At 41.0% G+C, this 128,367-nt stretch overlaps 1 protein-coding gene, 1 long non-coding RNA gene and 1 pseudogene across 7 annotated transcripts; 1 reads left to right on the top strand and 2 right to left on the bottom strand.

The window, feature by feature from the left end:
- Positions 1 to 35,132: 35,132 nt before the first annotated feature.
- On the bottom strand, positions 35,133 to 37,287 carry LOC118664574. Its single transcript, XR_004970364.1, has 2 exons — positions 37,166 to 37,287; positions 35,133 to 36,606 (listed from the first exon to the last, which is right to left on the bottom strand). It is a non-coding gene; the product is annotated as an uncharacterized LOC118664574 (long non-coding RNA).
- A 526-nt stretch (positions 37,288 to 37,813) lies between these two features.
- RAB30 (RAB30, member RAS oncogene family) lies at positions 37,814 to 115,549 on the top strand. 6 transcript variants are annotated; one of them, XM_036324830.1, is made up of 7 exons: positions 37,814 to 38,028; positions 44,644 to 44,748; positions 66,982 to 67,066; positions 102,369 to 102,469; positions 106,483 to 106,566; positions 112,543 to 112,726; positions 114,619 to 115,549. In XM_036324830.1, the coding sequence occupies exons 4-7, from the start codon at positions 102,377 to 102,379 to the stop codon at positions 114,867 to 114,869; spliced, it is 612 nt and encodes a 203-aa protein (XP_036180723.1). In that variant the 5' UTR covers positions 37,814 to 38,028; positions 44,644 to 44,748; positions 66,982 to 67,066; positions 102,369 to 102,376; the 3' UTR covers positions 114,870 to 115,549. The 6 variants fall into 6 exon arrangements, with proteins under 6 accessions (XP_036180723.1, XP_036180724.1, XP_036180725.1 ...); XM_036324831.1 differs by lacking the exon at positions 66,982 to 67,066; XM_036324832.1 differs by lacking the exons at positions 44,644 to 44,748; positions 66,982 to 67,066.
- Positions 110,256 to 110,812, bottom strand: LOC118664577 (annotated as a pseudogene).
- Positions 115,550 to 128,367: the final 12,818 nt, after the last annotated feature.

The following is a 128,367-nucleotide window of genomic DNA, read 5'->3' on the forward strand; positions in this document are numbered from 1 at the left end:
CCAAAGGGACCTTTAAAAACTGTCACCCTCTTTACACCCTAGGGTGTTTATTATTACAGAGTCATTAGTCCTAGGGGAATGAGCTCTTGTCAGTAAGAGATACCTCAGTTTTTCCCTGGCTCCTCTGCACCAGATTGGGTTGGAATTTTAGCCAATATGCAAAGCAGCCAACTGTTTTTTATTTATTTATTTTTATTTTTATTTTTTTAAATATATTTTATTGATTTTTCACAGAGAAGAAGGGAGAGGGATAGAGAGCCAGAAACATCGATGAGAGAGATCGATCAGCTGCCTCCTGCACGCCCCCCCAGTGGGGATGTGCCCGCAACCAAGGTACATGCCCTTGACCGGAATCGAACCCGGGACCCCTGAGTCCGCAGGCTGACGCTCTATCCACTGAGCCAAACCGGTTCAGCTTTTACTTATTTTTTAATATATTTTTATTTACTTCAGAGAGGAAGGAAGAGGGAGAGAGAGATAGAAACATCAATGACGAGAGAGAATCATTGACTGGCTGCCTCCTTTACTCACCCCACTGGGGATCGAATTTGCAACTCAGGGCATGTGCCCTGACTGGGAATCGAACTGTGACTTCCTGGTTCATGGGTCAACACTCACTGAGCCACCTCACTGGGCAGCAGCCAACTGTTTTGATCGAAGAATAGTGAACACGTGGTGGTTCTTTTGGATTTGGTCAAAGGAGTTGGAAAAAGATACTTAAATATATATCTTCAGTTTCTTCTACGTGCAAGGCATGAGTGAGAGGAGTATGATGCAATGCTGTGGAGCATGAGTACTAGGACCAGATTGCCTGGGCTCCACCTCTGACTGTGTCACCTGTAGGGATGTCAATGTCCTCATCTTAAATTTGGCATTATAATATACCTGTTGTGAGGATTAAATGAGGTAATGTTTGCAAAGAGCTTACAGTAATTTTTTGTGTTTGATAAATTCATTTTGTGTTTAGTGTTTCCTTCATCTATGTAGGTCTTGTTTTTGTCCACTGGATTATAAATTACCACAGAATAAATGAATCTTGAAAAGGGAAGGGGAAGTTCACATTTTTGCCTTGTGTTAGGGAGTGTCCCTATACATAGTCTGTTAGATTGTGTTTTATATCCATTACACACATTTAATTCCCACCGATTGAGAGAGATGTTATCATCTTTTTACAATCAAAGAAGCTAAAGCTCAGAGAGTACAGTATTGCAGACAGAATTCAAATCTGTTCTAATGGCCGTAACCAGTTTGGCTCAGTGGATAGAGCGTCGGCCTGTGGACTGAAAGGTCCCAGGTTCGATTCCGGTCAAGGGCATGTACCTTGGCTGTGGGCACATCCCTGGTAGGAGATGTGCAGGAGGCAGCTGATCAATGTTTCTCTCCCATCATTGTTTCTAACTCTCTATCCCTCTCCCTTCCTCTCTATAAAAAAAAAATCAATAAATTATATATTTTAAAAAATATCTGTTCTAATGGCAAACTCCAGAGTCATCTACCTTAATAAGTATGAGGATATGGAGGGGAGAATCCAATGCTTGTTGCGTGATCACATTCTGCTGTTATCTCTTATCAGTCACCCTAAAGTGTCCAGTGTATGTTTCTGAAATAATACAAGGACATATAGTCAGTATTATGCCTTATGGATCAGAGGCACAAAAGTATTCATCCTACTTTCCCCAAGTAAATATAAATTCATGTCAGAGAAAAAAAATAGTAGTTATATTCTCAGGGGGAGGATAAAGGAGTGGAAGAGGTGAAAACGGGGCAAAGAGGAAGGGAAGGGAAGATATTTTGCTGACTAGAAAATGCTATAAACTTAATTTATAGGACTGATTAACACAAAACATGCAGGAAGCATCCTAAGTAACATAGAATTAGCCTCCGCCTGGAGGAAAGAAAAGGCCCGCAGACAAACATGTCCCAGGCCACCAGGAAGCTCCCAGGTGATCAGACTCATGTGCTGTCAAGCATAGGAGGCATCCCTAGGACAGATGAGTTTCAAGCCAGGTGTTAACATAAGGAGCAAGTGAAGAGAAGACCGGGCCCATTGTCACTGCTACTGACCTTCAGGTAAGGCTGACAAATCAGTGGCTATTGGAGTTGGGTTTTGAAAAATGCTGTTCAGAGTACCTGTGAAAGAGTGTTCCATAAGATAGTGTGATGAGAAGGAGAAACGGGATGGATAGGACAGATGTGGAGCAGGCAGGAGGAAAGGAAAAGGGAAAGACAGAATGAGGTCAGCAGGGAAGAATATTAAAGGTATCAATGAAAAAACACACTATCAGGCAGATATTTTAATTGAGCACCTACTACATGCAGAACACAAACTATATGCTTAGAATACAACAGATAATAATGAGACCACTGTTTTTTGAATGTTTACAAAGTGTCAGATACTATGGTAGCAGGTTACATACTTATTTTCTGTTTTAATCCTAACAGCTCTCTGAGGTGAGGATTCTAGCCTTGAAAGTTTAATCAAAGCTAGTTAGTGGCAATCAGAGATTCCTAAAGTGAGTCCATTAAGATAATATACTTTCCTTCTCCTCCCTCATCTTCCCTTTAATTTTTATAAGATTTTTTTTTTTAAATGCATTTTCAGCCCTAACCGGTTTGGCTCAGTGGATAGAGCGTCAGCCTGTGGACTCAGGGGTCCCAGGTTCGATTCTGGTCAAGGGCATGTACCTTGGTTGCGGGTACATCCCCAGTGGGGGGTGTGCAGGAGGCAGCTGATGAATGTTTCTCTCTCATCGATGTTTCTGACTCTCTATCCCTCTCCCTTCCTCTCTGTAAAAAATCAATAAACTATATAAAAAAATGCATTTTCATATATTTTAAAGTGTAAACAGGACACATACTTATTGTAGAAATATTGGAAAACACTGCTAATAGCGTAAAAAGTAATGAGATTTTTCAAACCTATACTATTTTAAAGGACAAGAAAGAACATCCTGACATTGATTGCTAAAGAATGTATGAAAGATCCTGTTCTTAACACTCAAATCGACATTGAGTACCATCGTTTTTAAAAATGCCCATTTCATAAAAAGAAAGGGAAGATCATTGTTATTTTAATTTGCATTTCTCTAAGACTACTGAGGTTTTACCGTTTTTCATGTTTTTGGCCTCTTCTACATTGTATGTCTGTGTCACACACGAATATCTTTTATTTTTCTTACTGATTTATAAAATGATATTAAGAATATTAACTTTGTCTATTATATGTAGCAAACTTTTTTCCTAGATTCTCTTGTTTTGTTTATAGTACATTTTGACATAAAGAAGCTTTTCATTCTTGTGTAATCAAATCTACTGAACAATGCCTTTATGTTTTCCTCTTTCACTTTCTTCCCTTTGGAAAGGACTTCTCCACCCCAGGAGCAGCTTTGTTATCTGCTAATGGGCTGGGTTTTGAAGGAGGCTAGGGACATGGATTGACTCAGAGGAGGAGGAGGAGGAAGGGATTTAGGGACTCAAGGCAAATACAATGATGGGGCTGTCGCCAGGAGCAGGGATGAGGCCCAGGGATTGGCAAATAGAAACTGGATTGCATCAGTGTACAGAAGGCAGACACGGAGAGGACACTATGTAGACTTGGAGCCTTGAAGGCTGGGCTGTAGAGGCTGGTATTGATTGGTTAAACAGGAAATAGAGACTCATGCCAGCTTTACCTGAACGGGAATCCCAGGTAGGAAAAGGACACTATATAAGGGTAAATTTGCTAGAAGTTGCACAAACGCAGGGAACCAGAGGGCTGGGCTGCTGTTGCTGCAATCCAGGCCTCTGATGATGACATACCACATTGGCAGGTCCAAGAAATAACAATGATAAGAACAAAACTAGGATTTTGTGACTCGGCACACTAGGAGACACACAAAAGGTAGGTTTTAAAAAATGTCTTCAGTGTTTGGAGAAGCAGGTGAGGTTTCTGTTTCAATGAGAGCAGCAGAGAGATTTGTAAGGATGAACTGGCTTCAGGTGCAGTGCAGGTAAAACCTACTCACAGTGTTGGGATGTTCTCATTTCTTAGCAATGATGAAATATCCAATCATCTATCCCATGACTAAGGCAAGAGAGAGCAGCTCACTGGCGGAATGAAGGAAGTCTGAGATCTAGCAGGAAACTGGGTGGCTTATTCTCTCTTCCTGAGCACATGGCTCTGAGCAAGGCCTGTGCTTGAAGGAAGACAGCTACTAGCTGTCTTCTCAGAGGTGTTTGAAAAAGGACTAATTAATGAGCCAGAGCCTCAAGGGAATACTTTTGAGAAAAGACAACTTGCATGTTGGTGTTGGTGCTTGGGGTGAGATCCTCTAAGGAGGGCTGCCAGATGAAATACAAACCTCAGCTACATTTGAATTTTAGTTAAACAGTGAAAAAAATGCTAGAATTACCCAAATGTTTTATGGGAGATATATATATATCAAAAATGTATTTGTTGTTTATCTGAAATTCAAATTTAACTTGATGACCTGTATTTTCATTTGCTAAATCCAGAAGCACTACCTATAGAGGAGATCCCAGAAGTCTCCAAGAATATGGCAGTTTGTATTAGCAGTTGGTGAATGGAAAACATGCCAGGAAATTTCAACTTCCCAAAAAAGAGAAGATGCAATCAAGCAGGAGGAGGAGATAATAAATTCAGAATAGATGAATTACTCGATATGCTTTTCTTAAGCACTTGCCTTGTACTGTTCTGGATACTTTGGGGGCTTCATCAGGAGCTTACAGTGAGTTTTATTTATTTTGATTTTTAAAAATATATTTTTATTGATTTTAGAGAGGAAGGGAGAGGGTAAGAGGGAGAGAAACATCAATGATGAGAGAGTATCATTGACTGGCTGTCTCCTGCACACCCGCTGCTGGGAGACGAGCCTGTAACCCGGGCATATGCCCTGACTGGGAATCAAACAGTGACCTCCTGCTTCATAGGTCAATGCTCAACCACTGAGCCTCACCAGCTGGGCTACAATGAATTCTTATAGTTAGTTCTTTTTTTTTTTTTGTTAATCCTCACCCGAGGATAATTTTCAATTGATTTTTAGGAAGAGTGGGAGAGAGAGGGAAAGACAGAGAGAAACATCGATGTGAAAGAAACACATTGATTGGTTGCCTCTTGCACGGGCCCTGACCAGGACCCAGGCTGAGGAGGAGCTTGCAACCAAGGTATGTGCCCTTGACTGGAATCAAACCCGGGACCCTTTGGTCCATAAGCCAGACGCTCTGCCGACTGAGCCAAATCGCTAGGGCTAGTTAGTCCTTTAACAAGCATGAGAACCAGCTATGTGCTAGACTAGAGTAACTCAGGGAAAAAATTTGGAGACCAATTCAAGATGGAATCTAATTGGAAACTAAAACTGTGGCTTCTAAGAGCAACAGGGTTTGCTTAGAAGTGATGTCTCCTCTATCTTCCTGGCTTTGCTTAGTTAGCTTTGAGAAGCAGACATAGTTCAAAGGAAGTAGCAATCAGCTGAAGGTCACACATTAATTAGAGGACAGGTGCTTCAAGCCAAGCCTTGAGTCACTCTAGAGCTCTATCCATGGCTGCAAGGGAAGAGCTCATGAAACATATGAATTGTTTGCACTGACATGAAGATGAAAAGGTCTGCTCTCATTGCAGAAATATTTTCTGAAAAGAAAGTGTGGAGCAAAAGCCTTCTTCCTCCAGCTTCTCCTCTGCCTCCACGTTCCTGGATCCTTTGTAAAGGGATTTCTTCTGTAAGAAAGTTGTGAGTGGTGGTGAATTTTCCTGATGAGGATGAAAGAGGGTAAAGGGTTCCTTGCTTGACAGACCTGGAAAAGCTGACCTAGAACTTCCTTGTGTCAGTCAGGGCTCTCCTTCATGTCTCCCTCTACCCTGCAACGTTGGTGGCTCAACATCTGATACAAGATTGGCTGTGAGGTCATGAGATCTTTGCAACCCAACGGATGGGAAACTTGGCACCTCACTTACAGCATGGTTTCTCTTTTCTTAGGGCATGACTGATGCAGGGCCAGGACAGAGGCACTCATTAATAGTTTTAATAGTACTTCATGATGAATATGAGTTATGATCAACATATTTTCAATTATTCAGAAAAATCCTGGGAACTTTATTTTCAGATGGGGGCCCAAATCTCAGAGATGAAATGTTAGGGTCAAGACTTGGGGCCTACCTCCTTCTCATCCTGTATCTCATACTTGACTCATGTCACAGCTGCCTGTCTTCGAGGCAATTCCTTGTAAATATATCAATTAAACCTTGTTTCTGGGAACCATCTTCTGAGGACTTGAGCCCGTAGATAAAAGAACTTATTATAAAGGGATTTGACCTCTAACTCCAACCCTTCTTACAACCATTTACTGAACATACACTGTATACCACGCATCATTGTGCTAAGCAGTTTGTAGTCTCCATCTATGTAAACTTCACTGCAATGATAGGTATGTGTGTATGTATATGTGGTTGTGTGTGAGTGTTACTTGCTTGACCTCATATACTAGTAATTGATTGGGTCAGATCGCTACCATTCTAGCCAAGGAGTGTCTAATTCTAAAGCTGCTATTATCTACTTTAATATTCCTTTTTCTAGACTTTTGTTCCTATCTTTGAAGTGCTAACAAAGTGATTTTCAAACAAGCTTTCATTTAAAAAATTTCCAAGTTCTTTCCTACATGTTTGTTCTGTCACAGACATAAAAGGAAAAGAACAAAAACTATGATCCCCCAAAGGACTCTCAAATTTGGAATTAATTTTACTAGTCAACCAAGAACTATCATTTGTGAATGCATTTTTAGGATCATGTTTATAATTTTGCTGTAAGTCAAAAACATCTGTTTGTTTAAACAAAGGTATCCAGCCCTGGCCAGGTGGCTGGCTCAGTTGGTTGGAACATCGTCCCAATAGGTCAGGGTTGCAGGTTTGATCTCCAGTCAAGGCACCAAATATTTTTTAAAAAATAAAATAAGGTCTTCAAAGTTTAATTATTGATTTATTCAGTCTTTAAACACCTTTGTTTCTAAACAGCATGAGTACTGCTCATCTCCAACAATGTTAGTCTTTCTAGGGCTTACCTTTAATAAAGACTCTACCACAGTTTCTCAATTAGATGTGACTAGCCCAGTTTTTTATCTTTGGATGAAATTTTCAGGATTGACATCTCAAGGAAGGCTCAAGTACTTTGCTTCAGGCATATATCCTCTCATCTTTCCATGAGGAAGGCCCAGAGTTGATTTTCCTGAAGGTTTGAGGTGAGGAAGAACAGTCATAGTGAAGAGAGATGGCCTGGGGCAGGAATTGGAATTGGCACAGCCCCTGACAGGGAAGATCCAGAATAGAGCCCCTGTGTACTCACCTGCTCCACGTAGTTAGTTAGCAAATATTTACTGAGCATCCACAATGCTTGCATGCTAGCTGTACAGGGACTCTGGCACATGGGAACTCATATCAGTTTCCTCTTCCTACACAAAATGCCTGCAAAGTATAAAAGGTCAGTGCCCAACTTGAAGTTCTTATTACAGATCCTGATCTGCAGGTTGGGGACCATTAATTTTTTTCTTTCTTAAGCTCACCTATTTTGAGATTTTACCATTTGCCTGGTGGTATGCTGAATATATGTGTGTGTGTGTGTGTGTGTGTGTGTGTGTGTGTGTGTGTGTATATATATATATATATATATATATATATATATATATATCAGAAAGGGAGGGAGAGGGAGATAGAAACATCAATGATGAGAGAGAATCATTGATCTGCTGCCTCCTGCAGGCCCCCTACTGGGGAATGAGTCTGTAAGTCAGGCATGTGCCCTTAACCAGAATCGAACCTGGGATCTTTCAGTCCACTGGCCAACACTCTATTCACTGAGCCAAACCGGCTAGGGCTGCTAAATATTTTTATATTCATCATCTAAGACTCTGATTCCTTGTCTGTGAAATAGAAGCAATAATAGTAGCTATCTTGTGGAGTAACATTAAATGAGATGTTGATGATGATAATGGCCATGATTTGTTGAGAGTGAACCCTGTGCTAGGCACCACCATTAGCACAACAATTATTTCATTCAACCCTTATAAAAACCATGAGGTGGGTACTCTTATTAGCCACATTTCACAGATTGAGGCTCAGACTGGTTAAGTTAATTGCCAGGCTCACAAGGAAAATAAGTGACAGACTTTGGACTCTAATCTAGGTTGATCAAAGGTTAAAGCTATGTGCTCAACCACTGATCCATGGAGTCTTCCTAATAAAAGTGGGAGAAGATTTTAATGTACTGTTTGGTAATGGTTGCCCTATGTTGGTTACTTCTAATCCATTAATCCATTTTGCAACACTATAAATAAACAGTTTAAAAATTAAAAACTTCCCTGCTAAATCAAATTAGATAGATTTATTCTTGACCAAACAAATAGAAACACAGGGTTATCCTTTGAGGGATTGGAAGCTAAAGTGAGTACATTTCCACTGCATGCTCCCTTTTTGCTTTTTTTTTTTTTCTGGTCAAAAATGGGCTTTGGTGACTTCTGGGAGCAATCTTGAAGGAGAAAAATTCACCAAAGGGCAACACATAGTCTGAACTGAAAGTGAGAAAGGTGGAAAGTGGGAAGAAAATTAATATTTATTAATCTCTTCCATATGTCAGTCATCGTAAGTATGTTATTCACTTATTGTGCTCAGCAAAATTTTTTGAGCACCTACTGTGTGCCTGGAAATGTGCTGATGATGAGCTATCATATTTTTACCACACATGGCAAATGAGTACACAGAGCCTCAAAGAAGTTAAGAAATTTGCCCAAGGTCACATGATCGGTTGTTGACAAAACCTAGTTTCAACTTGTGATCGGCCTGCTTTCAGTCTGTGCTACTTTTAATTTTTATTTTGAGAATGCATTTATTAAAGCTGGGGACAGTGAAACAAAGGAAGGGCTTAGTATAGAAGAAGCAACAGGAGAGAGGCTAGGCAGTAGAAACATTATGGGAAAGAAGTGAGCCATGCAGGGCAGCATGCACTCATTGAGAAGTAAAGGTCACAGTGACAGAAGTGAGCCAAGATGGGGCTGCTGTTAGCCCATTGGAAAGTCAGAGAAAAGGGGACCTTGGAAACAGGTTCAGGGGGTTAGCCTGGAATGAGCTGCTGCTGCCTACTGCTCTCCTGATTGCAAGTTTCCTCAGAACCCTTAGAGCTTAGAAGAAGGAAAGCAGAGATACACACCCAAGAAAGGGGGGAGAAAGGTATGGGTGTGCTTGATCCCCAGCCCCAGTCAGGATCATACAGGAGGCAACCAATCAATGTGTCTCTCATATCGATGTTTCTCTCTGTCTCTCACCTTCTTTTCCACTTTCTCTAAGAAAAAAATAATTCAGTGGAAAAATATCTTCTGGTGAGGATTAACAAACAAACAAACAAACAAACAAACAAAACCAATTAGAAAAGTAACACATGCAAAATAAAAAAGCATTGGATTGTCCCAATTTGTATCAGAATTCAAACTCAGACATATCTAACTGCAAACCAATGCTCTTTGCACTGTTCCAAGGTATCTAGGATTAAAGATATGATTTTAGGGATAAAAAAATTATCTTACATCATGCAGGGAAGCAAACTGCCCACAACATTTGCAAAGCACTAGGAATTATTCCCTGAGCTACTGTATCATCAGTTTAGTTTAAATATAACAATTCCCAGAGGAACCCATTATAATTCACAGCTGTCTACATTCTAAATTGACTAGGGTCCCCCACTTTACAGAAAAAAATCTCTTCTCTTTCTCCTTGTCATTTCTCTGCAACTTCTTTGGTAAATCATGTCAAACTGTATTAAGATTGTTGACACTGAAAATAGTCATATTCAAATGTTACACAAAATGCCTCCACAAAATGTTAACATCTCCATTAAATATACTGACTATTAAATTGGACTGGGATTGTGAACACATAATTAAATATTTTGGAAGAGTAATGGGCTGTTGGAATAAAAACAAACACTTGATTATTTAGAACTGGATCTTATAGAGTATCTGCTAAAGTAGACTCTATATCATTGCCTATCTTGGATAAATCATGTATTTATATTTCACTCAGTCCTAATCAACGTGCTAGCTTCCTTCCATATGCATTAGTATTTTATTCTCAGTCTTTTCATTGGATAAATGCTTTCATTAGTGTAACCAGCTAGTGTTTGCTGAGTCTAGCAAGGTAATTGATTGCATGGCTGTTTAGTCTTTTGTTCCCAAAGCTAATTATACACTTCATGTACTAAGTCCTTAATGAAGACAGTTATAAAAAAACACTAAGCCAAAACCAAAAATATGAACAATAATATATAACCATAAACAAATGAACATTAATTCCTCAAATATTGAATTATGGAGTAAAGGTAGAGAAATGACATAACAGTTCTTCAGAAAAATAACAGAAATACAGGTTTCAAGTTTCTCAAATTTGGACAAGGATAAAGACGGAACTTTGGTGTCAGATCAGGTTAAAAAAGAAAAAAAGAGGGAATTATAAACCCCAATAGGCTATGATAATCTTTGCAAACACCTAGTAATGGTGCAAGAAAAGAAAATAGACCAATGGAATAGAACACAAAGACCAGAAACAAACTGCCACAGGGACACCTGATTAATAGCAAAGGTAGCATTTCAAAACAGACAGTGGAAATAGGACAGTCTTTCAGTAAGTGATGCTGGGTCATTAGATGTCCATCTTATCTCATATAATAAAAGCCTAATATGCTAAGTGTCCGGTCAACCTGTTGGCTGTTCAATCAATCAAAGTGTAATATTCTAATGATATGCTAAGGCTGCTCAACAGCTCACGATGACATGCACTGACCAACAGGGGGCAGTCGACCGGTCAACCAGTTGCTATGACGTACACTGACCACCAGGGGGCAGATGCTCCGACCAGTAGGTTAGCTTGCTGCTGGGATCCAGCTGATCAGGACTGAGTGAGATGAGCCGGACATGCCCTGGAGCCCTCCCACAGTCCTTCCCTGGCTGGCCAACCTCTCGCATCCCTCACTGGCCCCAATTGTGCACTGGTGGGGTACCTCGGCCTGGCCTGTGCCCTCTTGCAATCTGGGACCCCTCGGGGGATGTCAGAGAGCCAGTTTAGGCCCGATCCCGCAGGCCAGGCCGAGGGACCCCACTGGTGCACAAATTCGTGCACCGGGCCTCTAGTATGCTATAAAAAGGAAAGATAACATACAAAGTTCAACACCAGGTAGATTATAGCCTTAAATATGAAAATCAGGACAATACAACTTCTGGGAGATTATGTAGGAGAGTATCTAAATAGAACTCAAAAAGCACAATACAAGCACAAGACCAAACAGTTGATTATATTTAAAGGAAGAATTTCTATTTATCCAGTGATAGCATTAAGAAATGAAAACGCAAAGCACAGATTGAGAGACGATATGTGCAATATCCAGTACATAAGGAAAACACCTACAAATCAATAACAGAAAGTTAAATAAGCCAATTTTACTAATGGGCAAAAATCTTCAACAGGCTTGCCCTAGCTGGTTTGGTTCAGTGGCTAGAGCATAGGCCTGCAGACTGAACAGTCCCAGGTTCGATTCCAGTCAAGGGTACATGCCTGGATTTCAGGCTCAATCCCCAGTAGGGGGTGTGCAGAAGGCAGCCAATCAATGATTCTCTCATCATTGATATTTCTCTCTCTCTCTCCCTCTCCCTTCTTCACTGAAATAAATAAAAATAAAAAATTTCAACAGGCACCTCACAAAAGAGGATATCTAAAAGGCCAATAAACATTAGTATTCAGAGAAATGTAAATTAAAACCACAATGATATGCCACAACACACCCACTGAAATGGTAAGTATTAAAAAAAAAAAAAAAAAAAAGAAGGAAAAGGATGTGGAGCAACAGCACTCATACACTGCTGATGAGAATATAAATTGGTTCAACCAATGGGGAAAACTCTTTAGTATTAGCTATGCAAGTAAATTGCATATACCAATACACATCAATTCTGCTCCTAGGAATATACCCAATAGAAATGTATGCACATTGCCCTGACCGGTTTGGCTCAGTGGATAGAGCGTCGGCCTACAGACTGAAGAAATGTATGCACATGTACATCAAAAGATGTACCCACGCACATTCTTATGTATAAACATTCAGGTTGGTGATTACCTTTTGATGGGAGGGAGGGCGCACAAGGAGCTTTGGGGATTCCAGCAGTGTTCTATTTCTTGATATTGGTGGTGGTTACGTGGGTGTTTGCTTTGTGATCATTTATTGAGTTACATATTTTGTTTTGTGAACTTTTCTGTATATGCATTATATTTCATAATTTGAAAAATATTTTTTTAAAAACCCTCTCTCTGGAGAGAAAGCGAACGTGGCAAGATGTCAACAATTTCTGCAACTAGGTGAAGGGTATACATACGGGTGTCATACTATTCTTTCAATTTTTCTGTAAGTTTAAACATTTTTTAAAAGTTGAATGAAAAACTCTCTTTGATCTACCTTCTCAGGTGGCCACTTCATCCCATTACCATATGCCAAAACTTCTTGAAAGTGTCTATATTTAGAGTCTCTAGTTCCTTTCCTCCAACCATCTCCTGAACATATCCCTGCCGGGTTTTGCTTCCACTACAGAAGTAAAATTGTTCTTCTCAAGGTCACCAATGATGCCCACATTGCAAAATCCAATGATCGTGTCTCAGTCCTCAACTGTATTCAATATCTGTAGCATTTTACACTCTTGAGCACTCTCCTCCCTGAAACATTTTCCAGTTTTAAGGACACTTGCCTGATTTTCCTCTTATTCTTTCAGATGCTTCTCACCATTCTCCTTTCATGGTGCTCTTAACTTCTCTGACCTCTAATTATTGGAGTGGCCCAGGGCAAGCCCTAGAGAGCACATGGGCACTTTAAATCTTTACTTAAATCTAGTTTTTTCAGTGAGGCCTTATCTGGCCACTCTTATCTAAAATTGTAACCCAACATTTCTTAGCTCTTTTTCTTAGTTTGCTAAAGTATTCCCCTTAGCACAATCTAAAAAATGTTATTTTACTTATTTTGTTTACTGCCTGTCTTCCCTGCTAGAATATAACTTTCAAAAGTTACTGCTACATGCCCAGAACCTAGAACAGTGCCTAACATATATTAGGCATTCAATCAGTGTTGACTACTGAATGAATTGCACTTAAAGTAAAATCCATTCTCCAAGTTTACAAAACCCTGCTTAATTTGTCTTCTGCCAGCCTCTCCCCTCCCATTTCATACCCGTTTCATTTCTCTAAACTCACCAAGCCCTTCCCCCACTCAGAGGCCTTTGCACTTACTTCTCCATCTGCCTAGAAAGAATTTTCCTGGCTCTTCGCATAATTGGCACCTCGGGGCTCAATTTAAATATTCCCTCCTCTGAAAAGCCCCACTCTGACCACTCTGATTGCCTCCCATCCTACCTAATTACTCTTTTACACATTCCCCTGTTTAGTGCCCTCATTTTTTATTTGTTTGTGTGGGGTTTTGGGGGTTTATTTACCATGGTAAGATGTAAACTTCATGAGGATAGGGGTTTAGTCTGTCAGTCTTTCTCATTGCTATTTCCCCAGATCTGGCACATAAATGGTGGTCAATAAATGTTTACTGAGTGAACAAGTGAATACACAATTAAGTAAATAAATGAAAACAACAACTTTCTCAATGTTTAGAGCAGGATTCAAATAGACACAAAGAAGCAATGCCATCACTATCCAGAAGAGGACAAAGGACATTTGTCCTGATGCATCAAGAGCCCAAGAACGACATACTCAGCATTCCTTTAGAGTCAACTTCCTTACAAGATCCTTTTTCCCTCCGCACAGTCTGACCAGTTGCTGAGGGATAAAGAGCCAATAGTCCACCTGCACCAAATGGGCTCCTTTTGATGTACTAAGCAGAGAAGGCCTGAAATGCTTGGTTATGGACAATTAAGGATGACTAGCCTTTGTAGTCTGTGCTTGAAACAACAGTGGCTATGTGGGAAGAGGAGTGGGAGGGTGGCTTCCTGGTTGGGGGCAAAGTACACTGTGTGTTCCACCCACTTCTGCATTTTATTATTATATGTTAGAGAACAGGTTTTATAGCAAATTAAGGTCAGATTTAAAAGGAAAATGAAATTACAAAGGAGTTTTTTTAAAAAAGTAACTTGGCCTGGAGAAGTTGAAGGGCCAGAGAGCCAGATCATTTTCATGAGGAGGGCCAGGTACTGCATATAAATGACAACACTGAGTCTTCATAGTAAGTCTTCATGGTGAGCTATCATTCCCATTTAACAGATGAAGAAATGGAGGTTTCGAATTATGAAGGATTTGTTCAAGTTTACATAGATTGAAACCTCAAATCCCTCTGATACCAAAGCTCTTCCCTTTCTCTTTTCTTTCCTTTTTTTTAAAAAAATATATTTATTGATTTTTTACAGAGAGGAAGGGAGATAGAGAGTTAGAAACATCGATGAGAGAGAAACATCAATCAGCTGCCTCCTGCACATCTCCTACTGGGGATATGCCCGCAACCAAGGTACATGCCCTTGACTGGAATCGAACCTGGGACCTTTCAGTCCGCAGGCCGACGCTCTATCCACTGAGCCAAACCAGTTTTGGCATTCCCTTTCTCTTTTCTTTGTTAATCCTCACCCGAGGGTAATTTTCCATTGATTTTTTTAGGAAGAGTGGAAGAGAGAGGGAAAGACAGAGAGAAACATCAATGTGAGAGAAACACATCAATTGGTAGCCTCCTGCACAGGCCCTAACCAGGGCCCAGGCCAGGAAGGAGCCTGCAACAAAGGTATGTGCCCTTAACAGGAATCAAACCTGGGACCCTTTGGTCCACAGGCTGACGCTCTATCCACTGAGCCAATCCGACCAGGGTAAAAGCTCATACTTTTCCCATGATACCTGGTAGTTTCCCCCGTCTTCCTCCAAAAGAACAGTCTTGGATCCCAAAGCTGTGCTGCCTGAGATGATCACCAGAGCCTTCCCTGTGCAGTGCTACCTTGTGGTGTATTTCTTTCCATTCTCAGTGACTAGCATACTGCTACGTAGCCAGCTCTTCAGCAAAGTTCTATCGAGTAAAAAAATAAAAGAATGAACAAGGGAGATGTCTTAAACAATATAGCTTATCTTATAAATTACATGCTGAGAACCAAAACAACTTAGCCAGCTCCTGAGTGTCCTTCCCGCCACTGTAGTCCTCCAGGGGAAAAGGCTGCAGTCAGTCTGGTGTTGACTTTCTCTGCCCTGACCCGGGCGATACTCTGTTTGTAAAGCTGCAGGATTATCTTCTTGTGGTGTAGTAGTTGCCAATAATGATAGCTAGCACATATTGAGCAAATACTCTGTGCTAGGCACTGTGCTAAGTAAGCTCTTTTCACGTTTTACTTTATTGAATCCTCAAACGCCTGAGAGAGAGAGAAGTCAATCTATTATCTCACTTCACAGGCCAGGAAAAGGAGATTTTGGCTTGTCTACAAAAATCAGCTGCCAACTTGTGAAGCAAACACTGCAAAGTCCCTTCTTTTCTCTCTCCATCCCTTCTCTTCTTAAGATGTAAAATATAATGCCTACAGAAACTCAGTTGTTTGAGAATAGAGGCATCAGGAAAAGATTTGCCTAGTCAAAAGATTCAAGAATCCATAAGACACTGCATTTGTCCTGATAAATGCGGTAGGACAGGGCTGTTCTCAAAAATATATTGTTTCTCTAGAAGAGACTGCATTACATTGATGTCGAAAGCGCTGGGGTCGAGTCCATGACAGACTGTGGGTCTTTGGTTGCCATTACCCTGGAGGAGCCTCAGCTTTCTCACATATGAAGTGGGAATAATACAAATCCTTTCCTGATGGGCTTGTACTAAGGGTCAAATGAAGGAATGTGATTTGAATAGACTGAACCTGTCTGCAAACGATGACTATTCTCCTGTTTGGAGATGAGTTGGGCTTCCCCAGGACTTTCAAAGATCAGGGTCTACCATGCAACCCCAGGTAAGTGTTCCTGGCCATAAGAGCTGGTGACAGTGAGCTCTTGTCCAAGATTACACACAACAGTGCAAAGAAGGCTTCTGAGACACTGGGACTTGGGAATCCAGGTCGAGTGCTATATCCAGAGCAGTAAGCAGGGTGAAGGAGTGTGTCTGAACGTGGGCTTTTTCTCCATTTATTTATGTCTTTTCTGATGTCTATGAATAAAGTTTTAGTCTTCTTCCTAGAGATAGCCTCATCTTTTGTTATTCCTGGGTATTTGATATTTTTAATGCTATTAAAAGTTATCTATTTCAGACAATTTAAAAATTATTTGTAGCTGGTATATAAAAATGCAATTGATTTTTATATATTAGTCTTGTATTCAGTAAACTTTCTAAGCTCTTATTAAGTCAATTCACTTATAGTTGTTTTTGGATTTTCTTTCTTCCTTTCCAATCCTTAATACCTTTTATTTATGAATTTTTCTTGCTTTACTGAGCTGTCTAGTACCTCCAGGGCAATGGTAAGTAAAGGAAGTCTTATTTTTTATTTCAAAGAGAAATTTTCATCTTTTAACCATTTAGTATGATATACTTCTAAAAGTTATCCTTTATCAACTTAAAAAAGCTCTTGCTTCCTTAAATATAAGGTTTTTAGATATCCTTTATCAGTTTTCAACGTTCTATTTACAATTTGCCAAGAGTTTTGTTTTTATGGGTGGATGTTGAATTTTATAAAAAAATGTTTTCTGCATCTCTGAAATGGTTACATGTGTTTATCCCATCAATCAGTTAAGGTACAAATTACATTTCTGACTTTTAAAAATACTAAACCAGCCAAAACCGGTTTGGCTCAGTGGATAGAGAGGTCCCAGGTTCGATTCCGGTCAAGGGCATGTACCTGGGTTGCGGGCACATCCCCAGTGGGAGATGTGCAGGCGGCGGCTGATCGATGTTTCTCTCTCATCGATGTTTCTAACTCTCTATCTCTCTCCCTTCTTCTCTGTAAAAAATCAATAAAATATATTTAAAAAAAAAATACTAAACCAATCTTATATTCCTGATGTAAATACATGTTTATGTCTATTTTAGATTTAGCTCAGCAGTATTTTACTAAGATTTTTGTATCCATATTCACAAGTCAGATCAAAGTGGGTTTTCTCAGCAATCTCACAAAGTGGTTTACCATCTCCATTTTACTTGTGATTCCTAACAAGTGGAATAACTGACCAATGTTATTCCAGGACTTGAAATCAGGTGTATCTGAACACCTGTTTGTTTCCTTTAAGCAAGGAACATTTATCAAGGTTTCAAAACGAATTACCCAGCTCCTGAATGTTTTGGAAACATGACTGAGGGGAGGAGCATGATAAGGGTAATAGCAGGAAATAGTCTTGGGAGGCTGTGCTAATATTCTGATTCACCAAAGTCAAGAAGAAATAATTTACCTGTATTTGAGGAGAAAATGGGAAGCCAAGAGCTAAGTAGCTACTCATGTAATTCTATAGGAATCAATCTTACAAATAAGAATGAAAGAGAAAGAGAGGAGAACATAAAGAGTGTCCCAAAATTCACGCAAGAAGTAATTTTGATAGAAAACACAGGTTTATAATTAAAAATTGTAAATTTTTTATTGATTCATAAAGTATACAGTATAGGGTTATGTATGGAATAGGATATCGGGTAAATGGATTATCATGTCACGATAGTGAGCACCATTAACTGTTATTGCCTGAGCAGCCGCATTTTCAAAGAAGTTTCGATGATGCCTCCAGCCCCATATATGCACCAAACAGTGACACGTTGTGGATACATTTGTTTTTCAACAATCACTCGTGGATTTTCTGAACCCCAAATGCGACTATTTTGTCGATTAACCAAGCCATCAAGATGAAAATGAGCCTCATCGCTGAAGATGATTTTGTTCGAAAAATCAGCATCTACTTGTTGTTGTTCCATAATCCATTCAACAAACACTATTCGCTGTGCGTGGTCAGTAGGCTTCAGTTCTTGAGTCAATTGAACTTTGTAAGCATGAAGATGCAAATCTTTCATGAGAATACTCTGTAGAGATCTTCTCGAAATGTCCAATTCTTGACAATGGTGCTGAATTGATGTCCTTGGACTCTCAGCAACACTCTCATGAACTGCTTGGATGTTTTGTGTTGTATGACTTGATGAAGGACGGCCAGAGTGTTTAAGATCACTAATTGATCCAGTCTCCCTAAATTTTTTATTAATCTCTTCACCGCTGATGAAGTTAAATCACTATTCCGACCATATTTTGCACGAAAATTGCGAAATGTAGCTGCCAAACCTTCATTATTTTTAAAATATTGCTCAACAATGAAAACGCATTGTTCTTTCCTGTAGTGCTCCATTTTTAATAACCCTGAACTGTCAGCTGTCATGCTATCTTTTTTTTCGTTGGCAACACTTTACGGCACAAATGGCATAAAATTCAAATCTTTCGTGAATTTTGGGACACCCAGGCGAGGGAAGCCTGGGTCCTGGGTGCCAGAGGGAAGCTGGTGCTGGCAGCTGGGGGAAGGAAGGCCTACTCTTGCATGAATTTCATGCATCGGGCCTCTAGTACATATATAAAGCTTAATTTGTAAATTAGGAACAATAAGAGATTAACAATAACTAATCATAAAACAGAATTATTATAATACTAGAAGCCTAGTGCATGAAATTTGTGCATGGGGGGGTGTCCCTCAGCCGGGCCTGCACCCTCTCCAATCTGGGACTCCTCGGGGGATGTCTGACTGCCAGTTTAGGCCCGATCCCGCAGTCGGACATCCCTCTCACAATCCGGGACCGCTGGCTCTTAACCACTCACCTGCCTGCCTGCTCACCCCTTACCGCCTCTGCCTACTGGCCTGATCACCACCAACTGCCCTCTCCTGCCGGCCTGATCTCCCCCTAACTGTTCTCCCCTGCTGGCCTGATTTCTCCCCTAACTGCTTGCTCCCCTGCCAGCCTGATCGCCCTAACCACCTCTGCCTCGGCCCCTGCCACTATGGCTTTGTCCAGAAGGAAGTTGGATGTCTGGAAGATGTCCAGTTGACCTGGTCTAATTAGCATATTACCCTTTTATTAGTTTAGATACTGTTATAGTTATGTAATGGTCTCTCTCAAAATATCTATTGTACTGTACTCATTCTTCTTGTGATGATGTGAAATGATACAATGCCTACATGATGAGATAAAGTGAGGTAAATGACATGGGCATTATGACGTGTTAGGCTACTACAAGCGTTATTTGAACACAAGAACTGTGATAGTAGATCTGATAACCAACAGGCTATTAACCAACTAATGGGATGGGTATTATATACAGCATGACATGCTAGACAAAGGAATGTTTTACATCCCACGAGGAATGGAGCAGGAAGGAACAAGATTTTATCGTAGTACTTAGAAAAGCATGCAATTTAAAACTTATGAATTATTTTTTTCTGGAATTTTCCATTTAATATTTTCAGACCATGGTTGATGGCAGGTAACTGAAACCTTGAAATATGAAACACAAATAAGGGGGGACTACTGTCCTGACTTAGGCAAAGCCTTTCCACCGTTCTCCAGTTAAGAGTTCTGGCCTATGAACACAGTGACTAGTATCTGATGATCATGCAATGAGAGTTAGTTGCTATTATTATTAGGTCCAAAAGCCCAAGGAGGTTCAGATCATTCTGATGTAGAGAGACATCATTTATATAATAACCACCACTATTTCACCTCAAGTAAACAACATAATCTGTGGTCTCTCTGGAGACAGTTTTTTACAACCATAATATTTGCTGCAATTATAATGCTGGATCTAACAGGCAGTCACATTGACTTGAGAAATTCCAGAAAGCCTTTCTTCTAATCCCCCTTTCATTGCTACTTGAGAAAACTCAAAAGACCTCTCTTAACTCCTTCTCTACCCACAACAGCCCCTACCTCATTCCCACCTGAAGCCCCTCTATTATTAGCATTTATTCCTGTGAAGGGGACTACCTTAACCACCCCACCTCTACTCCCAATTCACCTTCCCTCCTCTGTGCTCCAAAGCACCTAGTATAAAACTCAAAAACAGCACTTTGAATGTACATACTTATGTGTCTGCCTGCCTGCTGAATAACATGTTCTGGTAGGGATAAAGGCTGTCTTATTCATAGGCTTTGGAATTAGTGCTGACGATATGATCTTAGGCATATAACTATACCTCTTTCAATCTAGGGTCTCATCTATAAAGTGGGAAAATATCTCATAAGGTTTCTGTGAACCTGAAATGGGATAATGTATTTTTAAAAATATTTGGTTCAGTCCACCTCAGGTAACTGGGGAGGCTGAGACACTGGGCCCTACAGGACACCTAGCACACAAAGCCACTCTATCAACACAGGGAAGCAGCCAAAATGCAGAGACAAAGAAACAGGTCACAAATGGCAGAAATGGAGGAAAGCAAATGACTGGATATAGAGTTCAAGGCCACGTTTATAAGGTTTTTCAAGAATTTTATGGAAACCGCTGATAAATTTAGTGAGTCCCTCAATAAGTATAGTGAGACCCTGGAGGACATGAAAAAGGACCAACTAGAAATTAAGCGTACACTGACTGAAATAAAGAATAATTTACAGAGATCCAACAGTAGACAAGAGGATCCCAAGAATCAAGTCAAAGATTTGAAATACAAAGAAACAAAAAATACCCAACCGAAAAAGAAAAAAGAAAAGAGATTCCAAAAATATGAAGATAGTGTAAGGAACCTCTGGGACAACTTCAAGCGTACCAACATCAGAATTATAGGGGTACCAGAAGAAGAGAGAGGGCAAGATATTGAAAACCTATTTGAAGAAATAATGACAGAAAACTTCCCCCACCTGGTGAAAGAAATGGACTTACAAGTCCAGGAAGCGCAGAGAACCCCAAACAAAAGGAATCCAAAGAGGACCACACCAAGACACATCATAATTAAAATGCCAAGAGCAAAAGACAAAGAGAGAATCTTAAAAGCAGCAAGAGAAAGACAGTCAGTTATCTACAAGGGAGTACCCATACGACTGTCAGCTGATTTCTCAACAGAAACCATGCAGGCCAGAAGAGAGTGGCAAGAAATATTCAAAGTGATGAATAGCAAGAACCTGCAACCAAGATTACTTTATCCAGCAAAGCTATCACTCAGAATAGAAGGTCAGATAAAGAGCTTCACGGATAAGAAAAAGCTAAAGGAGTTCATCACCACCAAACCAGCATTATATGAAATGCTGAAAGGTATTCTTTAAGAAGAGGAAGAAGAAAAAGGAACTCTTACCATTTGCCACAGCATGGATGGAACTGGAGAGTGGATAAATACCACATGATCTCACTCATTTGTGGAATATAATGAACAACATAAACTGATGAACAAGGACTGATCCAGAGACGGAGAGGCATTGATTGGACTGTCGGGCCTTGGAGGGAAGGTAGGGGAGGGTGGGGGTAAGGGGGAAAGATCAACCAAAGGACTTACATGCAAGCATATAGGCCTAACCAATGGACACGGACAACGGGGGGGGGGGGTGAGGGCATGGGGGGGGGGGGTAGAGGGTAACGTGGGGACAAGGACACATATGTAATATCTTAATCAATAAAAAATATATTAATAAAAAATAAATAAGTGGAACAACAACAACAACAACAAAAATATTTGCTTCAGTGCTATGGTGCCCCAATCCCAAAATCTACACATCTACACTCCTTAATTTGAGCCAGTTCTCTGTTAGTTCTTAGGGATGACACAGCAAAATGCTATTCACAAAAATGTCTTCACCGAGTCCCTGGCTATGCTGGATATAAGTTTGGAGTTTGAAGAATAAAAATCAATTTCCCCAAAGGAAAAAAAAAAAAAAATATATATATATATATATATATATATATATATATATATATATGGCTCATTTTAGGTGTTCAACACAACACCCGTTTTCTCCATCCCTCCCACCCAACAAAATACTAAGTACCTTTTCAGTGTACATTAAGTGAAAGAGTGTTGAACCAATTAATTTATTTGGCTTGAGCTCATAAAATATGAGTTTTTTTATAAATAATAATGTTTCAAGTGTTTACTATGTCTCAGGTACTGTGGTATATGCTTTATATGTGTCTAATATGCACAACAACCATATGAAGTAGGTATTACTTTAATCCCCATTTCATACGTGAGGAAACTGAAGCCTAGTTATTTATCCACAGATGAGTGGTAGAGCCAAGATTAGAATCTGACTCTCAGGCCCATATTCTAACCGCTGTGTTTACTGTAGAGTGTAGAGGAATACTTATGGTTTAAATACCTAATTTTCAATTGTGCTCAGGGATAGAACAAAGCTGTGTGTATTTGGATTTAAAGCAAACACTGCCTAGGCCTTTCGCAAACACTTCATGGAGACCATCCTGTTCCCTCTCCCGTAAGACTGTGCCCTCTGAAAAGCAATGTGCATAGCAGTGCCAGGAATCAGATCCTTTGAAGTACACAGCCCATGAAATCAACCTGCCTGGGCTTGGCCATCAGCCAGCTCTGAGTCAGCTGGCAGGCAAAAGGAACAGAGTCTCAGATGTAATCAGTTCCTGAACAGGCTCAACCACACCACCTCCACCTTCCTCAGCCTTACTTATCCTTCCAACCTGATTTCACAAAAAACTTGTTTGTAAAGGAAGGCATCACCTATCAGAAATGGCCCCTTAAACCCTCCCAACTAATTCCATCTACCCCCCCCCCCCGCCCCCGACAGCCACACTTACTATGCAAAAATCAAGAATGATTAACGATAATAATGCTTGGAAGCTTTGGTAGCGTATTTGAACGAAGTACAGACTTTGGAGTCAAATCAGCCAGAGTTCAAAGTCTTAGCTTTATCATATTGTTGGACAAATTTTCCAATCTCTTTTTAAAAAAATATATTTTTATTGATTTCAGAGAGGGAGGGAGAGGGAGAGATAGAAACATCAATGATGAGAATCATTGATTGGCTGCCTCCTGCACGCCCCCTATTGGGGATCAAGCCCACAACCCAGGCATGTGCCCTTGACCAGAATCGAACCTGGGACCCTCCAGTCTGCAGGCTGACGCTCTATCCCCTGAGCCAAACCAGCTAGGGCTCCAATCTCCTAAGATTCCAAATTTCTTATTGATAAATTAGGGATGGTAATATTAACAGTATTTTACAGAGTTGTTATAAATATTGAGAAACTTCTGAATGAAACTTTGCTTAGAAGAAGAGATTAAACGTTATCTGTAACTGTGAAGCCTTGAGTAAGTGAACAATGGAGATTCTCTCACTCACACTTAGAAAGCTTTTGTGTAAAATTAAAAAGCCCCTGGCACAGAGTCAGCGTTCAAACATTAATTTATTTGATCAAAAACTCCCTGTTTCCCAGTTTAATATTAATAGTAAACAACTCAAGTTTCTTCTGTCACAAGCCCGATGAAATGCAGTCTTGTTGTCATCTATAAAAGGGACAACACTATGGGAGATTAGGCAAGCATTTTGGACTATATTAGGTTCTGAGGATTTTATATCAGGTAAGAGCCACGTGTACTTTAAAAACCTTAGACTTCACACAGCATTTACTTTACCTTTAACCAGTCTGACCCTCACAACTTTATGGGGTAGTTCTCATATCATATTTGGAATTATTTATAGTTGTCCCTTGAACATAGGTCCACTCTATATTGGATTTTTTTTCAGTTGACCTGTTCAAGAGTCAAGTCTTTGATTGGGAATCCCTGTGTGTAGAGAGCTGACTGTAGTTATACCAGAATTTTCTACTGCCAGGAGGTCGGCACCTCTAACCCTGGCTTGTTCAAGGATGAACTCTGTGTTTCACATGTCATTCTCCTCCACTAGGAGACAAGGAACATTTTTCATCATCTTTCTCTATATAGATGAAATTTCACTGATGAGGACACTAGCCTAACAGTGTTTTAAGTGGGTTTCTGAACACAGAGAGGTAATAATAGAAAGCCAGAGATAATGTTACTCACGTAAGGTAAGCTTTGGGACAAACCTTAATTTCTTCATCTTTAAAATCACATAATCCTTATTTCAAAAACCTTGAAAAGATAAAGATGCTGATCCTTTGGTTGTAGCACATATTAATAAACCTAAAAGCAAGTTGAAAACAATCTTTGATCATAAAAAGAAAATTGAACATGACCATTAGTTAATGCTCAGGAGGCATAATATGATTTTCCCTAATATGTACAGAACCAAGAGAGGATGGTAACACTATAAATTTATGGAACTATGTTTGTAGGCTGCCTGGATACCCAGAAATGTTTTCTGGGTTGAGTTCTTAACCTGTGGCACATGAAGGGATTTTAGAAGGGCTAAAAACATTCCAAATACCTGTACAGATGTGAAGGTGGTTAAGGTGAGAGGGATGTGGTTGTTTCTTTTTGTGTACATGGAGGAGGTCTATAGCTTTTCTAATATTCTAAGAGGTTAATGGACCCTAAGAACCACTATGTCAGGGTATGAGAAAAATCCCTATTCATTCAACAAACATCCACCAAACCCTACATAGAGCACCATGCCATCTGTGCCCTCATAGTAGAGAATAACATGAAAAACAAATATTCTGAAAATTTTCAATAATTAATGGTATGAAACAGTTTTTCTCCTTTTTGTTATCAAAACAATCAGGCTCTGTGATTTTTTTATCTGCTTATCTCAATCACCTGAAAAAGATAGGTATTTATAAAGTGCCTAACAGTAAGCTATCAACCATTAGTTCATTTTCCTTCACTTATCAGTTTAAAACAACATACATCTTCCCCCTTCTTTAGTGCTACTTTTTTGTTATTGTTAATCCTCAGCCAAGGATATTTTTTTCCTTTGATTTTTAGACTGGAGTGAAAGAGAGGGAGGGAGGGAGGGAGGGAGAAACATTGATGTGAGAGAGACTTATCAGATTGGGTGTCTCCTGCACATGCCCCAAACTGGGGTGAGCGCTCTAGCCTGCAACCCAAGTACATGCTTTTGACTGGGAACCCATCCCGTGACCCTTCGGTGCATGGTCAACGCTCTAATCACTGAGCACACCGGCCAGGGCCTTTGTGCTTTTAATATTCATTGAATGAAAATCTTTCCTTAGGACTGACTATATTACCCAGGATGGGAATAGGAGGCACAGTGTGATTTCCCTGTATCTGTGTATCTGTAAAGGATGGCAGCACTATAAAAGTCCTTAAGTAATGTAGGTCAAATACCTTACATTAAAAGCTCTGGCACATAGAAGGTACTAAATGAATAGTGGCTAATAAAAATAAACCAAGATATTCAAAATCAGAACAACAGGTGCAGACTCAGCAGAAGTGAGAATAGAAGCAACACTGGTAAGTTTTAACAGGTTTCACAGTCATAACATGTGAGAACTACAGGGAACATTAGAGTATATACCAGTGATGGTGAACCCTTTGAGCTCGGCGTGTCAGCATTTTGAAAAACCCTAACTTAACTCTGGTGCCGTGTCACATATAGAAATTTTTTGATATTTGCAACCATAGTAAAACAAAGACTTATATTTTTGATACTTATTTTATATATTTAAATACCATTTAACATAGAAAAATCAGCCAAAAAAATGAGTTTGCGTGTCACCTCTGACACACGTCATAGGTTCGCCATCACTGGTATATACAGTCATTCTATAAATGAGAAGGCTGAGGATCAGAGAGCTCTATCACAGGTGTCCAGTTCAGATCAGCCTTAACTGCAACTTTTGACATCAACTTACATGAAAGTTAAAAAAAAAATTTGAGAGAGACATGAATTTGTTGTTCCACTTATTTATGCATTCATTGGTTGCTTCTTGTATGTGCCCTGACCAGGGATAGAACCCACAACCTTGGTGTATCAGAATGATACTCTAACCAACTGAACTACCTGGCCAGGGCAACATACATGAAATTTTAAGAGATCGTAATGCTTGCTAGCATTTGGTTTTGTCATCTACATATGTGTCTCTTCAGTTAAAATTGGACAGAGCAGGTACACCCTCCTGGGAGCACGCCCTCGCCTTTCCCTTCCTACTCTCCTTTCCCCACAGGCGTGCATCTCCTAAACTCTACGGGGAGCAGTGAGCAGCAGCAGCTCATCCTGGGCTAACTTCCTGACCCTGTCCCCAAGGCCCCTTTTCTCTGACTCTCCAGTGAGCTGACGGTGGCCTCGCCTTGGCTTCTTTCCCATAACTTTCTAGAGAGCCAAAGCGGCACTGCCTAGTTTCTCTTCTGTTGCTTCTTCTACCCTAAGCCCTCCCTTGTTTCACTTTCCCAGCTTTAATAAACATATTCTCAAAAAAAAAAAAAAAAGGTAGAAACTCAGGAAACACACACACACACACTTTTACTTGTAATTGGAGAACACTGAATTAGACTTTGGAATATAATTAATCTAACCTTATTTATTATAAATGATGAAATTGAGTCCCAGAAAGGGGAAGTGACTTTTCAAGACAAATTACTGGCCAAGTCAGTACTGGAATCCCAGTTCTGTATGTCAGATCAAACTTTACATGAAGGCCAGCCCTCTTCAGGGCTCATTTCCTTTCTTTGGTGCCCCCTATCTTTGAGAACCAAGGGCCCTTAATACTACTCAAAACACACTTCCTGTATCGGTCATTGCATGCACATTGTTCAGAACACATTGTCAAACCCTAATCTCCAACTCCATCCACTCACCCCATCCTCTTCCTAACCTAACACACATACAACACTACATATACCTTTGTGAATCTTATTTCTAACAGCTTGATCTATAAACTAAGGTGAAGATGACTAATAATGGTGTAATGATTTAGCCCGTTTTTTTAAATCCTCACCCAAGGATATTTTTCCATGCTTTTTCTAGAGAGAGTGGATGAGAAACGGAAAGACAGAAACATCAGTGTGAGAGAAACACATTGTTTGGTTGCCTCCTGCATGAGCCCTGACCAGGGCCTGGGCCGGAGAGGAGCCTGCAACCAAGGTATGTGCCTTTGACTGGAATCGAACCTGGGACCCTTTGGTCCACAGGCCGACTATCTATCCACTGAGCCAAATTGGCCAGGGCAATTTAGCTCCTCTTTGGATATCTATATTTCTATAGAGGCTTATTAGAAAAGATACTGTCCCAAATGCCTTTTTTGAATAAGTTGTACATGGAACAGACATTAGTTTTTGAAAAATAAAATTATTTTTTAACCACAAAAAATTTACAAAAGGGGCAGCACAATAAATTTTTGGGGGTAATGGAACTGTTCTATGTAGTGATCATACAACTCTACACATTTGTTAAAATGCATAGAATTATACATCAAAAGAATAAGTCTTACTGTATTAAACATTTTAAATTAACAGAAAATTTTTAAAAGAGGGGGAAAAAGTAATTTCATAGCTCATTAATAACCCTTAGTTTTCCTGCCCAGAGGCAATAGTAGTCTTATAAAAAATATTATAATGGTGGAAATTTGGTCACAGAGGAGGCTGCCTTATTAGGGCGATATTTTTGGAAATGATGGTAGTTCTCTTAAACCAGGAAATCTCCTATTCCACTACAATATATTATACTGCAGCTTTTTTGGCTTATAGATCTATTCCCCCACTCCCCACCCCCACGACTGTTAGCCTCCTAAAGGTATGTTTGTGTTTAGTTATCTTGGTGTCCCCAGAATCTGCCTAGTATATCTGACACCTAGTGGATACTCAATGAATATCTGAAGAAACGAAAGTGTTTAAGCACAGAAGGAAATGTGAAAATAAGTATGGTATAGTTCTTGCTCTCAAAGGAATTTAACAACGTAGTGGCTATGTACTTGCAATGTAGTTTATGGTATACAAACAAGTGGGAAATAAGAGGGCAGAGGTAGGGAAAGATTGAGTGTAGGCTGATGATGGAAATCTTCAACTTATCTTAATATTTTGTTATGAACATTAGTGCTATAATGTACAATAGGAGACCCTTTAATATCTCTTCATAGAACTGTGGCTGATGATAAAACACCTTACTAGGTGACAGAACAGACCAGATGGAGGTAGTCTATCTAAAAATGCTTTACCTAATTGCAGAGTATATGTTCCTTTCTTTTTTTAAAGAAATTGAGGATGGTACAGCCTTTGACAAAGTTGCATCTTAAAATTTTTTACATAAAGAATCAGGTCCCAAAGGAAAACAGTAAATAATGTCACCAAAACAGTCATTCTGGAGTAATTTTGCAGGTTTCCTTTAGAAAAGGAATTGTTGCGGTAATGGCTTTATGGTCATGACATGAAACACATAATGGCATAAAGCCCCGCTATCAATAAATATTTTATTCTCAAATATCATGGTCTTCTCTGCACTGGGAATCAAGGATTCCAATACAGTTCCCTGTCCAAAACTTGAAGAACTTCATCAAGCAATGTTCTATTTCCTTCATTGTCTCAAAGTCTACATTAGCACAGAATCTGTCACAAAATAATCAGGTCATAAGGGGTGATGTCAGTTACTGCTTAAAGGATTAAACAATCTATTAGTGTTATAATTTAACAACTTAAAACTTGTTGATCCATTAAACAATTTGCTGCGTATCTACTGTGTAAGTGCCAGGCAGAAGTGTGTATTAACTACAGGTAAAAATAACATCTGGCCACCAAAGGCAACTTTCTGGTTTATGAGCCAGTTATTTTGCAACTTTGTGCTAACAGGGAGTTGGAAGGTAGAATCAAATTGTCCTAGACATGGTAATCAGCTGTTGGGGAACACTGTTAATTTTAAAGGTAGCTTTTAATTCTCTTCATTGGCCCACAATTAGTCACTGGTTCCACCTTTTCCAGGTCAAGAACTAAATGATTCAGTATATTCATAATTATTTTCAAAATATAAAATTGTGTCATGTAGCCTGCACAAGAACTACAAGTTAAAAAATACTGAAAATTAAAATTGTTCTGTAATGTCTGAGGCACATTGTCAGTGTTTATGCTTTTAGTACCAAATCACCTAGATGACTATTGTGAAAAGGAAATAACTATAGGTGGACAATCCCTTATCCTAAACCCTTGAGAACAGGTGTGATGCAGAATTCAGAAATCCCTGGAAGGTCCTTATACTGTATTACAGTTCCAGGGCAGGAGGAATGGGTTAACAGAAGCAGGCCAGTGTGGCCAATTTGCAACGTTCTAACAAGCCTATCTTCTCCAGCCAAGGACACTTGAGAGCAAATGGTTAAAAACCTCCCTGAGGAGAGAATGCAGAAAGGGGGAAAGAAAAACAGGGGTTTTACTCCATAAGCAGAGAAGCCAGCAGTCTCAAGGCGTGGCAAGATAAAGTTGCCAGGTGCTTCTCATGAATTCTGGGAAGTCCACAACAAAGTAAAAAGGGACCTTGAGAATTAATCTGTATCAAAATACTCAGCAAAGGAATTTTGAAACCTATAGACAGGAGGGTAGATAACGCCTCAGACCCCCAACCAACTCTTGAGATTAGCTGAGAGCCATCTGCGCTTCATAAACCAGATGTATAGGTTTGCTTGCTTTGCTTCTCTAATAAAGTTGCATGCTTGAATTGTTTTAATTGGCCTCATACAAAACAATAAAGGTCTCTCATATAAATTCACTTATATGAGAAGATAGGATTGAGGTTGGGGACAGCCCTCTCCCAAGGATTCAGGGCGCTGTCCGGTATAACACCTCTCTGGTGTCCTCTAACATACTGTATTATGAAATGCCCCCAGCAGGGTCTAAGTCAGCACACCGGTATCAAACAATACTTCTGCAGTGAAGTGAATGCTCAGCCTATAAATAGCTTTACATCAGCACAGATCAGGCCAAATTGTACTTCCAAGCTGCTCAATTTCCTCATTGGTAAAGCAAAGTTCTACTTAAGTTGGAAGTTGACAAATATTGATGTACTAATTTAAATATTGATCTAGTGTGCCCCATGTGGATCAAAAGGTCTTGAACATCACTATTCACTTTAGCATTTTTTTTCAGTCCAATGTTTTTTGTCTTAACTGCTTTACAGCTTTCTACCTATACAAGCTATGAAGAAACAAACCCATTGATATCCTTAAGGGGTGGAGAGGGAGGAAGAGAAAAGCTATTAAATCCTTTCAGCTGTAAATTACCAACACAAATCCCAGAAAACTTGAAATGTTTTTTAGAGGGTAGAAAAGATGAAAAGATACCAAGTACACTGTGAAGGCAGAGCAAATTGCAGGATGAACTCCAGCTTAGCTATTTTTAAAAACTTGCTTTAAATAGTTATGGAACTTTTGTTTCACCATATGGTCTTTGTTTCATATGGCTGTTTTATTTCCTTGGGAAATGCGGGGGGAAAGAAGTCTTCCGCCAAATGGGAGATACTTTAAGTCTGGGACATTTACTTTCTCGTTTCTCCTAAGATACTAGTAGCAGTTCTTATATAGATCTTGAAAGCCAACAACCTGGGTTCTACTCTTTTTAATTTTTGTTATTGATTTTAGAAGGAAAAACATTTTGTTGCTCCACCTATCTATACATTCATTGGTTATTTTTGTATGTGCCCTGACAAGGGATCAAATTCGAAACCTTCGTGTATTCGGAGGACACTCTAACCAACTGAGCTACCCAGCCAGAGCGGGAGTTCTATTCTTAATTCCTCTACTTCCTAATTGGTGAACTTGAGATTTGTGCCTTGATTTAAAAATGGAGGTGACCCAGGCCAGTGTGGCTAACTGGTTGAGTGCTGACCTACGAACCAAGAGGTCAGGGTTTGATTCCTGATCAGGGCACATGCCCGGGTTGCAGGCTCGGTCCTCATCGTGGGGCTTGCAGAAGGCAACTGATTAATGATTCTCATCACTGACATCTCTCTCTCTCTCTTCTCTCTGAAATCAATAAAAATATATTTTTTTAAAAAATGGAGGTGATTTTTACCTAAGGTATTGTTGAATGAAAATGGTAGCTAAAAATATACTTGTAGCAGTTATTAGATTTCTATTAAGGAGAAAATACCTCATTTACTTATTGAATGTCTAAGAGGTTTCTTACTTTCCACAGCTGGAGGTAGGTTAATGCTGGAATGTTTTGAGCAGTGTCTAGGGAGGTACCAGAATTGAGGCTGATTAGGTGAAGATAAACTTGTTGGGTGTGCCAGGCACTTTCCTGGGCTTTTGTAGTACCACCAGCTATAATGAAAACACATACACCTTACTTACCTCATGGAGCTTACACACCAGTGGGACCACTCGAAGATGTTCGCCCTATCTTTTAACTCTGTCTAGGACACAGTGATTTACAAACAACCCCTGCAAACTGTTCATTTAATACAGCAAATAAAGCACTTAGTCCTTATTCTAGTATTCCCTTTCATGTTGTACCCGATGTTTTCAAAACTGTGAACCTCTTATGTCAAAGGTCCATTCATTCATCCTACTGTTATTGAGCTTTTACTATGTACCAAGTATAGTGGATACAGACAAGCTTGGATACTAAACACACACTTTGAGACAATAGTAAAGCAGCCACTTTCCCTGCCTGTTCCTAATAAAACAAAAGGAGGTATGTCCTAAAAAGTGTCTGTCTCCACCATGAGAAATATGAGAACTTCCTTAAATCCACTTTGTGGTATAATTTGACTTTGAAATAGAAGCAAGGCATCACAAGTTTTTCAGTGAGCAGGTCTCTGAAGTTCTTAATCAGGTCTGACATGCAACAGTGAAAAAGAGAAAGTTCCTGTCATTAAAAATTTAAAACAGGGCTGTGCATCAGAGGGCCACAGAATTCAGGAGGTCCATGAACTTGGATGGGAAAAATTACATCTCTATTTTTATTATATCTCTATTTTTAATAACTTCAAATAAAATAAAATTTGAATGTAGGTAACAGAGTAGTGTCCACAGAAAATGTTGACAACTTGAAGTATTTTATGTTCAATGTTGAAATTACAGCCAGTGCTAGATCTTAATGAGTTAATAAAGCATACCACGAATTTCAATTTTTGATATTTCAATATTGGCTCCCTTTGTAACCCAACATACTGTTCTTTAAAAATTTCTTTTGATAACGACACTAAAAAGGTTGAGTCTAATGGTCTGAAGGATCATAGTCTTCATTGTATCCTGAGCCTTGTACCTGATAATTACTCCATACTTAAAGAATGAAATGGCCCTAGCTGATTTGGCTCAGTGGATAGAGCATCGGCCTGCGGACTGAAGGGTCCCAGGCTCGATTCTGGTCAAGGGCACATGCTCAGGTTGTGGGCTTGATCCCCAGTATGGGGCATGCAGGAGGCAGCCAATCAGTGATTTCTCTCATCACTGATGTTTCTATCTCTCTCCCTCTCCCTTTCTGAAAGGAATAAAAAATATATATACAAAAAAAAAAAAGAATGGATTTACAACTGGTTAAACGGCACTCTCCAAATATTAATACTTTGAATGTCTATAAGAGTACCGTAGGGTTCCTTATCCAAAAATATTTTTAATCAAATGCCTTAAAGACATGGATCATATAACTTGCTCATTTCCCTAAGAAAACTATGATACACCTTGGTTAAGCAATACTTGTTCATGTGGTTGGATTACATTCTTCACTGGATATATATGTACAAAAAAACATTAAAAAATATTTGGCATTTGCCTGGCCAGTGTGTCTGTGTATAGTATTGGCCAGAGCACCAAAGGTTGAGGGTCTGATTCCTGGTCAAGGGCACATATTTAGGTTGCTCCCTGGCCTCAGGAAGCAACCAATCAATGTGTCTCTCACATCGTTTCTCTCCCCGCCCCCGGCCCCCCCCCCCCACCACCTAAAAATCAATGGAAAACATATCCTTGGGTGAGGATTAACAACAAAAAATTGGTAACTGTCTTGAAATTTCAACAAAAATAAGATGTACCGAGCACAATGGAAAGAAGACTGAATTAGGAACACAAAAGAGGGGGCTACACTTAAGAGGCCTGACTTTGGTAAATTATCTTACCTTGGTGTTTTCAAGTAAAATTAGGTGGAGAAGAATCACCTAGTGAGTTTATTATTAAATGGATATATTCAGGGATATATTTATATTTGATTAAGTTCATGTTCATATACTTAATTCTTAAAAATAAATGTTTTCAATCATCGAAACCTACAAAAAGAAAGAAAACCACAGAATAGAGGGCAGACTTTTCTGGTTAATCATTAACTACAGGCATTTAGATTTCAAATCTTGACTTTGGGATATTTACTGCATTTACCTTTAGTTGCATATTAAGCCTGAAGCTAAAATTATGCCAATTTGCTACAAATACAACAGTGGGTCAACTAAACAAGACTAGAAAATATATTTTCTTTTCCTGAATATTAACTCAAAGTAAAATGTTTAAAATGTGAAATACTAAAAAGTTTACAGAATGAGTGAAACTCCAAATGCTGAACCCTGTACGGTATTGCTCATTTGTGTCCGCTTATAGAAATGTACACTTCAGAAAACATTCAACTCCACCTAAGGTGAGGCCTGAAAAGGTATCTTGATCCTAACTACTCTGGGGCTACTTCCTAAAAATGTGAACACACACCTAACTACTCCGGGGCTACTTCCTAAAAATGTAAACACACACACACACACACACAAACTTATCTGTTCCCAAGGCCTAGGCTAAATGCTTTATATAGATTATTCTGTTTAATCCTCTCCCACACCCTGAGGCTATTATCACCGAGGCAAAGAATGTTGCTAATTTCTGTGATACTGTGCAAGGCATTCAAGACAGATTTCAAACTGAAGCAGTAGGAAGCCAGAGGTCACTAATATTCTCCAAAACTCTAAAGTCAGTCTTCATTTACCATCTCCAAGAAGACCTCCTTCCTCTAAAGACAGACCCTGTGTGAATCTTATGGCTGCTTTAAACATTTCAAATGCTGTTCTCTCGAGTCTTATCTTTATTCTTTAGCAGATATAGATCAAAGAATGCTACAGGATTTTGAATGTGAAGATTCCAAACTTAGGAACGGAGTAAAATTTGGAGCAAAAAAGATACTATACCCGGCCAGTGTGGCTCAGTGGTTGAGTATGAACCAGGAGGTCACAGTTTGGATTCCTGCTCAGGGCAGACGCCCAGGTTACAGCTCCACCCCCAATAGCAAGTGTGTAGAATGCAGCCAATCAATGATTCTCTCATCATTGATGTTTCTATTTCTCTCCTTCTCTGAAATCATATTGTCACCTGAGGATATGTTCCCATTGATTTTTAGAGATAGTGGAAGGGAGGAGGAGACAGAGAAACATCGATGTGAGAGACACATCAATTAGTTGCCACCCATACACACCCTGACAGGGGCCAGGGATTGAGCCTGCAACCAAGGTACCTGCTCTTGACTGGAATCAAACTCGAGATCCTTCAGTCCGTGTACCCATGCTCTATCCACTGAACCAAACCGGCTAGGGCAGCCTTGGGCAAACTATGGCCCGCGGGCCGGATCTGGCCCGTTTGAAATGAATAAAACTAAAAAAAAAAAAAGACCGTACCCTTTTATGTAATGATGTTTACTTTGAATTTATATTAGTTCAAACACTCCATCCATGCTTTTGTTCTGGCCCTCCGGTCCAGTTTAAGAACCCATTGCGGCCCTCGAGTCAAAAAGTTTGCCCACCCCTGGGCTAGGGCAATAAAAATCTATTTTTTTGAAGATACTATATTACATATGTTGCACCCAAATATCAAGAGTACTAAGCCCTAACCGGTTTGGCTCAGTGGATAGAGCATTAGCCTGCGACTCAAGGGTCCCAGGTTCAATTCTGGTCAAAGGGCATGTACCTTGGTTGCAGGCACATCCCCAGTAGGGAGTGTGCAGGAGGCAGGTGATCAATGTTTCTTTCTCATCAATGTTTCTAACTCTCTATCCCTCTCCCTTCCTCTCTGTAAAAAAATCAATAAAATATAGTAAAAAAAAATAAAAATCATCATTCTTCCCTTTAAAAAAAGAGTACTAAGATTAAATCAACAATTTTTAAAACTTAGGGACTTCTGCCTGTCTAGAGTCTTCTTTTAAATATCTGAATAGCTTTACCATAATTTCGTGATTGCATTACACTCTTACCGAAAAGTGTCTCTTATTATTACTTCCTTAGCATTAGACTAAATCCTTACTCTAAGAAATATCCAGGTAAGTCAAGATATTTTGGTATTCTTTCTCTCTCCTCAACTATCAAGTATAAATTGATCCCTGGGTGATTTCCTCATCTATATATATCACAATTCATTTATGGGTATAATTTGTAATAAATCTAAAATCTTTGCCAATACTGTTTACAGTATTATAGATATCCACCATGTCACCTATAATTTAAAAAATACACAATAATTAGTTCCAACCCTATAGAATTAGGCAGGGATGGGTGGGCAATAACTATGTATTTTTCGAGTTCTATAGGTGATCCTGATACTTAACCCTGTTGGAAAAAATCCTTGCTCTTTAAGCAATTGACAATACAATACTACTTAATGATCTACCTATAATTATAATAAAAATCAATGTACTAATCCTATTTTATTTTTTTCCATCACATTTATCCCCCCTAATTCTCTTTTGAGTGATGAGAAGAGTAGGTTTCTGTATCTACTTAAGGCCGTCCTAATTCCACTTTTCAGTTTTCCTAACCCAGTGTTTTCTTTGGGACACTGAGGTTATTGTTTTAGAAGCTAACAACACTGACTCCTCAAATATTAATTTTGTAAATGAAATTTCTAAAAAAATAGTATAGATCCTCCCTCCCCCAAAAAACTTAAGGGTTAACTCATGAAATCTTACTTACTGTAGCTATCAACTAGATTCATTTCATTTCTCCATGGTTAGATGTCCATTGGATATAAGGCTAGAAAAACTTCAAACTACCCAAACACATGACAAATTACAGAAATCAGTGCATTACATAGGTCTCACTCTCACATATTTCTAAGAAATTTGTTGGTGTTTCTTCCCCCCACAAATTTGTCTTCCATAGTAACTCAAATTGAGGAGGTTATTGCCTAAAGAAATATAAATGAGCAAGTCACAATAATTTTGTATAAGACACAAAAACACTTTGTATAACCAACTCCTAAAAATAATTGAAGTTTTGAAATTAAGCCTAAATGTAAACCTGTCTAATCTATTTTATATCTATTAAGCTTGAAACACTTCTATAGTCATACTGAAGGTCAGAAATAAAATAGTAAACACTTTGTTCCTTTTTGTATACTTACCACCGTTACCTTCAAAGGTATTCTTGAGTAACAGAATTATTTGCATGAGCCCTTCCCATTGTTATATTCATAGATAAATGAGACCAATACGTGTTATCTTTGTTTAAAAATAAAACAAAGCCATTCATCTTGTGACTTGTTCCCGGGAAACGTGACATGTAAGATCATTCCTCATAAAACTGCTCACATTGAAGAGACTATTTCTACCATGCGTTCATCGTCTGGAATCATCGTGCCTAGCCTTTCTTTAATAAGAGAATTCGTTTACCAGCTACAGTTTTATTAACTTCTAGTAGTGTGAAGTGCCTACCTTACTGACCCAAAATAACTAGTTACTTTTGTTTTCAGAATGAGGTGCAAAACGGAGGAAGACAAACAGCATAGAGTACATCAGCATTTTTAACCCTGCAGACACCCTCTGGAGGAAGAGAAGGCGCCCATCTTTCCACAGTGCAGACAGGCTCTGAAAAATAAACACACAGCATTGCTTTAGTAACACCATTGACACGCAGGTCATTCGAGGCCCTAGACAAAACCACTTCCAGGACCAGTGATTTTTGATTTCAGTTACTTCGTTTAAAAAATCAGTTGTTCAGCAGTGGTAATTAGGGAGTGCCACACACTTAAGTCAGTCGGTGATCCGTGCTAAGTAAGTAATGAGCATCCCATCTCCGCAGGATTTGGGCGAACACTCTCTGGGTTTTACCCAAGAACCCGAGCTACTCGGGAAACGATCGCCCGCCGTCATAATACCCCCTTCCACACCTCCCCGCTGCTGCCGGCAGGTGTGAGGATGCCATTTTAACCCGGGCGTGCTCATCCTTTCGGCCGCTCCTTATCCTTCCTCAACCGCGGGGCCAGAGCGCGGTCCGCCCCGAAGCACCGTCCGACCCTCTGCAGCTTGTCTACCTTCCAGCATCGACTTCCTGAGACCCTTTTGCAAATCACTCTGCATGAAAACCCAACGAGGGTCCAAAACCTTTGGAAGGAGTAAGGAAAATAAATTAAGAAGTTAAACATACGTCTGGAGGGGACAGCCCAACTCTGTGGGTGGAATCTCCTCCGACCGCAGGCAAGAAGGTCGCCGTCCGGGGCCCCCGCACCCCAACAAAGATATCGACCCCCCCCCCCCCCCGACGGTCCTGTCAGAGGGTCTAAATGATGCTCCGAGCCCAGACGTGAACTACTCCCTTAGTATCTTCCTTAGAAAATGGAGCAAGAGGCGTAGGGGGCCTAGGCAAGCCCCGCAGAGTCGTGAGGACGAGGCCCATTCGACCTCTGGAAGCCGCCTCCAGCCAGGCCCGCCCTACATCTGTCTCCAGATGAAACCTCCACCTCCCGGTTCCCAGACTCCGGCCCCCGATCTCCTACGGACTTATCCTCCACCTCACCGTCCCCAGTGCTCCACCACTCGCCTCCCGCGCTTCCTAAAGCCTCTGCGGCTCCGCAGAATCGCCAGGCTCCCCCAATATGGCGGCCGAGATTCGTTCGCTGCCTCAGTTCGCTCTGGGTGCGTCCGACCTCGGTGCATTCTGGGCATTGTAGTTCCGACAGCAGCCTCAAGATTCCGAACAGGGTTGAAGAAGACTACAATTCCCAGAATGCCGCGCTCCTGAGCATGGCTATTGGGGCCTTTTGGACAGAGGGATGATGTCATTGCAAAAACCCCACTGCATTCATTGTGCTACGGTCTATCCACCCCCCTGCTGCTGCTGGGCTTGTGATTGCCGCTCGCTCCAGCTGAGCTAAGAGTAGCAGCGGCATCAGGGCAGGGACTGACTCCAGCCCTTGGACTAAGGCTTCGCACCACCTTACGTTGCGTGCGTGACTCGTTCGCATATCATTTCTGTTTATGCCTGGGGTGGGGAGAAATATCCCAAACCAGGTGAGTTGAAGTGATTTATTCAAATGGTTCTACCAAGTTATTCCTCCCGCTTAATTCTCAAGGTTTTTCTTTTGGGAAGATGGGGGTTCGGGGGAAGGATTAGGGAGGTGATCGCCAGCGCTGCTAAGCGGAAAGCTCTGTGCAATTTGGGTCACTGTGCAGAACAACTCCGGCAACCTTCCCCCGCGGGAGGACCGATGCCTGCCAATTCTCCAGTCGCAACTCCCCTCAACCTTCCTGAAGCCGAGAGAGGGGGCTGGGCTCGGAGGATGTTGGGAAGTGCTCTTGGAGAATCAGAAGAAGGCTGAGGTGGGGGACCACTGCAGTCCTGTCACCAACGGCCCGCGTGCTGAGGTTTGAGTGGGAAGGGGCGATGCGTGGGGAGAAATGGAGACAGTGATTTAATGTGCTCGCACTACTTTAGAACATTTCTGTGTCGCTTGGGCGAGCACACGCTCTTCGCTTGTAAGCGGAGCGTGCTGCTTCTCAGTGGGCTAAGTTTTGTGGGGCTCTATTTTGCATGTGTGTCTATTTCGCTTGCCTCGCCTTTTTTGCGGATTTGAGGTGACAGTGTCCTTTAATGGTGCACTCCGTGCCAGTCAGAAATGTTTCACGTGTCTCGGGAAGCTTCTCTTTGGCTGCGGGAGGCAGCCGTTTCGCTCAGCGTTCTTTTCCCTATTGCAGGATTTCAGGATTGTTTGGGAGTGGAGCTGACAGATTTGTGCTTGTGTGAGTGTTTTAAATTACATGGCAATAGGCTCCTTGCCACTGGCAGCGGTACCATAATGAGCTGCTGTTTCCTGAGGCACAGTCACCAGGCACGAATAACGGTTTGGAGAAGGGATCATTAAGGAAACCTGGGTTCATTGTAACGCGTTAGGGAAGGGAAAGTTAGAAGCACAGTTAACCTTCATTTGCCATTACTGAAAGGTACCCACCGAAGAGTGATCCTGGCCAAGGAAACCAAGGAGCATAGTAGTGTTATTTTTTGTTTGTTTATTTTGTTTTGTTTTCTTCTTAAAGGAACCAACACATTTAACAGGACAGAAAGCGTTCTGTCTTGTATGATGTTGGCTCTCTTCTTGTAAGTAATTAGGATGATTAGTGCAATAAATATGTTACTTTGACATAAACAACTGGCTGACTCAAGAACAGATGGGGCCAGTCTTAGCTGAGAGATCTACACCCTTGGAAATGAATAGACCTGGGGTCAACCACACCCCCCTCTTAGAATGTCAAAAGAAGGAGAAATGCCAGGCACTTTACGCTTAACTCTAAAATGCCAAACCTTTTTATAGTCAAGCCAGGCATTGGGGGGGAAGTCTTTACTGGTTATCTTCTGCTGCTGAATTGATTTTGTTCGTTTTTAATTCTGATCCTTAGATCTCCAAAGTTACAGCTGGGTGATGCTTCATTTAATGCTGCTTGTTACTGAATGCAAAGGACAATCCATTGTATGGGCTTTGTAGTAGAGTGATTTATTGGAATGCAGTGACCAGCTTTTGGATTTGGGAAAAGATGGGCTGCCTGGCTTTGCCTCTCTCTTGCTTACTGTCTGCTTTGTGTTTCTCTATTGCTTTTTGGGGGCACCTTACTCGTTTCCCCTGTACCTTCCTTTCCTGACCCTTCTATATCACTCGAAGTTCGTTCAGTTTCTTTTCCCATGTCTCCATTTGCAATTCTCATTTTTCCTCTGTGTTTCAGAATCTCCCTCTCATCACCGGTATATCACATCTATTTCTTTAAGTTTCTTTCCAGTCTCTGAATACCCTCCCCGCCCATTCTCTACCCTACCCAGAAACTCCAGGCTACATGGGGGCAGTGTGCATATTTATTCCACAGAGTTCTCTTTGAGGAGGCTTTGTCCTTTCCCTTTCTTTCAGTTGGTGCTTGGCAGGATGAGCAACAACGAGCCTGACCCCTTGGCCTGGTTTGTGGCTTCTGTGGCAGCATGTGGACAGTGACATGTTGCAGTAGAGCTCATGCCAACTGTATTGCTACCTTTATTAAGAACTGCCAATGGGTTAGCAAGGTTTTAAAATGCTTTACCTGGAATGTTCTCATGATTCCCAAGGAATAAATAGATCTCAAATGGCTTTGCCTCATTTAATACTTTTCCCCCTCCTTATCCCTGTTCCAGTAAGTGGTGGGAAGTCTGTCTCCGCACGCCCCCCCCCCCCCCTTCTCTGTTGATTGCTGAGGAGCATTATCCAGGGGGGACACCTTGAGCAAAGACATCTTTCTCTCCTGTGGTTTCTAATTTGTTATTTTAGAAACAAAGTTTGTTATTTTATTTCCCCCTCTTTAGAAGAAGAGTGTGGTGGGAGTTATGCTTGTTTGTTTAACATGAGTGCTTCTCTAGGCATGGAAAGTCCAATGTCTAATTATCTAGAAGCAACTAGTATGACAGGCAGTTTCAGAAGCTGTCATCCTAGACCTCTCTATACCACCTTCTCAGTTCTAGTATTCTTCTTCTAGGATGCTCCCTTTCCCAACCACGTTTTTTAGTGTTTTAGGGAGGAGAAATGCTATTTCTGTGCTCTTGAATAACTATGCAGTTCTTTCTATTTTAGTTTATATCTTTACAAAGGGATAATGATCCTCCCCCCTTGGTTTACTTGGCCTGCTACAATCTGGGCCCAGCCTATCATCCTGACAATAAATATTAATTGAGCAGCTACTGTGTTCTAAGGTCTGTGGATACATCAGGGAAAAGAGAAGCTTCTCTTGCCCTCATGGAGTTTATATTCTAATAGGGAGACAATCATTAAACACGTTATTGCAAGTGTGATGAATGTTACTGACAAGGGGGGTGTATTACAAGGTGGAACGGGAGTGCCTAACTGGTGCTCTCCCCTTGTGCGGAGGAGTCAGGGAAAGTTTCCAGTAGAAAGTGACATTTCAAGAGACTTGAGTGAGTGCAAATACTTTAGGATGGTAATGGGAGGTTCAATTACATATGTAGTTGGTTCAATGTAATATGTAGAAAGATATTAAAAACATCACTGTGGCTGTTAAGGGAAGAAGAGATTGGAGAGAATTGGCCAAACAGAATGTGTGACCAAGTAGTAAGTCATTTTTGTTGTCTACGTAAATAATGAAGGTGGCTTGGATCCAGGGTGGTGGCAGAGGGCTTGGAGAGAAGGGATGAGATGAGAGAGACACAAAGTTTGAAGATTATAATTGATAAGATTATTAATTGACTGGATGTGAGGATAGGGAGAAGAGAGTCAAGTTAACTTGAGTTTTTTCTTCAGCCACTAAGGATGTCATGTATAGAGAATGAGAACACTGGATGGGGACCAGATTTTTGTTTGCTTTTTTTCAAGGAGTGACTTTTGGACATGTTGAGTTTGAAGTTCCAGGAAGACATCTAAGATCTTTCTCTCACCCTGTCCGCATGTATGATGTGGCATGGTGGAATAGACGAGAGCTCTGGTGAGAGCTCTTTCTAAGACCGGGTTCTACTTATTTATTAGCTGTATGATGTTGGACATGTCATATTCTTTTTCTGACCTTTATTTTTCTCATCTGTAAAATATATGTATTCCACGAATTTATACTGATCTCCAGCTATATGTGCACTGTGCTAGGAAGATAGCACTGATAAGATAGTGTTTGCTTTGGGAGAGTTGAGGGAGAAAGACAAATAACCACATACAGAGAGGTATGTAGGCCTCGATAGAAGAGCACAGCCCCAAGAGATGCTTTTATTCTTCTTTCCTGGGTGGAGGGATTGTGTCTACAGTGGCGTGTGACATTTGATCTTTGACATGAGGTAAGAAAGAACTCTCTAGACCAGTGGTTCTCAACCTTCCTAATGCTGCAACCCTTTAATACAGTTCCTCATGTTGTGGTGACCCCCAATTTCATTGTTACACATTGAACATAATTAAAGCATAGTGATTAATCACAAAAACAGTATGTAATTATATATGTGTTTTCCGATGGTCTTAGGCGACCCCTGTGAAAGGGTCATTCAACCCCCAAAGGGGTCGCGACCCACAGGTTGAGAACCGCTGCTCTAGACTGTGTCCCCAGGCACCTAATAGAGTACCTTGCATAAATTAGGGAGTCTGAATATTTGTTGATTGAGTGAACTATCCTAGGTTACTAAGGGTCCATTCAAAAGCAGGAAATATCAAAATATTGAAAGAGAGCAATTAGTAATGCAAATGTCAAATGTGAAATGTTTTTAACAAGTCCATTAACATGTATTCCTGAGATCTGAAGCCTTTGAGATGTTTTGTGGATGAATTTGGGGAAATTCAGAAATATTTCAAATCTGGTTTCCTTTTGATCTTCACTTCCTTTATTCAAGTTAGTTTCTCAGAAATAATGTTAACTGTATATAGTTCGCTAAATCAATGGGTCTTAGACTTTTGAATTTTATAGATATGTAGAGTTTTAAAAAATAAGATATAATGTGGGGTGAGTGGTTGATAGTAGTTATTTTTTTAATGCCCCCTTTGACTTGTATCTCATAAAGGACATTTAATACCAAAAGCTGTAGGAAGAGCATAATTTAAAAATTAAGAATATATTTAGCTTTATAATTTCTTTTTTTACATTTTCTTTATTTTCTTACTTTGTTGGAGAATGGTTTAAAGAAGACAAACAATAGCCCTAGCTGGATTGGCTCAGTGGATAGAGCATCAACCTGTGAACTGAAGGGTCCAAGCTTCGATTCTAACCAAGGGCACATGCCTGGGTTGCGGGCTCGATCCCCAATTGGGGGCCTGCAGGAGGCAGCCGATCAATGATTCTCTCTCATCATTGATGTTTCTATCTCTCTCTCTCTCTCCCTTCTTCTCTGAAATCAATAAAGAAATATATAAAAAAATTTTAAAGAAGGCAAACAATAAAAACACAGTATTATAATTTTTTAAAATATATTTTATTAATTTTTTACAGAGAGAGAGGGAGAGGGATAGAGAGTTAGAAACATCGATGAGAGAGAAACATCAATCAGCTGCCTCCTGCACGCCTCCTACTGGGGATGTGCCCGCAACCGAGGTACATGCCCTTGAAGGGAATCGAACCTGGGACCCTTCAATCCCCAGGCCGATGCTCTATCCACTGAGCCAAACCAGTTAGGGCAATATTATAATTTTTAAAACATCAATTTGTCGTTCCACTTATTTATGTATTCATTGATTGATTTTTAAAAATAAATATAGAGTAAATTTATTTTTAAATTTTTATTTAAAAATACATATCTATATTTTATTTATTTCAGAGAGGAAGGAAGAGAGAGATAGAAATATCAATGATGAGAGAGAATCATTGACCAGCTGCCTCCTGCACACCCCCAACTGGGGATTGAGCCTGCAACTCAGGCATATGCCCTGACCAGGAATTGAACCCGCAACCTTGGCATATGGGGACGATGCTTTAAGCGACTGAGCCAACCGGCGATGAGGGCAATATTATAATAACTCATGGAACCACTGTCCTATATTCTTGGCTGTGATGAAAATGTGGCCCATCTCCAAATAAGAACATTTCCAAGTATGGAAGAATTTTATGTGGACCATAGCTAATTTATTTTCAGTTTCTTCTTCATAGGAATCCAACTTTTAAAACTAGATAGGCCTCTGCAAGAGTAGGCTAAGGCAGGGGTTCTTAACTTGTCCATGGAGGATTCTCAGGAAGAACATGAACCCCTGAGATCATATGTTAAAGTGTGTCTGTGTGAGTTCACATGTGCATACACATGTGTGTCCTTGGGCAAGTTACTTAACTTCTTCGAACCTTTGTTTCTTCACAAGATTGTTGTGAGGGTTAAATGAGATAATGTATTTTTTAAATGTATTTTTATTGCTTTCAGAGAGGAAGGGAGAGGGAGAGAGAGAGAGGGGGAGAGAGAGAGAGACATCAATGATGAGAGAGAATCATTGATCAGCCGCCTCCTGCATGCCCCCTACTGGGGATTGTGCTTGCAACCTGGGCATGTGCCCTTGATGGGAGTCAAACCTGGGACCTTTCAGCCAGCAGGCTGATACTCTATCCACTGAGCCAAACTAGCTAGTTGGGCTAGGGCAGATAATATATTTTAAATGTCTGGCACTATGCCTGGTGCTCATGGTAGCTGTTTTTAACATTAAATGCATTTATTGTTTTGAATATTTTATTTATTGGCTGAAGCTTGCTTAGTGCCCACAGTGATAAAACCAGTAAAATATACTTAGTGTAACTAGAAAACCTGATGCAACGGAAAGTATACAACATCATTGATGTAGAATTCTTGCCAGAAATGTTTGACCTAAATCTAATCATGAAGAAATAATCAGTGAAATCCAGATTGGGGGACATACTGTAAAACAGCTGGCCTGCGATCTTTGAAAATGTCAATGTCATGAAAGACAAACAAAACGAAATAAAACAAAATGTGTGGGTGGCTGATCTAGACTAAAGGAGACTAAAAAGTTGTGACAACCAAATGCAACATGTAATCCTTGGTTGGATCCTGGACGTAAAAAGCTATAAAGGACATTTTGGGAAATTGAATGGGAGCTGCCGATTAGATAATCAGTTACAATGTTAGTTTTCTTGAATGTGGTAATGGTACCTTCTGTTTAGCCTGACATCTTATGGCCTTGGTCTTTGTTACAGCAAAGCTAGAAGACATCAAGGGCTGCTCAGAAGGTAGTGATTTTCTTGGTCCCTACAAGTACTTCATCAGCCTATGTGCTGGAATACCGTTTGTTGGGGGACACTGTAAGTGATCTTTGTATCTTTTCTAAACATGATCCTGTATATCCTAATATATATAAAGAGATAGGTGCCATCACGACCGAACGGTTGACCAGTCACCATGAAGTGCATGGAGCACCTCTCGGTCCACCCCCTCCCCCGGCCCCTGAGCCGCTCACCATGACGGGGGGGGGGGGGGGGGGGGGGGGGAGGGGGGGGGCTGGTGGTTGGGCGGGACTGGGGACTGTTGAGCGGCAGTGGCGGGCTACTTTGCTGGGTGGCCATGAGCTTAGCGGAGCAGTCACCCAGGGGGCAGTGAGTTTCGCGAAGCAGTCGTGGGGCGGGGGGAGTTTCGCAGAGTGTCCAGCGGCGAGCTTCGCGGGGTGGCAGCAAGCTTCACGGAGCAGTTGAGGGACGGAGGGAGCCTCACGGAGCAGTCGAGGGGCTGCGAGCATCGTGGAGTTCCTGGGGCCGGTAGCTTCACGTAATGTTGCAGGGCTGCAAAGGCCATGCAACGGAGGCCAGGCTAGGTCTGGGGATCCTAACCACGTGCGATTTCGTGCACCCCGGGCCTCTAGTATTCTATAAGGATGCAGACTTTGCCTGCCCAGGGTGGCTCAGTGGTTGGGCATTGACCCATGAACCAAAAAGGTCGCTATTCGATTCCCGGTCAGGACACATGCCCAGGTTTCAGCCTTGATCTTCAGTGGCAGGCGTGCAGGAGGCAGCCAATTGAGGTTTCTCTCTCATCAATGTTTCTATCTATCCCTCTCCCTTCCTCTCTCTCTCTCTAAACTCAGTAAAAACATATTTAAAAAAAGAATGCAGACTTCTACAGCTGGCATTCTACCTTTGATATTATTATTAGTAGTAATGCAGGTGGAGCTGCAAACTAGCTGGTTCCAAAGTGAAGAGGAAAGGATGAGGAAGGGCACATAAATATATACGTTAATTTTATTTTTTAAAAATTCTAGATATAAGATTAATCAAAATTTATTATAGAAATACACAATGAACTACATAAGAAAAGTTCCCCTTAATTTCACCCTGTTGAGATTTTTATGTATATTCCTCTGTCATTTTTTTCCTACACATATGCTAATGATATTAGTATAATACATACATACATATTTTGCTTGCTTCCTTTAACTTAATATATTTTGGGCATTTGTCCCACATATTTGCATGTTGCTCTGATTTATCCATTTTAATGGCTGTTGGGCACTGCTGCAGTGAATATTTGCATATGCATCTTTTTTTGATGAATTTGTAGGACTATTTTTGTAGAATACATTTTCTAAGGGTAGAAATACTGGGTCAGGTGGCATGAACAGTTCCGCTTTAATTGTCCCTTGACAATTGAATTCCTATTAACGGTCTTTGAGAGAGCCATTTCTATATACCTTTGTCAAGTTACTTAGCCACTGGAGCTAAACTCGTTTACTAAGGGAAGAAACTTGTGATGGGTAGACAGAAGGTGGGCAAAAATGGAATTGCAGACTTCCTGCTGGTTTTTGAGATGGCTGTAATATAAGGTTGATATGTAAATAACATGGAAACCCCTGGAAAAGTAAAACACATTATCTAAGCTGTAGCACAGCATGATGTTTAAAAAGTGAACTGAAAGAATAAAGCAGCCAAGAGTTTTCCCCAGAAAATTCTGCAGGAAATTTTATTTTTGAGTTATGGTTCACTTCACTAAAATGTGGACACCGTCAATCTTGAGATGAAAATAACCTCTTCTGCTTAGTTCCGCTCCATCTCAGTCACACAACCACAATAGAAAGGGGAATTGAAGCTTCACTTTTTAAATATCTGAAGCAGGTGGTTAAAAGGCCTGATTGTTTCTCTTTCTGAATATCAATAGAAGCAATCCGAGGGCAGGTTTTCGGCATTTTTCTGGTAAAAAAGGTATGAGTTCAGGTGACTCACTCTGCCCGAGCAAAAACCCTGAGGAAGAGATTGTAAGGATCATAGGCTGTGAATTATTTCCATTCTGTTAGCCAGTTATTCCCTTTCTTTTGTGTCTGAGTGGAGCAAGCACACATTTGAGTTGTGTGCTCAGTGGGTAATTTATCTTTTTAAGCTGCAGTTTCTTCATCTATGAAATGGGGATTATTGTGAGGCTCAAATGAGATAACGTGTATAAAAGATTTTGGCAAATGTATGTGCTTTTGCGAAGGTGCTGCTGTCTCTGACTGGGCCAGTTCCTCTTGATATTTTCTTTAATGCAATTTGCAGCCTAAGAAGCATCTGTCTCATACAGCCTCTCATTACTTCTTCAACCAATATTTGTGAGCATAAGCTAAATGCAAGGCCCTGCATTGGGTGTTCTGATAGGGAAACAAAGGTGGACCCATCCAGTTTTCCTTCTCCCCCACTTTTATTCTAGGAGACTAATATCTTTTAAAGAGAATCTCTAAAATAAGAGATGCTTCACAATGGCGTGTTATGTATGCTGTCCTAGGTAGAAGATTTGAGTTCAGTTTTTCCATATAAATGAGGAAATAATTCTTAGTGAGGTTAGGTAACTTGTTTTGTTTTTTTAAAGTTACCTAGCTTAAAAATTTTTGCAGATGTAGGTACTAGGTAGATTTTTCTGGAACCAAAACCCATACTGCTTCTTCAGCTGCTTCCTGTTTTTGCCTTAACTTCTGATCAAAAATATAAACTTCATGAAGGTAAGGACTGGCTGGTGGCCTTTCCTTTAACGTGAGCCATTGTACCTAGTCCTAGACGCATGGGGGAAGGAGCTTTCTGTAGATTTGTTGAGTTAGCTGAAGCCATGATGTGAACTGTCATGGCATCTATTGGGTACTAGATGGCTTACGTGTCTTATTTGATTTCCCCCCAACTTATTTTGAACATTTTCAAACATATGGAAAAATTGCAAAAATATTACAGCAACCACCCATGCACCCTTCATCTAGATTCATTTGCTTTCTTTATCTATGCACACACATTCCCGCCCTCTTCCCCCCCAATTCCAAAGTACTTGAAACTGAGTCGTAGACATGACAACACTTTATCTCCAAACACTGGAGCATGTATCTCTTAAGAACAAGGACATTCTCCTGTGTAACCACAACACCATTACATTGAAACAATAATATTTTTCAGACTTTCCCAGTCGTTCCAACGTTGCTATAACCTTTGTTTTGGAACCCAAGATGGAAAGAAGGATTACACACCGTAGTTGTGTCTCTTTAGTTTCCTTTAACATATCACAGTACCCCTGCCTTATTTTTTTTTTTTTTGTCTATTATGACATTGAAATTTTGAAGATTCCAAGTCTGTTGCCTTGTTGTAGACTGTAAGTTGGATTTGTCTGATTTTCCCCCCTCACTATCAGACTCAGGTTAAACTTGTGGTAAGAATTCCCCATAGGGAATGTTGCATCCCTCCCTTGCATCATATTTGGTGACACATAATGTGAGTTTGTAACATCACTGGTATGGGAGGTTTGATCGTTTGGGTAGGTGGTGTTGCCAGATCTCTGCATTGTAAAGATAATGTTTTCTGTTTGTAATTAATAACATTATCTGTGGGGTTATCATTTGAGCTTGTTTAGATATCCTGTTCCGCTGCAACTTTTATCCAATGGTTTTAACATCTACGTATTGATAATCCTTGCCTTGGTCAATGGGTATCTATTGGTGTTTTCCTGATCGGTTAGCTTTCAGCTTTCCTCTTCTTCTTCCTTTTTTTTTTTTTTTTTTTTTTATCACTTGGACTTCTGGATTCTCTTATCCACCCAATGTGTTTGTTATAATCCATTACCAACCTTCTGTCTTCTTTTTTCCCCCCAACCTTATGCTTTTTGACACACAAATTATTTCAACCTTGGTCACAAGGTATCTGTCTTATCTTACTTAACTCTAAAAGCAACCTAGCCCGAAACCGGTTTGGCTCAGTGGATAGAGCGTCGGCCTGAGGACTGAAAGGTCCCAGGTTTGATTCCGGTCAAGGGCATGTACCTTGGTTGCAGGCACATCCCCAGTAGGAGATGTGCAGGAGGCAGCTGATTGATGTTTCTAACTCTCTATCTCTCTCCCTTCCTCTCTGTAAAAAATCAATAAAATATATTTAAAAATAAAAATAAAAGCAACCTAATAAAGTAGGTGGGATTTTGACCACTTTATAAGTGAGAAAATTAAGGCTCAGAAAGTACAGATAATCTTCCCAGGTCACATAGCTAGTTAGCAGACAGGGCCAGATGCAAACTCAGTTCTGACTAACTCTAACTGCTTCCTGCTACTCACAGTGCTTCCTGGCAGTCCAGGAACAGAGAGTCATCTGATGAGACCAGGTTAAAAGCATTGCATCATTTTTGGTGATAGCGAATGATTGGGAACAGCCTAAGTGTGCATCAGTGGGAAACTGGTTAAATGAATGGATACGTTCACAGAGGGGAAACTATGAAACTACAGACAAGAATTAGGGTATTCTTGAGGTACTGATATGGAGAGATCTCCAATGATATGTTAAGTGAAAGAAAGAAGGTGGCAGAACAGGGCATATTTTGTGAAAGAAATGGGGATACACATATTTCAGTTTGCATGAAGATTCCTTGGAAGGGTGTAAAATAAATTGGTTACTTGTACAGGGCAGTAGGGGTGAGTGGTGTGTGTGTGTAATGAGATTTCTTAAGATTTACTATTTTATGTAATGCTGACTTTTAAAATAGCTTTATTGAAATATAATTCACACATCACACAATTCACTCATTGAAAGTATACAACTCAGTAGTTTTCAGTATGTTGACAGAGTTGTGTCAACATCACTAGACTCAATTTAGAACATTTTCATTATCCCAAAAAGAAATTCTGCACTCATTATCAGTCATTTACCATCTTCTTCACCCCAGGACCTCAGCCCCAGGCAACCACTAATCTTCCTGTCTATAGATTTGCCTATTTTGGACATTTTATATAAATGGTTTTTTTCATTAGCATAATCTTTCAAGGTTTAGTGTGTTGTAGCATAAATTAGTACTCCATTCTTATTTTATTACCAAATAATATTTCATTGTATGAATATACCATATTTTATTTATTCAGTTATTAATTGACGGACATTTGGGTTGTTTCCATTTTGGGGGCACTATGAATAATGCTGCTTTAAACATTTGCATACAAGTTTTTAAGTGGACATTTGTTTTTATTTACTTTGCATCTGTATCTAGGGGTGTAATTGCTGGGCCAACGGAGAGCTCTATGTATGAACTTTTGAGGAACTGCCAAATTGTTTTCCAGAGCAGCTGCACTATTTTACATCTCCTCCAGCAATTTCTCTGCATCCTTGCCAACACTTGTTATTATCTGCTCTTTTTATTATAACCCTTTGCTTGGGTATATCACATTGAGTTTTGAACCACATGAATATATTACCATGTAATATTTATTCCAAAAATTAAATTAAATTAAAACAGAAAATTAGAAAGAAATGACAGCTCAGAAAGAAGTTTCAGATGGCCAGCCAAAGGGTCAGGGTGTGGTGAGACGGCCCTTAGGGTAGGAATGAATAAGATTTGTCTTGTTTGGCTTGGTGTCTTGATGCATATACATTTCCCTCTTCTGCTTTTTTCTTTCTTTTTTTGGTTAATCCTCATCCGAGGATGTTTTTTCCATTGATTTTTTTTTTTTTTTTTTTTTTAAAGAGAGAGTGGAAGGGAGGGAGTGGGGAGGAGAGAGAGAGAGGGATTCCTCATCTGTAATAAAGGAGCCTAAAGTATCTCCTCAGAAGGTACTTATTAATTACAAAGGGGGAGAGAGTGACTTTACAGTGTAGAACAGTGGCAGGCACCATTTTTAATTTCAGTATGAGACAAATCAATATCTGAGGACATATCACTTGTGTGGCATTCCTGCGGAAAATGCATAATCTGAACCTAATTATGAGGAAATGTTAGATAAACTGAGAAACATTCTATAAAATAAATGAACTGTATTTCTCAAAAATGTCAAGTTCATGAAAGACAAAGACTGAGGAATAGTTCTAGATTAAAGGAGACTAAAGACACATAGAAACTAAATAAATCACATGATCCTAAATCAGATTGAACCAGAAAAAAAAATTTTTTTGGCATTAACAGACATTATTGGGTGAATTGGCGAAATTTGAATAAGGGCTCGGATTAGATTATAGTATAATATTTATATTAATTTTCTGGTTTTGATAATCATACTATGAAAATATAAGAAAATGTCCTTATTATTATTTGTTAATCCTCACCTGAAGATATTTTTTCCATTGATTTTTAAAAATATGTTTTATTGATTTTTTACAGAGAGGAAGGGAGATAGAGAGTTAGAAACGTCAATGAGAGAGAAACATCGATCAGCTGCCTCCTGCACATCTCCTACTGGGGATGTGCCCGCAACCCAGGTATATGCCCTTGACCGGAATCGAATCTGTAACCTTTCAGTCTGCAAGCCGACGCTCTATCCACTGAGCCAAACCGGTTTTGGCATCCATTGATTTTTAGAGAGAGTGGAAGGGAAAAAGTTGGGGGAGAGAGAGTTAGGCAGGGAGAGAGAGAGAGAGAGAGAGAGAGAGAGAGAGAGAGAGAGAGAGAGAGAGAGAAAGAGAAATATCAATGTGAGAGAGACACAGATTGGTTGCCTCCCACACATACCCTGACTGGAGCCAGGCATCAAACCTGCAACCCAGGTATGTGCCCTGGACTGGGAATCAAACCCGAGATCCTTCCACGTGTGAGCCGACACAAGCCAGGGTGAGAATGTCCTTATTTTCAAGGAAATGCTAAGTAGTTAGTGGTAATATAATATCTATTTACAGAGAGAGAATGATAAAGCAAATGTGAGAAAATATTAACCTATAGGTAATCTGGGTGAAATATATATATGAATTCCTCATTTTTTTGCCTTTTTTTTCTTTTGGTATGTCTGAAATTAATTTAAAATAAAAAGGTAGAAAAGGAGGGAGAGGCGATGCCAATACCTAGAGCATAGGGTTGTTGTGAAGATAAAATAGACCCCTGATTGTCAAGTCTTAGCATGGTACCCTTCACCTGGTGGACCTTGATGGACAAGGCAGCCAGTAGCTCTTAGCCATTGCTGGGGAGCCAAATTAAAGTTGACACATGAGATATGGTGACAGCATTGTTCTGAATCCAAAATTGTAATTCATGGTCTGACAAAGAATTTTTTTCTTTACTTATAAATTCACTTAATTGCAAAATTTTACAAATACATTTATTAAATCTCATTTTGTTTTTCATGTAACAAATCATCTTAGTATAGTGTTACAGTTACATGAAGTCATGATTGTTCTAGGAAAGTTAGGGGTTGTTCACTTAGGGCCACATTCGGGCTGATATTAGCATTCAGGCAACTTCCATTTACCTTTTCTTTTCCTTCCCTTCCCTCTCCTCCACCACACAATCAAGTTTCCTATTTTTGTCTCAGAGAGCCATTTTAATTAGCCATGTCAAATGTTAATTGTTATGGCAGACAGAAACTTGAATAAGCTTTTTCTTCTAATACTTAAAAAACTACTTTCTAAGAGCTAACCTTGGAAGGAATGTTTCTGGTCTGGAAAATGCAGATAGCAACCTCAAAAGGAATTCATGTCCTAGAGGAACTGGGAGGAGAGTGGGGAGTTCAGTTTCCTTTGAGACAGATTAAAATAAATATTTCTGTCTGAAATAGTAATAAAGGGCTATTTATTTCTTCCATCCTTTTGCTAAAAGCTTTACAACATGAATGATTAAATTCAAAATCAATTTAGCCGAGGTACCAAAAAAACAAAAACCTCAAGTAATACTGATTAAAAACCATTTATGAGATCTTGGACAGGCTGCTGTGCTAAGTGAGATGACCCTTAGTATGACATTTAGGTCTGTGCCTTTGAAGTGATTTCCAGCTACTAGAGTTGTAACCGTATAGCTCAAGATTCCACATTCAGTGGTACCAATTGGATTCATTGTTACTGCTGCGAAAGTGCCTTTTTTGACTGTTTCTTGCCATAAATTCTTTGGTCTCAGAATACTCCATGCTCTTTACTTTTAAAGTTATCATGGTCAGGAAGTTAAGTGGTATGTTTGCATGTGAAGTAAGTGACTTTTATTATATAACTTTATAAAATAATATTGGCAAGGTTTCAAAGTTTGTGATGTGCCAAGAGCTGTGCTGCTTTACATTAAGTTATAGCATTTAATTGTGGCAAAACCACATGAGGAAGTTGAAACTCTGAGAGCTTATTAAAATACATAAGATCCTGCCCAAGCCGGTTTGGCTCAGTGGATAGAGTGTCAGCCTGCGGACTGAAGGGTCCCAGGTTCGATTCCGGTCAAGGGCACATGCCCAGGTTGTGGGCTCGATCCCCAGTGGGAGACTTGCGGGAGGCAGCCGATCCATGATTCTCTCTCATCATGGATGTTTCTATTTCTCTCTCCCTCTTCCTTCCTCTCTGAAATCAATAAAAATATATTAAAAAAATAGAATGCATAAGGTCCTATGACTAGTAAGAGGCAGATCCAAGATCAGAAATCAAGACTGTCTTATTGCAAAGTCTGTGCTTTTCTGCTGTGATTCTGCCCTTTTGCAAATTTGTATGGAAGCTGATTACTTTTTCACTTCATGTTTGGAGCAGCCCTGTCTTATTTACTCGATAGGTACTTATTGAGTGCCCATTACCTGTCAGCCACCTTGAGAACTGTAAAGATGATTGAGACCCTTTCTTTGTCCTTAAGAAGTTCACATTCAAGTAAAAGAGAAAAACAGATGCACCCGTGTACACCCATGTTCATAGCAACATTATTCACAATAGCTAAAAAGGTGGAAGCAACCCAAGTGTCCATCAACAGATGAATGGATAAGCAAAATGTGGTATGTACTTACAGAGGAATGTTATTCAGTCTTGAAAAGGAAGGAAATTCTGACACATGCTAAAACGTAGGTGAACCTGGAAGACATTGTGCTAAGTGAAATAAATCTGACATAAATGGGCAGATATTTTATCATTTCACTTACTGAGTTACCTAGAGGAGTGAAACTCATAGAAACTGAAAGTAGAATGGTGGTTGCCAGAGGCTGGGGTGGAGGGAGCAATTGGGAAGTTATTGTTTAATGGGTATAGAGTTTCACTTTTGCTAAATGAAAAAGTTCTGGAGATTAGTTGCATAACAGTATGAATATACCTAACAGTACTGAACTGTGCACTTAAAGTGGTTAAGATGGTAAATTTTATATTATGTGTATTTTACCACAAATTATAAACCCCAAACAGATATACCCTTCCACTATGTGGTGGAAACTAACTTATGAGTCAGGAATGTCTAATGAATTCATAGGAATTAGAGATGGCTTCCTTCATAGGGTGGATATGGCTGGGCAGTGGGAGATGGGTAAGATTTGTGTGGCAATGAGGAAGGTGGGAAGGGCATCCCAGGTGAAGGGAACAGTGAGCAAAGTTATTGAGGCTACTTGGTGCTGCCTTAAGATCCGATTCTAGCAAGGAACAAATCTCCAAGTACATGGTCCTGTAATTATGGTGTCCCAGCCACCTTCCATGTGGGCAGAGACTTAAATGCAAAGTCTAAACCACATTCATGAGGTTGTGGTATGTTGCACAGGGACTTATTCATGATTCACTCAGTAAACATTTATTTAGCACATAGTGCTATGCTGGGCACTTTGTGTATGTTGGCAGATTTAATACCCCCAACAACTCTGAAGTTATTAATAGTCCCAATTAACAGATGCAGAAATTGTGACTCAGAAATGAAGTAACTTGCCCAAAGTCACATGACTGACAGGCAGCAGGAACCAGAAGACTTTGCCTGTGGAGCCTATGCTGTGTTCTCCAAGCTTTCCTGCCTCCCCTTGGTGGTGAGTGATAAATGATATCTGTCTTTGAACTCAAAGTCAAAAAGGCATGACTGCCACCACTTGTCATCTTCTAGCTGCTTATGAGGCTACCTTGGCTGAATTATCTCACAGCTCTGAGGCTTCTTCCTTATCTGTGAAACGAAGACCTTGTAGACGAGATTATTTCTAATGTTTCTCTCATATTAAAAATCCCATTCACCCCTTCCTCCATCAATCCATCCATCCGTCCATCCAACACTAATTTAGTATCTATTATATACCAGTTACTGGTAATTGATATTTCACAGCGCACTGTTCTTGCCTGAAAGGAGAGTGTAATCTAGAGAAGGAGACATAAAATGGATGATTGTTGTACAGTATGGTCATAGTGGTGATAGTGGTATAAATAGAATACTGAAGCATAGAGGAGGGGTGTCTGACCCCGTCTTGGATAGAGGATGTCAAGAAGAAATGGTTCTACAGATCAGGAAGATAACATAAAAAAGATCACAAGAACTGTATATCCTTCCTCTTGTCCCTATGGCCGTATTTATTAAGTTTAAGAAAACATTGGTAAAGTCAGAATTCCTTTTTATTTTAAGCCTTGTGGAAAGTTTAGTTGAATTTGACCATTGTTAAGTACAGCTATGTGCCAAAGATCTATAAGGTTTGGATTCTCTTTCAGATTGGAGGAAAATTATAAAGTTGAAAAGAGACCTTTGAGTTGTCTCCCTCCTTCTTTCCTTCCCTCCCTCCCTCCCTCCCTCCCTTCTTTCTTTTCCTTTCTTCCTTCCTTCCTTCCTTCCTTTCTTTCTTTCTTTCTTTCTTTCTTTCTTTCTTTCTTTCTTTCTTTCTTTCTTTCTTTCTTCCTTCCTTCCTTCCTTCCTTCCTTCCTTCCTTCCTTCCTTCCTTCCTTCCTTCCTTCCTTCCTTCCTTTCTTCCTTTCTTTCTTTCCTTTCTTTCTTGAAGCATAAAGTAGACTAGTAAGAGGCCCAAGGGCCCAGAGTTATTTGATTTATATTTAATTCTTTTATTTATTTTTTGTCTGTCTTTTTGGTTGTTTTTGATGGTTATATTTCAAAGAGGCAAGTGAAATGGTCAAGATATTGGATAACTGCCCCGCCGGTGTAGCTCAGTGGTTGAGCATTGAGCCAGGAACCCAGAAGCCACTGGCTTGATTCCCCGTCAGGGCACATGCCCAGTTGCAGGGTCGATCCCATATGGGGGGTGTGCAGGAGGCAGCTGATAGATGATGTTCCTCTCTTATCATGGGTGTTTCTATCTCTCTATCCCTCTCCCTTCCACTCTCTCTAAAAAATCAATAGAACATATTTAAAAAAGATATTGGATAATATATGTGATTCTTTCAATATTACTAAGGGCCAGTAGATTAATAATAATTAGAATGACTAAGTATTAGAATTCCAATATTAGGGGATTGATTGAGGGGGAAAACTTAGGAGCTAACATTTTATTGATACACAGCTACTGTGCTATGCCCCTTAGATTCATAATTTTGTTATTTTTTTAAAAATATATTTTATTGATTTTTTACAGAGAGGAAGGGAAAGAGATAGAGAGTTAGAAACATCGATGAGAGAGAAACATCGATCAGCTGCCTCCTGCACATCCCCCACCGGGGATATGCCCGCAACCCAGGTACATGCCCTTTGACCGGAATCGAACCTGGGACCTTTCAGTCCGCAGGCCGACGCTCTATCCACTGAGCCAAACTGGTTTTGGCTAGATTCATAATTTTGTTTTATCCTCCCCACAGTCCTATAAAATAAGCATTCTTATCCTTTACAGATATAGAAACTGAAGCTCAAAGAGGTTGTGACTTGCTTCAGGTCACAGCTGACTAGAGTCTGAGCAGTGGTTCAAGCACAGGTTGTTAAAATCAAAGCCTTTGCCCCTTACACTAACCCATGTTTCTTCAGGATCTTGGATTTTCTATTTCTGGAGCAACTTCACTGGTATATTGGACCTCCCTCTCATCCTTGGAGCCCAGGAAGTAACAGTAGTCAGGAGAGGCCAGCTCTTCACACTTTTCAACATGCTGAAAGACAGCTCCCCGAATGTCCTGTGTCTTCCTTCTGAGTTGATAGATCACCAGCCTTCAGGGATAAATGCTCTTACTAAAATGTCAATTATTTCCCTTTCTTGCCTTTCTCAGGCAATATATGAATGTTTGCTTTTGACAAATTTGTCTCTTACAAGTGGCTCTTAAAAATCATCTGAGCCGAAACCGGTTTGGCTCAGTGGATACAGCGTCGGCCTGCGGACTGAAGGGTCCCATGTTCGATTCTGGCCAAGGGCATGTACCTGGGTTGTGGGCACATCCCCAGTAGGGGGTGTGCAGGAGGTAGCTGATCGATGTTTCTCTCTCATCGATGTTTCTAACTCTCTATCCCTCTCCCTTCCTCTCTGTAAGAAATCAATAAAATATATTTTTTAAAAAAATCATCTGAGAGCCCTGGCCAGGTAGCTCAGTTGGTTAGAGCTGATATGCTAAGGTTGTGGGTTCGATCTCTCTTCAGGGCACATGCAAGAATCAACCAATGAATGCATAAATAAATAGAACAACTAATTGATGATTTCCTCTCCCTCTCTCTCTCTACAATCATTTTAAAAAATCATGTTAGAGAATGCTGATTGAGGCCAGCTCAGTCTATGTAGGTGATCCCCTCTCCCTCTCCAACAAAGGGTACCTTTAGCTCATTCTTCCTGTAGTCTATCTTTGGAGTCCTGAGAGACCTTGATGTCTGGGTCTCAGAAGCCTCCAACTATGTGATTTTGAGAAAATCACATGGAGGTCTCAGCACTTCTAACCCATGCCTCAGGCTCCCTCCTCCTCGCGCAAGGCCTCCCTGTGGGCATAAGCTATGGTATCTTGTCAGGGAATATTTTCCCAGCTGGTTTTGGAGGCAGGCCAGGCATCTATCCCAGGCCCTTTAACCCTCTGGAAAGTTCCCACATATGATTACATGAAACAGAGCAAACTAACCTCCAACATGGGTTGAAGAATTATGGCACTGGGAAAAAATCTTGCCCAGCCAGGCCATTCCTCTGCCCTGGAAGTCCATAGTGAAATGGACAGAGGTTCTGGAATTCGGAGACTGGATCTCAAGTCTTGGCTCAAGTCACAAACCCTGGGGCCATGAGCACTTGACCTGTCTGAGCCTGTGTTCTTAGCTGTCAATGAAGGGCTGATGACAATCTCATCTTCACACTGTTGTTCTGAGAATCAAATAACTCAATGTATAGTATAAAAGTGCTTTATAACAAGCCCGTAGAATATATCACAGATGTCAGTGCATGCTGTTATAAAACAATTTTGGCTTAATGATAAACGTTTCTGGGAACTGAACAGGATGCATGCTCTGTCATCACTGGCCCCCAGTTCCTGGCAGACCTTTTCAGTGCTCAAGGAGGCATTCATCACATCACTCTCCTGTTTATTTTGTAATCTTTTCATTTATGGTCTTATAAATGTTCCCAGAAGCTTTGCTAATTCTTGAATATTTATCTTTGAAAACTCTGGCCAGGGTTGTATACTTATACTCAGAGCTATTTAGCCCAGAGTAATTATTTGAATTCTTAGAGCTCTATGTCGATCCATTTCCCAATAAATCATGGGACAGCAGAGCTGGCTATGTAAGATAAATGAGGTTTATCTTGCTAGTTAGGATTCTGTATGTTTGAGGATTCCAGAGGGTATCTGATAGTAAGTAAACCCTGAGGGAGGGCTATTACAACTTGGTACATGCTTCTGGTAATAAAATGAGAAGGAAGAGAGAGTATCACACTGTAAATGGTTCACGATTTTATTTTTTATTATTTTTAAATCTATTTTTATTGATTTCAGAGAGGAAGGGCAAAGGAGAATGGGATAGAAACATTAATGATAAGAGAGAAGCATTGCTTGGCTACCTCCCTCATGCCCCCTGCTGGGGATTGAGCCCACAATCTAGGCATGTACCCTGACTGGGAATAGAACATGACCTCCTGGTTCATAGGTCGATGCTCAACCACAGAGCCACACCAGTTGGGCTAAGTGGTTCATGATTTTAGAGCTAGTAGTAACTCTTGAAATTGAAAAGTCTTTTGTGGATTGTCATTAGTTTGTTGGAATTATTACTCTTATGAGAAATTTTCTAGACATTTGGGGATTGCTTACTTCAATCTTCATGCCATTTCAAATGATTGCAGTTTATTCTTCTTGACTATGTTCCTCAAAACTCTTTTAAAAAAATTATTTATTGATTTTAGAGAGGAAGGGAGAGAGAGAGAGAGAGAGAGAGAGAGAGAGAGAGAGAGAGAGAGAGGGAGAGAGAGAATATGAATCATTGATTTGTTGTTCCACTTATTTATACATTCATTAGTTGATTCTTGTATGTGCCCTGACCAGGGATCGAACCCACAACCTTGGGATATTGAGAGGATGTTCTAACCAGCTAAGCTCTCAGAGCTCTTTTATGTTGTAGATGCAAGATCCTAACTCAACCTGGCTTGGGCAAAGAGGGAATTTATGGGAAGAACACTAGGGTATTTCATGTAACCATGGAAGGATGGGTGCAGCTGGAATCAGGAGACATTAGAGATATAACAACTCTCAAGTTTCGGTGCTTAACACAAAGTTTATTTCTTGTCTGAATAACAGTTCAACATGATGTGTCCTGGTTAGGCTACTGTCTATGTTTCAGGAAGCCAGGATCCTTCCATCTTGTGGATCCCTTGGCCTCTAGATGTCTTAAAGTTCTCTCCTTTTAACCTGCAGATGGAGAAGGAGATTGAAGGATCTCATGTGGGAGGTTCTCATGGGCCAAGTCTGGAAGTGGCTTATATCACTTCTGTCCTTATTCCATCAATTGCTACTCAGTACATGGCTCACATAATGATAAAGCAAGGCTGAGAAATATGGCCTGTTTGCCCCAAAAGAAAAAGAAGCAGGTTTGGTGAGCATGTAGCTAGTTTGAGCCACACAGGGACTCAAATGATGTCAATATTCTGTTTCTTGCTTTTGTTTCTCTCCTACACAGCAGGGAGCATGGCCAGGATTATTCCTGAGCTTTTTTTTTTTTTTTTTTTTTTTTTTTTTAAAGAACCTCTGGCTTTTAAAGATATATTTATTTGTTTTTTAATTTCAATGAGAGAATCATCAATTGGCTGCCTCTTGCACGCCCCCTACTGAGGATCAAGCCTGCAACCTGGGCTTGTGCCCTGATCTGGAATTGAACCATGACCTCCTGGTTCCTTGGTTGATGTACAACCACGGAGCCACACTGACCGGGCTTGTTTTTTCCTTCTTTGTTTTTTCAGTGCAGTTTTATAATCATCTTTTTAACCCTTCTTTCCACAGCTACATCAACTGATTGTATTTCACTGACTCTAAGTCATCATCCTATCTAATAAAAGAGAAACATGGTAATTAGCTGTACATCTGCTACCCTTCCCATTGGCTAATCAGGGCGATATGCAAATTAACTGCCAGCCAAGATGGCGGCTGGCAGCCAGGCAGCTTGAAGCGAACATGAGGCTTGCTTACTTCAGTGACGGAGGACTCCAACGTTCCCCGCCTGCCGCTGCCGGCCTCTGAGCTTGCAGTTTGAAACATTGTTACAAATATAGAAGCTAAACAAAACCCCAGAAATCTGCTTTTAGCCAGCAGGAATCTTAGAGCTGGAGTTGAAACAGTGTTTCAATTATAGAACCCAAACAAACCAGATACCTGCTTTCAGCAGCCGAGGCCTAAGAGCTGGAGCCAAGCCACAGAGCTAAAGCTGGCCCAGAATAAAAAAAAAAGAAAAAAAGGAGCGGTTGGGAGCTTCAGTCACCTGCCAGCCTGAAAACAGCCCTCAGCCCCTCACGCAGACTGGCCAGACACCCCAGTGGGGACCCCCACCCTGATCCAAGACACCCTTCAGGGCAAACCAGCCGGCCCCCACCCGTGCACCAGGCCTCTATCCTATATAGTAAAAGGGTAATATGCCTCTCAGCACCGGGATCAGCGGACCTGCGAGGCCTCCTGGCACTGGGATCAGCGTGACAGGGGGCAGCGCCCAAACCCCCTGATCGCCCTGCGGCTCTGTGTGTGACAGGGGGCGGGGCCACAACCCCCTGATCGGCGCTGCCCTGAGTGTGACAGTGGCGGCACCCCAACCCCCTGATCAGCCCTGCTCTGTGTGTGACAGGGTGCGGCGCCCCCCCCCCCCCCCACCCCCCACGGGCCCTGCTCTGTGTGTGACGGGGTAGAGCCATAACCTCTCCATCGGCCCTGCCCTGAGTGTGACAGGGTGCGGCGCCCCAACCCCCTTATCCGCCCCGGTCTGTGTGTGACAGGGGGCAGTGCCCCAACTCCCCTATCGGCCCTGCTCTGTGAGTGACAGGAGGGAGCTCCTCAACCCCCTGATCGGCCCTGCTCTGTGCATGACAGGGGGGAGCTCCCCAACCCCCTGATGGGCCCTGCTCTGTGCGTGACAGGGGGGAGCTCCCCAACCCCCCGATGGGCCCTGCTCTGTGAGTGACAGGGGGTGGCGCCGCAACCTCCCCATCAACCCTGCCTTGAGTGTGACAGGGGGCGGTGCCCCAACCCCCCAATTGGCCCTACCCTGAGTGTGACTGGTGGTGGCATCGCAATCTCCCGATCTGCCCTGCTGTGTGCATGGCAAGGGGTGGTGCCCCAACTCCCCAATCAGCCCTGCTCTGAGCCCAACCAGAGGCTGCACCTAGGGATTGGGCCTGCCCTCTGCCACCTGGGAGCAGGCCTAAGCCAGCAGGTCGTTATCTCCCGAGGGGTCCCAGACTGTGAGAGGGCACAGGCTGGGCTGAGGGACCCTCCCTCCCCTCCAGGTGCACACATTTTTGTGCACCGGGCCTCTAGTCATTTATAATGTGCATGACTATATTCTATGTATTACCGAGAAAGAAAGAAAAAACAAGGTTCCAAATAAACTAGGACACAATGCCAAGATGCCTTTCTTTGTAAAGTGCATTCTAATTTTCAGGCTGTCAAAATATAAGGAAAAATGTTTTTAGAATGAATGAAAGATGATATTTATTACTTCAGAACCTCTACTTTCATGCCTCAGTACTACTGCTCCTTTGTTTCTTTAGTCCATCCATTAATTAAAAAGTATTTATAGGCCCTAGCCAGCTTGGCTCAGTGGATAGAACATCAGCCTGCGGACTTAAGTGTCCCAGGTTCGATTCTGCCCAAGGACACATGCCTGGGTTGTGGGCTCGATCCCCAGTGGGGGGCATGCAGGAGGCAGCCGATCAGTGATTCTCTCTCATTATTGATGCTTCTGTCTCTCTCTCCTTCTCCCTTCCTCTCTGAAATCAATCAATAAATATATATTTTTTAAAAAGTATTTATAGGCCAGGTAACAATGAATAAAACAGATTAAGTTTCCACCCTCTTAATGTTTACCACCTCTCCCCCTTTTCCATCCTGATGTTATGTAGTATCTGCTGTGTGCTAGGCACTCTGTTAGGCACTAAGGACTCAAGAAGAAATAAGATGAGGTCCTTGTCCTCAAGGGACGTACCGCTGGGGTAGTAGAAGCTGTAGGGTGTGGGGAGACAATCATAGAAACATGTGTAAATAAAGGGTCACAGGTCTGGATATTAAAGTTCTTAAAGGGTGCATATATATATATAGTTGGATATAAAGTTGGATATAGTTGGATATAGTCTGGATTTAAAGTTCTTAAAGGGGCCGTAAAGCAGAGGGAATGGTCAATTCTGCTTTGAAGAGTAAGAATGGCTGTACTGTGTTTACCAAGAGGATTGTACACTGTTAAAAGAATAAACAGTAGTCTGTTTTGAGTATTAATATACAGTTTTCTCATATATACATGATAATATTAAGTAGGCCAACGTGTTTTCCAACGCCTGTTTGAATCAACTCAAACTTCCTATTAAACTTCACATTCAAAAGGCACATGTGGGTCTCTTCTTTATGCAAGTATTAATGAATAGTCTGTGAAGCCCTTTATAGAGAAAGTAAGTAGGTAGCAGTTTTATCTTGCAGTGAAGGCAGCCTGCATTTCTGTACATTAATCACCTAGGCTCTGTGCGGGGCTGTTTCTCTCTTTTCCATGTCCCGCATGGAAAAGAAAGCAGTCCATTTGCTGAGTGGAGGAGCTGGGGATTAAGAAATTAAAGAAAGACCAAGACGCAGAAATAGATTTTAAGCTGGGGCCAGGTGGGCGCCATCCTCTCTGATGGAGAGGCGGCAAAAAGTGGGCTGAGCCACACAGCAGATTTATTTTAAAGGCCTAGATTTACATATCTAGTTCCGCCCCTGCCTGATTAACATGTCCAGCCTTATTGGGGAAGCATGTTCCCAGGGCATGGCTCTGCCTATGCTCTGAGTTCAGCTGACAATAATTATAAGAAAATGCCTAGGTGCCTCCCAGGCGGCCCTCTACAAGGCTCCTTCCAGAGATGCTTTTTCACCCACTGATGATTTTTCAGGCCCAAGTGGCTGCTCTGGATCACATGCTCCACAGGAGAAGAGCAGGAGCCGCCAAGAAGGGCTGATGCAGGCACTCAGGGCCGTGCTGGGCCCACGTGAAACAAGGTTTACAGTGGTGGGATTTGGAGAAAATGTGGGTGAGGCTGTTTGGAACCAGGGATCAGAGAACAGCCATTGCTGGGCTTTTCCTTAGAGAATCCCAGAATCCAACACTGTAACCCGAGTACTGGATCCTTCTCTTTCAAGCAAAGATTATCCTTATCTTTCAGCTAAGATTGAACCCACTTTTAAAAAATACGTTTTCATTAATTTTAGAGAGAGAAGATGGGAGAGGTAGCGAGAGAAAGAAACATAGATGAGAGAGAGAAACATTGATGAGTTGCCTCCTGTACCCATCACTATCGGGAACCGAACCTGCAACCTGGGCAGATGCCCCGACCAGGAACCCAACCTGTGACCTTTTGGTGCATGGGAGGATGCTCAACCAACTGAGCCACATCAGCCAGGACATAAACCCATTTTGATCCATTTAAAAAGCTCATGAAAACAACAAGAAGACTGGGAAATAAAGGGAATTTTTTGAGGTTTATACAGAGGACCGCAGAGGGCTAGTGTCTGTCTGTCTTCTGACTCTTAGAAAAAGCTTACCTAATGAGTCAGGAAGACAATCCAATCTTTAACTAACTATTATTCTCTCCTCTGGTTTATGAAGAGCCTGGAAATAACCACTGAGCATACAGGCTTTTATTCCTTAACCTTCCGGGTCAGTGTGTCTGGAGCATGGTGCATGGGGTTAGGGAGTGAAACGTGTGAATCTACTTTATTATTGGTCAAGGGGGGCCTTCAGGCCTCTGGTCAGTTGAGAGGAGAGAGAGCTCCAAGTAGCTGCTGCTGCTTCTTTGTATATATATATATATATATTTTTTTTATTGATTTTACAGAGGAAGGAGAAGGGAGAGATTAAAACATCAATGATGAGAATCATTGATTGGCTGCCTCCTGCACGCCCCCTACTGGGGACCGAGCCTGCAACCCAGGCATGTGCCCTTGACTGGAATCGAACCCAGGATGCTTTAGTCCCCAGGCTGACACTCTATCCATTAGCCAAACTGTCCAGGGCTCCAAGTAGCTTCTTTAGAGGAAAGTAAAGAGGATGGAATCTCTACATCCACCTTGCAGTTTCTAAGGACAGTCTGACACAGTACGAGGTTGGCGTGAACTCTACTTGTACTGGAGGTACTCAATGAGAGATGGCAGAAAAGCAGCCCTCGCCCCCTTCAGGAAAACGCTTTGTAGGCATACAGGAAGAGGAAGAGCAAAGGGCAGGGGGGAAAGAGAACAAAAAGCTCATCTTTTGAAATCAGCAAAAGGTATATCCCCGGGAGTGATTTACGTGTGTACAGAGGAGGAACATTAAAAGAATAATTGTTGGCTGTTTATTTTAAAGTATGGGCAGTGAGAATGGAGGCAGGGAGCTTTATTTTCTATTTTACCTTGCTCCAGCTTCCATTAGTGTTAATGGGGTCATATATTCTAGACTTTCCTTGGCCTGCTGCCCTGACATAACTGTTTGAATTCCTCGTTTTAGTATTATGTAGTCTTAACAACAGAGGGAAAGAGAAACAGAATGTTGTGTGCTAAATGATTCTATGTGCCTTATTGTGGATGGAATTTATTCTCGTGGGTCCACGGCTATTAAGATGATCTGTTCAGATGATCTGTGTTTCTGATAGCTACTTCTAGATAGCTTTATAATTTGCCCAAGGGGTTTGTTCAGGGGATGGCTACATGTATTTTTTATTTGCTAAAACAAGGTAAGTCTTAATCCTGGTTATCTGAGCTCCAGGCTGGTACAGAGACTGTTCTCATCCAAAGGGCCAATCGAGCTGCATGTTCCCCTTGTTTCGGGCAGTCGATTGTGGAGGTATTTTACTAGGCGGTCATTTGATACGCATCGGCCCTTTTGGTGGAAGACTTAGTTCTTAGGATTACTTCTGCGGAATCCATTTATTCAATTAAACAAATATCAATTGAGTTCCTGCTTTGCCTCCAGTATTTCTTCAGACGGGAGAATACTCTGTACAAGAAGCCGGAATTGGACTGTTCAAGGAAACCCAGCAGAATTAGAATGCTAAAATTCCCGGTTTGAAAGAAACTTAGAGATAATCTACGCGTCTGAGAATAAGTGTATTTATTTTAGGGGACCACAAACAGTTTCTGATGTATATAATTCTTTGTTTGCTTTTATAACCATTTGAAAATGCGACCCACCTTGGCAGGGTGGCTCTGTTGGTTGCAGCATTGTCCCATACACCAAAAGGTTGCAGGTTCAATTCCCTGTCAGGGCATATACTTACATATACTTATGTTTCGGGTTCTATCCTTGGTGGGGCATGTACGGGAGGCAACTGATTGATTGATGTTTCTTCTCTCTCTCTCTCTATCTCAAATCAATAAACATATCCTCTGGTAAGGATTTTAAAAAAGAGTGAAAACTATTCTAAACTGGGGGGAGGGGGCACATAGGCTGGATTTGATCCATGAGCCATAGTTTTATACTTTGCCAGTCCCTGATCTAAATTCTCCTCCAGGTTTTTTTTTTTTTTTTTTTTTTTTTTTTTTTTTAAATCAAAGGGGAAACTGAGAGCCAGAGGGTGAAATGATTACTCCCCTCATTGTCCACCCGCCCCCCGCCCCCATAGTCACACAGCTAGTTCTTGATATTGTTGGATTGGTGACCCTTAAGTAAGGATCCCCAAAGTGCCTAGTCATTTTGCAAACGGCTAGTTTTGGTACTGAGGGAAGTATGAATTTTAGTTAATTTTTAACTTATTGAATGCCTACCACATTCTTCTAGGGCGGCACTGTGCCTCGGATTAGGATGCAAACTTAGCATGACAAAGTCCCAGGCATCAGTCAGCTTAGTAACTGGCGCAGATAAGATGGCAGTGTGGAAAGTGCATATGGAGACAAGTGGTGGGTGCCGGGAGGCACAGGAAGTCACTCCGCCCTCAGTATGTAGATGCTTCTGTGGGTGAATGAATGAGTTCATTCATTCATTGCACCTCCCCCAATTGTGTTTTGGATGCACTGCCCAGCCTAAAGGAAGGGGACAGGGTCTGGCTTCCTCCCCACTTGCTTGTTTTTCTCTTTGGGGACTCATACCTTGTATACATCCTATGTATGCAGGGGTGGGTTATGAGATTAAAAGAACAAAAGTGAAAGAAGATTCAGACCGACACCAGAGAAAGATGGTTTATTTGGCAGTTGCTTTGACATACCAGTTTATCTAAGCAGTGGCACTGAGACACATCTGAAATCATGTAATATCAACCATGGAGCCTTTTACTATTCTAGAGTTATAAGGACCTTAGAGATCACGTAACTATATACCCTTTCATTTTACATATAAAGAGCTTGAGGCTCAGAGATGTTAAATTTCTGGGTCACACAATTAATTCATAGAATGAATCTCAGGGTTGCAAAAGACTTTAAAAGATATCTAGTATATCCACCCAGATAATAATAAGGAATAATAATTATAGCTAATATTTATTGAAAGTTTATTGACATGTGTAGTAGTATGTATTATCTCATTTAATTCTGCCAATAACCCAATGTAATGGGTACAATTACCATCCTTATTTTAAAACTGAGGAAACTAAGCTTGAATAGATAAAGTAAAATTTGCCCAATCGATGTTTGCACAATGAGTGAATCAATGAGTCAGGCAGTTGACACTTTTAGGGACAAGTGAATTGGAACTCAGTGGTGAGCTAGAGCCATGCCCAGGTCTTCTGATGACTTATCCCGTCACCAGTTGTATGTGCTAATATGCAGATGTGGGCCAGGAAAGTGTATTGTTCTGCAGCTGTCTTTATGGTGTCACTGAACAGTTTTGAGAATTAATGTGCACAGTAGAATTCTCTTTGAACATCAAAGGTTCCTTGAAGGTGTGACAGCCTGGTTGGTTTCTCTGAATCTGCTGAAGTTTGTAGAGGCATCTGGAAGATTCTCTCTGCATGAGGTACCTTCTTCTTCTTCTTCTTCTTCTTTTTTTTTCCCACAAACATGTAATTTAAAGTTGTAGTTTCAAACTATAGTCTGAGGCATCCTGGGGTTTGTGGGCTAGAGAACTGAGGGAATCTGTAAGAAAGCGTGGGCATGGACTTGGCTTTGAGCCAAATAATGCCCAAAACAAATATCTTCGCTGCATTAATTCTTTTAGCTCTGACAGATGAGAACAACCAACTCATTAGATGTACAGTAGCTTCTGATGTGTTCTTTCCTTATAAGTTGAATGTTTTTCTCACTGAACAGTGGTAATATTTGGGCTTGTTTGATTGGAAGTTTTTGAAGTCAAAGACATTTTAACACATTTGTAGAGCTTGTTCTAAAAAAACCCCAAAAACCCACCAAAACCTCTCTCTCTAGATTACTGCTTTTTATATAAAGAACAGCATGGGCATTGTTTGCCATTCATTGTAAGCAGAGTATCTCTATATGGCATAGAAAAACTGAGGTTCTTGGATTTCAGCTCAGAAAGCTTATATCCTTTGAACCTAGGCCCCTGGGTTGATTCATAACGTCAATACATAGCATTAATAATTGCTGCATATCACTTGGAGGAAAATCCACATTAAATAAAGGAGGCTTTCATTAGGTTGTGGAAAAAACAGATTCAGGCTCTATTGGTAAAGATAAACCACCATTTATTTGTTTGAGGGCCTTTCAGGGGGAAGAGATGTAATACAAGATACTCTTCTCATTTGTAGGCGTATGAGAAATCCCTTAAAATAGAAACACATGAATATTTGTTTTCTAACACAAAATATTTCAGAGACCTCCCAATTTGTCTTGCCAATGCTTTTTTCTTTTCAAGTTTCAGCCAACCACCACAAATGTTTTTTAATTATACCAGGGAGAAATCCCCAGTGATGCCTTGCTATTAATACCTACTTTAAAATTTTAATTTATTTATTTTTTAATCCTCACCTGAGGATATTTTTTTAAATTGATATTTAGGGAGAGAGAGAGAGAGAGAGAGGGAGAGAGAGAGAGAGAGAGAGAGAGAGAGAGAGAGAGAAAGAAACATTGATGTAGGATAGAAACATCGATCCATTGCCTCCTGTACAAGCCTCTATAGGGATCAAACCCAAAACCTAGGTGTGTTCCCTGACCAGGAATGGAACCCAAAACCTTTTGGTGTATGAAATGATGCTCCAGCCAACTGAGCCACCCAGCCAGGGCAATACCTACTTTTAAACATGTCTTATGTATTAATAAATCTTTCTTTTAACTCTACCAGGGTTTGCCCCTGATTTACTCCACCTCCCTCTTCAGCAGTAGTAGCCGCTTTCAGTAAGAAAGGGGTAGGAGGTGGAGGACAGCACAAAAGGAGGAGAACGATTTGTTCATTATGTGCTGGCTGCTGTGTTACCAAATAAGCATTCAGAGTCACCATGTTCTGGAGATAGGTACACATGTAGATTTCTAACTTTTCATTTTCAAAAATTTCAAATGAATAGATTAGTACAAAGAACACTCAAAAATTCTTAAATTTACTAATTCTTAACATTTTGTCACATGTGCTTTATTTTTATATATGCAGATTTATGTTTTTTTTGGGGGGGGGCAGACGTCATGATACTTGATCTCTAAATATGTCAGTATTTATCTCCTGAGTATAAGGACATGTTTTTACATCACCACAACAGCTTTATCATGCCTGAGAAATTAAACATTGATTCCATAATACAGTCTATATTTAAATCTCATCTTTAATCAGTTAACATTTGCTGTATAACAAATCCACCATTTATTTGTTTTTCCAAAAAAAATTTTAATTGATTTCAGAGAGGAAAGTAGAGGGAGTTAGAAACATCAACGACGAGAGAGAGTCATTGATCAGCTGCCTCCTGCATGTCCCCTGCTGGGGATTGAGCCCCAAACCCAGGCATGTGCCCTGACTGGGAATCAAACTGTGACCTCCTGGTTCATAGGTTGATGCTCAGCCACTGAGCCACGCCAGCGAGGCGAAACCACCATTTATTAATTCTCATGATTCTGTGAGTCATATGGGTAGTTCTAATTTGCATCAGGACCAGCTGATCTTGGCTGGGTCCCCTCAAAGTCTGCAGTCAACTGCTGGATCTATCAGAGGCTGGCTGGTCTAAGTTGATCTTAGTTTGGATGGCTTATCTCTGCTCCAAAGGGTCTTCCATCCTCTAGCACAGTGGTTCTCAACCTTCCTAATGCCGCGACCCTTTAATACAGTTCCTCATGTTGTGGTGACCCCCAATTTCATTGTTACAAATTGAACATAATTAAAGCATAGTGATCAATCACAAAAGCAATATGTAATTATATATGTGCTTTCCAATGGTCTTAGGCGACCCCTGTGAAGTCTAGCAGAATAGCCTAGGCTTGGTCCCATGGCGAATAGCCAGATTCTAAGAGAGAGTGGAAGTGTGCAAAGCCTTTTGAGGCCTAGGCTTGGAGCTTGCACAGTATAACTTCTATTGCAGTCTTTTGGTCAAAACCAGTCAGAAGCTCCTCTTAATGAGAGGAGCTGAAAGTCATATTGCTCAGGGGCCTGGATACACGGGCATGAACAATTGCAGCATTTTTGCAAACCCCCATTGTTCAAAGAATATTAATGATGTTAGTTTAATAATGTTAACAGTGTAGTTGTTGGTTTGTTTTTAATCTAAGGTCTACTCAAAGATTGCACATTAAATTTAGTTGCTATGCATCTTTAATCTCTTTTTTATAGTCTCTTTTATTTTTTATTTTTTTTTAAATATATTTTATTGATTTTTTACAGAGAGGAAGGGAGAGAGATAGAGAGTTAGAAACATCGATGGGAGAGAAACATCGATCAGCCGCCTCCTGCACATCTCCCGCTGGGGATGTGCCCGCAACCCAGGTACATGCCCTTGACCGGAATCGAACCTGGGACCCCCCAGTCCGCAGGCCGACGCTCTATCCACTGAGCCAAACCGGTTCCGGCTATCGTCTCTTTTAATTCATAGATTTCCCTCTTTTTTGTATTTTATGACATTAATATTTTTAAGATTAAGATCCCAGGCCTGTTTTCTTAAAATATCTCACAACCTGAATTTGTCTAGTTATTTCTCCATGGTTATATGTAGGTTAAACATTTTTGGCAGGAATTCTAAATAGCTTCACAAGGAGAGGCATATATGTTAGTTTATTCCATTATTGGTGATGCTCATTTGGCTAAAGTGGGGTCTGCCAGGTTTCACAATCATAAAGGTGTCTCCTCCTGGAGATAGATTTGTATTAAGTCTGGGCATTAAGTGCTAAAGTTCTCCCAATCACATCCAACATATATTGTTTAGATACCTACTGTATATGTACTCTTGAATTTATTACTATGGAAGATCTAAAAGAATGGTAAGGAATGTTGCCTGTCTAAAGAATATATAATTTTCTTGAGGTTGAGTTACTTTTTAAAAAACTGTATGAAGAGTACAGGAGTGATGATTCTAAGTTAATAAAACTGTTTATTGAAATAGAATGAACATACAGAGAAGTGCACACGTAAGCATATAGCTTGATGAAGTTTTCAAACTGAACACACCAGTGCACTAGCACCCAGATTAAGAAACAGAATGTAAGCACATCTCAATAAGCCTGATTTTTAACTGTATGAAATGTAGGTCCAAATGATGGCTGTTCTTTTCGATAGCAATTTATGAGTGGCCCAAGAAAATCAATATCCTTTTAAGTTCAAATAGCATTATCTATCAGTCACTCTTTGTATATATCAAGCTTGAATCAGAGTAACTTTCACTATGCACATACATTAGTCTCTCCTTCTTCATTCTTGTCACAGTGCAGAAGGTGACCTCTCTTTTCCCAAGGGTAGCCTTTCCCTGTGTAGTCTGTCCTGCCCTTCACTTCCTTAGGTCTGCTCCTCCTAGTTCTTTCTTGTATCTTCATCTGTGTTCTGTCTTCAGCTTCTCTTCTTTTGGCTCCTATTCCTCACCTTCTATACTTACCAGCATCCTTCTGCTTTTCCCTCTCCTTTAAAATTTTTTTTAATTTTTTTTTATTGATTTTAGAGAGGAAGGGAGAGGGAGAGAGATAGAAACATCAATGATGAGAATCATTAATCGGCTGCCTCCTGCATGCCCCCTACTGGGGATCGAGCCTGCAACCCAGGCATGTGTCCTTGACCGGAATCGAACCTGGGACCCTTCAGTCCGCAGACCAACGCTCTATCTACTGAGCGAAACTGGCTAGGCCTTTTCTCTCCTTTTTATCACCAAACTTTTAAAAAGACCATGTTCCCTTCCTCTTTAGTCCATTCATCCAAATGCCCTTGAAACTTGGTATCCTTTCCCACAATTCTAAGGAAGTCCATCAGTAACTCCTGGTTATTAAGTCAGGCTTTGTTCTCTTAGATGCTGCCTCCTTTGGACGGCTTCTCATCTTTTCTTTGAGACCACTTCTTCCAGGCTTCCATTTATTGTGCGCTCTGTCTTCTTCCAACTGCCCTGAGTACTCCTCTAACAGTTTGACTTTCCAAAGAAAGAACAACAGTTATTCCTGCTTCTTTTGGTCTGTATGAGAATGACATTTCTTAGGTCCTTCTTTTTAAAAAACATATATTTTTATTGATTTCAGAGAGAAAGGGGGAGAGAGAGATAGAAACATCAATGAGGAGAGAGAATCATTGATCTGCTACCTCCTGCACACCCCCCGCTGGGGATCAAGCCCGCAACCCAGGCATTTGCCCTGACCTGGAATCGAATCATGACCTCTTGGTTCATAGGTCAATGCTCAACCGTTGAGCCACGCCGGCCAGGCAGGACCTTCCTTTATGGACTATGGGTCATTATGTTGGCAATTTATCTGCAGTTTGAAGATTGTGGTTTTATGGCAAACTCTCAATTAAATTGATGTAAAATCTCTGTCTGGTTTGTTGGAATACAGGTTTGTTGGAATGATTTATTCATTCACTTATTCATTTATATGTTCAATAAATATTTACTAAATGTGTAATCAGCGAATTAAATGGATTGTTAAATTTAACAGTAGGTTACATCTTTTTCTCAAGTTATAGAAATAGTATAGGTTTCTTTGTTTTTTCTTTCTTTCAACTTTTGTTGAAGTTTGTTATTTGCCTGTTGTTGTTTTTTTTTTAATAATTTGAGCAATAAATAGCTATATGACTCTCGGATAAGTTATTTAACCTCTAGAAATAGTTCCCTAATTTTTAATGTTGGGATAGTAATAGTGCTTACCTTCTGAGTTTTTTTTAAAGGATTAGATGACAAAATGCCCCTAGATCACATAGTACATGCAAGCATACAGTAATGGCTCAATAAATGCCATTTATCATTATTCTTATTATAATGTTTCAGACATTAGACTTTGGTCCTCACAGCAATTATCCTGGATTAGGCATTATTTTTCCCATTTTTCAAAGAAAGAAACTAAAACTCTAAGGATTAAATAATTTGCCAGATATCACAGAGCTGGTCTGGGCTGTCTGATTCCATAGTTTGTGCCTTTTACTTACACCAAAGCCTTTCAGCAAATGCGTGACACTAAGAAGTAAAGTAGGAGTCACTTTATATGGACTGAAATAAGCTAATATTGTTCTCAGTTGCCTTTTGAAAGGTAGGATTTACCAAGGAAATTGTGGCAACTCCAGTTCTGAAAGTCAGATTAATAAAGATTTTATCTTAAAACCACAGAATTCTAGGGTTTAGAAGGATTTTAGGCTTAGGAGGATTTGTCCACCCAATTATTGAATTCTTTAACCGTGTAGCCAAGGGGTCATCTGGTTTATTTTTGAACACTTCCAATGCCAGGAAAGTCATTAGCACCTGGGGAACCTCATTCCACTTCCCCAGCTCTGACCAGGAGACATCCCTTCCTTACATCAGCCCAACTCCTCTCCTGTGTCTGCCCTCATTCCTAACTCTGCCCCCTCCCTGCACTCCCTGTGCCACCAGAACTCTCTGTTTAAGGCACAAATCAGATTGTCACTCCCCTAATTAAAACACTTTTTGATTTTCCATTGCCCTTATGACAAAATCCAAACTCTTTTCTGTGGTCAAGTAGGCCTGCCTCATCTCAAACATTCTTTTTCTTTGTTGCTCACTCAGCCTTGGTCCTGGTGGCCTGTATGTTCTCTGATACGCCCAGCGTCTTCCTGCAGATGGCCCTTGCCCTGGTCCTTCTGCCTATGTGCTGCTTTTCTGAGCTCTGCAAATGGCTGGCTCATTCTCATCTTTCAGATCTCAGCTCAGAGGCCACTTCCTCAGAGAGGCCTGTCCTGATCCCTTATCTGAGCCCCTAACCTCGTCATCCTGTACCCATTCTTCAGATCACCCTGCCTTCTTTCCTCATGAGAATGTAAGTTCTTGGTGCCTGGGCCTAGGATACAATGCTGGCAGTTGTATCCTCTACAGTAGCACAGTAGCTGTCCGTAGAAAGTGCTCCATAAATGTCTGAGGAATAATGAATGGCCTCATGAGTGACTGAATGTAAGGTTGTGGAGTCATTAAAAATGGAGTTGAGCGTCGTCCCAATACACCAAGTTTGTGTGTTTGATCACCAGTCAGGGCACATCCAAAAGGCAACCTGTGAATGTATCAATAAGTGCAGTAACAAATTGGTTTTTCTCTCAATAAATAAATAAAAATATTTTTTTAATAGTGTATTTGAACTTTGCCACTTTTGATGTGACTTTGGGCAAATTATGTTAACCTCTGGGCTTTTGTTGCTGCACCTGTATACTAGCAATCTTATCTACCTCACAGAATGTTATGAAGATTAATTAAGATATCAGCTGTGAATGTACCTGTCACATTACCTGACACACATTAGATGTCCAGTCCACCTCAAAGCCTGGGGCTTTACTCTGAGCACGTGTACAAGAGTTCTGTGAAGTTTCAGCCTGATTAATGGAACTGTTTATATAGTGTTCCTATGTGTGTGACTCACAGTCAGGTGTAAGATGCCTGTGACTCCTCTGATGTAATGCTTGCCTGGCTGGGAAGACAGTTCTAACCCTGGATATCAGTTGTGCGGAGTGATGCTCAATCTGATAACCCAGGGGTGCCAAGCCCAGAGCCTTCACTGGGCCACTGAATATAGCCCCCAAAACTAAATGCTCAAATGTGACCTTGTTGTGGCAAATCTCTTGTCTAGATGGATGGGATGCTCTGTCTAGGCAGTTGTCTTCCCTTGGGAAATCATAGTTGCCTAAGAGGAGGCACATGGTCTCCTGTTAAGAATACAAATAGCCTGTGAGCTGTTTTTCGGCGGGTGGAGGAGTGGAAGCTGCTGTGAGGTGTGCGGGTCTGTGGAGCAGAGCCTGCAGAAGGGAGCTGTCGGCTTCTGGACGCACAAGCACCTCAGGATCATGGTGGTAGCCTTCTCCTTCACACATGCAGTGTCAGCAGAGCCCACAAATCATGGGAAAGGGGAACTGTCACTGTCAGCCTATCCCGAGCCAGGGCGTCTGTGCCGCCACTAAGGAACGCTCAGAGGAATTACAGGGTAACCCTGGCACATGGATTACCTGCTGGGAAGGGGGCAGAAGTTTCTATGCAACTTGCTGGCTTGGCATGATGGCCTCGGTGGTTCCCCTCTGTAGGCTCTTAGGGTGAGTGTTTTAACATGGGGGATCTAAAATGATATAGACCTGGGATCAAATGCTGGCAAAGTCATGACCTTGGCTAAATTATTTAACATCCAGCCTTAGTTTCCTCACTGAAAATGAAGATAGTAATAATAATAATTCCTAGCTTATATGGTTGCTGTGAGGATTAGATGATATTGTGCATGCAAAAATCCTAGCTTAGTTACAGGCCCATAGCCCATGTTTAGTAAATGATGATTCTTTTTATCTGGTAGGAGAGGTCAGGATTCTGCGTTTATTTCTGATGAGCCTCATGCACACTGAACTTTGAGTTTTGGTTCACTTCTGCCAGCTGTGTGCCTCGGACAAGTTATCTAACCTCTGAGTCAGTGTTCTTATCTGTTACATGCAGTTTATAATTCCCACCACAAGGTGAAGGTAAAATGAGATAAGAGCGCCTGACACATAGTAAGTGCTCAAAATATTCTTTTCCTTCACCTCTGGTTCTTGAGTATCTGAAGTACGGTCCCTTTAAGCTTGTTAAGATTCCTCACCAACCTTGTATGCAGCTGTATTCAGACAGCTTTGGCAGAAGAAAGAGGCGCTTTTTAATTTTTTTATAAACGACTGTTTCATAATCTGTTGGCTCATCTGCTGCTGCCACACCCTGTGCCTCTTAGGTACCCTGCAGTCCTATTGCACTTAGCACGTGCCTTGCCTCTCACCTAAATGACCCTGGAAAGTGGTTGCTGTGGAAGGTTTCTGAATGCTAAATGGATTTTTCTCCCTGCTTTTTGGGGCTGTGCTGGCTCAGGGATTCTTAGCTGCAGGAGGAGGGGCTGGCAGTTGGACTGCAGTTGGACTTTGCGGCCTGGAGTTTTCTGGTTTTCATTAAAATTCTCTGGCTGTCTTTCGGGATTGCTCCATTGGCTATGACTGTGCGTTGGAGCTGGTTGTGCTGTTCTCTCAGCCTCACACACCCATCAAATCACAGTGGCCCTGAAGGCGAGAGAAAGTTGAAGGTGGGGGAACAGGCTGATTAAAGGGTCTTGCTCAGCAGCCTTTGTGTAAGGGACCCCCATCTACAACAGCAGAGCCTGAATTTGGCAAAGTATTAAATGCAGATGGGGAGGCAGACATAGCCGGGCTGGGAACCCTTTTACAACTTACTCTTGATGACAGACTTGCTCTTGAGGCAGACAGGAGTTTCCTGGCAGCTGTCAGAGGGTCCTTGAATGTTAGTTACATTCATGAATGAGATCAGTCTGGTCTAATCATTTTTCTGAGGTGCTGATACCCTCATATGCCCAAGGAGATGGAAATTGGGTGGCAGTTCTCTGAGTTTGACAGAGTGAATTGAGTAAAGAGGATTTGGTTTTTAAATGTTAATTTTTCCCCCTTTTTTTATTGTCTAAAGTTTTACATATGTCTCCTTTTCCCTCCCGATTGACATCCCCCCCCCATCCCAAGCCATTCCCACCCCAGGCAAGCCCCCACCACCCCAGTGTCTGTGTCCACTGGTTATGCTAATATGCGTGCATACAAGTCATTTGGTTGCTCTCTAAACCCCCCACCACCCCTGCCATTTGTCTCTGGATCTATTTTTTTTTTTTAATATATTTTATTGATGTTTTACAGAGAGGAAGGGAGAGAGATAGAGAGTTAGAAACATCAATGAGAGAGAAACATCGACCAGCTGCCTCCTGCACATCTCCTACTGGGGATGTGCCCGCAGCCCAGGTACATGCCCTTGACCGGAATCGAACCTGGGACCTTTCAGTCCGCAAGCCGACGCTCTATCCACTGAGCCAAACCAGTTTTGGCACTGGATCTATTTTTGTTCATCAAATTATGTTGATCATTATATCCCACATAAGAGTGAGATCATGTGATATTTATCTTTCTCCAACTGGCTTATTTCGCTTAGCATAATGCTCTCCAGTTCCATCCCTGCTGTTGCAAATGGTAAAAGTTGCTTCTTTTTTATAGTGGCGTAGTATTCCATTGTGTAGATGTACCACAGTTTTTTTAATCCACTCCTCTGCTGATGGGCACTTAGGTTGTTTCCAAATCTTCTAGTAGCTGAAGAAATCTCACTTGAGATTGAAACTTTAATCTGAAAACCTAGGTTCAAATCATGACCCTGCTATTGGCATGCTTTGTGACCTTGGGCAAGTTACTTCTCTGGGTCTCAGCTTCCCAGTGGGGTTGTGAGGATAAAATGAGATAAATTATGTAAAGCTCTTGGCATATCATATGTTCTCACTAAACGGTAGATGTTGATATAAATTGAACTAGATTTGACCTGCCATTTTATGTCCCAATTCTGCCATCTAGAACATTTGTCTGCATCCCTCCCAACTTTGTGTCATTTAAGAATTTGAGGCAGATGTATTCCCTAGAGGAAGTTGAATCGTCTCTCTTTGGAAAAATACACCAAACACATTATTATGTTTCCCAGTGAAAGGCTTACAATGCCAGACATTTCATCTTTGAGTAGCTTAGTAGAAAAAAAAAAGGATTTTTGACATCATTCTTGATGGACAGACAGGCTGTGAGAAAGCCATTGTAATTGATCTTGGATCCAAATGTCCCCTATAGATACTCCTGAGAGAGCATCACTGAGGCTCCCAGTTGCCCGCAGAGTCAATTCCATTTCCAGTCTTTTCCCTTTCACTCTACTCTTCAAGCCCTGTGTTCTAGCCACAGGACACTGCTCACGTATAATAATTAATATAGAACACATACATACCAAAGAGTATTTTAAATACACACTTACAGTTCAAAGTAGAAGAATAGAATGAAACTTGTGTATCTACCATCCAGTTTATCAAGTTGAGTATTATTGGTACCTTAGAAGCTGCTTCTGTATTCTCTGTCTCCAGATCCTGTCTCCTTCCTTCCTCACCAGAGACAGTGACTAGCTGGATTTTTGTGTTCATCATTCCTGTACTTTTCTTTACGGGTTAGTCACCCATGTTTCTATTACTAAACTATACATTGTTTAGTTTTTTTAAACAAAGATGCAAGCATAAATCTAGCAAGCTTTATAAGAAAAGGATGACGTTGCCACTTTTAGATCCAAAAATAAGCTGAACTTACTCAGGGTCATAGTCTGGCTTTAGCTTCCCCGTGAGTTCCAAAGGTCCTAAGGGGGAAGTCAATGGGCAAGATTGTGAGTGAATCCTAGGAAATATGGCATTAACCACAATTGGGGTATCTGATGGGGTGGTAGTGTGGGCCAGGCACTGGCCGTCTGGTAGGATATGATCACAGAGAGAGGACTGCTCTGTCTTTTCTACTCCTAGTATCTCTATGGCCTATCTCTAGCTCTCTGTGGGATGAAGTGAATGCCATCAGCTAACCAAACAGACAGCAGGGAGGGGACAAGCAAGATACTTCATCAGCACATGGTCAAGGCAAATAGGAAAGAATCTGGGCCAAGTTTATTTATCATAATTTGTCAGGTTCAAAAGAGAGTATGTAGTATACCACCTATGGAATATTCTCACGTAAAAGTTGACCCTTCCATCTGATCAAACCTCTAGAGATGACTTTAATTTATTGGGAATACAGGGGAAAGGATGACAAGTTAAGTCATACTCTAAGAAACCAAACACATAAATTTAGTGTTAAACAACTGACTTGGCCTCTGCATGAAGTCAATAGCATGAAAAAAATAACGTGGTTTAGGAATGATAACCAAATGTGTTATATATATTTATAGTAGGGGACTTCAATACCCCACAGACATCACTGGATAAATCTTCTAGACAAAAAAAATCAACAAGGAAACAGCAATCCTAAATGACACTCTAGAATAGATGGAACTAATTGACATCTTCAGAACATTCCACCCCAAAGCTACAGAATATACATTCTTCTAAAGTGCACATGGAACATTTTCAAATGTAATATATAAATCTTGTTTTTATTTGGATAGTCTGTGTGTTAGTTTGTTAGGTACCATAACAAAACATCACAGATTGGGTAGTTTAAACAAGATAAGTTTATTTTCTTATCGTTCCGGAGGCTGGAAACCCAAGATGAAGGTGCTGTAAAAGTTGGTTTCCTCTGAGGCCTCTGTCCTTGGCTTTCAAATGACTGCCCTCTTCCCACCTCTGTACATGGTTATCCCTCTGTGCACATGCAGACCTGGTGTGTGTGTGTGTCCTAATCTCCTCTTACAAGGACACCAGGGGGGTTAGATTAGGCCTTTAGAGGCCTGATCTTCAATTACAGTCCCATTTTGAGGTACTGGGGTTAGAGCTTCAACATAAAAATGTGTGTGTGTGTGTGTGTGTGTGTGTGTGTGTGTGTAGGACACAATTTAGCAGCCTATAACAGTCTACCTGTTAAAAGGTGTTTTTGAGATGTTGGGGAAATTTTATTATGGACTAATATCAAGGGATTATTGTTAATTTTCTAGGTATGATAGTAGTGTTGTGATGTTAGAAAATGGGTAATGTAGAGATGGGTTCAGGAGTACATAGAGTTGAAATATGATTGGAGTTTGTTTTAAAATATTTAAACAAAGAGAGAATAAAGGCTAGGTCAAGTAAACAGGCCAAAATGTTCATCATTGTTGAATCTGGGTGATGGGTATTGAGGTTCTACTTTTGAGCATGTTTGAAAATTTTATAATCATACATTTTAAATATTTAGAATAAAGAGGGTTTAATGGCAGAGGGGTTGGTGGTGATGGCCATCTTCAGTGTGTCTCTCCCTGGAGTTATACTTCTCTGGGCTGGCTAGCTTCTTCATGTGGTAGTTATCTGGGGGTCCTCAGTTTCTTGTCTCTACTAGGTCCTCTGATTCTTGTTTACCACTTGGTGAAGGACATCCTCCAGCTTGTAGAATCTTCTCTTCGCAGTTTCTGCAAATTCACAGTCATTTCACATTGTGCTGTGTGCTGGGCCCTTTCAACCTGGCAACCTGCACCCCTCACTTCTTCACAGTTTTGTCGAATTATATTGATTCATCATGATTTTCCTTTCTTTTCTGTTCTCTCTTGGGAATTTCTCTTATTCTGATAGGAAACACCCTGTACTGGTCCTCTAGAACAAGCATGTCAAACTCAAAGGCTAACACAGGCCAAATAAATGAGGCATGTGGCCCACAGGCTGGGAGTTTGACATGCTTGCTCTAGAATATTAACTTCTCTCTCCTGTTTTCAACTTCTCTCTCTTGTTTTCCTTATCTTTATCTTTTGACTACACTGGCAGATTTCCTCAACTTTATCTTTTAATCCCTTTTAATCCCTTTATTTTTTAAAAAGTTTTGCTATTGAATTGTCATCTTCTAAGAGCTGTTTTTGTTTTGTTCTCTAAGTGTTTCCTTTTTATAGTATTCTATTTTCACTTCATGGAGGCAGTTTTATTTCCTTTTTGTGAGAATATTAATGGCATTCTCCCCCTCCCACATAATATCTGTTTCCTTCAAGTTGCTCTTTTTGTGTTTACTGTGGTCTGTGTCTTTATTAGAGGTTTTCCCAAGATGTCACTCCGATTGCAGGAGGGGTGGGGGGAAATAAAAGCTGTCAAGATCTCGACATTGTGGTAAGTGAAAGAAGCCACTCATAAAAGACCCCACAGTGTATGATTTCATTTATGTGAAATGTCTAGAATAGGCAAATCTATATAGACAGAAAACAGATTAGTAGTTGCCTGGGGCTGGAGAGTAGCTGAAATGCAGAGTGACTGCTAATGGGTATAGGGTTTTCTTTGGGAGGCAGTGATGAAAATGTCCTAAAATTGATGGTGGTGATGGTTGTACAACTCTATGAATATACTAAACACCGCTGAATTGTACACATTAGAAGAGGGAATTGAGTATGTGAATTATATCTTAATAAACCATCCCAGTGGTGATGGTTGTACACTCTGTAAGTATACTAACTACCAATGAATTGTACACTTTAAGAAGGTGAATAGATTATGTGAGTTCTATCATAATAAAGTTGTCAAAAAAAAAAAAAAAGCTGTCAGGAAACTGAGTATGGGATGGAGATGATTAACTCTGAGCCTCCCTATGGCATGATTGGGCTGGGCTGTTTTGGGGAGCCCCTGAGGCAGCATCTTCAGTTTCCCTAGGTTGTGTTTGCCCCGGAGGAGTCTTCCGCTCCTCATTGCAGTGTGTGGCTCTACCCGACAGTGTCTGGTAGTCAGGAAGGTGTGGGGCACTCCACGTGTGTAGACACGTGCCCTTCGTTATGCTTCCCTTCAGACGTGCTGGGTACTTCTGGACCAGAGATACCCTTACTTTTTATTATGGAAAATATCAAAGATTTACAGAAGCAGAGAGGCTAGTACAGTGAACCCCCATGTTCCCATCACCCACGTTCACCAGTGATCACTTCATGGACATTTTTGTTTCATCTGTATCCCCCAACCCCTTTTCCCAGATGGTTGTAAAGCGAATACATTTCTGTTTTATGTTCTCCAGAGACTAAGCATCCAGAATTCTGCCAGTGGGGAGAGGATGCAGGGACTGCTTTCCAGCGGCTTTCACTCTTGTCTTCGTCATTGTAGCATCCTATGCCCCTAGGTACACGGGACTGCCAAGTCCAGGCCTGGAAGGATTCTGTGGTTTCAATCGGCTCAGTTCTCAGCTTTCCCTGCATCTGGTTTAGGGTTCAGATTTCTTGAATCTGCTAAGCCAGTCTCCTTTTCCCCTGTACTTGCACGGTTATGTTATTAAGAAGAAAACAACACTCCACCTACTTTCTGTGGGTTTCAGGAGCAAGTGAAATTAGATGCAGCTGTTCTGTGTGCCGCAGGCTCAGGAAGACCCGCTGCTCTCGGTGTCGCCTGCCCCCCCACCCCAGTCGTGCTCTATCCTACCCTGATCTACTCAACCCTAGAGCCCTGTTTCATTTAGTTATGCATGTTTTGATTATTATTATTATTTTTTTGCCTTCACAACTCATTTTCAATCTTCTGAGCACTAGGGGGACTCCTCTTATTTTACCTCGCCTTCCTTCTGACCTTGAGTCTAGGCAAAGTTAAGGAGTCCTGCATTTGTGCCTTGCTGGCGTTTTGTGCTCCCCTCTTATTACAGAGTTGTTTGCTTGCACTTTGCGTGCTGCATTGCAGTTTGTTTACCTGCCTATTTCCCCGCGAAGCCGGGTTTGTGGGTGGGACTGTGTCTGTTTGTCTCTGAATCATGAGCACAATGCCTCGCACATTTGTTAACTCGCAGACTGGATTGCTGAACACTGTGCTTCCGGGTGGGGGGACAGACAGCAGACAATGCCCCTTTCCTTCTCGCCTTTTATTGACACCACCGTTTGGTAAATATTAAGGAGCAAAGCATGCCTCGTCTGGTGGCTTGCTGTTACGCAATGCTGTTCCCTTTGCTTTCAAGTCTGGTGTTTCTTACTTAGTCAGCAGGTTGGAGAGGGAGGGAGGGTGGCTATTGGAGTGTAAACATCCTACCGAAGAAGGAATGGACTTTGTCAGAGATGCCTTGTTTCCCTTGATAGAAAGGCTTGTGGTTAGAGGAGGGGGGTGTGAGAGGGAGTGAGGGGGTGGAGGTGGAAGATAGGAGGGATAAATGGTGATGGGAAAAAATTAAATTAAAGAAAGAAAGACTTGTGTTCTGCAGTCTACCTCACAACTGCAGAAGGAGGGTATTTGTTTTCTTTTAAGGGTGGGGGAATTTATTTATTTATTTAACCCTCACCCGAGTATATGCCTCCCCTCCCACCCCCCGCCAGAATATGCTTTTTGTTGATTTTAGAGAGAGAGGAAAGGAGAGGGAGAGAAACATCGGTTGCATCCCATGTGCACCTCGAACAGGGAATCGACAATGTGACTCTTTGGTGCACAGGAGGGTGCTCCAACCAACTGAGCCACACTGGACAGGGCAGGCATTTGTTGTTTTGAGAGCTACTTAGCTCTGCACAGTCTTCCATTGCTTTTTCCCTTTGGGCAAAATGCCAGGAGAATTTTTTAAATTACTGATTACAGTACTTAAAAATCTGGTGTTAAGGTGTTATCTATGAGAGGTCCTATTGCAGAATATAACTTTGCAATGGTAACACTTAACCTGTTTTTTCTTAAAGTTTGTTACTCAAGATGCTGTGATCCTCCAGAGAGAAAGAAGTAGAGAACTTGTGGTCAAATTTTGGGTGCTGGATTCAACAAAGTTAAATAGAGTTCCTTACTTCAAGACTTCTCAGAGCCTTGCAACTGTGCGTGTGGGTCTCCTAGAGGGCTATGTAGTGGTCAGAATTTCCTAAATTTACTTTTAAAAAAGAAAGTATTTTCATTGATTTCAGAGAGGAAGGGAGAGGGAGAGAGAGAAATTGAAACATCACTGATGAGAGAGAATCATTAATCGGCAACCTCTTGCACGCTCCCTACTGGGGATCGAGCCCACAAGCGGGGCATGTGCCCTTGACCAGAATTGAACCCAAGACCCTTCATTCCACTGAGCCAAACTGGCTAGCGCCCTAAATTTACTTTTCTTCCGATGAGCAGGTGATTTGAGTTTTGTGTTTTGAAGAACACATACAACTCTGGAAATAGCCCCTCAGCTTAAATTCATCCTTTGAGGTCTAGTTCAAATGCCACTTCCTCCAAGGCTTTCCTGTCTCCCCCAGAGATATATACCCTTTTCCTTTTCTGAATTGCACTGCCTTCATTTGTCTGATTATCCCTTCACCTTTTCCCTACATAAATTCCGTATACATGTTGTATCACTTCCACTGCATCGGGGACATTGCCTTGTACAAAGGTGCTCAAGAAACGTTTGCATTTGGTGCCCTAGCTGAGTCATCCACAGAGTCCAGAGGGCACTGGCTGAGTGGGACTCTCACTGCTGAGGGATATGGGTTGGGAGAGGGCTCACAGCAAGGGCACAGGGCCAGCATAGAGCCTGGTCCTGAAGGACAGATTCGGAAAGCTCAATCAGGAGATGCTGAGAACATTAATCAAATGTACTGAAGGCTGGTTGTATGCCAGCCACCCTGTGGTCAGCTTTGAATACTTAATCTTAACTCTAACCTTTCAAGTAGATGATATTCTTCTCATTTCATAGATGAAGAAATGGGGCATCAGAAAAGTGAAGTAAGAGTAAGTACCTGTATGTACCAAGCACTGTGCTGGGGACACAAAGATGACTAAAATTCAGGCCTTTCCCTGAAGGGACCCTAGTTTTATGGACTAGATAGTCTGTAAATAAATAATTGTAATAAATAAATAAATTGTAATAAAATAAATAATCATTGCAGTGGGGTAACTGCAATGATTAAGCTGTGGCCAGGGTATCATGGGAGAACTTCACCTGTATATGGGGGGAAGGTGACAAGTCCAGAAAAGCTTCTGGGAGAGTTATGTCTGAGCAAGGTGGAACAAGAGTGCAGGGTTTGAAGGGACCAAAAATAAACATATACTACACAAATATAACTAACTAACCAAATACCTAACTAAATAAATAACAGCATGGGCTGAGAAATATCCTGAGGAATTTATTTATTTATTTTTAAATATATTTTATTGATTTTTTACAGAGAGGAAGGGAGAGAGATAGAGAGTTAGAAACATCGATGAGAGAGAAACATCGATCAGCTGCCTCCCGCACATCCCCCACCGGGGATGTGCCCGCAACCCAGGCACATGCCCCCGACCGGAATCGAACCCGGGACCCCCCAGTCTACAGGCCGACGCTCCATCCACTGAGCCAAACCGGCTACGGCCCTGAGGAATTTATTGTTACTGGAGTATGAAATGTGAATTAGGTGGGAAGTGACACTAGAGGAGTTGAGATGATGTTTTAAACATGTTGAAGAGTTCGGGACTTGATTTTGAAAACCATGGAAAGCCATTGTAGAGTTTTCAGCAGAAAAGTGAGCTATCTGACACATTTTGGCTACATACCCAGGTGGTGGGTAGTAGGTAGTATTATTCTCATTTTCTAGGTGGGGGAATTGAGTTTCAGAAAGTGACTTGCCCAAGATTACCCAGTTTGTCAGAAGTTGAACAGAGCCATAATTTCAACTCAAATCTATCTGAATCTTCCCTAAGTGACCTCTCAAAGTAACCATGGCCAATGATTATATTGAATTTCCTACTGAAAATAGTTTGAATTTCCTACTGAATCAGAGAATAGTTTTGAGCATTAATATGATCAAGAGCTAGAACTTAGTGCCATCAGATTCAGAGGAGGAGAGACCAAGGAGGACTTCATGGGAGAGAGGGCATCTATGTTGTCCTGAAGGAGAAGGGAAACAAGAACAGATAATGGGAAGCCAGGTGACAGAAGATGGGGCTGGAGGGGTGAGGTTGTGCCACCATGTGGTAGAGTAGGAGTGAGCATGGGAAACATAACAAGAGGCACAGGCATGTCACTTGCTTTTTCAGATATTCATGGAAAGAGGAAGGAAACAAAAACGATCACGTTCCTTAATTTCCATCTTCACTTTAGCTGACTATACACAACTGGCATTTAAAAAATCTTTTTACTACCTTATTGCAGTTACTTGAGAGATTTCCCTTACAGTGTACGGGGATTAATTTCAGTGTCCTCATCCTCTCCTCAAACCCACTATGAACATAAAAGGGCAACAACAGTTGAGGGTCCTATAGTTAGTAGGACTAAAGCCATGACATTTGAGTGAAAATGTGGTAATAGAAGTCTGTATGAGAAATAGAACTTGCTTACACAGAAGAAGGGAGTGTTTGTGTTGGCTTTTACTTCTCTAAATATTCCTTCCATCTCTGTTATGATTCACTTCAGAGGTTGGAGTTGGGATATTTTTCCAAATACTATTGTGTTATACAGGCTGGGACAAAAATAGGTTTACTGTTGTGAGTATGCAAAACACAGTTAATTCTTGTAATATTATTTACTATTGTTTTATTTTCCATAAAAACAACTGTACACTGGCTTTTGCCCCACCCTGTATATATTATAGTCAATGGTGTGGTAGAAAGAGGATGCACCTTCGAGTCAAAACACACCTGGATTAGTACCCCAGCTCCTCTACCTACCAATTTTTTTTCCTAGGGCACATTATTAACTTCATTAAGACTAGTCTTATAGACCTGATCTTATAATTATGTCCCCTCTGTTTGCCATCATTAAATTTACCCTCATCCCTGGGTAATTATTGGTAGCAAATAAGCATGTTCTAATCTTTCTTATCTGAAAGCAAAATAACAAATTCCAAACCTTTTCTAATTTTATCATTTATTTTAAATTCTGTTGACATTGTATTTTTCTCTAGCTATCTTTTATTTTATTTTTTTTTATTTTTGAAGCTAAAAGAGACTTTATTTTTTTTATTAATTAAATCTTTATTGTTCAGATTGTTACATTTGTTCCTCTTTTTTCCCCCCCCCCATAACTCCCCTCCACCCAGTTCCCACCCCACCCTCCTCCCTCACTCCCCATCCACTGTCCTCATTCATAGGTGCACGATTTTTGTCCAGTCTCTCTAGCTATCTTTTAGTTTTTTTTTTTTTATTTTCTCACTAAAACTTAAAAGTTGTCCATAGTTTTTTTTTTTTTTTTGCTTTGACTTCTTCCTCTCACTCTAATCTCTTCCTATCATTCCACCAGGACTATTCTTATCTGTGTCCACTAATGACCTTCATATTGCCAAATCTGAGGCCACTACTTTCTATGTGACCTATGACCTGCCCGTGTCAGTCTCTTAGCCTCTTCTTATTGACCAAGTACCCAGCTTCATTACTTTTGATTCCTGGAACATGCCAAGTTCATTTTCACTTTAGGGCCTCTGCACCAGCTGTTATTTCAGTCTGAAATGTTCTTTCATCTTTATGTGCTTGGCTCTTTCATATTCAAATATCAACTTAAATATAGCCATCTCAGAGAGGCCTTCTCGGACAGCCTGGTCTACAATAGTTACCTAGTCAGCCTCTGTCCCTTCCTCCTGTTTTAATTCTCTAGTAGCACTTGTCACTATCTGATATTCTTCTTGTTTATTTATCTATATGTTCATCCCCCATTCATTCATTGCTCTGTTTTCTGCCCCCCTAGGATGTATGTTCTATGATGGGGGGACTTGGCTGTTCTTCACTGTGGATCCTGGACCAGTGACTGACTGGCTTACAGTAGATGCTCAGTACAGATGGATGGAATGAGTGAATATGTTTTTCCTATCTGTAAAATGGAAAGGCCAATTCTCATGTCTCGGAGTTGTTGAGGACTTGCATGATCTAATTTGATAATACATGTAAAGTGAATAGTTCTGTGTTGAGCACACTGTATTTAATAAATGGAAACTATTATTTTCTAAGTATCTGGCTCATCATAGACATTGAACAAAGATTAGTTAATTGTCTTTCTTTCTTACAGCCTGCACCCCCTGCAGTATTTTTTATTTAAATAACCCACACTCTGGACAAAGTAAAGCTATGACTCTGTTTGTTGAAGAAAAGGCTTAAAAAGCATTATCCAATGAATAGTCAACATAAGCTAGTTTAGAACCATTATTAATGTATCTTTTGTCCCCCACTTCCCCATACACACAGAGATATACTGCATTATAACAAGGTTTGGCTTTCTCTTGGGAAATTATAATTTTCTTCTTCTCTTTGGTTATATGATCTTTGCCAATTAATTCTCCATAGGATCAAAGTGTTTAGGGGTTTGATTTCCTCTCCTGTTGTTTAGGTTCTCTGAAAAGCATTTCCAGCTTTTGTGTGTCCTGATCACTTTTTCTTTTGCATTTATTGAATAAATATTTATTTAGGGACAACTGAGTGCCCGGCAATGGGGACACAGATAAGAATTCATAGAAGCCTCTGTCCTTAAGGTCTATTGGGGAAAGCAGGATACATAAACCGGTGAGGATAATGAAGTGTTCATAGAGAGAGTCTCCTTAGAATATAGTGGAGGCACAAAGGCGTGGGTGACTAATGCACATGGAGGGGGAAGGAGGGTTTCAGAGATGTGTGGCTGCTCTCCACCCAACAAGGAGAGAATGGGTGTGTGAGTCAAGGTGTGGAGGATGAACCTGCCTCAGGCTCCGCACTCTGGGAGCCTGGTGTGGCTGTGTGGTCATGAGAAACACAAAAGTCATGAGAAACAAAGCCAGAGACATGAGCAGCAGCTGAGTTGTGGATGGCTTTGTGTGCCCTGCTAGGGACTGTGAACTTTCTCCAACAGTAACAATGACAGGAGCTGCACCTAACATTTATTTATTTATTTTTTTATGTTTTTATTCATTTCAGAGAGAGGAAGGGAGAGGGAGAGAAAGATAGAAATATCAACGATGAGAGAGAATCATCCATTGGCTGCCTCCTGCATGCCCCCTACTGGGGATTAAGCCCATAACCTCAGGCATGTGCCCTGATCAGAATCGAACTGTGACCTGGTTTATGGGCCGATGCTCAACTACTGCGCCACACTGGCTGGGCAACACCTAATATTTATTGACTGCTTCCTCTGTGCCAGGTTCACTTCTTCATGCTGAATTACATTAATTCCTTTGATTGCACAACCACCTTTGGAACTGGTACTATTATTACCCCTGTTTACAAATAAACGAACTAAGGCACCGGGATAATAGGGGACTTGCCCAAAGGCCCAAAGGCAGAGGCAGGACACAGACTGAGGCAGCTTGGCTCAATAGCTCACCCTCATCACCAGGGCACCGTACTTCCTTTCACCAGGGCACCGTACCTCCTTTCAAATGGCTTTGTATAGGCATCAGGGAGCAGCGGAGCAGATCTAAGTGTGGAAATGACACGGTCAGCTTCACTCTTTGGGAAGGTTGCTGTGGAGTCCCATTGTCTCTTGTACAGGAGTTGGTTTCTAAAAGCATCTACGGCTGCCAGGCCTGTGTGGCTCAATGGTTGAGTGGTGACCTATGGACCAAGAAGTCACAGTTCGATTCCCAGACAGGGCATCTACCCTGTTTGTGGGCTCGATCACCAATGAGGCAGCAGGCAGCCGATCAATGATTCTCTGTCATCATTGATGTTTCGATCTCTCTCTCCCTCTACCTTCCTCTCTGAAATCAATAAAGAGATATTAAAAAAATAAAATAAAAGCATTTAAGGCCAAAAGTGCAGTTACATTTCTTCTAGAAGTGAGGAGTGCCTGAGTGATGTTTGCTATGTTGGCGGTGGCATTTCATGTCTCAGTCAGCGCAACACAGCGGCTTTCCCCCAGCCCTGGAACAGAGGGCAGTGTCTGGTAGACATGTAAGAGATGAATAGTCGGCTTGTCTCGGTGGGCCCTGGTGTTTGAAAAGCACAAAAGCATGTCACAGTCCTGTGGAAACTGAGCCCCTCAGTGGTGAAGCAGACTCAGCTGCCCCTCTCACTTTCTTCAGGGCCCACACTCACTCATGGGCTGCAGAGCCCAAGTGTTGCTTAGATGCGATTTCCCCGTCCCTGTTTCTCTCCCAGGAGGAGGGGCACGGTTAGGCCTATGCCTGATGACAGCAGAGTGGAGGGAGGTCTGCATATGAGTGGGGAAGTCAGAAGAAGGCAGAGCGAGCAGGCAGCACAGGGCAGCTGCAGCCCAGGTGTGTGAGGCTGGCCCCCATGAAGGTCAGGGCAAGTGCATAGGAGAGTATGGATATGAGAGATGTAAAGAGGTTAAATATTCTGGACCCAGTGACCAATTGGATTTGTTCCCTTCAAGCTTTTTCTGATCTGAAAACATAGTTCATCATTGCATCTTTGTTTTCAGTCTGGTAAAATCCCTTCTAATTTCCAACTACATCAGCTTTCGTAACGCATGTTCCTGGTTTATGGCTACTGAAATAGGCTTATGAGTTTTCTGCAAGCATTAGGAACTTTGACCAATCTGTCTATTCTGTCACAATGGTGAAATATTTCTGCTTTGTTGTTGTTGTTGTTACACGCAGATATTATATTAGGTCAGATCTCTTGGTAATACTTGAAAAAAACCACCACGATGTTTTTCTCTTACAGATCTTATGCTAAGTTCATGGATTCTTCAAAAAACCAAAATGATTTTGTAGCTACTTTTAAGAAAACTTGAATATGATTACACGGATAAAAACCAAACAAACCCACCCAGGGTACAGGAAAAAGAGACAGGGAGAAGCATATCAAAATGCTGACAGTGATTGTGTTCCTTTTGGTAATTTATTTTCCCCTGTGCTATGTTTTCTACATTAAAAAAAAAATGTGTCAGTGGTACATGCAAAATGTTAAAAATGTACTTAAAAATGAAAAAAACTTAAAAAAATAAGCTCCTTGTAATCCCATAATCCTAATACAACACATGTTCTTATGTTTGAAGTGCCCATGCATGCTTATTTTTCATAGCCGCAGTCCTGACAAATGCAGCTTTGTGTATTCCTTTTATTTTATAGCCCATTGTCAACATTATTTCATATTTCTACATAGTTTTCATAATTGGCATTTCTAACGGCTGCCCTGCATTCCAGGGTGTTGATGTTCTACGCTGAACTATCCCTTGTTGGACATTTGGATTGTTTCCAATTCTCTTAGATAAGACGTAGTGAGCATTTTTGTTCACTTAGCATTTTGAGTTGGTTCAGTTCTTTCCCTAAAGTGATTTCCCAGCAGTGAGCTTAGTGCATGACAGCTTTGAACTCTGTCATGGCTTTGACTCGTACCAAGTAAGATCATGATTTCTGGAAGGGCCAGTTGAATGTGGATGGTCACTGGTATTTTAACAAAGTGTATTATTTCTAAATTTCATATTTATTGAAGAAAATTTAGAAAAGACATAAACCTATAAAGAAGGACATAAACTATAATCCTGCCACCCAGTGGTAAGCATTTAAAAAATGTATTTCCTGCCCGGCTGGTGTGAATCAGTGGTTGAGGTCCCCAGTTCGATTCCCAGTCAGGGCACATGCCCAAGTTGCAGGCTCGATCCCCTACAACTCCAGGAAGGGGTGTGCAGGAGGCAGCCATTTGATGTTTCTCTCTCATTTGATGTTTCCATCTCTCTCCCTTTCTTCCTCCCTCCCTCTCTCTTTCTCCCCCCCCCCCCCCCCACAAAAGGAAAATCAATAAAAAATGTATTTCCTTTCAAGTATATATTTCATCATGTTACATCATGTGGCTCTATGAAAGTATGATCTCTTCTCTATTGTTGGATGGCGGTTTACTCCTTCCTCCATTTGCGGAGTTTATTTTAAGTCATACTGGAATGAACTTTCTTGTGAAGAAATCTTTGTGCACATCTTGGAATCATTCCTTAGGAAAAGTCCCCCAAGCAGAATTGCTAGGTCAAAGAGTATGCACATTGTTAAGGCTTTTGATGAAAATTGAAAACTTGCTATTGAGGAAAGTTGTGCCATGTTATACTTCACCTGGTTAGAAGTGTACAGGAGACAGGCTGGGTGACAGCTGACCAGGGCCTGAGCCAGGTGGGTGTGGTAGAGACAAGCTGGAACAGAGAGGGAATTCAAGCAACATTTCTGAAAGAAAATCTGTGGACCTTTGTGACAGATGGCTTTTGGCATGCTGTGTGTGTATGTATGTGTGTGTATTGGGGGACCATGTTGAGAAAGAATATCTACCTTGTCTTCCACATCGGTATTCGCCAAGATGCAGATACGATAATTAGCAAAGCACTTGCAAACCTGAGGTGCTGTTTAGACATAAAAGCTTATGGATAGTAACAGTAACTAAGAAACCCCTCCCAACAGGGCTGTCTCAAGGATGAAATGGGCTGGTGTGTGTAGATCTCCTAGGCTCCAGATAGTTTTCTCCGAGAAGCTTCACAGACTCGCGAATTCCTGTAGTTTATCCTCATCTATGTGATTCCCAGAGCACTGGGACACCTTCTTCCCTTTTACTTTGTCCTGCTTCCAGTGCCGAGGGAATTGCTTCCAGTGCAGAGGGAATCTGCGTAAACAGCTGATAAGAGTTCAGCTGGCCTGACCTGTTTGGCTCAGTGGATAGAGCATCAGCCTGCGGACTGGGGGGGTCCCAGGTTCGATTCCGGTCAAGGGCATGTACCTGGGTTGTGGGCACATCCCCAGTGGGGGGAGTGCAGGAGGCAGCTGATCGATGTTTCTCTCTCATCGATGTTTCTGGCTCTCTGTCCCTCTCCCTTCTTCTCTGTAAAAAAATCAATAAAATATATTAAAAAAAAAAAAAAAGAGTTCAGCTGGAGTGAGAGTCTCCTGGGAGGGAAGGAGACACCTCTGTCCTTGGTGGGCCTTAGGTCCCACTGTGGGCTGCAGCCCTGACCTCTGGCCACTTGGCCAGGCTGCATTGTGTGCACAGCCTCAGGGAGGAGACTGAAGATGCTGATAAGGAGGCCCTTCCGGTGCAGCCAGACAGGAGCAGGAAGGCTTCTGCAGAGGAGAGATTAGACACAGTCCCTGATTTAGAGAGCAACAAGGAGAGCCAGGGAACACCCTCCCTCAACCCCTCCTTCAACCCCCCCCTCCCCCCCCAACCCAGCTCTTTATGGGTGGTATTGTTTATTGTTGGAGGAGGATGACAGAGGGAGCCTTGCCTGCTTGTGCAGACGGAAACAGCAAGTTGGGTCTGGAAGGGCCTTTTTTTAGATCAGTTCAATAAACATGATTTGCAGATAGAATCTCTCCATCTTGGAAAGGAATTAATGAGTAGGAAGGGTATCTTTCTTTTCCCTCAGGAAGCAAGGTGCTAGTATTTCCAGGAGCATCCAAGACTCTTTGTCAAGCACCTGCGCCCCGGTGCTTCGTATCCTAACAAATGAGCTCTGCCTGGGGAGTTAACGCAGGGGGAGTCCAGTGCAGCGGCCCTCACTTCTCCTTCCACCTCCCTGTAGGAGACCCAACCTATGCTCCGGGCAGTGACACCTGCTCACTCTGGAAGGTGACAGAGCATTGTTACTTCAACAACCGGATTCAGACATTTGCTTTGGTTAATGCTGATGAAATGCTGTTTCAAAGCTTTAATTTTCAGTTTTCTTATGTGTCTGGTATCCCAAATGTATTGTGTATTTCCAGGAAATAGGAAAATATAAAAGACAATATAGACAAAGACTATAAATAGTAAGATATTTTATGGTTTTGCTTTTTATGTAGAGTACTGTGAAGGTCTCAGGCCTACTTTGTTTTTAGTTTTATATGTCTTTAAAAATATTCCCAAGGGCTGTTTTTGAACTCCCTCTCATCGATGGCTTCATGCCAGCCTCCATGGAGGTTATGCCCTTGGCCTTGCTCAGTAGGGAGTTATCTTTGCAGACCTTATTCATCCTAGTAGCAGCTCTGATTTGGTGTCAGACCACCAGGAATGCTCTTCTGGCTGTTGCTGGCATGCTGCATGGCCGGAGGCAACTCACTCTTTTGAGTGCTTCAGGAAGATTCTGTGTCAGAGTACAGTGAGAGTAATTTCAGAGCGGGACTGCTCGATACAAATGTGCCAGAGTTTTAATTTTATCAGTGACACAGATACACTATTGTTCTACCCATCAGTTTTGGCTGTCATACACTGGATACTTGGTTTTGAGGGAAATCGGTCTGAAGGAATGAATCTACCGTGCAGGGACTTGCTGTGCTGAGATATGTTTGTTTGTTTATTTTTTTAATCCTCACCCAAGGATATTTTTCCATTGACTTTTAGGGAGAGTGAAAGAGAGAGGGAAAGGTAGAGGGAAACATTGATGGGAGAGAAACACATCGATTGGTTGCCTCCTGCATGAGCCCTGACCACTTACTGCACATTGCAGATGTCCTTTGCAGGGGAGGAGCCTGCAACCAAGGTATGTGCCCTTGACCAGAATCAAACCCAAGACCCTTTGGCCCACAGGCCCTATCCACTGAGCCAAACTGGCTAGGGCCTGAGATATGGTTTAATAGAGAAGCAGTGGTACCCAGAGTCTAGGTAGGATAGTCCTTCTGTGCCATGTGAAAGGGTGCAGCAGAGCAGACAAAGAAAAGAACAGAGAAACAGAGCACCCAAAACAGATTTTTTTTTTTTTTAACAAAAGGACCTTTCTCCCTGTATTAAGCATTACTGTAGAATGAATAGAAGGGCAGAGTATAATTTGTTAGGATTTGGAGGTTATCTTTTTCCTAGAAAGAACTAGATACCAAAGCCTCCCCAGAGGCAAACACTTGCTGGTTTTCTTTTGTATCCTTCCAGAGAGCCTCATGCTTCCACAGATAAATAATAATATGCCCCCTTTTCCTACTATACACACCACTTTCCACCTTCCTTCTTTCACTTACTGCACATTGCAGCTGTCCATAGCAGGCTGCGTGGTACGTTGATGTATAGTTTCCACAGACTGTACAACTATTTTTCTGCTGCTGGACTTTTAGGTTGTTTCACATTTGCTGTTGCAAACACTGTTGTAATGTAATGAATATTCTATTCCAAGTGTCTTGTACACATTCATCAGTATAAGTGTAGCATAGATTCCTAGAAGTGGAATTGCTGGTCAGAGGGTTTGTAATAGCCTTTCTGTTTTAAATCAGTATTGCCCTCCATAGAGGTGGCGTTGATTTACCTCCCACCAGCAGTGTACCAGTGCCCCATTGTTCCATATTCTCTCCAGTACAGAATGAACTTTGCCAATCTGCAATGAAAAATGGTTTCTGATTAAACATTCATTATAATTTTCATTATGAATTATAATTTATATTTAAAATTAAAACATAATTATAATTTACAATTATGAATGATAAATTTTATAGAGTTTGATATACTCTTAAGAGTGAAGCTGGTCCTAGCCGGTTTGGCTCAGTGGATAGAGCGTCGGCCTGCAGACTGAAGGGTCCCAGGTTCGAATCTGGTCAAGGGCATGTACCTTGGTTGCGGGCACATACCCAGTAGGGAGTGTGCAGGAGGCAGCTGATCGATGTTTCTCTCTCATCGATGTTTCTAACTCTCTATCCCTCTCCCTTCCTCTCTGTAAAAAAATCAATAAACTATATTTTAAAAAAAAGAGTGAAGCTGATCATTAAAAAAGTATGTAAGTGCCATTTTTATTTCCTGTCTTATAACCTATCTGCTCATGGTCTTTACCCATTTTTTTCTGTTGTGTTATTCAATTTTTCTTATTGATTTGTAGGAGGAACTCTTTATGCATTTAAGGAAGTTAGCCTTTAGTTGTATGTATTGCAATCAGTTCATTTTTGTTGTTATGCCATATAGAATTTTTAAAAGATTTAATTAGTCACTCGTCAATCTATTTTATGGCAGGGGTGGGGTACGTCTAGCCCATGGGCCTCATAAGTCCTACGAAATCATTTGGTCTGGCCCTGCCAAGGCGTTAGGGGTGAGTTAATTAAATGTTTGACCAAATATAGCAGGCTAATTTTTAAGTTGATGATTTTGTGTGGCCTGTGAATGATGTTATAAATATCCAAATGGCTCTTGGCAGAAAAAAGGTTCCCCACCCTTGTCTTATGGCCTTGATTTTGAGTAAGTTTTACAAGGTCAGCACCAATTTAAGCTTTGGTATATATCATGCTTTTTTCTAGTACTTTCATGCTTTTATTTTTTAAAATCCAAATCTTTAATTTATCTGCAATTTATTTTAGCATAAAGAGTGAGATAGAATTCCAATTTAACATTTACCCATAAAGATGTGGATTTTGATTTGTGCACTTTTACTAACTAGTTTTGTAATTTTGACCAAATTAACCTCTATGAAGCTCAATTTCCTTATCTGTATAAAGGGAATAAGAATAATAATAATCATCTAATGGCGCTGTTGAGAAGGTTAAGTAAGATTATATACGGAAGACATTCAGCATAGTTCCTGGAACATATTAAGTGTTCAAATCATGGTCCACATTCTCAGGAACCTGGGACTACATAGTGTGTTCCAGCAAGGGGAGAAGTTCCAGGTGGTTAGATGACAGAAGTTACCTCGAAACTCACTAGGGTGTGATTTAGGGTGAGTCACTTTGTCACCCAAACCTTCAGTTTCCTCACCTGCATATTGAATGACCAGAACCAGTCCATGAGATATTGGCAGGTCTGGATGAGATCCCATCTGTGAAAGCATTGTGTACCCTGTAAGGGACCATATGAAAAGGCTGGAGAATATGGCTCAGTGAATGAGGGGCAGGAATGGCACAGGGGCGGGGGCGGCATGTTTGATACCCCTAGCCAAGGAGTATAATTACCTTGCAATAATATGAAATTAACAGCCGGTGTAAAACAAGGAAGCTTGCAGCAGTTGATTATAGTAATGTTTAGTAATTGCCTTCTGGTAATTAAGCAATAATGAGCTTCCTGAGACAGAACCTTGTTAGAGCAAAAGATGGATCAAATGCTTTCAATTCAGTGTATACATCTTGAGCACAAGGTGGGATATACAGACACGAGTGTCTTGTTGAAGCATGCTTCTTGTCCTTAAGGACAGCTGGGACAGTAGACATGTAGAGCACTCCCTTCTTCGCTGGGCAGGTGCACGCGCCTAGATGTACTTGAAGGAAGGCCCACAGTGGCTGGGGTTGTCCAGGAGGGAGAGACTTCACCTTCAGAGCCCCGAATGCCAGACTGAGCCCAGTCCCTGAGTGTTGCCCAGCATCTAAAGAAACCCAGCTCAGAAATGCCTTCTTCAGTGTCACGTGCTGCCCCTTTTTATTCTCTCTATTTGGTTGTTTGGGTTCATCAGGCATATTCTGCTTCTTATGCTCTGCCCATCTCCCTCCGCAGCTTCTGGGTGGGCTTGGTGTTGTGTTTAGGGCCTCTGTTGCTACTGGACTTGCTGATTCAAATTTTCCCTGGGTGGGGTTGCCGGATAAAATATAGGATGCCCAGTTAAATTGGAATTTCAGACAAACAACCAATAATTTTTTTAGTGTAAGTATGTCCCACACAATATTTGGGTCACACTTCTATACTAAAAAATTATTCATATGTCCATGTCATATTTGGAATAAACATATTAAAATTTATTTGTTGCTATCTGAAATGCAAATTTAACTGGTGGCCTTTCTCTCCTTCTTTCCCTTCTTCCCTCCTTCCTTTCTTCCTTACTCCCTTCCTTCATCTAGCAACCCTACCTATATGGCCCCGATTTCAAATGCTGTAAAATAGACTTGATTACACTAATATATAATGGAGCCTTAGTAGCAAAGGACATTAAACGGTGTTATATGAGAAAATAATTCTGAGCTACAATCATGCTTGGTAAACCCTGGATTAAACAAGGTTGGCCAGTTTTTTTAATTGTGGGAATTTTTAGAAACTTTTAAATCTCCAGTGTTGGGTTGTAGTAGGTAGTATTTCTCAAAGGTATGTTACTATCCTTCCCCTCTCCATTTCTGAGTATTTAAGGTTATAGGAGCAAGTGCTGAATGGATGCTGACAGTCTATAATTGTAAACCATGAATTCTTATGTTGGGTTTTGGGAAAATACTTCTCTATAGAAAAAAACAACAACTTTGTATAATGTTATGATTCCATTTTTGTTTTTGTTTTTAAATATATTTTTATTGATTTCAGAGAGGAAGGGAGATGGAGAGAAAGATAGAAACATCAATGATGAGAGAGAATCATTGATTGGCTGCCTCCTGCACACCCCCTATTGGGGATCAAGCCTGCAACCCAGGTATGTGCCCCTGACTGGAATCAAACCCGGGACCCTTCAGCCTGCAGGCCAACGCTCTACCCACTGAGCAAAACCGGCTAGGGCTGATTCCATTTTTGTTTTAAAAGCCATACATTTATGAAATATAGATGTGAGTATATAGAAATAAATACACATAGATGTGAGTATATAGAAATAAAACTAGAAGGTTGTATATACCACAATGTTAACTGTCCTTATCCCCAGGAGGAGGTATGGGGAGGGAAAGATTATAAGTGATTTTCTTTCCTTTCTGTTTGGCTGTATGTCCTGTAATCTGTATATATGACTCTTGTCAGAGGGTTAAAAATGTGATTATTTCATTTTAAAAAGGATCACTATTTCACGTATTATTTTATTTGCCTCCCAGGCAATTCAGTGATCGAGGCTCTAATAGTATCCCCATTTTATGGAGGAGGAAACTTAACACAGCTCTGCAGCAGACTCGGGTCTCCTGATTTCACTGTCTTGCTGCCTGTGTGGTATGAGAGAATGGCTGTCCTGGGGAGGGTAGTGGCACCTGTCCACCCAACCCTTTCCTCCTGCTCCCCCCTCTCCAGTTTACAGAGTCTCAGTTGAGACTGGGAGAGGGAAAGGACCTGAGTGAGGCACATGGTTTTTGAACAAGGACACGTCCTCAAATTATCTTTTTCTTGGGCAGGGGCTGGGGATCAGAAGGCAGGACAGGGATTTTGCTTTTTATTCACCAGAAGCCTTGACTTTATCTGTTATATTAGACCAGAAGGACAAGGGGGAAGTGTTCTGATGCACAACGGTGAAAACAATTTTGTTTTGTTTTTAAAAGGTCACTTTGATAAATGATTTATGTTGCCAAAATCACATTGCCCAGAATTTTTTTCTTGTCTTTTTTTTTTAAATCTTTATTGTTGAAAGTATTTTCCTCCATTAGCCGCTCCCATTCTCCCCCCCACCCCCAAATTTTCTTCTTTTTAATCTTTGCAAAGTACAAGGTTCATGTATCTTTTTTAAACTCATTTTTTCTCTCCTTTGTCTAATTTTCCTGTTTTGAACCTTAGGCATATCTCCATTTATTTAGCGCTATTGTGGCGATCATGTCATTTGGGGTTTTGCTTGTTTATCTGAGTCGTGGTCCTGTCTCTATCCCCGGTGCCTGGTACTTGGTTACATGGATGAACGATGACGGAATTGTGGGCGTCCTGTGCGGGGAGAAGTCTGGGTCCAGCTCCTAAAAGAAACCTGAGCTCGGAGGGCACAGTGAGGTATAGTGCTTGTAGATCTGGAATCAGTGTGTGAACCTATCAGTGTGGGGTGCTGCTTCCAGAGCGGGGAGATCCTAGAGCACCGTAGTTCAAAGGGGCTGGGCTTCCATTCACCTGAGCCTCAGCCCTCATGACAGATAGAGTGCTATTAACCATGAGGCAAGGGACAGTGGCATCTACTTTGGAAGGAGTTGGGCTTTGGAGTTTGATGGGTCTAGGGTTGAATCTTGGTCCTAAGACTAACTAGCTGTATATCTTTAGCACAACCTCTCTGCCTCAGTTTCATCTTCTGAAAGCCAGGGATGATAATAGTCCCTCCCTTGTAGGATTGTTGTGAGGCTTAAATGAGTGAATACCTGTAGAACAGAACCTGGCACATCACAAACATTGAGTAAGTGTCAGCCATCATCATCATCATCATCATCATCACGATCATCATCATCAATAATAGAATATACAGTTTCTAGAGTAGCACCTGGCCAGTGGCATGTCTTGGCAGGTGCTTGCTTCCCAGACAAGGTGTGACTTTGCTGCCCGTTTAGGGATGGGTGTAACTGACTGCTTCTGAATGGGTTTCCCTTCCTGGGAAGCTGCCTCATCACCTGGTGATCGGTGATGCCTGAGCTGTTACATTATTTACCAAGCGGAAGAGCTTCCTCAGAGTGCAGTTTCCAGAGAATTGTGTGAGCTTTTCACTCAGCCTTGTGTTTTCTATTGGAAAGAAAACAGTAACCACAGCAGGTAACCTGGAGTTTACAGTCCAGCCTTAGCCTGCATTTTTAAAGAGTCCAAACACTTTCCTCCCAGATATTTATTTAAAAAAAAATTCAATAGAGCATTAAAATAATTTCTTATAGAAAGGAGAAGGGCCTTAATTTTTATTCTGTGGCTCACTCCAGGTGGTAACTACATGAGACTTGATGATGACCGTGGACTCGGACCAGGTAACATTTGCCTTCCTTTCCTGAAGGGGTATGATTTGGGCACTGTTAACCTTCTCTTAGGAGCCCTCTTCCTCAGGTTGTTATATTTGGATGCTGATCTCTGGATTCTCTGCTTGTTTCTTTGGCCTCTGCCAAAGATGGAGAAGTAAATGTGTGGCAAACAGTTCTAAGCTCAGAAAAAGAATGCAGCCCCATCCTGTGTTCCCTGTTTATAGGCTCATGAAGACAGGGAGCTATGGTCCGTGGGTGGTCCACAGAACCTCAAATCTTTCTGCTATCCTTGTGCTGTCTCTGCGTTTTCTTTTCTTTTCATTGTTAACAGCTTGTGTTTTAATGAACATACTCTGTCTGTGAGTTTTTGTTCAGAGTTTGACCTTGATTCTTATTTAGATTACCACAGTGCGGTGGAAAAGAGTTTTGGATTGGAAGCCAGAGAGAGAACGGAAATCACATGTTTCTTAAGTGCTTACCCTTCATCATTTAATGTGTCAGATCTTTCTTAAGCTCCTACTATGAGCCAGGTACTGTGAAAGGCACTACAGGGCAGTAGTTCAGGGAAATGAACCCAGGCTGTCTTAACAACTTAAGTGAGGTCTTAACAACTTTTTATTTACCTTCTCCTCTGCTTCAGTATCCCCATCTGTCAAGTTAGGCTGCTAATAGTGTCCAGCAGATAGGATCGTTTGGAGGATGAAATGAATTAATAATATGGAGTGAAATGACGATGATGGGGATGGGTTGGGATCAGGACTGAACAACTTCATTACTCTCATGTTGCTCACAGTCGTGTGTGTGTGTGTGTGTGTGTGTGTGTGTATGTGGCCGAGGTGCTGAGACATGCTGTTGGAGACAGATGTATATGATTAAATACAGTAAAGCATGATGAGTACTACCAAAGGAGAGGAGAAGGGTATTGTGGAAGCATATAGCAGGTGCCCAGCCCCCCTCATAGGTCAGAGAAGCACACTAGAGAGAACAATGTTTAATCTGAGATCTAAGGGAGGAATAAAAGTTACCTGGGCTGGGAGTGGTGAGGAAGGTTGCATTCTGTGTGGTGTTTAAGAAACTGAAGAAATCTTGTGAGCCCTAGCCGGTTTTGCTCAGTGGATAGAGTGTCAGCCTGTGAACTGAAAGGTCCCGGGTTCGATTCCGGTCAAGGGCACATGACTGGATTGTGGGTTTGATCCCTAGTGGGGACTTGCAGGAGGCAGCCGATCCATGATTCTCTTTCATCGTGGATGTTTCTATCTCTCTCTCCCTCTTCCTTCCTCTCTGAAATCAATTAAAAAAAAAATCTAGTGAGCCTACAGCATGGGCAGAGATGGTGCTGACAATAATGAAGGCAGAAACCAGACCATGGAAAGTGTGTGAGTCACAGTGAGGATTTGGGGTGACTAAGAGCCAGATACTGTCCTTGGGGCTTTTCATTAATTACTTCAAGCATCATAACTCTGTGGTCTAGGTGTTATTAACCCCATTTTGCTGGTGGTGAAGTTAAGACTCTAAAAAATTTTCACTTGCCTTCAAGGCACAGACTTAAAAGGCAGCACAGTCAGGGTGTGAACCTAGGTTTCTCTGGCTCCAATGCTAGAGTTCTTTTGATGACTTCAGGCTATCCTCTTAATTTCCTTTATCTTCTGTTTACTCACTTGTAAAGTAGGGAACATAAATACACACCACATAGACTTATGAGAACAAATGAAAATATACGTAAGGTGCCAAGTACCTTGCCTGGCATATAGCAAGTACAATGACTTCTTATGAACCCAGGTTCTTGACAGAGTAATGTTTTCCTTTCATGGTCCCCTGAACTGAGACAGAATCCCAAATGAGCTGCCAGCTGCATTTGGCCTGGTTGTCAAGTCATCTTTCCAAGAACCAGTTGAAATTAAGATCCATAGAGAACACACCGTTGCACACAGGGAACTTATTCCTCTTGCTATCTGACAGGTGACAGTACAGTGGGCTCTGCTTCTGTCCCGCAGCCCTGAGTCATTTGTTCCCCAGCTGGCTGAGGCTTCTCTAGCTCTCCAAGCATCCTTCCCCTCATGGCTTGCTGTCACCCTTTCCCTCCTCCTCCAGAGTCCACCAGGCTTGTTCTGCCTGCACCTTATGAAACGAGCTCTGTTACTGATTGGAATTGAATTGAACTTTGTTGTTGTTGTTTAGCTTTTGTCATGTTGGTCTCGAGGGCAGAGATCTCTGTTTGGTGATTAGCACAGTACTATCGTAGGTACTCAACAGACTACAATTATTTTCACTAGGATGGGGAATTATCGATTCTAAGTCTCTATTATATAGTGGGTTTTTTTTTTAACCTTCACAACAGTCCTCTGAAGTAGAGCTATAGTATTCTTATTAGCACAGTTGGAGAAACTAAGGCTATAACTTAAGCAATATGACCATTAATGAATTATTTCATTCTAGAGGCGTCATTTACTAGGTGTAACTCTGTCCCATGATCTAGGAAAATAGAGCTGAAAGATGTAAGCCCTTTCCTCAAGGATAGGATAGACATTTGAACAAATAACTGTATATAGTAAGTGAAGTTTAGGACAGAGGAATGAAGAAGGTGTTTAACTTATATTTGGGGAAGATCAGTGAGAAATTCAGAGAGAAAGAGATGGGCTCTCCTTTGCCTTGCTGCCTTGCACCCCAGCTTCTCTGCACATAGACCTGTAATCTCCTTTCCATGTGAAAACACATCTTATCACACGAGCGACCTGCGACCTGACTACTTGGAAGTGTAAAGGTTACCAGGCGAAAGAACATGTGTGTCATTTACTCTCTGTGGTCTGAGGTGGCTGGGGAGGAATAAAGTCCATCTGTGACCAAACACCTGTGTTCCTCTCTCGCCGGCAGAGTCACCAGAGGGGAGCATTAAATTGCTCTTCAAATGAGTCAGACCCGCTTTTCCCGAGGAGACAGGGCCGGCGCAGCTTCAGCTCTGTGGGCAAGTCTGACCAGGCCCCATCTCACTCTTGCCTGTGTTTGTTTGCCTTGCAGCTGTGTAAATGAGTATGGAAGATTATGATTTCCTGTTTAAAATTGTTTTAATTGGCAATGCTGGTGTGGGGAAGACGTGCCTAGTCCGACGATTCACTCAGGTAAGAGAACTCGGAAGTCCAAGATTGGCTTTCTCGGTGTGGCCTGTGGGGTTAGGAGAAATAACAGGATAGGTGACTGGCCCCACGCCAGGTTCTTGGCTGCCAGTTATTAATGCTCCGTTTGAAAGAGCACCAGCTTTGTAGCCTAGGCTAGAGCTTTTTTTTTTAAAATATATTTTATTGATTTTTTACAGAGAGGAAGGGAGAGGGATAGAGAGTTAGAAACATCGATGAGAGAGAAACATCAACTAGCTGCCTCCTGCACACCCCCTACTGGGGATGTGCCCGCAACCAAGGTACATGCCCTTGACCGGAATCCAACCTGGGACCTTTCAGTCTGCAGGCCAATGCTCTATCCACTGAGCCAAACCGGTTAGGGCTAGGCTAAAGCTTTTAAACCACCTCAAGGAAGCATGGCTCTCTGGGTCACCACCACCCTCCCATGGTCTTGTTGCTTCTTTTAATGAAAAGGGGCAAGTAGTTTTGTTTTCAGTGTGTGGCATCAGAAATATATGATTAGGCCCTGGCCGGGTGGCTTAGTTGGTTGGAACATCATCCCGTACACCAAAAGATTTTGGATGTGATTCTTGGTCAGGGCACATAGCTAAGTTTCGAGTTCGATCTTCAGTCAGAGTGCATATGGGAGGCAACTGATCAATGTTTCTCTTTCACATTGAGTCTCTCTCTCTCTCTTCCCCTCCCTCCCTCCCTTTCTTCCTTTCTCTCAAAGCAATAAACATATCCCCAGATGAGGATTTAAAAAACAAATTATTAGATTAATAGATAGATTATTAATTAATAATAATCCAAAGGAGGAAACAAATGAATCTGGATATCAAATTAAACCTAAATATTAATTTAAAAAAAATCTTTATTCCCTAACCGGTTTGGCTCAGCGGATAGAGCATCGGCCTGCGGACTCAAGGGTCCCAGGTTTGATTCCAGTCAGGGGCACGTACCTTGGTTGCGGGCACATCCCCAGTAGGGGGCGTGCAAGAGGCAGCTGATCGATGTTTCTCTCTCATCGATGTTTCTAACTCTCTACCCCCTCTTCCCTCCTCTCTGTAAAAAATCAATAAAATATATTAAAAAAAATATTTATTGAGAGGATTACAGATGTCCCCTCCCCGCCCCCCCCCCCCCAAATTGCCTCCCTCCATCCAGTTCTCACCCTATCCTAGGCCTTCACCACCCTATAGTCTGTGCCCATAGGTAATGCATATATGCATATAAGATCTTTGGTTAATGTCTTCCCACCCCTTCTCCCCCCTTCCTTCCGTCAGTCTGTCCCATGTTTCCATGCCTCTGATTCTATGTTATTCAGTTTATTTTGTTCATTAGATTCCTTGTTTGTTTATTTTAATTTTTATATTCAATTGTTGAAACTCAAATACAAATTAAACCAATTAGATTGCATTCTCAAGTCCCCCAGAAAATGGAGGGAATTGTTTTGGTTCAGAACCAAATATGCTGATTTTTCTAGATCTGTTAAATGGGAATGAATTGAGAACAGTGAAGGACTACTTGAATTAAATAAAATGTCCGCTCTGGGTTGAGTCCTTATCTTATGATCTAAGTACAAATTCCCTTTGGGGCTGCCATTTTGAGAATTATTGCCAGAGATTATATACTTGGTTTTATACAGAAATTGTGGGAAATTGTTCTGAGGTTGACCTTCTTTTGTGTTTTTCCGGAAAAGATATGAATGGCATCCTTTTTGGGATTATCATGCATGCATCTTGCAGTTTTCACAAAGTGCTAGTTGGGCAAGTTGAGACTAGCTCTTTTATCTGAGGCATAGAGCAAGTTGGTGCCATGGAAAGGACATTGGCTTGAGAGTCAGGACGCAGGTCCTTATGCCAGCTCTGCCCTTGGCTCATCTATGAGCCCGGGTAGGTTACTCCCCACCTGCCTTCCTGATGGACATGAGGGGCCTGGTGATCTTCAAGGCCCCTCACAGCAATAACAGTCTGTGGTTCTGGGAAAACCTGGAGAGGCAGATTGGATAAGACAAACAGCATTGGGACAGAGAGTCACCTTTGGAAATGTCAGGGTTTTCCCCATGACAGTGAACACAATAGGTCTTGTGCTTTTTGCTAAATCTCAGCCTTATGAAGTCAAAAGTAACAAGCTTCCCCTCAGTCAAAACCACTGTGGCGTCATATTGGAAACTCCAACTGGTTTTACTTCCTCCCAACATTAGCAGTTTTTCCTGCTTTTGGCAGGAGGACAAGACTGCAGAAATGTAGAGAAGTTTTCAGTCATTCCTTTGACCATCTCTTATTGCCAAAAGGTCCCTTAAAGAGCCCACTCCTCTCATTTTATGGGTGAAAACCTCAGGTCTAGAGGGATGAAATGACTTCTTAGTATCACATATCAATGTTAGTGGCAAAGCTAGTATTAGACCCAGGTCTCCTGGTTCTCAGCCTGATCATTTTTATCTTCTGTATGTTCTAACCTCTGAAACCATAGGCATCTTGCATTTCTTTTTAAAAGCATAAACTTTGTCATTAGAGGTAAAAAACAAACAAACAAACACATGCATTTTTTAACAGATTTTTACCAGTAGGTGATGTGCTTACTTTTTACCCCTCCTGGCCCCTTAGGTCCCCCTTAAGGTTCACATTTCATAGACAGGATTATGTGTGGTTTTGTTATTTAGTAGACAGTTAAAATGAATTGGATTCAGCTGTTTCTGAGGCAGGAGGAGTTGGGGAGCGAAGTGAGGGGAGGAGACATTGCAAAGGATTTGTTATATTTTGTGGCATTTGTTAGACTGCAAAACAGCTGGAGCTGTAAACTTGAAGCTTGGCAGCCTCATGTTTGAGCCAAACCAAAATAGAAGAAAATTGATTCAATATTTGTAAGTAAAGTTATGAATGTTTATGTTTGCATCTTTTGCAGACATGCAATGGAACATTTTCTGTTGTTTTGAAGCTCAGTCTTTTAAGATTAAACATTAATTAAAGATTTCTCTTGTTAAGGAATGGATTTAATTAAAGATGGCCCAATCTTAGCTGCCAGAGCCAATAAAATCCATTTTACTGTAATTTCTGGAAATTCTGGAATGTAAGTGACGAGGGAAGAGAAACTAGGTGAAGTGTTCTTTCTTGATAGAACTTCCTCCCTAAGCTTACAGGAATATTATGTAACAGTCAATTACGTTACACACGTGATTTTGACAGAATCTACTGTAGCTTCCAGTTTGCGATAAACCTTTTTTTTTTGGTTTGTTTTGAAATGCTTACATCAGCCTCAAACTCACTGGATTTGAGGCCCAGATTAGGTAACTAGTTTGCCTGAAGTCAACAGAGATCCTAGGCTGTTACCTCCGTGGGTTTAGTGCTACTTCTACTGGTCTTTCTCCCTGAATGACTGGTTTCTTCAGTTATCTTCCCAGTATCATTGGCCCTGATCTCATGCAATAATATGGTTATCACCCTGAGGGCAGGGGGAAATCCAAAAGCTTCATTGTCTTGTTCATTTTTCTCATACTGTGTTCCTCTTGTTTCTCTGTTGACCACTCCCATGAATGTCCATGCCCTAGATTGAGAACTAGTTTGAATCTTCCTTGATTTTACCTCTTTTAGAGAACCCACCCATTTTGCCTTCCCCCTAACAATCCTGATCTCATCCCAGTGGCTCAATGCAACTCAATCTTAGCCTTATGTCTGATATTTTTGTTTCATTTTTTGAAACCAGATCCCCCACCTCTGCCCTTTCCAGATTCTCTCCCTTCATCCTCTGTCTTCTTCTCCCTTATTTATCCCCCTTTCCATTTCTTTCTTTTTCTTTCAGAATTTCTCTCTCCCTTTTCCTCCCTCTTTTCTCTTTCCTTCCAAACACACATACATGCAAAGTTAAATGAAACAGGGCTCCCGGGACACTAACTAGGGTTCTTTTTTCTGTTGGTTAACTCACCCAAAGGAAGGGACTGGTGGTGGGGGAAGTGGGAAAATTTTATGTAATTGTAAGATTTGCTTAATTATTATTTCCCATTATTTCTTCTTTAGGGTCTTTTCCCCCCAGGTCAAGGAGCCACAATTGGAGTTGATTTTATGATTAAGACCGTGGAGATTAATGGTGAAAAAGTAAAGGTAAGATGCTAAGTGTTCAATAAGGCTTTCATTGTGCTATGTGAGAGGAAATGGTGTTTTCATAACATTTGTCGTGTCTCCTAATTGAAACCCTCACTGAAAATAATATACTCAGTCACGGCAGCTTATTTCCCAACAGAGCTCATTCCCTTTATGGGAGCAGGAAGGGGCTGTAGATGATGCATTTACAGATAGGAAGACAGAGAAAGAAGGCTAAGGCAAGTTTATAATGTCTTCATCACATCAGAGGTGATGCTAAAAAACAAGGCAGACATTTCTTGTTGGGATCTCTCTCCTGAGATGGGCCAGGAGGCGGTGCTACCTCTTCTGAACAGCAGCCCATGAAGAGCCAGTGGATGCCTACACTGGTTATGTATGGGTCATTCAGTCGCATGGATCATTTCCTGTCTCCCATCATCCCCCTGTTCCTAGCAAGGGAGAGATACTATGAGGGGTTCAGGAGGGATGCATGACCTCTCCCTTCCCCTTTGTGGCCTCTGGATAGTTCGGTACCTGTGAGAACTATGGTGTCAACAACAGGAGAAGGGAGATGGTGCCTATCAAGTGCCCAGTATGTGTCAGTCACTTTGCTAGGTGATTCTGCGTGTGTCATCCTATTTGACTTAATCCTTACTATAACTGTTGTGAGGCAAATATAGTAAATTATCTTCATTTTTTAGGTTTCAGAGAGGCTGAGTGACTTATTTATCTGTGGCTTCACAGTTAGGAAGGGAGGTAGGAGATAGGCAGGATCTGAATCACCCCACTGCCTCCCCGGGGTCTCCACTGCCATGAAAGAAGAAGGGAAGGAAGGCAGAATAAGCTTGTCACCTTGGAGCAAGGAAAGAAAGAAGGTGATGGAAAGATTGAAATGAGATGAATCACACGGAAGGAGGGTAGAGAGACTTGCTCCTGAGAGTTAGTGAAATTCCACTGTCAGGTCTTTCAGAGCTGAGGCCCATGGAAAGATTCCACAGCCCTGGCAGCAGCTGCACAGTGAAACCGTGGCATCAGCCCAGCTAGATCCCAACCCAAGCACTCCAAGTTTGAGTCCCTGTCATTTGCATCTCTCGTGTGCACCTGCATTCCTGCCCTCAAATGGTTGGGGAAAGGCAGAGAGGCTCCAGGGTGCCTCTGTAGCATTCCAGAGACACACAGAGGAGTGTGAGGATGAGGCTCCTGAGTGAGGGACAGAAGCTCTCCAGTGTCTCAGCCAGCAGTGACTCCCCCAAGTGTCTCCTCACTGCAGACATTTACACCAAATACATTAGCGATGGAGAGCTGGGGCTCTGGGAAACAGAAACGGCACGAAATCCACGAGTGGCAGGGCAGGACGAGAACCGAGGTTTCTCTCCTGACTTCTCATCACCCCCCAAGATCCTCCATAAGTCTCATTCTTTCTGAAATGGCTCCCAGGATTGAAGACAGAAAATAAAAAAGTTTTAGAAAGAGTCTTACAGCTATTAAGTTAAGTGCCAAGCCAATAAAGGCAAAACTGAGCAAGAGGCCCTTTTCTTAAGGTGCTCTGCATTAATGAAGGTGACCTTGCACAGAAAATATAACTAAAGCATACAGAATTTTCTCCTATCCATTGATCTTTTTTAGTCTATCATAAATAAACTAGAGGCCCAGTGCACAAAATTTGTGCAACGGGGGGGGGGTGTGTGTGTGTGAGTCCCTCAGCTCGGCCTACACTCTCTCACAGTCCAGGAGTCCTCAGGGGATGTCCTACTGACGGCTTAAGCCAGTCTGGCCTCCCTCTGCCGGAGGCAACCTGGCAGGCCCATCAGAATCAGGGGATGGCACCGCCCCCATCACCCCGCTGAGGCCTCCGCCTGGCCTTTCTCTGTGGGATCAGCCCGGGGCTGGCCCCATCACCCCACTGCAGCTGTACTGGTGGCCTCCCTCTGTGGGAGGTGACTGGGCAGGCCCCCCAATCGCCCATTCACCACGGATGGTTGCCAGCCCCCCCCGCCCCCGCTTCCTCCCCCTGCATCACTGTTCTCTCCCTCTGCCTGCTGGCAAGTGCCTTGGCTGGCCTGGTGCAGCCTGCTCGCTGGCCCTGCCTCCCACTGCCTGGTCATTCTGCCGTTTGGTCAATTTGCATATTACGCTTTTATTATGTAGGATGCATAATAAGTAAAACTCTAAGCTAGCCTACCACATTTTAACTTTAGGAGATTAATTATAGTAGTAGACTTTTTTCTCTCTAATCAGGTGTATTTTGCATAGAAAGGAAAGTCTTGAAAGCATGCACATATATTTGCTTATTCGACCACCCATCTATCCATTTATTTATCTGTCCTCTATTATAGTAGATGCTTTGTTCCAAGCACTATGTTAGGTAAAGCACCTTGCTCCCTAGTAACTTCCTATCACCTAGGTCAAACATTTTATCTATGAAAACATCTTTAATATCCTACACAAAATTAATCCTTCTTTTGTGATTCCACAATCCTTTGTCACTAGCCATTACTCAAATGTGTCCACCGTGTACCACGTACTGTTAGGAAGGCACTGGGGTATAAAGTAAGAGACAGTCTTGCTCTTAAAGAACTCAGTCTAGTAAGGAGACACACTAGTAAACCAATGATTGCAGTAGGTTATTGTGACAGTGAGGCAACAGAGGTGTGAGTAGCCTGGCCCCATGCCGGAGGTGAGAGTGGTCAGCCCTTGGCTGTGGCAATGAGAACAGACTGGCATGAGACTAACGCTAGGAGGCACTTTCTCCTGCTGGTGCCTCTTTAAAAGGACATCTCATATGTTATTATGGTTAGTTAATATTGTGTTTATCTTTCCTGCAGACTGTGAGCTCTTTGAGATCAGGGGTTGTGTTTTACTCATCTTTGTATCCTCCCAGTGCTTAGTACAGTGTCCTGCACATATTAATGAGCTATAAATGCTGAGAAGGAATGAATAAACTGCAGAGAGCATAGCAAAACTGAACTAAAAGATAAAGGCAATGGAATATGGATATCCTCAAGAATCAACTGTCAGGCTAGAAATGGGTAGCCTCCTATGAGAAAGCATCTTGGCAAGGCAATGCAATTACACTTTTAGGAAATATTTCAATGGCTTTAATCCTTGAGGCTGTTCTCAAGATGTGCCAGTCATGAGATCACACTGCTTTCTATTGACTGACAGTGTTAGATCCCATCACAAGAGTTTTTAGAGGCTCAATGAGTCACTAAAACAATAGTCTGTTGTTCTAAGATCCTGGCAGAGGGGAACCACGTCAGTACGTTTGGGGCAGGAGAGAAATAACCTTTGTCCCGGCAAAAGCCAGAACATCTGTATGGTCGCCTTCAGTGTACACACACTTCCATGTACACCGTCACAGAGCAGCTGCAACTCCAAATCAGAGAGCCTTTGTGTTGCTGTTTGGCGGTAGGGGCTACCGGCCACTCAGTTTCCTCTGCTAAACTGGTGTGAGCAGTGGGTGACCCTGCCTGCATCAGCCTCTCTGGATGCCGATGCCCATGTAAATCAGTCTCTGGGAGCAAACAGCACAGTTGTATGAAGTGAGTTCTCAGCTGGGAACGAGAAGGCCTGCAGTCTGCATCCCAGCTTTGTGAGTAACCATTAGGAGGTGGAGTTTCCTGGTCAGGAAGGGGAGGCATGAACCTACCTAACCCACTGGATTGCTGTGAGGATTAGGCCAGAGCATCGATTCATATTTGAACACCCCCTTTTTTTTTTTTTTTTTTTTTTACAGTGTAAAATTTTTATATTTAGAATTAGGCAGCTGGACTCAGTTTAGATGATTCCAATTTTGTTGGCAACATCCAAAGCATCATAGTCAGGAGCCAGTCGAACATATGCCTTCTTCTCTCCATCAGGCCTGATCAGGGTGTTGACCTTGGCCACTTCATGTCATAGAGCTTTCTCACAGCCTGTTTGATCTGATGCTTGTTGGCCTTGACATCCACAATGAACACTAATGTATTATTGTCTTCTATCTTCTTCATGGCTGACTCAGTAGTCAGGGGGAATTTGGTGATGGTGTAGTGGGCAAGCTTGTTTCTCCTGGGCATGCTCTTCCGAGGGTATTTAGGCTGCCTCTGGAGCCTAAGTGTCTGTGCCATCGGAAGGTGGGTGACGTGCGGATCTTCTTTTTTGTGTGGCTGTGGACGCCTTTCAACACTGCTTTCTTTGCCTTCAAAGCCTTTGCTTTGGCTTCGGCTTTGGGAGGGGCAGGGGCTTCCTTCTTAGCTTTTGGCGCCATCTTCGTAAAAAGCTGAACACTCTATATTATTTGCCAGACATGCTGTTTGATGCAGGGAAAACTGTGAGTGAAATGGACCCTGGTTTCTCCCTCATGAAGATTTCAGTGAGGCAGACAGCTGATAAACAAATTATTACAGATAAGTGAATCGTTCAAATGTGTCAGGTGCCGTGAGAATTACAGGGTGGGTTGCAGGAGAGAATATGGGGCTGGGGATGGGGAGCCTGCCTCATCCGAGGGTGCCAGAGGCCTTCTCTGAGGAAATGATGTTCTGTTTATAGGGGGTGAAACTGCATTTCTCGACGTGTGGAGTTTATGCAATTAGAAGGGAAGACTATCATTGTTATTTCTCAAGGTCTTCTGATTTGTTCTGACTCAGTGGGCTCTCTGGAGGACAGTTGTCTTTCAGTATCTTCTATTCTGTGCAGGGAAATTCGGGGAGAAGTGAGAAGTGTTTGCCTTTCTTTTTTGGTTATTTTATTAGGCCATAGAACTGATAGATGACTTCAGAAAATGTGCACTTTCAGCAGGTTTATTAACCTCTTTTTATAAAGAAACTGCTGAAGCCTAAAGAGACTAAGTGACTTGCTCAAGGTCACAGAGCTTAAAAGTGGTGGAAGAAAATTATTATTTTTGTCTGCCGTGGCACTGTTCCTGTTTTCATGAACAAAGATAATACCTTAATACATTCATTTGAACTTTGAACTGGAAAAGGTGGTGAAGTTGGATTTTCTCCCTCTCCAATTGCTGACTGAATGACAGCTCTCCCTGTGTCCTGCCTCTTAAATATTGCATTGTGGTTAAGAGCAGGGACTCTGGGACCAAACTGCCGGGTGAATTGGCTCTGGAACATACTGGCTGTGAGATGTTGAGCAAGGTAATTAATGTCTTTGTGCATCATGTGAGCATTGGATACAGTTCAAGTACCTACCTCATAGTCATTGTGAGGATTGAGTGAGTTATTACATGTAAAGTGCTTGAAATGGAGCTTGACACATAATACATGCTTGTAGACACAGACAACAGTGTGGTGATAGCCAACAGGGGCGGAGGTAGGCGGAGGTGGGCAAAGGGTGAGGGGAAATGGAGATGGAAAGAGACTTTGCTTGGGTGATGGGCGCATGATGCATTGTGCAGATGATACTTTGTTGAGTTGCACACTTGAAACCTGTACGCTTTCATGAACCAATGTCACTCCAATAAATTCAATAAAAAAGAAAAGAAAAGAAAAAAAGAATGAAGGGGCCCTAGCTGGTTTGGCTCAGTGGATAGAGCATTGGCCTTTGGACTAAGGGGTCCTGGGTTCGATTCCGTCAAGGGCACATGCCCGGGTTGCATGCTTGATCCCCATTAGGGGGCGTGCAGGACGCAGCCAATCAATTATTCTCTTTCATCATTGATGTTTCTATCTCTCTCCGTCTCCCTTCCTCTCTGAAATAAATAAAAATATATTTTTAAAAAAGAATAAAGGGGAAACTTTTAAATAATCTAACAAAGAAAACACACACACACACACACACACACATACACACAAAACAACAAAAAACTAAACAAACCCCTATCCCTAACCAGACACACACACAACAGATAAAAAAATAAATAAATAAAAATTGTAAGTGCTTTTTTTCTTAGGGCTGAAAATAACAATGAAATGATTTGGGTGAAGGTGTTTCCACTTCTAAACTAAAGTCAAGCAATGCTTTCTTTCTTTTCTGCTTCTCCAACCTGATCCTTCTTGTATGCCTTTACAGCTTCAGATCTGGGACACAGCAGGTCAGGAGAGATTTCGGTCCATTACTCAGAGTTATTATCGAAGCGCCAATGCCTTGATCCTCACCTATGACATAACCTGTGAGGAATCCTTCCGTTGCCTTCCTGAGTGGCTGCGGGAAATAGAACAATATGCCAGCAACAAGGTCATCACTGTGCTAGTGGGTAAGTAAGGACTAATGAGGAGGGAAATTTATTTTTGGGCATCAGAGAATGTATAATCACATAAAGCTTGTATCTTTGTACCTTCCAAGAATATAATCTACGGCTATATAATTCAAGCAGTCAGCCAGCATTCAGTTCTGCAATTGAAGAGAAAATTAAATAAGTCCTATCCCATGGTGATGGTTTAGGAAAGTAAAGTAGAAAATATTGCTGATTGATTTTTCTATCATTGTAGGCTCTAGGGAAGAAGATAAGACTGCCATGAAGTTATGTGGGCTGCTAAACATTATTTTAAATCTAATTACGAGATCATGAAACTGCTGGTCTAGAAGTAAAATGTATCTCTTAAGTTGAGAAGGAATTCATTATTGAAGCAATTGTTTTTTGCCTAAAAAATGGACTGTGGCTAATTTTGTCCCTTCTTGCATTTATGCTGACTTCAGAAATTCTTAATTTTCTGAAAGAATCTACTGAGGGAAATTCTGCAGTTTATTTCATTTTGTAGGAGAGTAAACCTCTGTTTAGTATGGGGGGAAAGCAAAAAACAACCCATGATTTTCTATGGTAACAAATACATCCATTAAGCCCAGGCCGGTTGAGCAATGGTTAGAGCACCGGCCTGCAGACCAAAGGGCCTGTGGTTCGATTCCCAGTCAAGGGTACCTATTTCAGTTGCAGGTAAATTGTTGGAAAGATAAAGTACACCATGAATTGTTCATGTGGGTACTTCCATGTATAATTTAGACCTTCAGAAATTTTACTTAACCTTGTTAATCTTACATCTGTATATCCTTTTTCTCATGCCAAAAATCCCTGTCCCGGTGACACCTGCATAATCACTCACTTACTTTATCCCCAACAAACATAGCAGCCTCAGAATAACAATGCCTGTACTACTGCTGACAAGATGATTACTGCAAGAATTTAAGATTTCTTTCCTTTAGTTCTTTTTGTTCTTGTAGTATCTGTGACTAGGGATGCATAGTTAAATCACGGTCTCTTAAACTCACATGAAATCGTTTCTCTGTGTGGTTGTGCTGCTTCAGGATAAACAGGCTCACTTGTTTAATTTTGCTTTCAATTTTAGGAATTGCTTTTTAAATTCAATTCCATGTTAATTGTATAGTTATTAATTACATAATTATGTAAAACATTTATAAAATTATGAGTCAAATTTATAAAATAAGGTATATTTAGAGAGTTCTCGCTCCTATTCCTCCCTACCCCCTTTAAAAATATATATTATTTTTTTTATTTCAGAGAGGAAGGGAGAGGGAGAGAGAGATAGAAACATCAATGATGAGAGAGAATCATTGATTGGCTACCTCCTGCAACCCTGACCAGGAATCGACCTCCTGGTTCATAGGTCAACGCTCAACCACTGAGCCACACTGGCCAGGCTTATTAACCTTATTCCTTTAATGGGTAATCATTATCTTTAAAATTAAGATTATGGTTTATTGTCCCATTAAAAATAAGCAAACAAACTGTGTATATATTTTTCATCCTTGTTCTTAGATATACAGTTGTATGTTATATACACTTTTTTCTACTTTGTTTTATTCATTTAACAATATATCCTAGTGTCTCACCTGGCAGCATATAGACAGGTTCTTTATTGCTTTTCACAGTGACAAATAACTACGGACAGGTCTATTATAGTGCATTTAGCCAGTGCCTAAATGATGGACATTTGGGCTGTTTCCAGTTCTTTGCCATTACATATGGCACTGGTATTTTAAAATAAACATTCCAGTAATTATACTCCCATTACTTGGCTTTACCAAGCCCATCTGTCTGGTTTGACTTCAGATATGGAATTGAATTTTGCTGTTTCCGAGCCTGCAAAAAGTCAAATGATGATTCCGTCTGTGATTTTACCACTGTTTTAGGCAACAAGATTGATCTGGCTGAAAGGAGAGAGGTCTCCCAGCAGAGAGCTGAAGAATTCTCAGAAGCCCAGGACATGTATTATCTGGAGACCTCAGCCAAGGAATCGGATAACGTGGAGAAACTCTTCCTTGACTTGGCGTGTCGCCTCATCAGGGAAGCCAGGCAGAACACACTTGTGAACAGTGTATCATCACCCTTACCTGGAGAAGGGAAAAGCATCAGCTATTTGACTTGTTGTAACTTCAACTAAAGGCCGAGGCAAGGAGAAGCAAGAGGAATCATCAGCTGTCCCAATGGGCCGCAAATTGCTGGGGAGATCTGGCGACGATGTTGGCTCCCGCTCTCAGACCTTCTGACTCCTGAGTTTACAAAGCATGGCAGGCCGAGGGCGTAGTCCACAGGCCGGGATTAGCAGAACATATAATGGTTTCATCCTTTTGCAGTCTGGAGTCAGAGCAAGGAGACGATTGCACTAGGCGCTCCATGACCTGCAGAGCATGTTGCTTTTGTTTTTTAAAAAAAGCAAGCAAAAGCGCATTCCTGAACACAGTCCAGGGGAATCCCTCCTGCACACCAGTGGGTGCATGTGGGGGCTGTTCTTTAGGGCTTCTGGGGACCTTGGTTTTCTTGTCCACCAGATAAACCAAAACTGGGAAGGCCAAGTACTGTCTCTGTGGTGCGTGTCGATGACCCCATGGAGATTCTGAAGTGTTATTTCTCTTGTCTACAGGCACTTTCAAGAACTTTGGGATGTAAAGATGGAAAAAACCTTTACCCATGACCAAGAGTTAACATTTATTGTTTTAATGATATATACAAGCTCATGACTCCTTTTGGTGCTAATGATTCCGCTATTTCACAGACCAAATGTTTTAGTACATTGATGTCCTTAAATGTATTTCATAGAAATAAAAAAAAAAATTAAGGGAAGTCCATGAATCAGCACTCTTTCTCAAAGTCTTGTTATACCTTTTCTAGGGTGGATTTGTTGGAAAAGAGAATACTTTCCTTTCATGTTCCCCTCTAAATCTTACCATTTTCTTCTATTTTCTCATCTTTCCTGCCCTTTGAGTAAATGAAAAAATTTGAAAAACAAAAAACAAGAATGGTTGATATAATATTCTGATATGAAAGATTAGCTCTAAGACTCTATGAGTACGTGTGAGGAAACGGACCAGATCTGACCAAAATACTGTGGATTCATGGACTGCAGTGCAGAGCTCCAAGCAGAGCACAACCCTTGAGCGGGTCACATCTTTCTCTTTCTGGTACTATCTTTCTTGGACAGACCAAGGCCTGGGGTTTTGTAGGTTTTTAGTATGATAAGTGAAAACAGCAACAGATGAAAACTCTCATGAACCATTTTTGTATCTTCAATGATAACCTTAGAAAGTTTCTGCTTGCGGAAGCAGGTTCAGTTGTCATTTGTCACCTCCTTTGTGTAGTAATGTCACCTTCAGACCATACCTTCTTTCCTGTTTCTTTTCTCTTTTCCTCCCTGTCTTTTATGGTCTCTCCCTTCTTTTCTTCTTTCCTCCTTCCCTCTTCCGAACTCCCTCCTTTCCTTATATGCATGTGTTACTGCAAATCTCCAATTCAAATGGAGGTGTATATGCCTTTACTTAGCCAATTTTAAACCAGGATTCAAAAATGGAAGACAGGCTGCTGAATATGTATTATGTCTTCAGTGCCATACTTTGATACCTTCCAATTTGTTCACTGATATAAATGCAAATTGGGAAAATAATTAAACCTGTATGTTGTTGATGCTGTCAGATGTTTATGTAGCTTGCTGCTTAGCATAACTGAGGGATGAGTAATGGGATAAGGATATAATATGCAATTCCACTGATTCTGTAGATGGTGGCAATCTCGGTCCTGATAGGTTGATGTTTGAAAGCTAATTTTAAAGAAATGAGTCATGTAGAGACGGTATTGATAAAGCATTTCTAGCATTCTCTAGCCTGTTTCAGAGTGACCCACCTCTTGCACATGGGGACTATACATTATTCTTTAAGGGACTGGTACTTTTGGTTGGCCCTACTGTGTTTGTCCTGATTGTATGGGTAAGAGAGATCCCAGAAGTTTGAATGGTTTTTTTTTATTTTAGAATCTCTCTCTACAAGAAAGAAAAATAATTTTAATAAATACCAACCAAAATCATTATAACTGCTGCCTTTCCGTCTCCGTCTTCCCCACTAAGCCAACAACTAAAGGTATTCAGAAAACAAGTTGATCAAGGTGGGCAGAACTTCCGTTTTTAAACTGTACAGAAATGTCCCTATATTTAGATTTATTATCTTTAATTAGGGCAAACATCCAGTTACCATAGGACATCATGACCCAACTTTGCCTCACAGCAGCAAGTGTATTGAAATTGAAGTTGCTTTGTGAACTAAGAGGATAGGACCTTATTAGATTGGACACATTTATGTTAAATAACAGCTTCTAGTCATTCTAGCATCTGAAATTCTTTTTTTTTCTTTACTGATTAAGGTATTACATATGTGTTCTTATTCCCCCACTGCCCCCCAACCCCCCTGCTCGGGCCCTCACTCCCACCCCCACCCCAGTGTATGTGTCCATTGGTTATGCTTATATGCATGCATACAAGTCCTTTGGTTGATCTCTTCCCCTTACCCCCACCCTCCCCTGCCTTCCCTCTGAGGTTTGAAGGTCGAATCGATCCTTCTCTGTCTCTGGATCTGTTTTTGTTCATCAGTTTATGTTGTTCATTAGCATCTGCAATTCTTATTCCCCAAAGCTCACCCTCCCCTGTCTACCTTTGGCTGCACTTAGAAGGGGATTAGAAAGCTCTGCTCTTGGCCTCTTTCTTCCCTGTTACACCTTCTAGCCTTTCTGTAACGTATAGTCACCCATCCATGGCCCATCAGCAGGACACATGAGAATGTAGGGCCTTTTTTTTTTTTTTTTTAATCTTTAGTTGTGTAAATTCTAGATTAGACCTTATGGACACTTATTCACTGATGTAGTTCAAGTTTGAGGATAATCCCTGATAAAATGGTAGGTGTTTAGTAAGTGTAGCTGAATAAATAACTTAGTGCCAAGGGGAACTTTTTTGGTTAAATAGAAATTTCTCAGAAAGACCTAGAGAAAGGACCCTAATTAAATGTGGTCTTCTTAATCCAGGCCAGGGCCTAAGCTTACTGGTTTGCCTTCTAGTTCTTACTGTCATGGCAATATTTGCTAAGATGAGTCTTCTTAAATGCAAATGAATTCTCATTTAGTGGTGAATGAAAAAGAGAGTTACTTTCTCATAAATCAGTTTGGCTTACTAGTAATTTGAAGACTATCAGATTCCATGTCTATTTCCATTTTTGGTGTGATCTTTTTCATTTAATAAAGTTACTAAATACATTGCAATAAAAATGTATCCTATTCATGTCATGAAGTCAGGTTTGGGAACATCTGTGAAATCATACAGCTTACTGATATTAATGATTTATTATGGCTTTATGTCGACCGCATCCTCAAAGGATTTTGTGCTTTCTCTTTTACCTATGCAAGGATTTTTCCCCCTTTATATGCTTTTATTAGATGTATTGAATTATATTAACATTTAATTTTGATTATATAGGGCCAATTACCCTTTCTGTGGATTACTTAGATTAGCCTATTAGCTTTTCCTGGCCTTACTTTTCCCCTTTTAGTCTTTCACGTTCACATCTCTTCTTGAATAAAGTGGCAAGAAAACGAAAAATGAAAAGTCAAATGGATTGATTTGACGTCTTAATTTCTGATTTAGGATTTGGTAAAAGCCACTGGCCAAAGTTAGATATTTGGATTAGAATTATTTTAGCCAATAAAGACTTCTGAGAGGGTGGAGGGGGAATTTAATAGAAAACTGGATGCATTTTCTGTTCATGAATGTATGTCCTTGGAGGACACTGGTGACCTCCAGTGTTAGATTAATGATTTGCCTCGTTTCCCCTTTTAGCCATCTCATAATTCTTCCAGATGCAGCATCCACTTTCAGGTAATGAATCATTCTGAATAAATACCAGTTGTGATTTTGAATTGGTCTTCCAACTAAAACCCAAACATCTTTTTTTTTTTTTTTTATTATAAACCAGCCACATTAGCTCTGGAAGAGCTCCTCTGGGGTTTGCCCTTTCATCTAGAATTGGTTACTTATTTTCCTCAACCATAGTCCAAACAGATGTTTATTTATTTTTATTGATTTCAGAGAGGAAGGGAGAGGGAGAGAGAGAAACATTCATGATGAGAGGGAATCATGGATTGGCTGCCTCCTGCACACCTCACACTGGGGATTGAGCCCACAACTGGGCATGTGCCTTGACTGGGAATCAAACTGTGACCTCCTGGTTCATAGATCGATGCTCGACCACTGAGCAACACTGGCCAGGCCAGACAGATGTGTTTTAATGCAAGTCTAATAATACTTCTAACATTTAACTAGAAAATCAAAAGCAGTGAAAAAACCATGTGTGTCCCATCCTTCAGTCATAGCAGTATAGTTGAACACTAATTTGGGGATAAGAGAGGGATGTTTTCTTTTCAGGTCTCATTTCTGTCACATGAGCCTGTGTTTGGAAGGAAAATTGAATTCTCTTACATTCTTCACATTGGGTAGGAAGTATACTGAATTAAGAACTTATCATCCCCTGAGGCAACTAATTAATGTAGTAATGTTAGACCAAGGGAGATGACACTTCATCTCTTTTCCTAAGATGTTGGAGTGTTATAAGCATTCCTGGAAGCCATACTTTGAAATAAGAAACAAATTGAGGCATAACAAAGATGTGAAGGAATTGAAAATTTAAGGCATTTGAATATTTGAAGGATTTTGGGAGATTTGGCTTGGGAAAGAGGGGGAATACAATTAGTGCGTTAGAGCAAGGCTCTGGTTCAAAGAGGTGTATTGAGGCCCATTAAATAGAGGCCATAGGGCCACAGAGTTGGGCTCCATGTCTGAGAACATTCTATATACGATGTTCACTGTGGAAGGGGCTGCTTCAGTAATAGTCTTTCAAGTAGAGGTTAGATACGAGCTCAGCAAAGATGATGTAGAAAGGATCCCAGAAACATTAGGCGTTGGACCAGATGACCTAGTAACTTAAGATTCTATGTTCTAGTACTATGTCCCTTATAACATGCTCAGTTAAATATTTGTTGACCCACAGCTAACAATTTGAAACAAAAAGGCTTTGCTCTTCTATCAAAAGTGAATCCTACCCTCCAGGAAGGATGTTGGTTACATGTTGTTAGGCCAAGGTTACTTGCCATTATGCCCTAGGCTGGGGTTGCTTTGTCAGTCCATCCATTGATGTCCTGTTGAAATCACAAACTGGTTCTTGACATTTTTAAAAAGGTATTGTTTTAGTAGAAGTTACATGAAATCATGAAAATTGTGTGTTTGTCACTTGCCAGAAATAAACCAGACTCAGGTTAGTAAATAATTGATGTCTCTACAGGATTTCAGGATAGGCCTTTTTAGTAGAGCAGCATCTTCAGTTGAAGGTCCCATAAATATACCAACATGAAGTTTTGCAGCTCCCATCAGAGATGGGCTGGTGGATCACTGGCATAAACAGTCCCCAAGTTCTATTTTGGAAAAATCTCAAATGACATTTGGTTTTATTCTCTTGAAAAAAACAACAACCATGATCTGAAAGGTGATTTTAACAGGAAGGAGGCCAAATTGCTTCATATAGAATGTAACAAAACACAGTCTTTGAAAATCAGAAATAACTATAAGCAACATTTGCCAATAAATCCCATGACCCAAATAATTCCATCTGCAAAATAATATGCATCCTTTCTACGCTGATAGATTCATTGGCCTTTATTAAAAAGTCATTGGTTTCACCCGGTTGGTGTGGCTCAGTGGTTGAGTGTTGTCGACCTATGAACCAGGAGGTCTTGGTTTGATTCCTGGTCAGAGCACATGCCCAGCTTGCAGGCTCGATCCCCAGTGCAGGAGGCAGCAAACCAATGATTCTCTCTTATCACTGATATTTCTATCCCTCTGTTCCTCTCCCTTTCCCTCTGAAATCAATAAAAAAAATATTTTTTTAAAAAAGTCATTGGTCTTGCATCAATAGGAACACTTGAGTTTGGGTGAAACCCTTTGATTACTTTGGCTGAGAGGACAGAACATAAAAGCTAGCCACCTCTTCATTAATTGACTTCCTGAGGTGCATGAGTCAAATTTTACTTTCCCACTGAGTTAAAGCAGATTTTTTGGAGATGTTGTATTCTAGTTCCTGATGGAATCCTTAGTGGGTTGTGATTCTGACACATAAGGGAGTGATGTAGGGAGCTGTATAGAAGGGGAAACACTAGGCTAGGTGTCAGGAGTCCTAGTACTGCCATGAGTTAGCTATAACTTTATGCAAAGCACAATCTCTTGAGTGTCAGTTTCCTCATTGATGATAGACATATAATACCTGTTAGGATTATTATGAAAATTAGATAAATTGAAAGTATGATGCTTAGTAAACAGTAAGCACTCAAATATTAGGTTTCTCATCTTTGATTAAGAGCAGAATTTGGATGATCTCACGCAAGCATAGATCCTTTGGACAAAATAAGGAAACCCTTATGATTTCAAAGAAAAGAGCTCCATTTCTGAAAGGGTCTTAGAAAGAAGTCACTTATTTGATCCATCAGTTTGCCTTTGGGTATTACTGTTACCCAAGAGACTCTTCATTTCTTTACATATTTCAGGAAAAGGCATTCTCTCTTTCTCTCTCTCTCTCTCCCAATAGGTAATTCCAGGGTTGTAAACTCTTCTATCAGGAAACTTAACCTTATTACTGAAATACCTCACAGTGCAATTTGAACCTGTTTCTTCCTGATCCTATTCATGGGAAGAAAAATGGGTTGATCCTATCTTCTTTTTAAGGGGCCATGTTTGGCATTTATTATTGCCCCTTTGCCTCATTTTTTAAAATGACAGTCAGAAAAGCTCATCAAGGTGATAATAATTATTCCTCGAGGGAATGTCAGGATAGGTATTTATAAACTCTTAGCTTCTTATTGGTATGATATTTAGATCATAATCTTACTGTTGGTTAACTCTTGAATTATCCATGTATTTTTCTTCCTTGTGTAATGTAATTGATAACAAAGTGTGCTTCTGAAGAATTATTTTGGTTGTGTGGCTCTTGTTTCTTCCTCTTGGTAAAAATGGAGTCATAATTCCAGTGGTAATCTGCTTTTAGAATTTAATTTCATAAATGACATTATTTGATGGACACACATACCAACATCGAAATTTAGCTGGGTTTCTTTCCTTTTTTATGTGTGCACTAAATTCTGAAATAAAAATTGGAATACCAAACGCCTAATTAAGCAAAAATTCATGTACAGAATAACAAAAGATATGAATCTGGTTTGTTAGGATAATTTGTCACTAGTTGGTTGAATGGTGCATAGCTTTTGTTTAAGGTTACTTATGCCTGAATTAGATAACAATAGCAAGACTTGATAAGCCTTCTGAAAAACAGCTGCTAAACCCATTGCTTTCTGAGCTGTAATCATTAAGAATAAATATTCTCCTCTCCTATACAATTGCCGAATGCTGGTGGAACTTTCTTGTAGGCTATTTGACAACGAATGTTAATTCATTTAAATGAAAATTTTTAAAAAATCCTCTTATCCCTTTAAGGCATGTTGGGGCTTTCATATCCCCTGTTGTAGAAAATTTCAAATCACTAGAATGCTGGCTTCTAATTTCTGCTCACTGAAGTGTCCTCTAGACATACCAGATTATTGGAACTCCTTTGATAATATGTAAGGGAGCTACATAAATGTATTTGTCAATACATTTACATAAGGGTAAGTGTATAAAATTGCACACTTTTAGGAAAGAAAACACTAATAAACCCTCAAAATTTCAGATAATAAAAGGTTAAGAAGAGATTTTTGATAATCTAAAGGGAAAAGTGTGCCCCATATATATTGTTGCATACACTTTAATGCATGATTTTTTTTAGTACAGGGGTGAAATAATATGCAAAATATATCATTCTGGAGGTCTTCTCAGCAGCTAGTAAAAATATTTAGAGAAACTGTTTTATGAAGACTTAAAAAATCCTTGACAGCCCCCCCTCCAATTTCCTATCTCGTTTCATTAAAACATGGATCTTAGCACACACACAGTTTGACAAACATGCTAGTCATCAAATCTTATGAACTCAATTCTTAATATTTGGCTGTTGGTTTTAAGCATATGCTCTCAGTAATATCTGAATACACCAGTATATGAAATCTAACCATCAGCTTCAATGCAAACATAAGACTTGGTTTTAAATGTTAATATCAGATATTAGCAGTACATTGTACCATGTCGTATGTGATCATGTTCTTTTCCCCTTAATAAAAAGTCTGTTAGAAACATAAGCCTATAATGACCTGAGTACAATTAGCTACAAACATTCTGTAGAAAGGTGATTGTGTATGAAAACTTCAACCAATATTAAAAAGGAGGGATAGGAAACAGGAATCTAAACAAAATATTTTAAATTTTAAAATTAAGATATAATTCACAAACCATATAATTCTATGTATGGCATTTTTGCTGTAGACATCTTTGTTGTAGCATCTTAGCTGGAAACATTTTTGCCACAAATGTTTTTGCCACAACTAATTGTTCATAAGGCAATTTTGCTGTAAATGATAAAAAACGTTTGTCTTTGGTTTCATTTCTCCATTGATATATCAGCCACTGTAAAAAAAGATAAAATAACTGGTTGACAGTTTGGTTTTGTTTGGTTGGTTTGGTTTCTTCATTGACGAATCAATTGCCTTAATGTATTTACGACTTAATGTATTTAAGCTAGTCGTCAGTTTGGTTTTATATTCCCACTGATGAAGTTTTCTCAGTTTTGTATTATATATAAATCTTAGCTAGTCCTTATAATGGCCTACACAGTGACGAGTAAAGATGCTTATAGTGAAAGTACTTAGAACCATATAGTTTACCCCCTTAAAGTGTACAGTTCAGTGTTTTTTAGTAGTTTCACAAAGTTGTACAATCATTACCATTATCTCCAGAACCATCATCCCAAAAAGAAACTCCATGCTCATTAGCAGTCACTCTCCTCCTCCTCCCTGCCAGCCCCCTCCCCCCCACCTCCCCCGCCAAAGCATCTGGGAAGCACTAATTTACTTTCTGTCTCTACAGATTTGCCTATCCATTTCATATAAATAGAATTATACAATATGTGGTCTTTTGTGTCTGACTTCTTTCTAAATTTAGCAGACTGTTTTCAAGTTTTATGTTGTAGCATGAATCAATACATTCATTTTATGACATAGTCATTTTAAATAATACTTCATTATATGTATATACCACATTTTATTTGCCCATTCATCAGTGGATAGATACTGGGGTTGGTTTCCACTTTGGGGCTATTATAGATAATGCTGCTATGGACATCACGAACAAGTTTCCTGTGTGGGCATATGTTTTTACATCTCTCTTAAAAGCAATTAGTCTAGCAAATCTAGTCGTGTGTTCATTTAAGCAGAACTTCTTAAACTCCTATTTAGGGAATGCAACCTATAATCTTAAATCAATTGTTCAATAGGAGACCCCTACATATGTCCATAAGAATTTTTCTACGAGCCTAATATTTAGATATGATAATTTCATGAAGACCACTTCAGTCTTATAGAAACTGAGTTATTATATGGAGAATTTCTAAAGTCCTCTACATTGTTTTAAAGGACAGCTATAGATCACGCTGGAGAGGAAAATACTCATTCAATCTTCTAGGACTCAATGAAGGAGTGCTTTTAACATACAATTTCCTTTATATATCAACTGTCTTTTAAAGTTTGGATTTTCCTTCTTGGAAAAAAAAGATTGTCAAATAGCCAAACCACCTGACTGTCCATTGTAGATTAAGTGTTTATTATTAAGACATAATTCATACTGAGAGTCAAAGTAAAAAGAATGTATTTTGTGTGCAAAGGATGAATGTATCGGTAACTTTATTTGTAACAGAATTTTTTAAACAAGATGAATGGAAATTGCTCTCCCATGTACTTGTATATAAATAAACATTTCCTGTTGCCCACATTTGGAGGATGATATGCTATCAAAGTTCGTAGAAAGCAAATAAGCTTTAAGTACACTAATGTCTTTCAGTGTGACATGGAATGTGCTCTGGATTTGGCCATCTGGAGGCCTGAGTTTGTCGATTCTCTAACTGACTAACCTGGACAATTCATTTAAAATTTTGCACCATGGATTTCTCCTCTGTAAAACAAGGGGTTAGACGGAATAATCTTTAAGGCCTCTTAGCACACTAAATAAGACTACTCTGCTATACTCAGGATGTGAAAGTAATGTGCTAATTATTTCTAATGGCGAGAAAGATGCTTTATCTGATGACATACTGGAAGGAGTATTATTACACTGAGAACGAGGAGTCATAAATTCTAGTTTCAGTTCTGACACTGAGGAGCCCTGTTAAACTAGATTAGATAACTTTAAGATCCTTTCTGGCTAAAACACATTATATGGTTCTATATTCTCATTTGGGCAATTCCTGGGCAAATTGGAAATCGGTGTTTTGAAAAACCTTGAGGATCACTATCATTAGTTGACTCAATTATTCCACATCTGCTACCCACAAACTATACCTGATATATGCTATCTCTATACCCTCAAGTACATCTGCAGCTGAAAGATAGAAACTGGAACTATATTTAAACCACACCATGTGCCCGTGCTTTTGGCCAGGTGCTCACCTCTGAATATTTCAAGAACTGAAATATCTTATTTTCATTACTTGCAGAAAACCACATGTTAGTTATATAAGACTCCTATCTAAATGTTCATATCTGGAATTTATTCAGGCTTCCCAGAGAATAGTTATGTTTTCACATGTAGGTAAAAATAAGCTTAAAGACACAGGCTAGCTAGCCTTTCTGACTTTGATCTTGGAGATGAAACCATAAGAACTAACAACTGTATGTGGCCTAACATTCTACCAAGTTTATTGGTGCTCAGAAGGGGTGAGGGAGCTCCCGGTGACCTTTTTATAATGGCACTAATCCTATTCATGAGGGCTTTGTCCTCATGACCTAAATCCTTCCAAAAGGCGTCCCCTCCAAATACGAGCATATCAGGGATTAGGTTTCAACATAGGAATTTGGGGAGGGTAGCACAAACATTCAGTCAATAGCAGATGGTGTCTGATTAATCGGACCAATTGACTACTCAGAGTTACAGGTTTAATAGCAGAGTAAGCATATCCACTTTCCCTTTGTTATATCTGAAATACCCCCAGATCAAGGAGTTATAACACACTGTCAACAGCATCTGACTCTAGTTAACTTAATCATGTCCATTTAGCTTGTTCAAATTAATATTTGTCCAAACGCTTTCAACCAATCCCTTCATCTGGTACCAGTTGGACTGCAAGCCTTGAGAAAAGTAATCTGGTTAAGGGTCTGCTGACTTATGACTCTTTTGCTAATCACATGAACTTTAAGTTTAGATCTTCAAAGAGTGGAAAATGCTTTTCCAGCCAGTGCTAATTTTTGGGTTTCTGTTTTAACAATCTTGGGCAATATCTATTTTCATATTTCTGGTTGGTTGGTTTTGTAATTACAGATGCTCCTCCACTTACAATGGTAAGTTGGAAATATGCATTAATAAGTCAAAAATGCATTTCATACGCTTAATCTATTGAACATCATAGCTTAGCCTAGCCTACTGTAAACATGCTCAGGGCACTTACATTAGCCTATGGTTGGGCAAAACCCTCTAACAGCCCATTTTGTAGTAGTGTTGAATATCTCATGTACTTTACTGAATATAGTATCCAGGAAGAGCTGGCAACATAGTGCACGACGGAGTACTGGGCTGTTTACTCTCATGACTGCGGCTGACTAGGAGCTGCGGCTCGCTGCCACTGCTTGTCCTCACGAGAGAGTATCTTACAGCATCTCTCTAGCCTAGGGAAAGATCAAAATTCAAAATTTGAGGTATGGTTTCTATTGAATATATGTCACTTTCACACCGTCTTAAACTCAAAGTTACAAGTGGAAACATCATAAGTCAGGGGCCATATGTATTTTGATAAACTAAGCATATATGTTGTAATTTCTAGGGTAGAAAACAAAAAGAAACAGCACTTAACTTCCAAACCTAGGAGAAAAGAACCAAATAGAAATGGTAAAAAAATAATCAACAGGAAAAAAAAGAACAAAAACAACATTCAGTAGACAAGATAAATAGGAAATATAAAGTATGATAAACCCAAATATATTTTAATCATTACATTAATTGTTAACAGACTAACATTCCAATAAGAGGACAGATTGTCAAACTGGACAACAGAACAAAACCCAACTATTCAAGCCTTCCAAGAAGCACATCTAAGACAAAAAAATACAGATAGAAAAAGAAATGAACAACAAAAACAAAAACCTCATGCAAATACTAACCAAAACAAAGCTAATGCAGTACAATGATAATTAGTTTTAAGGACAAAAATATTAATAGTAATGAAACAGGACTTCCATGTTTAAATTTTTAGTCCACTAGGAAGATACAAGATTGAATTTGTACCTAATAATGGCCTCCAAATAAAATAAAAACTACAAAACTAAAATGAGAAATAATATGCATTCACAATCACAGAGATTTAAAAATTCTTCTTTCAGTAATTAATAGAATGGGGAAAATCAGTACATATATAATTTGAGCAACATGATTAATGTACCTAGTACACATAAAATTCTAGTACACATAATATACTTGGGTATGTGCCCTGTCAGAGTGCATATGGGAGGCAATCAACCGATGCTTCTCTCTTTCTCTCTCTCTAAAACATCAAGAAAGCATATCCCTGGGTGAGGATTAAAAAAAAAAAATTCTTTGCCCAATAACTGCAGAACACATGTTCTTTTCAAACACATGGGGGACATTTTCAAAAACTGACTACAGATTGGGCCACTAAACAAGTCTCAACAAATTTCAAAGGGCTGAAATAATATAAAATCCTTTTCTGTTTGGAAATTAAGGAGCACATTTGTAAAAAACTCATACATCAAAGAAACCACATGGAAATTATAAAATACTAGAGGCCTGGTGTATGAATTCATGCACCAGTGGGGTCCCTCAGCCTGGCCTGCGGGATCGGGCCAAAACCAGCTCTCTGACATTCCTCAAGGGGTCCCAGATTGTGAGAGGTCACAGGCCAGGCCGAGGGACCCCACCAGTGCATGATCGGAGCCGGGGAAGGATGTGGGAGATTGACCAGCTGGGGAGGGCTCCAGGCATCTGGCCCTTCTTGCTCAGTCCCAATCATCCAGACCCCAGCTGCAAGCTAACCTACCGATCAGCGCATCTGTCCCCTGGTGGTCAGTGCACGCCATTATGACTGGTCAACTATCTGCCCCCTGGTGGTCAGTGCACGTCATAGCAAGCAGTTGAGCAGCTTTAGCATACCATTAGCATATTATGCTTTGATTGAACAGCTGACTGCATGACCAGACACTTAGCATATTAGGCTTTTATTATATAGGAATTTTGAACTGAACAATAACAAACACTAATGTACATGCTTAGTCTCAGGAGAAAGTCTAGATCAGCGGTTCTCAACCTGTGGGTTGCGACCCCTTTGGGGGTCGAACGACCCTTTCACAGGGGTCGCCTAAGACCATCAGAAAACACATATATAATTACATATTGTTTTTGTGATTAATCACTATGCTTTAATTATGTTCAATTTGTAACAATG

Source organism: Myotis myotis, unplaced genomic scaffold, assembly GCF_014108235.1.
Source record: "Myotis myotis isolate mMyoMyo1 unplaced genomic scaffold, mMyoMyo1.p scaffold_m19_p_10, whole genome shotgun sequence".
NCBI lineage: Eukaryota > Metazoa > Chordata > Mammalia > Chiroptera > Vespertilionidae > Myotis > Myotis myotis.

Bases quoted from the DNA above. Each gene is read 5' to 3' on its own strand.
- RAB30 (XM_036324830.1), top strand. From the start codon at position 102,377: ATGAGTATGGAAGATTATGATTTCCTGTTTAAAATTGTTTTAATTGGC. The intron at 102,470-106,482 runs GTAAGAGAACTC...TTTCTTCTTTAG, and splicing joins TAGTCCGACGATTCACTCAG to GGTCTTTTCCCCCCAGGTCA. The intron at 112,727-114,618 runs GTAAGTAAGGAC...CCACTGTTTTAG, and splicing joins GGTCATCACTGTGCTAGTGG to GCAACAAGATTGATCTGGCT.